Genomic DNA, 144179 nt, shown 5'->3' with positions numbered 1-144179 from the left:
ATTCGTATTTTAGCAACTTTCTCGCTATCCCAAAGAGTGGCGGACATGCTTTCAGATGTACCAGTTAGCTTAGTGGTTAGCATGGCGTCTCTAGCTCACCGTAACTCAGGGACTGTGCTTCCGTCTTCTCCGCCTCGACTCGTCCACACCGGGCCCGCGGCTCTGCCTCCACACGCACTCATCTTCTCCTCCAGGGAACAGCGTCGTGTCGACTTCAGCAAGTTATTTACCCCGAAGACAGAGTCACTCGTACGGGACAAGCTAAACACGACCCGCTTCCTGTCTGCGGGACACTCGACGCTGCTGCACGGCGTTTACGAGGCTCTGATTGGACGAGTCCATCAGCTGATGACGCGAGCGGGTGACGTGAGCAGCGGTTACTTCATGGGATAAGTATTTGACTGAGGCCAGGTTTATTTTTTGTGGTGTTTAGTAAATTTACACACATGATTCACTCATGCTGTTCTGTGTTCGTAACCTTATAGTTGAATGCACTTATTGTAAGTCGCTTTGGATAAAAGTGTTGACTGTTTTAATGGAATACTGAGAAAGTTTAATAACAACAATTAGACAATTGAAGTTCAAATTATGAAGGAATTTAAGCTCTATATTGTGTCTCCTTTATATTTAAAATAATAATCAAACTGAGTGGAGATGTATGTTGTATCCAAACAGCCGGCTGCTGTGTTTTGTCACTGTGCAGTCCATGGGGGATTAAATATTACACTGAAAAAATAAATCATTAAATCAATGAATGTTTCATAGCAATTTTGAAAGTAGTGGTGAAAAGGTACCATTTATAATTCATGGAACAGCTTAGTTTGCCATTGACATGTGAATTTGATGCCAGTATTTTGGGAGGACAGATATTTTTATGGAAAGCCAGTAGAAGTTTGGAGCTTACAGGACACAGATGATCATACCCAGCATCATTTATTTGCTGGTAGAGGTGTGGTTTACACTTCCTCTGTGCATTTAACCAGCACAATTGAAAAAGTGACTGTAATCATGCCACTCTATACAGTTGTTGAGATTTAGGATTGTTTTGGATGACAATAAAAATTTGAAATAAAGTGCATTGTTTCATTTCTTTTGACTGCATTGACCTTTGTTCGTGGTATACAATATAATTCATTATAGCACACTTACTTAAGAACAATTTAAAATTTCAGGTTTAATATTTATTTTAAGCCTGGTTTACTCAGCCAGATAGTTTGTTGGTGCCTCTTACACATTGGTGTTATCTGCTCTCAGGGAAACTGATTTGCATTTGTGAAGCTCAGAGCATTGTCATTTGCATATGAAAGCGTCCTCTAGGAGTTGGAGCAGGGGGGGTCAAATCTCAACAGCTCACAGGCTTGACAACTGCAGGAACCCTGAGCGTTTCCTTTGCTGCCTGCAGATACGTGTGAAAGTCGTTAACCGAAGGATGTGCCAACACTTCTCTGCGACACAGATTGACACAAACGCTTCTTTTCATGCAGTGAAAAGTCACAACACATGCAAATATAGGAACGCACTGCAAATTAAGAAAACAACTGGGGAAATGTTTCCAGGGGACCCAAAAGAGAGGAACATGGCTGTAGTTCATTTCTTTGTGAAGTTATTGAAGCATGCTGCTCGTCAGACATATTTGTACACAACAATAACGTTGAATGAATGAAATGAGAGTTTTTGTGTTTGTGTTTTTTCTGTGGTCTAACGATGATGTCTGCAATGAACAAATGTGATTACCTGGTTGAAGGAAACTCTTCAGAGACCCTGTGTTAGTGTTGTTTTAAACAGCAACAACAGCTGATATCGGCCTTGTTTGGAGACATCTGCCTTTTTTGTGTTTGTTATCTCCACCGAGGAGATGTACGTTTGTTGGTTTATTTGTCAGCAGGATCGCACAATAAAGATCACACACATTTTTCATCACATTTGGTAAAGGGATGAGACCTGGGCCTGGGAGGAACCCATTCAGTTTTGGTGAGGTTAAGGTGCAGACCCTAGATTTTCTTTTTCACTTTCTTTGACACAGGGCATTTCCCCACATTTTCGTTAATTCGTTGATCCTAATTTACAAAATCAGGCATATTTAGTTGGCTGGTGTGATTTGATGAGTTTGGACCATTTGGTGTGCATCTGAACTGCTCAGCTGTTTGTGATTTATCTGATTCTCTCAGCATTTCACTTTTTTTCTGTTGGCAGCACCTCATGGGTTTCTACCCAACATGGGTATTTGGATTTACGAGCAGCTTAATAGAAGCAGGTAAGAACTGGACATTCACTCTCTGTGTCGGCCACTTGGTTTGTTTAAATCCACCGGCCATGCTGAGAAGGAAAGAGCCACCTGCAACTTGTTCTGCTCTTATAAACTTTAAAACTGCATCAAACAAACACCCTCATGGAGCTAACGCCCTCCTGTCAAAAACACAGCTGGCACACAGACAAATAAATGGAGGCATTTGCTCTAAAGTGCACCAAAGCAGCGTTCTTTTATATGTGTACTCGAAATATTTGATCTGTTTATGGCGTGTTAGTTGCTATTTACGCCGTGTTTGTTGAGCTTAGATCAGTTCCATGTGGTCTGCAGGGCCCGGCTGTCTCAGTGTGGATGGGTGGAGAGATGATTTGCGAGGTGTGTGCGTGTCTGTGTAAAAAGCTCAGCATGAGAAAACATTTTATCTGAGGCAAATCACCACCGAAATCAAACAGGCACATAAAACGAGACCAGATCTCCAAAGGCTCTCGCCAGTGTAGTTGCTGCTCAACGTCATCTGAATTTGTCTAAATAAACATTTCCAAATTTTGTTAAAAACTTCAAGATTTACTAGAATAATATTGGCATGTTTCATTTTTAATTTTTTCATAAGATGAATGGAATTAGGGGAAACACTGATCTGAAGCATATGGACTTTACAAACGCAGCACCAACACCAGCCCCAGCACACACCAAAACCATCCTTTAAAGTCACATTGGATTTTGGAAGAGTCCTTGATGACAAGCGGCTTTTTGTATTTTATTTTTCACAGCTGAGCATCAACTCAGTCGCTCGTGAAAACTGTTCCCATGAGACCATGTGTGTCACACGCAGGCTTGTTTATTGTGTATTTCAGGTGGATGACAGGAAACAGGACACCCTTCGTAATAAAGGCTAATTTCTAATGCTCTGGTGAGTCATAAACCAAGAATTGTTAAATTTTTTTCATCTTTAGTGGACTTTTTATATCTTCTGACAATGCATGCACATGGCCTGAAGTACATGAAAAGGAGACTCGGCCGCATGCGTAAACAAAGTGCAATTAAGTTATTTTGTATGGAACAGCATAATGAGATCCATTACTGCAATTGTGGCGCGCCAAGAGTGTGTGTTTTCTTTATTCCCGATGTTTGATACTGGCTCTCGCAAACACATAATCCTGAGTTTATAGCCTTAATGGGTACCCGTCAGCGGTTGTTTGGAGCGCGTATTTTTTTTTATGTGTGTGTATATGTGGGTGCATTTGAGTACAGGTGTGTAAAATGATTTGTGTAATTGCAGGTGTGAGTGCGTTTGTGTGTATCTGTGTGATTTGTTTTGGTGCTTGGTTTGCGGTGGAGCGTAGCTTCACCTGTGTTCTTCACGTGTGTGTTTCTGTCTGTGCTCCGCCGCCCGAGGCGTTGAGCATTTAGGTGTAATATTTGTTGTGCAAAGATGTTGCCTGGTGCCTGAGGGACGTTCAAAGGCGCAAACACAAGATGCAGAGCTCTCCGATTACTGCAACGTGAGGGCCTGGCAGGGCGCTCGCTGGCCAGATACACCACGGTCGTCTTTCTACTGGAGGGCAGAAGAGGCCAATTAAAATCTTCATTAAAGAAATGCAAAATTAGATCTGTCAGTGATTTCATGGGCGGGATTTGAAGGCACAGCTGTGGTTAGGAGAGTGTTGGTGTGTGTGGAACCCATGAGTTGCATCCCTGCTTTTTGCAGCTGATGTAGTTCTCTTGGCTTCATCAGGCCGTGACCTCCAGTGCAGGTAGCGGTCGGGATGAGAGTAAACACCTCCAAGTTTGAGGCCATGGTTCTGTGCCGGAAAACGGTGTATTGCTCTCCCCAGGTTGGTAGGGAGTTGCTTTCCCAAGTGATGGAGTTTCAGTATCTTGGGGTCTTGTTCACGAGTGAGGGGACGATGGAGTGCAAGATGGACAAGCGGGTAATGCAGGTGCTGTACTGGAGTGGTAAAGAAGGAGTTGAGTCGCAGGGCAAAGCTTTAGATTTAGTGGTAGATCTTCAACCCTCACCACGAGCTCTCCTGAATGTTCCGGACATGTCCCTGTCGCTGTGAACATGCTTGACCCAGACAATCTCCTGCTGTGTTCTTCATGTGTGAAAGGCAAACTCAAGATAATGTCTTTTCCCAATTTTCTGGTGTTGATGTTATGAAGCAGATTTAACACCATTCTTAAGAGTGAAGTAGCATTGAGATGTTATATTTAAAGGAGACCTGAGTACAGTTTAAAACTATGAAGGATACTGAAGATAAATAAAACAAGAGAAAGAGATTCGTATTAAAGGTCCATTGTGTTAGATTTAAGAGAAAGGGATCTATTGGCAACATTTTCAATAAAACAATCCTAGTGATGTTTTCACTAATGTGTTTCATCTAAATTATACAAATTGTTGTTTTCTTTACCCTAGAATGGGTCCTTCTATATTTAAATACTATGTGTTTACATCTGGAGCGGGTCCTCTCTATGGAGGCAGCCATGTTTTATACAGTAGCCCAACCTGGACAAAGTAAACACCTTTTGAGTTTTTAACAACTAAAGGCAGAGGTGAGGGGTGTTCAGCTGCAACATGCAAATTCTACATTAAATTCTACACACTGATCCTTGAGAAGCAACGTATGATAACATGTAAAGTATTTCAAATATTTTTAGTGACTTGAAAAATGATAATATTATATGAATGAGAACTGAGGGACAGGATTTTCTTGCATAAACTGCATTTGTTTTCATTCTGGTTTCTACTCTGTGCTTAATGCTTTTCAGGGTGAACAAATTAAATTAATGTGAAAACCATCTCTGATATGTTACTGCGTGCTTTGCTTTGAGTTACTACCTCAGACAGGTGCACAGACAAAATAAATGTCAGATATTTAGGCTCGTGGGTCAACAGCACAGATACAACGTGTACAGTTGCTGTGATTAATTAGCAGTCTTGTCGTGTAGCGTAACAGTTCACCCGGCTCATTAGAGGTCTCCCATGCTGGAATTCAAATGAGCCAAATGAATGGGAGGACCTGCTCTGGGAGAACAGAGAGGAGCCACAGGGGGTACGGGCACAGCATCGTGGGACAAATAGAGAAGCTTCAGTTTATGTCTGCTTGCCCACTGCCTGTGCACACTGGGCTTTATCAATGCGCCACTGATGGACATGAAGAGTTCACTGCAGGGTGTCTCCTCTCACACTGGAACACCATTGAGCTGGTTTCATGTCGTCTTTAAAGGAAACTACCCCTTGGAGTGTACAATGTTTTATTAGCATTTGTATTGGAATGTGTTTTATTGCCACGATTTCACAACCTTTATGGCCGCATTTAAGAGCCCCACCACACTGCAGCACGGTTTAATAATGCTAATTTTGCACAGTACATGAGGGCACTGTAGTTGCATGTGTTACACATAGAGGGCAGTAGTGGCCCACAGCTACTTGTGAGTGACTAATGTGGTCAATCTTAACTCAAGGTTAAACATGCAGAAAACTGGATATGGATGAAATCACATACACATGGAATGGGGACATTCCTAGAAAACAAATGTCATTTTTTAAAGATCTTACAAATGCCTGGAGTTCACATAATGTAAACCAATGTGAGTCCAGTGATCCAGAAATTAATGTATTTGTTTTTAAATGTTAGTTCTGTTCGTCTCCTTTCTTTTATGTGGGTTGTAGTACATCCAGGGAAATGTTTTTAGCAGATGTTTGGTTATTCTTTCTTTTATATTTGGGCCGAGGAAACACACACACACACACGCACACACAAAACCAACAGCTCATCAGCATTCTGCTTCTGAGGAATGATCTGGCGGCATCTTGAGTGGCAGCTCGCTGTTAGGTTGCACTTGAGTGGTCACCGACACTGGCTGATTGCGGGAGGTTGCCCTCTCATATTTCCTCAAAAATCTCTGGCCACAATCCCAAAATGATCTGTCCAGCCGAGCGCACCGGCAACACAACGAGAGAACAGCCTTCCCTGGCATCTCCGCTGCTTGAAGGCTACTTGCTTACCCAGGTGTATTCTGGGATATCTGGCAAAAAGCCACGGGTCATGCAATGCAGAGCCATGCATGCAAGCACCTGAGTTTAACATAGCAAGACATGGGCCCGAACCTGCAGGCACATTTAGGCCTTTTGTGTTTTAGAATGAGCACACTTTCATTCATTCTTTCTTTCTATCATTCATTCAGAATTGAATATTGAAAGAGTGGATTAGAAAATAATTTAAATCATATGGTTAAATCCTTAAATGTATTTTAAATTTAAAGTTGTCTTGATAAACATTTATATTACTAATATTCTGTATGTTTTAATATTAATAATACTTACATTTAATTGTGATGAGCACAGTTTCCAGACAAGAGTATTCATCAAACAGAGTTGAGTAAAGTTGTGATGAAAGAGGATATGGGGCATGGGAAAGGTATCTAGTTCAGAAACTCTTCAGTGGTGGAGGAAGTAAAAGTACAAATGAATAGACCGAAATGTTCTCTAGTTAAAGTTAAAGTACCACATTAACTTTTTTAGCTGAGTAAAAGAAAGTACTGGCTTAAAATAAACTTAGAGAATATAAAGTAGAAGTACTTGCAGAGTGTAGCCTATTCCCTAATGCAAAAGCAAAAATTTGTCTTGGTGGTACCGTCTTCTGAATCCATTTTAGATGTTTCTTTACCAGCTGCTGCTCTTGCTGCTCTTGTTGAAGGAGGCAGGGCTGTTACACTGTATGTAAAGATGGATGGAGCCTGTATGACGTCACCCATAGGTCTGTGTAGAGCGGTTGAAGGCTCAAAGCAGGCGGCACACCCGGCTAAGAAGTTTGGCTAAATGCCTCTCTGTGTTGCCAGGTTGTTAATTGGTTATTACATAACTTGATGTATGTCATCTTGTATCTGTTCACTCTGATTGGATTAGAGGACCAATGCCCCTTTCGTTCAATCAATCAATCAGATTTCATTTATATAGCCTATATTCATGAATCACCAAAGACATCCTCTGCTTTAACGTTATTTCATACTTTTCAAGATATAAAAAACAATGTGAACATGTAACAGTGCATTGTAAAAATGCAGTGCAGTAGAACGTACAGATATTTGGCGATACAAAGTTAATGTATCTGTTACATGCCACCACTGAAAATCTATAATCATGTTTGTACAAACATGGCGGCGTACATGTTAAGCTCTTTCAGGTAGACCTGTTAAACTAAGGTTATTTCAACCTGTTTTCTAAATTGTTTGTTTTTTAGTTCAAGCCCTTAATTGTCAATGGGTGTAGTTAATGCAGACTCTTGTCAAATTAGTCAGATTTGCATATTGTTAAGTGACATTTGCACTCATGTGGATCCATCATGGTTAAGAGAATTATCTTCTCTTTGATGTGTCTAGCTACATCTGGGGGCTTGAGCAAAAGTGACTAGCATTAGCTTGTTGTTTCTTTTAAATCAATGTTATTGTTTTAAGGTTGAGATAAATATCTCTGGATTGCATTGAATCCATCACCCTCCTGGATTACCTGACCTCCTGAGTACCCACCTAAATAGTAACAAAGGAATTTGTAATGGATGATATGTATGAATGATATATAACTGTTTCAACTTTTATCTATAATAGTTTTATTTAACTTTTTTTTAAGTTTCTATCCTCCATACATTTTCGTCTTTCTTCTACAGACTTCTATCTGTTTTATAATAGGAGCTGCCGCTTTGCATTATATGTACACAATGCTTCACTTCCCTGTGGTCAGAGTTCCAGAGTGCACACTGGCTCTCGTTGAGCCTATAACCTCCATTGTTGGGATCCAGATTTCTACGGGGGATCCTTTTGTGTGGGCTCCCCAAGATATAACTGGGGCGTAATTCATGGGGAATGGGGGGCTGCTGCAGGTCAATAGTGACTCTGAATGCTGAAAAGGCCTTCTGATCTTGAAGCAAATCATTGATGGTAAGTAACCCCTGCCACTGATGCTTTGCTCTGCTGAGGGCGGAGGTGAAAGGAGGCAGCGTAGCCCTTTGACATCCCAGCTGGGAACCTGTAATCCAACGCTCGTCAGTGCTAATCCAGAGCTTCAGAGCCACAAAGAGATCAGCAGCACATGTGTTGTGATTGCTAATGGTCCCCTGACATTAACCAGCAAGTAGCAATGTAAATAAAAAGATAAGTGCAAGTAACAAAAAAAAAAAAAAGCAGGATAGTTCCTGTCGTAAAATTCTGAGATGGAGACTCTGGTGGGCTGCCCTTGGCTATGGGAGAGTCAAGGGTCAATCACCGACATCTGAGTAGGTCTCCGCCCACTCGGGATTGCCAAAACAAGACACTTTCTTTGATTTGTCTCAAAAGGGAGAATGGGTTGTAACATCAGGTGGGCTGGGACACTAATCTGCTGAAGTCATACAAAAGCAGATTTTTGTAATGGTTTACAAAATCCTGATTTGTTTAAGGTTTTCTGATCTCTCTTTTCTTGTTTTTCCCCCTGGTATTGTCATTCTGTAATACTCATGAAAATACCTGTCTTTAGTTGGATAAATAACCCAGGGCAGATTAGAGTGGTCCGATCCCTTACAATAAGCTTCTCTGAGACTTCAAAGCAGGTCTAGACCTCAGCTTTGAGGCCTTGAGAATATGCTTAACCCACAAATGACAAAAGACCGCCACAGGTGGTTTATTCTTCAAACTATAAAAAAAAATTCCATACTATTATGCTCCTCACTTTTCCTCAGAAACCTGTTAGGACACGTTGAAGGATGAGGTTAAGGGCGAATAGACAAAGGGGATGACACACTGACATACACTAACTTCTTTTTTGTACGATTTGCCTATGTGCATCTTTAGTGGCTAAAATAATATGACATAAATACAGTGTGGAATCCCTAATGATTTATATGGAAATGATCAGGTGTCCAGTCCCCTTTCAATCAAGATAAACTTATAGAAAGAACAGAACTGATGTACAAAATCAAATTTCTTCTTTTATCTTAAGATTTGTACTAACTACTCAAATCAGGTTATGTTCATATAATCACGCTGTATGCTACCTTAAAACGTGTTTAACAGCTTTCTTAAATAAATATTGTAATTACTCACCAGTAGCTTAAGTATTGAGTCTTTATTCAACTTGTTATTATTATTCAGTGAAAATTTAGAGTTTTTATAATGCAACCCATCCGCATTTACAATAACTACATCCTTTTAGGATTGTTGCCTCTTGTCTATCTGTTTGTCTGTTAGCCGGATTCCAAAAAACGATTCAACCAATTTTCTTGAAACGTGCTGGAAGGGCTCGGTGCGGGTGGGGTATTTTCAACTTCTTAAATATCACAAAATCTTTAGTAAATTTTTCTTGAAATGATGCAGAGATCTTGATGAACAAAAATACTTGGAAGACTGATATATAATATATTATATCGACAATTTGTTGCAGTTTGATTGAATTTAAGGGGACTGTTGGGCCTTGGTGGATGTGTGCGCTCTCCTGAGTACCATTCCAGTTGTCTCATACATTTATCACCGGGAGGGTAATACCTGGTGAGTTTGTAGAAGGCACTAAAATGCTTAGTCATCCTAATCCCATGGGTTTATCCTTTATCCAAAGTGGAAACTGTTGGTGGTAATGTTTAGTGGACTATAAATAAGAACAGCTCAGAATAATGGTGGCCACGGATGATATGGAGGATTGAGCACATCCACCACAGACTTAGTCTGTGGATTAAACGGCACAACAGGGGTGGACAAGATGATTATGAGAGGTAGAAGAATAAATGGCCAATTGTTAATGTTAATGCATTTCGCCATCATGACATATCTACAGATTAAGTCTTGCTGATATTCAAATCAAAACACAAGTAGCATTTTCATATACAACCAAGATGGCTGCCGCTGTTGTGGCCAGGTCTTTTGAATCCAATATCGTAACAGAATTAAACAAACTGAATAATGGTTTATAAAAAACATCTGCATGTTCGTTACATTTTTCTTTCACTCTGTGCCACATAACCCACGTTAATGCTCCGACAGGTTGTATGTGTGCTCTTTGACTGTCAATGACCACAACCCTTGGAAATTGAAAATGAATGGACAGGCAGGTTGACCTAAAGACAGACTTCTGTGACAAGACTTTTGAAAGGCCCCAGGCAGATTTTCATGATGTATTCCTGAAATATGGACTTTGCAGCATGCAAACCTATGTTTAGCCTACTTTCAGAAAAGTGGCTCAGGTAATTTTGTTTGACTGTAAGAAGTAATGCTGTACTCTAAATGAACTGATTGCATAAACTAACATGATGGACAAGGTTCAAAAGGTCAAATCATTTAACAAAAAGCTAAATCTTCCTTTTAAGTTGACATGGAAACCATTGCTAAAATCACATATTTTATATTCCTTAGGCAACAACCACAAAGGTGTTAATCCTGATGTGTTGTGCAGTTTGTCTGTATGTTAAACCCTCTAGTGTATCTTCAACAAACTTTGGTTTTCAATAGGCTTTAAGTCATTCATGCTTCACCTTTACACCTTCGGAAAAACCTGTCACCTAAAGGAAGGCTTGTGGATGTTCAGAAGAGGGGCCCCATTTCCGAGTACTTAGCTGTCATGTAAACCTGAGGGTGTCATCATAAGGTAAAACACAGTGCTGTTTGTATGTAGCCCTGAACAGTTCCCACTGTAGGGCATCGGAAAGATAAAGAAAATACTGTAAATATCTGCAAGTATCGATTGAAGGATCAAAAATAATAAAGCTGTAAACCCTAAAACTCAAACTTTTTGAAATGCGGCTGCCGAGTGTGACGGACAATGATCAGTGTCAGTCCTTTTAAGTTCAATCACCATCTTTGGGATGTGGAGATGATTGCTACATGGTGTAATTGAAGAGTAGATCAAAAGCCAAGGCAGAAGTGCTCACTGGAGATGAGTGTGGAGCCGAGTCCGAGGAGATACCTGCGTGTACAGACTGTGGAACTCTGTTGGGAAACTGCGTCCCATAGATTACAGGCCTGAGATTATCGTTACGACAGTTGCCACGTGAGTAGCAAATCAACTGATCTGCGACTGTAACAATATACACATATTGGAAAATAATGCATGGGACAGTCTTGGGTTTGTGGAATGTATCGATAATAATATAGCGTTAACATTTAAATTACTGCGGAAAGTTGTTTAGAAAACCTTTTGTTGATTATAATGTCGGAATTACATTAATATGTCTAAATACGAAAGAGTTTTCTGCCTTTAATTCCTGCGACACTTTCCATTAGCATGTGTGGATTAGTGTGCATTTGCTATATGCTATATCTATATATACAAAATGTACCCTCACATTGCTGTACTTAAGGCATTCTTGCAAATGAGAATGCCTATAAACGTATTCTAAATACTTGTAATACTTTGACATTTCTTTAAAGCATTGTTACAGGACAGGGTTTTGCAGTGGATGCAGATACTTCTTCAACACTTACTCTTAGACTCCTGAGAATAGTCACTGGTCCCACTGCAAAAAGGTTATGGCCGGTAATTTCCATACCATTCCTGACAAATCACCTTGAGTGTTTGTCCAGCGGGCCCCCTATATCTCACCATCACCTGCCTCACGACCATAAAAACAGACGTCGTGCATACATCCCAAACTCTTGAATCCACCATGCCACGCCCCTGTCTGTCTGTCAGTGATGGAGTACAGATGCTATCAGGGACGCATGCCGCCACGTCTGAAGGAGACTGTTTGCTCTCTGTTGTGCTCTGGTCTCCCAGTTTTCTCTGTGACTCTTACAGCTAGAAGAGGAACAAGAGGGGATGGTCGTGTGTCAGATCTGACCACAGATAAGTCTGTTTTTAGGTACACCTCGTTGACGACCAGGACAATTAACCGTTTGCTTAGTTTTGTCCCCATTAGCCTAAGTAGCTACAACCAATAGCATTCAGGACCGGCTCCTATAATGTATCTGATCCAGACATGAGCAGGGACTTTTCGAGCAAAACCTGCAACCGCCGGAAATAAAGTCTTGTTAGCTAATGGTTTTCTCCTTGGCCTTGGAAGCACCAATGAATTAGCATTACTGGTGTAGGTCCATGGGGCTGGAACAAACCAGAGAATTCCACAGTTCCCCCACCTGCCAAGTACCACTTTATACTCACAGGGCCTTTAATGGGTCATATACTTTAAGTGTGAACGAAGTAGGGGTTAGGACATTTGCTTACACCATGTTTCAGTAAAACTGATTTAAAGCTGCAGTAAGTCCGTATTTTTTCCTTAGGAGGTGCATTTGTTAACGCAAATGTCTGTGAGAGAAGTTTGTGGGGTTGATGTCGCTTGAAACATGAAATAAAAAACCCCAAAAGAAAAGAAAACTCTCCAGACGAAGAAGCGGTGACATCGATGCAGATTTGTGTTGATAAAAGCCGACAAGGGTGTCGGGGTGCTGTAAACATGATCATGTGATCTATGCAGCAGAGTCAAGGCTTCCTGTCTCTGTCTGCTGCACCCGGCTGCTCCAGCTCTCGCCTCAATATCGCAGAGGATTTGAGGCTGTTTTGAACGCGTCTGTGCAAGATCCTCTCACTGTGTTGTGCATGTGTGAAAGGCAAACTGCGGGTTAAGCAGGGCTGGACTGGGAGAACAAAACGGCCCGGGCATTTTTTGGCTCAGACCGGCCCACATAATTAGCCGAGCACATCTGCCATTAAATTGACGTAACTTATGTCTTCTAAATGTCTTAAAGTAGCTCATATTAAAAGTACTTAAGTATCAAAAGTATCTGGTGTTGAAATGTACTTAAGTATCAAAAGTACAAGAACTAAAATTAAAAATGCAAAGTGCTTTTTATAGTAGGTCTATACAGACACAAAACAACCCAAAATGTTTCTCCTCAAGATTTATCTCAACTGACTGAAAAATTACAACAACAATATGCATATAATATATAATTTTACCAATTTTGAACCCTAGATGCTGAGGTTCTATAAACAAGTGCCTCTTGTGTCTGCCCAAGAACATTAATAAACCACAGTATAACCCCTATACTATAGGCACACAAAATAAGACACTATCTCTATTCTAGAGGAAGTAAAAGTCGTAACAAGATTTCTGAAGGTGAACCTGCGGAGGGATAGACCAACCTCTCGCGCTGCACCACCCCCCCCACCCCCCCCCCAACGGCAAACACGCCACCGGACCTGCACATCTCGAGAGGAGAGAGAGAGAGAGAGAGAGAGAGAGAGAGAGAGAGAGAGAGAGAGAGAGAGAGAGAGAGAGAGAGAGAGAGAGAGAGAGAGAGAGAGAGAGAGAGAGAGAGAGAGAGAGAGAGAGAGAGAGAGAGAGAGAGAGAGAGAGAGAGAGAGAGAGAGAGAGAGAGAGAGAGAGAGAGAGAGCCGTGGGTAGAGGCGCGCGACGCCAACCTCCGCTGCTCAAGTAACGAGCCAGTTTGGAGAATGTATTGAAAATTGAAAATGCGCGCTCACATGTCTGCCTCCACTCGCTCATCATTGTCGAGTCCTCCTCGCTCGTCTCCCGGCGCACCTGCTGCTGCTGGGCTGGTGAACCCGGCACCACATAGGTCCGTCAGTTTGGCACATTTAGCAGCCTCCACCTCCAGAGACTTCAGCTTTTTTTCCCGATGCTTCTCAGCGCCACCCGGGCGTTTTTTTACTCTTATTATCCATTAAGTTAAGTTTCTGTCTCAGCAGCAGCCCGTCCTGCGACTCCCCCCGCCAATGCCATGAGGTCCCGCCCCACCCTGGTTTGTGTTGTGATTGACAGCACTGTCAGGGCTCTCTGAGCCTGTCAGCCCATGATTGATTGACAATGACAAACAATAGACCAATAATATGTGTCGATGCTGGCAACACACTGCTAGCCCTCTGTAGCCAATTGGCCGGCCCAATTGGAGGGAATTTAGAGAGGAAGAAGAGAAAAAAAACAAAACAACAACATAGCGGACCAGACCGGCCCACATTGGGTCAACGGCCCACCGGGATTATGCCCGGTATGCCAGATGGCCAGTCCACCCCTGGGGTTAAGTCAGCAGCCAATTCTCCAGATTTTACCTGGAGGTCATGTCTGAAAACGGCTGAAGTGAGACAGAGAGGAATGAGTTTGAGGGCTGTTAAGGAATATTGTCTGTGAGTAACAGAGCAGTGATTTCTTGTGATGTCTTAAAGGGTGTTATTACCTCTAGTGTCCTTTAAAATAGTAGCAGTGGGTCAAAGGGCAGGTCGTGCACTTTGTCTTCCTCTGCGTTAGGCTCAAGGTACATGCTGATCTATTGCTGGAGGAGAAGAAAGATAGATTTGTGACTGGGAAACAGACAGGAGCAGTCTGGACAAAATAAACAGACAAGGTCCGAAAATGATGTCATACAGAAAAAGATAAAGTCGAAGGAATGACTCGCCTTGAAATGTTTTAGATTCCTCTATCAGCTTCACATATACAACACATATTGGTTTGTACTCAGGACATCCTGACCTCAACCAAAGGAGATCATGTGACCTACATGTTTGTCTAGGTAGCCCCATCACTAGACCAAACAAAACCTAGCATTACTTTTAATAAAAAATGAATTTATCTCTACAAATCCCATCAGTAGTTCCCTGCAGCTATGTTGCAATTTTCTGAGAATCCTTCAGCTCAATGTTTTACTTTAACACAAGGGATGGACATTGATTATTATTTCTGCATATCAGTCCTTTACTTTATTGATTAATTTAAGGATTGCAAGTTTGCCGCAGCATTGACACAGTTTGAAAGGGAAATGATAAGGTCTGAGGCATATTCCAGAAGTTTGGACAAAAGCAATTTTCAATGGTTCTCAACTAAACAGTTCTACATTTTTTTATTCATAAATCGGCAACTGCTTTGATGATTCCCATCTCGTCTTTACAGGGTGATAGGTTTGTTTAGAAACCTTTCGTCTGAAACATGATGGAATCTCTGGACTTTAACATTAAAGACCAAACGTCTGCACACCCATCAATTACCTCAACAATAGACTGTATTTAAAGATGGACGACATGACCGCTCCTAAAAGTGAAGATTAAGCATCTCAATCAGCCCCTGGTGGCTGACTGGAGTAAATCCCACCTTCTCCATGTTAGTGAATGGGATGTGTACAAAACTAAGTAGCAAGTAAGATTTTCGGAGGAGTCAGACCCAGCTCACAGAGCTAAACAACAAACATCTGTTTATGAAGGCTACTTCAGTCATGCAGAGCCAAGATCAGCCCTTTAGGTCACAGTTTGAACTGTTACCCTCAGGTCGCTGTCTCAAGCTGCCTGTTACGAGAACCAAGAGATGTTTCCTTGGTCTTGGTTGCCATTCACATGGTAAACGGCAGAAAGTTAGGCTGTGGATCGTTTATTGCACAAATTGCTCATTTGCACAGATTGTTGAGATATTCATTCTGTTGGTGCTATGGCTGTATGATATGGAATCTTTGAAGCGTGCTGTAAACCTTGTGTCCTGATGTTTTGTCGGTTGTCCACCAGTATGTATTTGTTTTGTGTGTGTCTTTTTAGAGTTTGTGGTTTGTCTGTTTGTACGAGCCTTGCTGCAAATCAATTTCCCTGAAAGGGACAATATACTTTGAACTTTTGTACACATCAGTTTTTTTTCTCAAAAAGGTTTTTTCATTTTAATTAGTTCTTATTACACAAATGTCAATCCAAGTGTTCCTTTAAGTTTGGTTTAAATCAGTCATTTAATGCAATAAAAACAGGGGAAATATGAAAGAATATGAAAATCATCGGTCTTATACAGTCTATGACCTCAACCAATGCTCTTTTTTCTTACTTACATTGGTAGTGGACATTCTACACCAAAAGGTAAAGTTATACTTTTAAGTTAACTGCTCATTCGGAAACTGAAGACTGGCAAAATTTTATAAGGTTAAAGGCAAAGCCAAAAACCGTTTGGAGCCGTAGGACTGTAATTCACACAATTTGCTGTATTTATTTTGCCAAGATACTTGTATTCAGTCTGTGCATCTGCAAAGTTAAAACCCAGAGTTTTTTCCAAAAGAATTTGTATTTGCCTCCACCTGTATCTGGAAAAAAGACCAGTGCCTTCCAAGCCATGATTACATGTTCCATTTTGCTGGAACATTTCTAATTAGAGAACACACAGACACAGAGGATGTGGAACAAGTTGAGTCACAGTTTGTTGCACAGTTTGGAACAGAGAATGTTATCACTACATATTCATTTAATTGTAATAAATCAGTTTACGTACTATAATTTTTACTTTGGAAGACAATGCTTCACTTAATAGAAATATATATTAACATAAATATATGTTTCTTTTGTGCAGTAAGGTTTATGTGCCCTGATGCTGACCCTTCAGGGAGGCTACAAGGCTCGAACACATTGCACCAACATGCATTTTTCCATTGTTCCATGTGTTGTTACATCCATGATGTAATGTGAGTGTGCTGCACCTACCCCGAGGCTACAGTATGACTTTTGCTGTTCGTGGAATATTTTGCGATCTCCTGTTTTGTTTGTTTTACCTCTCGTCGGATGGAATTCCCCTCTTATCTAAATCCAATAATTACTTAAACCCTGTATGTCAAAACACTTTCCATTATCATCATAGCCCTCTTCCCCCCTTTTCCCTTTGATGCCAGTTGTTACTGCGGAGAAACACAGTTCCTGGGACTTTTTTTTTAGCTCATCTTTGTTGTCAGGATCCCTAACAACAATAGTTAAGTCTGTGTGCCTGATCTCAGGATACACTGCTGACTTGTCAGGATTAAGACAACACAATACTGTATCTAACTTTCATTCATACCCAGTTTCAATATGTTGCGCTGCCTACAGAAAACAGGGCAGGATTTTCATGTTATAAATAAAGTGAGATCAGGATGATGTAGAATATATTGTAAAAGTTGTTATAAGTTGATATAAGTTGATACAAGTATCACATAATCTATGAACATTCAATAATATACAAGTAAAATCATGTTCTATATACATCCTTGCTTAAACAAAGCATGATGTTGCTTCTCCATTATTTGTAGAATCTTCTCTCACTATTGAACCTTTCCTGTGTGTCTTCTAAATCCAATCTCTCATGCATGTTGCTAAGTTAAATCAGATACCTCAATGATGGTAAATTGATTTCTACTAAATCGAATGGCCTTTTTGGCAATGTGAGTATTATCTTTCTCTTCGATCAGTGCAGAGATACTTTGCTGATGAGGTTTCAACCTGTGAATTGCTGATTTCCACTGCTCGGTGCAGTTGTTTGTGTTACACTTCACCCCCACACCCACTCATTCTTTTGTCCCCTCAGTAACATTGTTAATGGAGACGGGGAGGATTAGTGTTTTAGGGTAATTAAAAGTGTGTTTACTTTAGGCTAAGAGCACCAAGGAATACTTAAAGCACAGGGTTAAAAGGCCATCGTGGGGGCGGCGTATAGCTCACCTGGTAGAAATGCTGCCCCAGTGAGGCAAGGCTTTAGTGGCAAGATTTATTATTCATGATATTAGAGGTAATGATGAACTACAACTCATTTCATAGTGTTGACTGTCATTTGTATTTTATGATAATGCTGTAATTTCCAAAGTAATTGCAGATATTTGAGTATGTGGCTCATTCACTAAAATTGAGGTCCAGTGTAAAAAGAAACAGGAGCAGTCTGATGATAGGGTTGTTAACTAGCTAAGAGTGTAGTTAGTTTAGACAAAACAGACAGTTGGTTAAACCCAAAATGTCGCAAATACTCTGCAGGTATCCTCAGTATTGCAACTGTAACTGATGTTTATAAAGGACATTTTGGTTCATCTTCTCCACCAAATAAAACCTAGAATTTGTGTAAAACAATTGTCTGACTGCTTATATTATGGACTTGAATGACGGCCAAGAAAAAAGGGACGTTTTTTCTATTCATTACTCACTGAACAGTCCAGCACTGCTATGCAATTTTCCACAGCTGCAGAGATGGACCAGATGTGGATGTAGGAAGGAAGAGAGGGACGCAGGCAAAACCAAGCAGAAGTTTACATAATCCCCTCCAGGGCTTACCCTGCATGTCTCCTGCCCCTTTGTGCTGTAAATAGCTTCACTAAAGTCATTACTTTCTTAATTGGACCAGTTGTGCACGTTTTCCCAAACTCTTAAGTAGTTTATGATTCAGAGACATAAACACAAACACCGAGGACTGTCGTTTCCTCCAGGCCTGGGGCCCACAGGCCTGTATACCATGTGAGGAAGCAGGAAGACACCTGTGTCACATTTCCTGTGATCTCCATTAAGAGCAGACACGCTGTTGTCTGCTCTGATGACCGAACTGTAGTCTGCTTACTGTTTCCTAGGGGTCCAACCCCAGATGATAAAAAAATAATGGACAGCCATGTCCTTTTCGAACCTCTCCAAAGACACCACAGGGTTTAGCAGGGAGATGGAGATGATAATTAGAAGTCGCAGCAGTAGGACATCGTGTTCACTCACAATTACCAAAAAGAGAGTTCATTCCTCCTCACTGATTCCAGCAGCATTCATGTGATTTAAAATTGCATGTGAATGAGCAAGCGGGGTTGCAAACAGCTGGAGGCTGCTATGCTTCAGCGGCCTCTATGCCTCATATTGCTGTACATTGTAATGCAGTGTTTTGGAAAATCGAGAGGAATTGAAAGGAAACAGAGGTCCCATCCGGGGATCCATTCTCTTGATTTACTGGGACAAAAAACATCCATGTTAGTTGAATGAAAAGCTTTCACTCATACAAATGCAATTCAAACTCCGGCTTGTGTTGACAAAGATGCCTATTTGGGAAAAGCAGACACAGCCCCCTCTTTTGAATGTAGACCTGAGGTTTGGATCTTATAACTTGTTAAATTGCTTCACTTGATTTGCTTTTCTTTTACTTGACTTTTGCTGTTGTCACTTCAGTGTGGCAATGTAAGTTCAGATTTCTTTCCATCATCCAAGAACACTAAATCATGAAAGAAGCACATAATGGTGTCAGGGTCCAAATAGATGCTGACAGCATATTTGAGGAGTAGAGCTTTTGAGCTCATTTTAATCAGAGTGACCAAGTTCTTCTGCAGAGTGCTTCTGCATGCTCGGCTTGGGTTTGTCACCTGCACGAGGAGAAGAAGGAGGTAGGGGATGTGCGCAGCGTTTGAATGTGTGATGCGTTGGTGGCTGTGGCGGGACCTTTCCGTGCCTCTCTCTTTTTCTTTGGCAGGACCAGGAGCCCCTGCATGGGGGCCACCCCCTCTGACATCAGCGGGGCCCCGCAGCCCTGGGAAGTTGAGCATGTGAGTTTCCCCAGGTCATTAGGGAGAGGCTTGAAAAGACTGTCACCAGGAAGGAGATAAGCCGCGAGGGGCGCAGTAATAAGGCTCTGAATAATAGCCCCTCTGTAGAGAGCCACTGAGGACACAGACCCAGGGATTAAAGGGAGACTGAAAAGGAGAAAGTCAATGGACCTCCACAAAAATATGAACCAGAGTGCTGGTGAATGGTGGGGTGAGTTATCAGCATTCTGGGGACTCCTTCTCCGGGCCCCATCTGACTCAAGGAGGAGGGAGGTGTTCTGAGTCGGGAGTCTCTTTTGGGATGAGACTCGCTATTTCTGCTGTGTTGGCATGTAGCGTTAAAGACACAACACTGAATCTGATTTCACATGCACTTGCTGACCCTCCGGCTCAATGAAGTCATTCTTAAATCTCTGACTTGTTGCACACTTTTCTCCTACAACTTCCAGACATTGTTGAACTGAACTTTATGGATGTATTCTCTGCATGTGTTGTATAGGCTGTGTATCTATTGTAAAGCTAATTATACCATCTTATCAATATGAGCTTCGAATAACAAAGTTTTTGCTATTGCTACATAGCAAGGTTAGCATTAACAGCTGTTTACTTACCAATCTAACACAGCTTCATCTTAATTCCTTTACTCACCGAGAGCCTGTTGGACTATGTCACATTTCAATTATGAATCACTAAAGCTTCATGTCTGTCCTCAAAAAGTAGCGTTGCTTAGACGGAATATTATGACTTCTTGTATTGTAAATGCAACAATAGTAGCTGTTCTGGCAAGCACCTCCACCACCCACTCCACCCAAGAAGTTTAGTCTCGGAGAAAACTTACTCTAACTTTATCCAGGTCTTTAAAGTGCAACATATCGCACAATATGCAAGGTTCTCTCCTGCAGAGTGAAAAAACACAGAAAATGCAAAGAAAATTGTTTAATTATCTCTGACAGGCATAATAATGGTCCATATTGAAGTGGTTCAAAGCAATGAGCACTGTCTGCTTACAAGGTCCTTGAAGCCAAACAATTGCTGCAGGTGTAAGTTAGTATAAAACCACATTCTGCTGCTACATGTCTTTTGAAATTTGTTTTCCTACCTCAGGACTTGTTCCCGGTGTTTTGATCAGCAAAGTGAGTTCAGATTGACGGAGGGTCTGGCCCTCTGCACTCTCAGCTGCATGGGCTGTAACACAAACCCACAGGGAGATTCGGCTTCATGCAAGGTAACGAAGGGAAAGAACCCACACAAAGCTCTCTAATCTGTCAAAGGAAATTCAATTTTTGCGGACACCCAATAAAACGCACTAAAACAGTTGGGGGGGTCTATTTGTGAGCAGCTCTCGGGGAGGTTGCTGCATCTGATGAATTGCAGAGTAATTAGGTCATTCCCTTCAACGCACACTATCTGAATCAATTTCCGATCTCACCGCAGTGCTGTGCAGCTTCCCATAATGTGAGCCACATTGTCAGATGCTGGGAACAGTAATAAGAAGCAGACACGTGAGGCTGAACTCAGGTGGGCCCGATCCCATCTGTTGAAACCATGAAGGCTGCGTCAAGGCTGCCCTTTAACCCCAAAGTACGTATACAGCAGACTATGACGAACTCAGACATGGATGTTCCTTTCTAATTGACCAATACCCAAGTTGTAGACATAGAGTTATACATTTTTGCCTCGAATCACCATCTGGCAGTCACACACAGTATACCAGTGTACAAGAATAAGAAGAACTTAAACCACGAGTGCCCTGGAATTGTATAAACTGCACAAACGTAGGCTGGCAGACAGATTAAAACTGCTCCTTTCACTCCAGCACTCCGGTCTAAGAAGTCTGTTAGCAGAGCCCCTCGAAAAATCAACCTCTTTTCTCACCTCACTGTCACCTCCCACACAGCTGCTTGCTGCCATGTTGTCCCCCCATCATTGTCAATGTCACTGTCACCACCATGCACAACATAGGCCCACCCTACTGCTAACCTTCCTCTCACCAAGCCTGGCCCCTGGGGTTTTAGATGTCGATTGTTCTGGGACATGACTGTGGAGTTGAGTGGTGAATCAAAGCCCTGCTCTCCCTCAGCAGGAGACCCCCTCGACTCTGGCTTGCTTCTGCCCCTTCGTCAACCCACGGCAACCAGACTTTATTCCCCACATCTCTGCTTTTCGGAACCCTGACACTCCCCCCATTCCCCAGCTACAATTCCTGGCCAGGAGCAAACCCAGGGAGACAGGCAGGTCTGTGAATAGGCGTCGAGACTGAATGGGCATTTCTTCAGACAAGGCTAATGGGTGGTCTCTTTACCTCAGGATTGGACTGCATGGAAGCAGCCCAGCCAAAGGAGCTCTCATGCAATGTCACCTCGAACAATAATCTGCAAAAATGCTCCAGAGTTTGGACTTCCTGGAAAGACATTTACTTTGCCCCGATTCTTTTTGTTCAAGGGATTTTCAAAGGCAGCCCATGCTGAGCAGGGAAGCTGTCTTGGACTCAACCCCCTCAGCTTTTCTCTCTGTTACCCTTCCTCTTTCTTCTCTCTCCCTTTCATTGTTTGCTCAAGAGGTGTCAAGGATAAAGGTGTCTTTAACTCCCAAAGATTTTACCTGAGAACTTGTCAGTCACATGAAACTTGTCCATTTAGCTGAGGCGGAGTAATTTGTACATTCAACAATCCCTATTGATTTGTGTCCAGTTATTCTTTAAAACATCTGCAAAGGATCAGCTTTTTAAAAACTCATTTGAGTCCAACAGAAGGGTCCACATGAGGTGTTTGAGGCTGAGTGCAGGTGAGCACGCTTTCCATAGCTCGTGTTGTGCAAACAGAGGCTGTCGAAATGCAATAGAGCCTTTCTGAAGGAACCACACCAGACAGATCTATGTCTGTCATCTCATTGTGGTGCACACACACACACACACACACAGACACACACCACTGACACCGGCTTCATGTAAAGGTGCCTTTGATCACAGTTTTTCTCAGATCTTCAGCCGCTTCCCTCCCATTTAATGCTGTTTACACAACTTCAAACTCTAACTAGCACAGGGACAATAACTGAAACAAAACATACATTTGAGGAGCAGTGGGACATGTATATAGTGGAGTACCGTATATATTTGAGTAAGTTTGACCTAAGTTTATCCTTTCCTTCACTTCTCAGTGAGAAGAGTGCGATAACTGTCATCATCAATGTTGTCACATCCTTCCCTCACGTGTTAGAAACGTCATCCACACGTCCACTTGCATGCCGTGAATTTTCCGGATATTTTCCTGCTGTATTCCCATGTGGGATCACTGACATTTTACTATGCGGCTGGAAGGCAAAATTCAGGGATCAGTCTGAATCCACTGCCTCGAACATTTGAAGATTTCAGTAAAATATCCAGAGTTCATTGCATGTCTGAAAGCAGCTTTTTATCATACTCTTGTTAGTCATGGAACACCTGATTGCATTAAACTCCATCAAAAAGACACAAGCCTCTCTGTTTTCCAGCAAAGTCACTGCACTCTCAATGCTTCCACATATGCTTTGCTTGATGTCCTCATTCTAATTTTGCAGTAATAACCTTGTATCACAGCTGCAGCACAGAGGCAACATGATGAGAGACGCACTCCGTCATGGACCTTATCATGCTTAATAGAGATTCAGCAGTGTTTTATGAGAACTTTATGGATACCGTTGAAATGTGTGCGTATAAAAAAAAACTGCCAAGCTGGATGGATGGGCGATCAGAACCGGGTGGGAGCTGTGATGACCACGTGCAGAGCTCTTGCAGCAGCTCACAGTCCCTTGGTGGGGGCAGGGGGCTAAATGAAGACCACCTGGAATGGGGCTAATCCTCCAAACACTATCCTCCTCCCAGGACTGCTTCATGGACTTACGCCACAGGATTTACACAGTTTTGGATTTGAAACAGGCCCGTGAGGTTTTTTTTCTTCTTCATCTTCTTTTGGATGGAGGTGGGGGAGAACAGGGTGGTACTGAACCTTTTTCTCGGGAGTGTCTGATGTCATGAACAGCCAAAGGTCATACTACAGGAGAGTGTGTCCTCTTCCTGGCTGCTATGCGTAACATATGTGTCATCATAAAATGTTTTCATTTTCAATCTTGCGATTCCTAGTGTCTGTTTTGGATTAGGTATTTACAGTCTGAAAGGTATGTTTGATATAAGGGACAAATTGTTTGTATTACCAAACTGTGCATCTACTTCCTCCAGCACATTAGAACAGGTTTTTATGTTCATATCTTTGTTATCAAATCAATGAACCACTTGATAAATTGTACCTCTACAGAATGCGTAGAGAATTGACGCAGACAAGATTAGATTTGTGGATACAGGATCGTTTGAAGTTGTGTGTTAGATAGTGGTCTCAGCAAGACTTTGTTGCACTAAGCATAAATCACCTACATCTGTACCACACAGGGACAGCACACACACCGACACAAATGGAAATACAAACAAGCACACATACACACAGAGATAACATGATTAAATGCGCTAAGGAGACTGCTTGTCTACATGTGTCTCGCGATACGGTAAAAGTGGACAGCCGATTACCAAATGTTGGGTCAATTTCTGTCTGGCTCCAAGTAATCTCAGTTTTAAAGACACAAAAAGCAGAAAAGATCCAGATCCAATCTTTGAGCCTCTGATTCGAAAGGTTGTAGAAAACCTTTTATTGTGCCACAAAATATGTTCCTTATTGTAGAACAGCCACAATTGTGCTATTCTAATAAACACACTAATCTCCCATTTTAGTCTCGCCAAACACAAAGAGATTGCAAAAATATTTTCTACTGTAACATTTCTGCTTGTCACAAGTACTGCTCTATATCCATGAAAGTAAATTAAACCATGGTCACTTTATAGAAATTGTATCATTAAATCTAATTTATATTTAATGATACAATTTTTCACACAACATAAATGACCTCTAGCTAAGTATTTTGCACTGTTGCTTGTAGAGCTGTGTGTGGTGCTGTTTTCTCTCTCTCTCTCTCTGAAACACAGTGACCATATCTCTCACAGCGACTGCACCAGGAGATATCCGGCCACTGTTTTAAGCCTGTTAAAATATCCGTAATATTTTTACCATTATTGGTAAGCAGGCATGATTCAGTATAGGCTGTATAAAAACCTCTTTTACTGTACATCTTCATGTAACAGGCATACAGTTCTCAGCAGGCAACGCTCAGCTTAACAACACACACAGACACACACACACACACACTTCTCTTTCAATTATCATATGGTATTGACATAACTTCTTTGAAATGATATGGTTCTTTCATTGTTTCTTTTAATATATGCTTTAATAATGGATGGATTGGCATCTATTCCCTAAAATAGGACCCTGCCTGTGACACATGTGCACAGTTACTATGCCCTGGTTTCTGTATTATAATCACCCTCATGCTTCGTATTTCTGTCCTCTCTTCTTGTGTTGCACACTCGGACATGCAAACTTTGACCTCTCTGGAGCAGGAGTGGGACTTGGAGCAAAGTGACTACCAGTGTGCAGTGTGAAATCTCAAGCTTTCTTATCGTGGAACATTCTGGCAACACTAATTTTAGACATCCTAGTATCTCTGAAGCCAGGTTATCTGTGGTCGAAGTTCCCTGGGTCCTCCGAAAGCTTTCATCCTTTACTGTGAAGGAACCAGGTCTTCATCAAGGGACACCTCGACACACTGAAACCCTCCTTTAACAGTCAGCTCGAGCAGAGAGTGAACACAGTGTGTGTTTGTGTGTGTGTGTGTGTGTGTGTGTGTGTGTGTGTGTATGCAGACTTATTTTATTTAATTACCTACCTAGCCCTAACCCCAAAATACTTTTAGGCTGCAGTTTACAGACACTATTTGACTGTAGAATAAATTTCTTTTTAATAATACATGTTTCATCTTCCCTTACAGTGTGTGTGCATGTGTGTGTGTGTGTACCACACCTTTGTGCTACAAAGCCTTAATCCCACTGTAAGGGAACGAAATGAGGCGAAAAGCACAGGGCTCCTTTGTGAGATTGTAGAATAGCGGTGAGCTCAGTGGGTGTGTAAAAGGATGAGCCCTGCTTTAGACAGACTGACACTGTTAAAGCCTACAAATGATCTGCAGCGCCTCATGTACAACTGGTGAGCTCCATTAATCCTGATCCTTTTGTAGAGCTTCTAAAAAAAGCTCTATTTCTAAAAGCTCTATTTCTCATGCAAGTAAGCAAGTAAACAAGTAAAAAAAAAAAGGAAAGTCAGCTGGTCTTTGATTTAGGGTAACACATGTGATTCAATCAGATATTTGTTTCTTCAGTGAATATTGTTTTTTTTTGGTTGCACATCCCAGCTGCTATGTGATCAATTAAGCCATCATTGAACAATTGATATTTTTCTAGAGTCGTCATTTCATCGCGCTTTATTTATCACTAAAGTTCAAAGTCAGCCCTACGTTCACTGCTGACATGACTGCAGTGTCTGGTCAATGTCAAAGTTAAGAAGAGGCGTACATTTATGTTGCTCACACCAGGTGACTTTCATCAAAAGAGATGGATGGATGGATGAAAGAAATTCAAGATTTCAAGGCAACAAATGTCTTTTAAATTTATTTTAAAATGTTGAATTCTGGGATTTAGCTGAATTTCTGAAGTGTTTTTTTTTTTACAACATCATACTACAGGCTATCTTCTAAAGACAAAGTGCGTATCTACTTTTTTTTCTCACATCGAATGAACAGAAAGTGTCCAGTCTTAAAGCGGCAATTTTAAATTAACTACATTAAATTAACTACTTGACTCCTGACATCTTTTAATCTGGTATTATGTTACTCCCCCTACTCCTATACCAAGTTGGGGATATGTATGCATTTTTATTTATTTTTTAATATTTCTTTTAAATGTGTCATCGTGAGAGCAACATATTATTCAACATTATTAACATATTGAATATCTTGCTACTTTTAATTTACTTTTGAAATTAAGTTACTGTATTCTATATCCTCTTGAAGTAAGAGTCCTTTCATCTATATTTTCATTTCTTTTTATGTTTCGAAAGTTTCAGATCAATGTTCCAAAATAAACCTTATATGACAGGCGTATTACACAGAGAACATGCAGGAAATGACTGAAGCACAAATCTCTCTTCATAATGGTTTGCATTAGAAGAGCATCTGCGACACATCATGCATCAGAAAACTCAGATGGGTTTTAAGAGCTGTAATTACAAGTAACTCGACAGATTTATATTGAGGCTTCCCCAGGTTACAAACTTCTGACAATTTGTTTGGCAATTAGGGTTCACATTCACGATCCATTGCTATTAATACCATTTGCAAAGGCTGATGATCAGGCTGGTGAGGAGGAGGTTCAGGCTGCAGAGACACAGATGTGGCTGCCTCAAGCATCTGCCTCCAATCCAACCAATCTATAGTTATTACCATTTGAAATTGTTTTTTTCAAACTATTCAGAATCAAAATCTCTGATTTGTTAGCAGATCAAATTACAGCAGGCACAGAGCAGATGTCACAGTTTACTCAAAGTTCAGCCTTTATGTTTTCTGTGTAGTTTTGGAGCCGGACTCAGTTCACTGCTGCTGATGAGCTTGGCAGAGGTGTTATGTTCGACAGCAACAGGCAGAGTGATGGTGCTGTCCACCAGCAGCTTTACCTTCAGTAATGCATCATGCAAATTTAGAACCTAAGACAGGCAGTGGACCATAATCTATTAGCACAGCAAACCAAATGTGCTACAGGTGCTAGAGCACCTTAAAGGTTTTAGCGTATTCATGCCTGAAGTTGTGAGATCCAAGTCAAAGGCAGACATGAGCTTGTCCACACAACGTGGGTTGTTTGGTCATTCCATGTTGGTTATTTCAAAGGTGTGTTAAGGGATTGGCCAATCACAATCAATCAATCACAATCTTCTCAGCCAAATTCACAACTATTCCAAATTAAATCTCTGTGAGTCAGCTCTGTATAAACCATTGCAGCAACAAAACGAGAATTTACTTTTACTCTGTGGATAAAGTGCCTAAGAGGAAGGGATTCAAAGAATGTTTCTTCTGTGATAAAGATCCGCACCTGCAACACAAATGTCTGTCACTCCAATATGGTGAAATAAAAATGATCAAAATGTTGAAATCATCTGGAGGGCCAGACACGATTGCTGGCGGGCCAATATTACTCTGCAGGCCCCTAGTTGCCAACCATTGCAAATGCATCCTAATCAAATCAAATCATGAGGCTAGATTCACAACTCTATGCGATACAAATGAAAATAAAAAGGCTTAAACAAGTCTGTTTGGCACTTAGACGCCTTGTGATGTCAACATGGTGGAGAGACGATGGGGCTGTGCTTAGTACAGGTACCATCCCTTGTTTTGATTCAGTGGGGGTTGATGGGATGTACAATATGTGGACCTCTCTCCACATAAGGCATGTACAAAAAAAGAGTATTTAGTCTCAGATTGAATATGGTTGACAACTGTAACTTTAAACTTGAACTGTGAACTTTTTTTTGGAAAGTTTAAATCCAAACAGGATTAAAGGATCCCACTACAATATTTTCAGTCACTCTGATAAATCTTTGTTTATGAACTCACTCCTCTGTCTCAGTTGTTTTTCCTCTAATGTCAGAGTCACCAGTGTTTTTTGTTCCATTTGAAGGATGAGCAGTAGAAACACCTCAACTTGTCATAATTAAAAGAAGGTAGTGTACCAAGGGTTGGAGGTGGGATTGTGTATCTTCAGGGATATGTAGAATTGAAAGGCTGTAGTGGTTTAAGTTTAGCTGACAGCAGCCCTTTTTCTGACCGTTAACTCAACACAGTAACCTGCTTGTCTTCACAGAATAATGATAATCATATCACAAATTAAATAATGTGGTCATCGTACACTGAGGCAGAATTCTACGGAGGTGTTGTAGTGTAACATCATGCAGAGAAAGGGTTACCAGAGTGAAGGGACTTTTATATATAGAATCCCCATATAAAATACAGTGTAATGCAACTATTCATATGAACTACAATGTTCCAAGTTTAGGAAAGGTGCATTAATGTGACTGCAAAGAAATAAGTCCCAGAATTTCTCTAGTAAAACCTCTGGGCCTCTGTGATGAAACAGAAACACACTCAAGCAGAACTTTCATTGGGTCGAGTTATCTACAGCATTTCACACCCATGTGACCTCAGTGTTATTTTGGTGGTTGGGTCACAAATAGTGCAGCAGTTGTTCTGCCTTTGGTCCTTGGGGATTTCATATTTTATAATCCAATTTCTCCTCTTCTTTTCAGAAGCATCGAAATCCTCGGTGCATTAGTCATTTGCATTACACATCTGAATATGAATAGACAATGTCCATCATATCATCATATATAAAATGAGGCGATTACGGTTTATGGTAAATTCCGTGCTGCTGTGAAAACTGACTCTCACCACAGCTGATAGCAAACCTCATGAGTGCGAATAGGACAGCTGTGTGTGTGTGTGTGTGTGTGTGTGTGTGTGTGTGTGTGTGTGTGTGTGTGTGTGTGTGTGTGTGTGTGTGTGTGTGTGTGTGTGTGTGTGTGTGTGTGTGTGTGTGTGTGTGTGTGTCATCTTTAGGCACAGAGCCCTGAAGAAGGAAGCAACTGGAGTAAAGTAATATTCCCCTGAGTTCTAATTAACCAAACATCTCCTGTTCATGCTGAATTGTAGGAAATTAAATTTGCAGTTATGAGACTTATGATGTATGTAATTTGAATATCTGTATTTAGACAAAAAGGGGAGAAAAGGGGAAGAAAGTCACAGTGTTAGGTATGTGTTGGGAAACACAGGTACAGTATATGCGATACTGTACCTGTGTTGTCTTTTAACCGCTGGCTGTCGAGGTGGTGTCCTGTCCTGTAAACGGTGTGGGCTTTATAGATAATTGGCAAACTTTGGAGGAAACCTGGTCTTGTTAGGAGAGATGGCGTTCATCCCACTTGGGATGGAGCAGCTCTCTTATCTAAGAATATTACTAAGTCTATCACATGACAACCCAGAGTTGGGACCAGGAAGCAGAGCTGCAGTGCTAAACACTTCTCTGCGCTCCCTCTGGATCAGTCACCCAACCGCATAGAGACTGTCTCTGTCTACCGTCCGATTCAATTATTTAAATTAAACAATAACAGAGCGAGAACTCACAATAATCTTATACAAATTAACACAACCTCTGGAACAACACAGGAAACTAAGACTTTCAAATGTGGTCTTTTAAACATTAGATCACTGTCCTCAAAGGCTATTTTAGTTAATGAACTAGTCTCAGACTACAATATAGATTTATTGTCCCTTACTGAGACGTGGCTGCATCCTGATGAATATGTCAGTTTAAATGAATCTACTCCCCCCAGTCATATAAATTCACACGTTCCCAGGGAACTCGGGCGAGGAGGTGGAGTTGCTGCTATTTTTAACTCCAGTCTATCAATTAATCCTAAACCTAAATTTAGCTACAACTCATTTGAATGTCTTGTTCTTAATCTTCCACGTCAATCCAGGAAACACCAACAGCCAATCGTATTTTCTGTAGTTTTTATCAAACCTAGTCCTAAAGACAGATAAAATTATTATTGTTGGTGACTTTAATATTCATGTTGACAATAATAAAGATAGCCTGAGCGTAGCATTTATTTCAATACTAGACTCAATTGGTTTTAGTCAGTGTGTGCATCAACCTACTCATTGTTGTAACCACACACTTGACCTTGTGTTATCATACGGTGTCAAAATTGAACATTTAACAGTACTTCCGCGCAATCCAGTACTATCAGATCATAATTTAATAACCTTCGATTTTTCACTATCTGAATATATGCCCCTAATAAAAAACTCATTTTCTAGATGTCTACCTGATAGTGCTGTAGCTAAATTTAAGGAAATAATTCCGATTACATTTAAACCCGTATTATCCGTCGACATAAACAACAAATTCTTTAAAAACCCGAGCTCTATTGAGATTGACCACCTCGTAGAAAGCTCTGCAGACTCATTACGATTAACATTAGACTCAATAGCGCCTCTAAAAAAGAAATGTGTAAAACATAGTAAATTAGCTCCGTGGTATAATTCCAAGACACATGAGTTGAAACAAATATCAAGAAAACTAGAAAGGAAGTGGCGCTCCAGCAACAGTGTTGAAAATCTCCTAGACTGGAAGAGTAGTGTTACAGAATATAAAAAGGCTCTCCACAAAGCAAGAGCTGCCTATTATTCAAAACTAATAGAAGAGAATAAAAACAACCCCAGGTTTCTCTTCAGCACTGTAGCCAGGCTGACAGAGAGTCACACCTCCACCGAATCCAGTATTCCTCGATCCCTAAATAGCAATATCTTTATGACCTTTTTTAATGATAAAATTCTAACTATTAGAAATAAAATCAATCATCTCCTGCCCTCAATTGGCACTAATATCAACCCAACAACAGAGATCTCAGAAACGGCTGAGAATCCTTCCCATTATTTAGACAGCTTCTCTCTGATCACCCGTGATCAGTTTACCAAAATAGTCTCAGGTTCTAAACCAACAACCTGTATTTTAGATCCGATTCCAACTAAATTACTTAAAGAATTTCTGCCCCTAATAGATAATTCGTTACTTAACACAATCAATCTGTCATTCTCATCAGGTTACGTACCACAGTCTTTTAAAATAGTCGTTAAAGACTCTGCAGCTGGTCCAAAATGCCGCAGCACGTGTCCTGACGAGAACTAAGAAAAGAGAGCACATTTCTCCAGTATTAGCATCGCTACACTGGCTTCCTGTTAAATCTAGAATCGAATTTAAAATTCTCCTCCTCACCTTCAAGGCCCTTAATGATATGGCACCTCTTTACCTTAAAGAGATGTTAGTTCCATATCAACCTACTAGAGCACTCCGATCCCAGAACTCAGGTTTACTTGTTGTCCCTAAAGTCTCTAAAAGTAGAGTAGGAGCCAGAGCTTTTAGCCATCAAGCCCCACTGCTGTGGAATAATCTCTCACTTTCAGTTAGGGAAGCAGACACGCTCTGTTCGTTTAAAAGTAGACTCAAAACCTTCCTTTTTTATAAAGCTTATAGTTAGAGCTAATTAGTGCGATGTTCCAAATTTGATTAAATGGCAAAAACCCCTGATGATGCTAAGACGCACAGGGAATTTATGACACAAGACACACGGAGCTTCTCTTTCCTGCTTCTCCTTCCTTTTTCTCCATATTTATCACATCAAGATAATTCTTATCTGATCAGTACATGTTACTAACTTGACCCCTTTTCCCGGAGTTTCTGTGCCTTAGCGCCCGCGGATGCAGGGCCACAGCTGTGGCCGCACCATGGATTATGATTGTGGATCGCGTGTCGGAGGTCGCAATGGTGGATCCAGTTCGGTGGATTCTGTATCGTGCCAGCTGATCGTCGTTGTAATGGAGGATCCTTTGTCGCGTTGGCATCGGATGATGAGGGACCACGACCGAGGCGGCAGCTGATAATGGATTCTAACTGGCGGCGGTGGACAATGACTGTGGATTACAGTGGATCTCATCCTGATGCTGGATCGTGGTCTTGCTGGCTGCTGGCCAGAGACTGTGATTGCAGCGGGACTGCCTGACACATAGTATTGAAAAATGTTTAGCCTCATGGATGCTGCTAAAAATCCTGATGATGTTTTCTTACACCTGACATCTATTGCACTTCTGTCCGTCCTGAGAGAGGGATCCCTCACATGTGGCTCTCTCTGAGGTTTCTACATATTTTTACCTGTGAAAAGGGTTTTTAGTAGTTTTTCCTTACTCTTGTTGAGGGTTAAGGACAGAGGATGTCACACAATGTTAAAGCCCCATGAGACGAATTGTTATTTGTGAATGTGGGCTATACAAATAAAACTTGATTGATTGATTGATTGATATGTTGTTTTACTAGAATAAGATCAATACCCCATCACTTCCTGTGCATTGAGTACAGAACTGGAGGAGAGTATCTATAGACAGTGAAAAGGCTTGTTCACCTAAAATGTTGAACCATTCCTTAAAGCCTTTGCCTGGGTTTATGTTAAATAGCAATGAGCAGATGTTGTCCTAGAAGGATGACTCAATGTAACTATCATCCCTAACCTGGATGTATACAGTAAGATGAAAATCTTGTGCCTATACCCTCTTCACTAACCGGCATGGACCACCAAACTACAATACCCCAGGTCTTCTATATACATTTAACTGTAAATTATTTTACTGCAACAGTTGCAGTTAGATCTCAGCTTTGTGTTTAAATCGATGAAAGATGTTTGTCTGTCCCAGTGAATAACAATCAGTATTATTTAAGGTTAAAATCAAATCACTGTGTAGTAAATCTTTTTTAAATTTCTAGGAGCCTTAAAACATTGTAGCTATATGTACAGTAATGGAAATATATTTAAATTTGTAGAACAGCACTATGATATGTTTATTTTGCACTTTTTCACAATAAAACAAGCACACACAACAAAAACCCTCTAGTTCATTTCATGACCAAGAGTTTATGCCAAAAAAACATTTGATAAGATTATCATATAGTTTACAGTAAGTTGCAAATTGGCAATTGCAGATGCAAGTTTTAGCAGCTGAATTAGATGTCAGCAACATTGTTTGGTAAGTTAGGTGAAAATGCACTTAATTAATCATGCTAATTTGGCAAAGATTTCTATAAAAAAAATTAACATCCTCTTGACATATTTAACACACGTATAAATAAAAAGGAGGCCTACAATTGAGAGAGATTTACGGCCCATCACCAGTGATGGGCCGATTGGAGCAGCACTCCTGCAGTCCAGTTCTCACCCATTGGAGCTGGGTTCACAATCTCTCCAGCCAGAGACTCATGAATCTAGACACACTCACCTGTGGCTAATTTTAGGTAGCCAATGAAAAAGCCATAAAAAATGAAACCAAAGAAATTTGTTCTAGAGCTAATTGGCAGCTAATACTTTCAGCCACTGCAGCAAGCTAACACGTCTCAATCTGTCTTTCTGCTCAACAGATACCGTCCCTTCATCAAACTCCCTAATGAACAAGTCCATCTACAAAATATTGACGTACCAGAGCATCACTGGGACCAGTTTCAAATTGTAACCTTACACACCTTTTTGTGAAAGCAAAAAAATGATCACACATATCATACATGTTTAAGAACTGTGCTCAGGTCCAGCAGTGTTCAGTAATACTCCTTAATAAGTGAGCAGAAAAAAAGAGCTAGAACCAGCCATCCTTACCCATGACCTCACACACACATGTCTCTGTCTGCAGGATATTATGTGTACACTATAAGTGGAGTAGAAGAAAGATCCAAGGACTCCCTGCTGGACTGTCATCAAATCTTATGAGTCACTGGCCGCTTAAAGTTCACAGCTGTTAATATCACAAATACTGGGCAGCTGTCTCTGGCTCGGACTGCGCCACTTATCACTACTGGATTAGTCCACAATGTGACACCAGAAAACGCACAGCTTTGCAGAGTGAAGTGGTCGGCAACGCGTTCAGTCATTGTATGATAGATATCTGGTTGCAGGGTGATGTCTATCATGAAGTAAGTGCCAGCAATTGATGAAGTGGAATCCTGTGCTCAAAAGAGAAAAGCATATTTTCACTTGCTGGAGAAGTCAAAAACATAACACTTTCTGCTGAGCAATGTGAGAAAAATGTCTGTAGGAATCAGCACCAACTAATTCTTAGGAAGGAAGGATGCACGATCACCTGCAGACAACTGCGGGGGGAATGCACTTCTCAGTATAACCTACTCACTCAGAGACAGTCACATGACTTGTGCAGCCGGCATCACGTTGTTAGCCGAGTCACGGTGGATACGTCCTGAGAAGCTTCTGTTTAGATCATTCAGTCTGTGTAGGGTTTATGAGTGGGATGTCTTAATACAGTCTATGACCCCTTCTCCTCTCTGAGCCTGATCTTTTTTTGAGTCAATTAAACACGAGCTCACTTTGCTCAACTGTATGTTTTGTCTCCCCATTTTATAGTAACTCACACCATCATGTGACGCCTTAAATTTGATCTTTATGACACCACTCCCTTTCCTTGGACACTCTGCACCATTCCTAAAAACTGTTATTATTAGAAGTAGAGATGTTGACAGTAAGTGTGGCAAACTGCAGATGAGGGAGTTTGTAATGTTCTGAATATTTGGAATCTGGCTGTTGCTACCAAGGTTAAACCTATGTAGTGACTGTAAATGGTAAAATGGTGGATGATTTGTATTCATGTAGAGCTTCTGTAGTCTTGATTACTTTTAGTTTTGCCATTCACCCATTTACACACACATTCATACAGTCTATCAATGTACAGCACTTTCTCTATCACACAGGCATACACTCTGGGGAAATTTGAGGTCAGCACAAAGAATGGGGGTGTTGGGGATTGAACTGCAGAGCCTCTGGTTAATGGACAAACCGCTCTGCCTACTGACTTTTGACTGACTGACTGCACATATGGTGAGAAAATGGGCTACAAAAACAAAAAAGGATGCCATTGAACACCCTGACCCTCTTTGGTTGTGAGTCATTGTTTTCAAATGGTAGAAAACACTCTGAACAGCTGATATGAACAAAATGAGTTGGTAACAGAACACAAAATACTGAATCACTACCAAGAACTTGTACATTTGGGGAGCCAGGGACTGGTAGTGATAAGTTTACCGATATACCATGTTACTGAAATAGTATATAATATGTTCTAAGATATATACATCTACCTACTGTGCATGTTTTACTGAGGCAGTCCTGATTAACTCTGAAAAAATTGTTGACTGACACAAAAGTAATTTCTGTGAAGCATTTCAATTGCTCACATTTTTGCCGATGCACAGGAAATCCAGCACTTCATCTGAAACCAGTTTCACACATCTGTTTTATAAAGTGTTTTTACTCTCTCTATAACATTTTGGTATAGGTGAGTAGACCTACTAATCATAATAATAGTATGTAAAATTATCACTTTTTCAGATCACTGTTTTTGCGTCACGAAAAAAAACAACCTTCAGTGTTGTTAAATGAGTTTCAGCCATGCAGCAGCTCTGGCTACTGTAGAAACTCAAAAGTCTGTTCTGATCGCCTGCCATCCAGATTGGCTGCCCCCACATGTCAACAGTCTGCATAAAGTTCTCATAAAACACTGCTGAATCTCTATTAAGCATGATAAGGTCCATGACGGATTGCGTCTCTCATCGTGTTGCCTCTGTGTTGCAGCTGTGATACCAGGTTATTACTGCAAAATTAGAATGAGGACGGCAAGCAAAGAATAAGTGGAAGCATTGATGGTGAAGTGACTTTGCTTGAAAACTGACAGGATTGTGTCTTTTGTTAGAGGTTAAAACAGTCGGTGTTCTGAGACAAACAAGAGTGAAAAAACTAAAGAATAACTCCAGGGGAATTCTGAAGCTGCTTTCAGAAATGAAGTCCGGACATTTCCTGAAATCTTCCAAAAGTGTCTGTGAGTGAGCCCATGCATAGCAGCAGGAAAATGTCCAGAAAGTTAATAACAAGTGAGTGGGCGTGTTATTGACGTTTCTAACTCGCGAAGGGCACAAAACTGGAACAATAGAAATATCTCAGGATGGAAAAGAAGTGTGAGGCAAAAAAAGAAAATGCATATGAAGATGTTAAGACAACAAGATTCAAGAGGTATTCTAGATGATGGCCTTTTGTTAATGTGTCTGACCCAGAATATCTCCTGCTGCATTCTTCATATGTGAAAGGCAAAATCTGGGGGAAAAAAAATCTATTTTCTAGTTATTTTCCGCAGTTTGTGTCTGCAAACAGCTTAAGAAAGTGTTAAGTGTGTAGATTAATAGATTTCTAGTATCTAACTACAACAATCTGATTCATGAACATACTGTTCCAACGGCTATGCTTTCAAACAACATTATCAGTTGTACAGTCCTGGAGCTAGTGTTGCTTGAATAATTTATCCCGTGTTCTGTATTGGAAAGAGTAACAGATAATTGACACGTACAAAGCTTCTTTGCTTTTTCCTGCAGTGGTATGAAAACAAGCACTGGCCTTTCCTTGAAAGAAGGTTGTCAAAATACAGGATCTGGATTTGTGAAAGCAGCAAGATCTCACCATTTATTTATACAACACTCTTCACAGTGTAAAAATTGAAAACCTCATTGTTTCATAGCAGCAAACAGGAATCTTTTTTGTTTCCAGTCCTACTCTCATGTTATTTTACCAGAATATGATGATTCGTCAATGAGACGGTACTCAGGAGAGTGGTGAGAGAGCGCCGCTTCCACATTGTTTTACTGCTGTCTGCAGCGCTAAGACAGACAATGCCTCACTCAATGGGAGCAGGAAAGAGGTTGACAGACCACTGTGTTTAAAGGGCACTTGGAATTCAGCGGCTTATGAAGCTCTGTTGGGGCAATGGGGGGGCGGAAGCCTCTCTTGAGGAAGGTGGGGGGACTTTAATCTGCAGTGCAAGCCAACACAAGTTTCAGGTGGCCGAGCTCCTTGATCACTGCACCTTGAGAACCACCTGAACGGTCAGAGAGGGGGGGAGGCTGGGAGCAGAGGTGGGAGGACAGGAGAGGGGAGGTGTGACCACTGTGTTATGGTAACTCATTCAGTGACACAGTAACCTGCTGTCTACACACCACTGACTTTCTCATTTATCCTCAGATGATTCAAAGCACCATGTAGATTGTAGTAGTTTACTGCTTTCAGACATGAACTAACATTTGGTAACATTTTCCAAAGTTTGCTTTCAAATAAGAAGAGATCAGGAACATTCACAACAATAGGAACATTTCCAGAACACGGACGCGAGATTAGGCGCCTGGTTAGAGCTCAGTGTTTTTGCTTACAACTCGACAAAGATGGTGGGAGGAGAAGCTGCTTACTTAGCCGTAATGTTTACTCTGTTCAAGTTGCCGCCATCGTCAGCATCTTCTATGTGATGGCACCTCTTTTTCATCCCAAGGTATTTATTCTTCCAGTTGCCATGTCCAATGCGTGTTATGCTGTGGTCAAACCAAATTGTGGGATAACATTGCACACAAAGTCAATGCAAATTCCACGTCACTCGCACTAGGCAACATGAATAATGCCAATGGGGTTAGCAGTTTATCAAACCAGCCACTGGTCTGACTCATGTTGTGCTAGAAGTGGCAGCGCTCCAGACCCAGCTGCTGGAGGTGACTATGGACTACCTAGAGCTGTCTTTGCCCCTGGATGATCTTGTGGACTCATACACAACAGTTCTGGTTTCTCCGACAATCATTTTCTTTGCATTTTTTCTGAACGCACTGTAAGAAATGTCATCAGAATCAGTATCAGAAGGTATTTATTGCCAAGTAGGTTAACACCTACCTGGAATTTGCTCTGGTTATTGGTGCATACAATGAACATAGAAACATAAAAACACAATAAATACACCACACATAAGAAAAACAATAATAATAATAAAAAAACAATATATATTAACTCACTATTTACTTCTTATTTAGTCACTTTTTCTAATATTTATACATGGTAGCATTTATTTAGACATAAACATATCTATATAAATATATATATATATATATATATAAAAGATAAAAGATATAAAAAGTGAAGTAAAAAGTGAAATTCAATTCTGGAAATCCTGCTGTTTTCTCACATGGGCTGAATCCAACATTTTATGGATATTTTCCCAGGTGGCTGGCAGGAAAGCTTCTGAAGCAACTGCCTCGAACACTTGAGAAAAATATTAGGAGAATTGGACAGACCAGAAGCAGCTATTCAGAGTCATGTACAAAGTATTTATCTTATTATAGTAGCAACACAATGCTTGCTTTGCAATGCTAAAAAAGTATTTGCCTCAGCTCTGTGGATTGTCAAGATGAACTTGTTGTCAAATACAACTAAAACAATATACGGTGATGTATTGCAGTTTTCGGGAAACCCTCCTGAGAGGAACCCCTCTCTTTGTGGTCATGTTACAATCTGTGCTCAGGAGACCCTCTTACACATGCAAAAGTACGTCAACAGAAATCCGAGGTTGCAACCCTGCAGGGAGTGTCTGGTAGACAAGGGCCTGATGTATATCAGGAGGTATAGATCACTGTTATGACTGGGGAGTTCAAACCCATTGAACCATGAAAGGAAGAGTGGCTCTGGAGCTGTTCGAGCTCTCAGGCCTGGGCTTTGCTCAAGTTTAGGGTAAAACAGAAAGAGGTCGGGGGGGTCATACCCTGGATGATAAATCACCTGACATGTCGGAGGAAGAGCTTCCACTGCTGCCTTTAGTTAGAGTGTACAGTAGAAATAACTGAGCTTTTTCACAACTAATCAGATTTTCCAAATGTTGTTAATACAGTGTAATATAATATGGACGTGTTATGACATCATATTTCAGTTTCAGTTGTATTCAATAAGTCAGCCATCTTTAATTCTTCAGCCAAGTCACATTGTGTTCTTCTTTTCCATTTATTTCCCTGAATTCATTAAAGTGGCAAAGATCATTTTAAGCTACATCTAGTGACAGCACCACATATGGAATAAACCAAGTAGGGCATCAGTGATTGACAGAGAACAGAAAGATCAAACAATTAAACCTTGAAGGGAGATAAAGAATAAAGCAGGTGTTTTATGGTATAGGGCTTGCACAGAAAGAATTGAGAAATATAAGACACATTGTGTATAGTAAAAAATATCAATACGGAGGATGATGATAGATATGTAATTATATATTTTATGGTGAGCACCGAGAACTATCAAAAACCATAAAATCAAATGCCCCATGCTCGATGCATGTTTTCCACTGATGTCTGCTTCAGCACAATTGATTGTTCCCATAAGGGGAGAAACACTCTGCCATATTTTCCACATGCACATACATTGTAGCTGGAGAGGTCTGTAAGCACGACTCTTTCCAAACTGGTTGTTAATCTAAAAACATATGTGAACAGGAAAATCCCACATGCATTAACACCTATACGTAGGTCATGCTATTAACAAGACTCTTGAGAGAAGAGCTTGTAAATGCATCTTAAAATATTATTATGATGTTAATTTGAATTTTATGATTTGCTGCCGACACTGGGAAAGAGCCCGGTTCTCAGTCATAAGTCGTCCTTTTGGTAAAAATCCTCAACCTCCCCTTTACACTGAACCTGCAGGGTCAACTGTGGGCAAAGGCCATGCAAGGAAGCGGGCCACGCCCAGTGTATATCATCGCTTGTTTAAGACAATGACACAGTTAACATGTGGAAACCAGAAAACACTGAAACACTGTCATTTGATCTGTGAAGCAATGACCTCAGAATGTGCCCAACCAGGGGCAGCAGAGGGCACATCTTTCTGCTGTATTTAGTTTGAGACCCATAAGAAATGAAAGCGTGACTGGCGTAATGGGGACTAATGAATAATAGCGCTCTTTGTAACTGTTGAACAGGACAGATAGGGACTTTTGCAGTGGGAGCACGCTGCGAGTTTGACGACTCCACGATGTATAGAGGCCCGAGGCAGACGCTGACTCATGTTTGGAGACCTCGCTCTGTACATCTGGCAGAAATTGAGGATGTTTCATCCATTAACTGTGGCATCTGCGGAGCATTAATGAGCATGTGGGTAGCGCCGCTCAGCCCTAAATGAGCTATCCAGTGCGATCATTTTGCTAACTCTGAAATGTGCTGTAGGTGATAAAAGCTGGTTAGTGGCTGAGTGGCTGAGGTGAGGTTACAGTGATAGCTAGAGGCCTGCATGGAATGGACCTGTGTGCCAAAGCAGCACGTGACCCGGAATTCTCCCTGCAGTGGTTGTTAGTCTGAGAGAGCTGCACATCTGGAGCCCATCGTTATTTTCACCCTAAATAGCATTAAGCTTCTCACAGTCCTTTTGCCATAACCCCGACTTTTATTCAAATAAAAAATGTTTCTTTACTTTCTATAATGGAGATTTTCATTGAGATTTATTGGTCAGATCAGATCATTGATCAAACATTAAACTCTTAATTTGTCTCTTATTCGCCAAACAATGTTAGAAAGGTGTTTGTTTCTTTATTTACATGCAGCTTTGCTGAAACTGCTTTCTGTAAGAAAATCTGTTAAAAAAAGACCATTTCATAACAGATTTTTTTGTATGTCAAATTCAGTTCTTTTTCAACATGCCCCCTTTCGGATCTTAATGATGAAAGGACAGCGACAGGGGTTTACTGGAATGAATAGCCTCACAGGAGGCTCGGAGACTGCATGAATAACACATCAGGGAGGCATAAGACAACTTACAGTGCAGAGACTTTTTCCTCAAAAATAACAATAACTTCATCACAGGAGCTATGAAATTCAGACGCAGCTCCGGCAGTTTGACTTGAGCGCTGAGCCCACAGGGCGTTTGGATTGGTTCTGTCCTTTCTTTTGTAGATGTTGTCAACTATAAGCAAATGGAATGTGTGAATCTTGTTGTTTTATTGTTTTTTAGTGTTTCCAGATGTGCTTTACATTTTTTCCTATTTCTTTGTTAACATCACAAGGGTTTGTCAGAGCAGATGTTCACATATTTACTGTAGATCAAGGAACCTATCTATCTATCTATCTATCATCTAGCCATCTATCCATCTATCCATCTATCCATCTTTCCATCTCTCCATCCATTCATCCATCTATCCATCTATCCATCTATCCATCTCTCCATCTCTCCATCCATCCATCCTGCCTTCCTTTCTTTAAGCTGAAACCACTATGTTCAGAAAGAAAACATCAAGAGGGAGGAGGAGAGAGAGGAAGAGAAAGGGAGCAAGGAGAGAGAGAGAGACTTTTAAAAAGTAAAATCCCAGACTTGGAGGCGAGATGCCCTCCGTCAAAGAAAGAGCTCACAGGATCCAAAAGTGTTTCCGGTGAGCCCACCGAGTCGAATTACTCACAATGCTGTGACATTAGTCTTCAAAGGACATGAAAAACCAGACTCCTTTCACACGTCCATCAACTTTGTGTAAGACCTAACGTGCCCGAATGATTAACGAGAAGCTGACCACATCATGGCCAAGGAAATCTACTTCCTCCACCAGATGACAGTGAGGGATGGCTCGTAATACCCTCACTGCTGATTATTTTGTGCTTTTGAGTGCCTATTACTTTCCCACGAGTTATAATCACGTACTACAGTGGATCCTTTTGTTCGAAATAATAGATGAAATGCGTATTACAGGCCTAAAGATAAAGATAAATGTGACACAATTAGTTTCCTGGATGTTAGTTAAATGTGTAATATAAAATTCAGACTGACAAGCATTGATGTCCTATCAAAGTCCTTAAGGTCACCAGCACTGAGATGCATCTACCAACTCATCACTGAGTTCCCTGTTTATTAGGTACACTTAACCTTTCCTTTATGAAACTCATCATTGTACCTGTCTTTATTTATTTGACTATATCTCAAGATTGACATATGACACATTGACCTGAAATAACACCTTGATATATTCAAGTGTTGATGTAAAAAGCAACTATTTACCACTAGTGATAATAGATTTATTCAGCTCAATACCGAGAGCTAAATAAATCTGATATCCCAGCTGACATTATTTTTATTACATAAACATATGTCATTTATTGCAGGAAAAACAAACCTGTTAGCAACAGTGTTGTGGAATTTACTAAAACATTTTAATAAATTCTCATTATTAAATGTAATTTCTATACAGTAGTTTGTTACATTAGTCTCTGCTGTGGTTACACAGAACAGTCAGGAATGCCTTAAACACAACTTCACATTCTCCACACCTACACACACATCACACATTCTGGAGATGTAGAAGCTGACAATGAAACATGAGTGAATTAACAGTCACAGGGTTCACACACTGTCATCACCTCTGAGCGAAACCATCTGATTTCTGATTATCCCAATAAACAAAAAGAAAAACAAACCTCCAAACAGAGTGTTGCTGGAAATGGCAAATGTGACGCAATGACTGAATCTGAAATTCAGATTCCTTCACAAACACTAATCACATGTGGAGTGCTGAAGTAGTGACACATCTGGATGAGCATGTGTTCCACAAGCTCTTGAGTTACATCATTTCTTTCTATGAACTAAATGAAGCGTGTGCGTACGGTTTATTTTCTATTGTCCAACACAAATCTGCTTCCACTAGACACGTCGCTATACATACGCATGTTGAGACCTCCCTGACTTTAGGGAAGGAAGTAAACAACACTTCCCTAATGTTGTACTCTGAAGTTTCTTACTGTAATCTCTGCTGTCTAAAAACGTCTACAGCATCCAATCCTCTCTGTCTTGCTGCTAATATCTGAGCTAATCGCCGACCCCATGACCTCTGTTTATTCTGTGAACATCTGGCCTATAAATGGTGTTCATTAAAGGCTGCTGAATAAGCAATATTAGACTGTTTTTAAAAAGAACTGCCACATATACTGTAAACATATGAATCAAGTCACATGGCCTGCTGTAGAGAAAGATAATAAGATTGGATTGTTAGTTATTAGCGTTGTTGCAAATGTCAGTAGGATTTTGAATACGATTTATTTATATAAATGGACGTATTAATGTGTCTTATACATGTAAATACTAAACAGATATTTAAATACAGCTGTCCTCGACTTATTAAGCATTCAAGTCTCTTTACTGTACGAGTCGCGCACCTCTCTCTCACCACGACGGCACGTGCAGCCATCAGGGGCGAGTTAGAGTCCACTGTCTTGCCCATGGACACTTCAGCATGTGGACTGGGAAATATGCTGGAGGACCGGGATCAAACCCCGACCTTCTCGTCAGCGGGTCATGTGCACGTTAATATCAGCTGACATATTGATCCATGCAGCTGATATAGTCCAATGTAGCCATAGTTCTACATTCTATAACCTTAACCAAATATAAACTCAGGGTTTGTCACTTTTTGCACCTTTATCACTTTGTCACTTTATTTCGTTTACACTTTACTTTACAGAAACTTATGCTGCTGTACGTGAATCTGTATGTTTATTTAGTATAAGAAAATGTCTTGTCTTATCCGTTGTGCCTGTTCACTTTATATGTTTCACCGTGGGAGAGTGGGAAACGTTCTATCGATTTCTTTGTATGTCTGAACATGTAAAGTAATTGACAATAAAGCTACTATTGAACTATTAAGTTGCATCACAAGTCCCAGGTCTAATATCATGTGAAGCACTTTTATTGTAATCATCATCACAGGAGAACTAACAACAGAACCCAGTCTGTGAGGTAGAGTAGTTTCCTCAGGTGTATCAGTCACATTTAACACTATAGCCTCATCACCACTGCAGAGGACAAACCTTAAACCCTGAGGTCCTGATGATCGTATTGCTTCTCCAGTGTATTCCCAGTCTTCCCAGCTCTGCAGCACTGGAGCCTGGCCCATGTGTGGTGGTGGAGGCGCACTCTCCATTGGCTCGGGCGCGCACACGGGGGCGTTGCTTCGGACTCGGTGAGTGCTCCGGGCGCACGGGGTGTTCCAGGGATGGCTGAGGGGAAAGCGTACTTGGCACAGATCCCTCCCTTCAGTATAGACTGCAGTTTACATTAGGCAGCAACTTTTTTTGGGGGGTTGTTGTGGTCAGGGGGGGATGAACGTGTCGTAAGGAACAGCCGTGGTTTAGAGAGAGAGAGAGGGGGGGTCGTGGATGCAGGTTTAGCAAGGCGATGAGGCCAGTGCACTTTGCGAGACTTGCGCTGCACAGAGCCTCCTCCTCCTCCGCGGGACCCGCGACCTGCTGCCGCTGACAAGCCGGGCGAAAGAGAGAGGGAGCCCGGGGAGCTCGCTCGCCAGACACGCAGGGTACTTGGCCTTGGGAGGGGGGGTTTCGTCGCGGAGGAAAATCATGCAGTTTGCAGTGTGGCTGCTCGGACTAACGTGTCATCTGTCAGCACTGGTCCGCGACACTTTGCAGTACCGACTGCACCCGAAACAAGGTAAGAGTTCTGCAGCCGGGCTGTCAGTCTGCAGCCGGCCGGTACATGAGTTCAGAAAAGTTGGCAAGCTATTCACAGACTCGGACTTCCTCGGTAAGTGACCCGTTCTTGTGTGTTCCTGCAGAAAGCTTCATCAAGCGGCTGTCATCGTACGAGATCATCACCCCGCTGCGGCTGAACGACTTCGGGGAGTCGTTCCCCCCCACGCTGCACTACCGCAGGAGGCGCAGGAGGAGCCTGGCTCCCGGGGACGAGCCGCCGGCCCCGAGGGTCCTCTACCGGGTGGACGCGTTCGGGGAGAGCTTCCATCTCAACCTGACCGAGGACTCCGGCTTCATCGCGCCCTCGTACGCGGTCACGCACCTGGGTCGAGACCCGGACTCCCACCTGGGTCAAGACCCGGACCCCCAGGACCCGGGGGACATGCGCCACTGCTTCTTCAGCGGACACGTCAACTCCAGGAGCGAGCACCCCGCGGTGTTCAGCCTGTGCACTGGCCTCGTGAGTATTTAACCTTGTCTCAAACTTGTGGTTCTACACTATGTGCATCCGTGCATGATACCCCCCCCTCCTCCACCTGGTGCTGGTGGACTCTGCCTCCTGCTACCTGTTGGGCAGATGCTGCTGTTGCTCGGTGTAGCCTGGGCATCAGGGTGCTGCACAGTGGGACATCCACTCTGCTCGAGTGCTCTTGAGCAAGGGACACTGATCAGCTGCCACCAGGGGTTGTGGTTCTGTGCTGGATCCCTGGGGAGATTTTTGATTTGATTTTTTGTTGGAGTAATCAGTTAATTAGGGATATGCAATTTGGCAAAAAATAATATGAAGACAAAATATTTTTACGTTAAATGTTACGTTATTAATCTTTGGACTTCAAAGACAGTTTTTTGCTTCGGATCGAAGGTTGTGATTTTATAAATAGCATCAAAAGGCTTTACAAATCTGAGGTAGATCAATTAGTGTGAATTAATTTACACTAATTGATCTACTTGCAGATCTACTTGCAATTGATCTGCAAGTATATCAATTAGTGTTAATTGATCTGCACAATGCTTGAGCATTATATCAATACATGTTGAACTGTTATTATATTGCTATTGATGACGATTATACTGGCATGTTTATTTACATTGTTTTATCGGAAAATTCACAAATTCCAAACATTTGCTCCTCCAATCAGACACCTTGCTGCTTTTTATGTATCATTGTACTTATCCTATTTTGGAGTTTGGGTTTCTGTGTGAAGATGTCACCTCTGTCAGGCCCTGAACACTTGTAATAGGAGTTGTTAGTTTTGGGCTTAAAATCAATACATCAGCTCAGCTGTCAACACAAGTAATCATCATTTGCAGCCTCTGGACCTGGTCATTCAGTCTAAAGCAGCTGTTTGCCTTTGGATTGCTCTTTAGCACATCTCTTAGATCTTATGGGGCTTTAATGGAGTTATTAGGTCATAATGAGTTTACAGTCCTGTTATACTACGAGGATTCTGATGTCCGTGTCATTTAATTGTCTGACTCCCGTGCGAGACAATCTAATAAGTGATGAAGGCAATGACTTCCTGGGTCACAGAAGGTTACTGGTCCGGGGGCAGGGGTTTGACCACAGCCGCGCCAGCTGGATTGTGGTGGAATCTGCGTGGTGTGGTGGTGGTGGTGGTGGTGGGGTCTTGCTGGCCACTGCAGCACAGACAGGAGAGCCTGGAGTCTCCCTCCCTGTCATAATTTCTATCAGTGACATAATCCTTATTTTAGATAGGTGCACTGCGTACAGTACCAGGATAGCATGTCACAGAATAGGCGTCAGCTGCACTCTGAAGCTTTTAGAACTAGAACATTCACACTGCATGTGGTGATTGCACTCCTTTTGAAACATGACGTAATGATTACAAATGATTGGGATTTATCTCTTAGTGGGGATAAACTTCTATTTAGCCTGACATTTGAGAAAAGATACCTCCACAAGTGTTTAGTCGCGTTAGTGTAGCAATCGGAGACAGGAGGAATGCTGGAATTATCAGGGTAAAAAGCTTTTAATTGTCACTCTGCTCATCTTTGATATATGACTCGCTTATCCAAACATGTTTGCATCCTTTTCCAAGCAATCTTTGCTCATCACTCATTGTGAATGACAGGACAAAAGAGACAGCCCAGAGGCTATTGGGTCATAAATGTGTCGGTATCTGATCATTGGGCCTTAATGGCCAGGCACATTTTGTTGGGATGAGGTCATTTAGGAATAATTAAGCCCTAAAACAAAGGGGTCATTCTGGAAAAAAGCAGGTTCCCCCTTCGTCAAGAGTCGCTCAAAGCCATCCCCGAGGGGGAATTGGATGGGGGTAGTGTTGAGGGGCTTTTGGCCTTTTCAAAGTGAGCTGTGATGGGCAGAAAAGGGGAGAAATGCCGTGTTAAGAGGAGACAGCTGCCAATGAAGCCACTGGGGGACTTAAGGATTGCTCACAGTGTGGGAAATGTTAGTTCCTGAACAAGCTCATTCTCTCAATCCACTCACATAATAGAGGATGTGTGTTGAGTCACTCTGTCTTGAGAAATGAGGCTGCCTTCGTTCCAGCACCAAGTGATGTACAGTACCTCTGTGCAAAGATCAGGCTCATGACGCCTTTATGTCCTATTTAACTTTAGAGATTGACTGCAGCTGCATGTTATACGTCCGCATGACTCAGCAGCAACTGCCGGATTTGAGTGTGTGGGATTTTATAAAACAGATGTGGGCCAGCGGTCACTTCATCCATATCATTAAGTGTGTCCTTGCCTCAAATAGAAGTTCCTCACTTGTAAAGTCCAGTTCAGAACCCACGACTGAACAGCAACAATTATGTCTGTTCAGATGTTTGCCAGATTTGCTGCTGAGCTAATGCTGGGAAACCCTGAAACTCTGCCCTCCTCCAAACAGAGCAGCTGTCTGTTCAGCCTTCAGTCAACACCACAGGAAAACCTCAGAAAGGCTCAGCCATAATTATCCAATTAAAGCTAACTGACCATAGATAGTGATTTACAAGATACAGATAAACATCTACCAGTTGTTAGTCTGTATAAATCATCCATCATGTTTAGGTTAGTTCAACAGCAAGGCTGCCACATTCTCATGTTGGGTGAAAAAATTATCTTTTTGCAGAAATTATTTGACAAATGTTTCAAATTACACAATTCATTAAAGCAAAACAGAATGTTTTCAGACCTAATATGGTTTAAAGTCCTTAAATGGCCCCAAAAAGGGAATTTGAACTTCTTAAATTCCATGACAGTTGGGCAATCCCATTCATCGACTGGTGTTTCTAAGATCAGTGATTAACTTTGAAGCTCAACACAGTCACTCAAAACAAGTTGGAAATATCTGTGAAATCTGACAAACAAAATTAATTCTTTTTTTTATACTAGTGTCCTTTTCGTGAACCATTTTCCTCACGCATTCCAAAGATATGAACCTGCTAATTCAAAGTTCAGTAAAGCTTGACTAAGTACGGAGAACCCTGGAGAACTGAGAATACATTATTGTTGCCGTTGTCGTGAACATGCTCGTTGTCCTGAACGGACTGTTGTTTTGATCACATTTACGAACTGTGAAGCTGATTAGATGAATTCTCGAGATATGTGCGGCACACACAGACGGACCTGTGGAATTTGCATGTTGCTAATAGTAATATATGGGAACTGTTTCCCTAAATTTACACATTATGTCCTCAGATAAGATTAGGAAAATAGATTTGTGTTCAAGGGGGAGACTGTAAAAGTATCTCTTTTATTTTTTCAGCAGTTTTAATTATTTGATTATTCTATTTTTTTATTCTATTTCTTTTCTTTTCACTTAATAGGATATCCAATACATTGGTACATCTTACTCTAAAATTAGCAGCAATGAACTCATGGAGCACTCAAGGCCTGTAGCACTTTCGAGGAAGTATGAGATATATGTGCAAGCCAACTAATCCTTCATTCTTTGAAAGGGGGGAAGACTAAAGGTGCAGTTTGTACATGTTTCCCTTATCCGATTTGTATGTTTTCCATTGGCAAATGTCCATCACTTGCGCAGAGGGTTATGGAATAATGCTGCCGTTAAGATAACATTCCAGCGTTCAATATCCTGTTTAAGTGTGCACATGAAATTACCATACAAACACCCTTGTTCCTCATGGCCAAGTGAGCTAAGTAGCTTTGTGAGGGACTGAGCTGCCAAATCAATATTAGCATTCCTCTGTCAGCAGCTCTGTCCATGTATGATGATGTCACTCCTCCCGGTGTCAGGCTGTAATGGGAAACGTGATTTTTCAGAGCTATAAAAAGCGCTCTGACATAACAACTACTGCATAAAAGTATGAAAAGGCTTACTACACATTTGATGGCTCACCTGTGTGTCAATAAAGGTTTAAACAGCCTTCAAATGTTCCACAATTGTCTTCTGGGGTTCAGTTTCAACAATGACTGACAGTGAACTGTTCCAGGTATTCTCTGACCTTTGTCTGAGTCAGCATGTTCTTTTCATGTGCAGACGTCAAAAGACAGAGCTCGTTCAAAGGCCTGGAAATAATGTGCTCAGTGGTGCTCAAGGGCAAAACAGAATGACTGCAATTACACCACAAGCTATTTAAATGAAACTATGCCCCCATCTGTAAACTAAACTTGCACATATACAGTTCAGTCTGCACACACACACACACACAAGTGCATGCTTTTCTCACGTATCTAATCAATGATGTCTCTGTTTTTGCTCTAGATTGGAACTTTTACAACACAACATGGTGAATATTTCTTGGAACCTCTTTTAAATGCTGACGGGGAGAAATATGTCGAGGAGGACAACAAACCTCATCTGGTCTATCGACATGAGAGGAAGAGGAACATCTCGAATACCGGCAACCACACAGAGCCCTGTGCTGCCTCAGGTAACAGACTACGACTGACTAACCATCCTGCCTGTAACCGCTGTCTGTCTGACTCTCACCCGCAAACACCTCACTCCTGATGACCTGTGTTCACTTTCTCAGCCAGAGCAATAAACACTGCATAAAATGTAAATTGCACTCAGTCACGATCTTTGGCTTGAAGGATTCCCAAAATAATTCAGCCTTGATAGAGGGGTGTTACTCAAAACTCCTCAGCTTAATTAAACTCCAGCACTGCCTGATGTTATTACTCCACTTATGCTTGAACCTTCAATCCTAAGGCTGAGAACTCTAAGAGAAGGAACATTCACCTCTTAGGTCGCGGTTGTGATGAAAAGAAGTGGAGAGGTTTTCTGCTTGGGAGGCTGCTTGAAAGTTCCCCCAATATCATTTGAATTTTTATGGTAGAGGCCCTTGGACGGTGGAGAGGCCCTCAAAAGAAAGCCGGGTGACCGAGTGGAGTTCACAGCAGCGGAGGGGCCTGAGAGTTGTCCTCGCAGGGAGCTCCGTGGGCGGCCTTTGTTGTTGGATGCAATAAATCTTTGATGTACAGGCCGCTTGATTTGCTTGTTGTCTGAACCCGGCCATTGTCGCCTGGTGGTAACCATTGTGTGCGGTGGCGGTTTAAAGGACTTGGACTGACCTGATGGGCCAGGCCAATACCCCCTTAATATGCTGTGTCCTTTCACTCACTCAGTCTGTGTGTGGCAGACAGAGGCTGAGAAATCTCTAGGGTCTCTCAGCCCCCCACTCGGAGGCACTTTTAAATATACTCTCCCCTAAGAAACGGATGAGTGTAGGCTTGCTGAATGACTCCTGACTTCTGAGGTGCTGGGGATATCCACTGCCAGTCAATTATCTATATGCTTTTGCCAGTTATTGTTGAATTTCTACTTATCAGTTCTTGAGATAGATCTAGACTTTTTGCCCTAAGCATGAACCAATAAACGATGCAGAACTTATTAATAGTCAGTGTACATCTACAAACAGTAGATTTCTATTCGATTCTGATTCAGAGGGCTGTTATTCGATTATAATTTTTTATTCTATGCATCAAAATTTTTTATTTCTGTACATGTGTGACTACTAGAGGTGTGCTTCTTCGCTAGCCTCATGATTTGTGCTTTACAAAAGTATTTTAGACTTTTGCTGTTATAACAAGTGTGCTGTAATTTACAAAATAAGCTTTTCAATTCAAAAATGAGACGACTCACGCTGAGAGCTGATCTTTATAAAAAAACCTGCTGAATTCATCTTTATGTTCCTGGATAAACGGGGCGTCACTTCTTTTGCAACAATGAAGTAAAACAAAAAACAGTTTGATAATCTGTGGCGATGACTTCTTTCCTGTCTGCAGGCTATGTGTTTGTGTTTGTGTGTGTTTGCCCATGTGTCGCTCACAAAAACTGATAACCACATGGATGTAGTTATTAATCGATGGTGTCGCGACATGAATCCGGATCATTCCGGTCACTTTAACCCTGATGTTCTGTCATGTGCGTAGCAGATGAACTATGTACACAGGGTGTGCACGTGTTTAAATAGCTTCTTCATAAACTCTTAAGCTAATCAACAAACACAAGGTAAACGCCTGTACTGTTCACGTCCTAATAACTTCTGATACGTGTTGCTGTTTATTGTTAAAGTGTAAAGTGAGCACAGGGAGCGGGAGAGTGGAGGGAGGACACTCAGACAGGGGACTTGGTAAAAGACAAGTAGACCTTTAATGTGCATCTGTCCTTATCCAGAAGCAGAGGTCGTTATAATAACGCAATTTCGCAAAAAAAACGTATGTAGAGTACATCACGAATGGATTATGTTCCGTCTCTGCATCGATGCAGAGTTGTTCACGTCCCCATCGCGATGCATAGAAAAAAATAGTAATTTCCCCAACTCGTATGTGAACGTGACACTTTTAGGACTTCAACAAAGGGTCGCAGGTAAACATCGAGCAGAAGGATTAAAAGAACCAAGTGGGGTTTGCTTTAGGACTATGAGGTGTCCCAGGCTGTGGCTCTTCAGCCCTATCAGATAGGCCCCTCTCCAGATGCAATGATAAATGGGCTCTTTGAAGACCTCACCGAGCCAAGACTAACAACCCTGTCTTGTCTTTTTATGGGAAGAAGTGCAGTACACGCTGCTACTAGCAGGTTAGATATAAACACTGGCATGGTGCATATAAATTGTACTTGCAAAACAGTTGCTGCTCCTGGTTATGTATTTGGACACTTGCCTCTGACGACTTATGGGTTAAATTCCTTGGGAAACTTAGTAGCTCTGTGTATCCCCACAGGACTTCCTCACTGTGGAGGATCTCAGGACCACCAAGTAGAATCATTGTTAATCTAGGAATTAAGACCTGAATCTTTTATGAGCATCATATTTGGACTGCACACTACAGTCAAGGTGAAAGGGCATTTCATATTGTGTGCCAACTCAAAGTGGCAATCCAACTGATTAACATTTCTCAATGGCAGTTTATGAAGTGTCCCTTCCAGTAACTCCTCTTTTTGAAGATCTATAAAACATTATTTGGCAGAGTTAGTTATCTTATGGTCCCTCTTGCTTTCTTTCTTTCTTTCACCGCTTTATTTTCATTATGGTCTGAAGAAGACTCGTCTTAAATCAAAATGGGGAGCTGGACTTTGAGTGCTGAGGGGTTTGGCAGTTTTGAGACTTTGAAGAGGTTCACAGGTTAAGAGGCCTTGTGGGTCCACACATCTGAAAATACTGAATAGGCACCAATGCTTCCAATCTGCTAGCTGGTCAGTCTCTCCCATCTGTAAAGACTTTGTTTTGCAGGGCTAAGTCATGCTGCAGTCATTTTTGAGAAACCCCCTATTTCCTTTGCTCTGCCCCAAAAGAAACCCTCTGTAGAAACATGAAACAAGCTGTGTTTTATCAACCAGATCTCAAGGAAACCAAATGTGCGTTGGCAGAAAGATACAGTGCCTCTTTTGGGATAAGCCTTTCCCTCAGATATGATGTTGTGTAGTAATGCCTGAGTTCACTACAGTCGGGGCCAAAGACAACTGGGACTTCTGTATCACAATGCAGTAAGAGTTTCCAAAGTTTGCACAGTGTCTGCACACCATGGAAAGATGTGTTGAAAGGAGAGGAAGACCATGTTTCCACACGGATAAATTTAGCAGAGAATTTGTGTCAAATTTTGCACTCGTCTTTCCTGACATGTACAAATACTTGACTTTTTTGCACATTTGCCGTCATGGCTATGAAGTGTCAGAGGTAGAAGTGCAATGATGAGGGCTTTTAAAGTGTTACCTTGATGGAAAATTATGTTTTGTTATTTCAGCAGTCATGACAAGTCCATGTACCTGTCTTCAGCTGCTTTTCTTCTCTGTGTGTGTGTTCATACGCTGTCGACAAAGCACTGCGTTAAATGGATCCGAGCTTTTTGTTTTGTTTAAATGCACAAGTGTGAGACTACGACTGCTAATCCGAGATAGAACACTGCATCAAATAATCTGGATATCTTTATTAGGCCTCACTGACTGACACTGTGAGCAAATGTACAAGTCTCCCTTCCCTGTCAGCCAACCTGGGTGGCTTCCCTGCTGTTTAGAATACCTCAGGAGTAGATAACTGTTGAGTGGGTGATTAATGTTTAAAAGTCGCAGAATGGCTTGTTTTGCCTGGTTTTGGCTCTTAAAAGCCTCTGGGGTAAGAAGCTCAGCGAGCTCAATTCACAGCACAGCTCCGACCCTTAATGGCACATTCTGCATGGTATCTCTCTCCGAGCTTGCATGTGAATCTATGTGCCGTCCTTCAATAGAGATAACCGCAACGATGAGGGTGGCTGCAGATAGGGGCAGATTCTTCTCTAATTCTCTTCCCTTAGCTTTCTAAAAAATCCCCCTCCTAAAGACACGAGGTGGGGGGGGGGGAAGGGAGCTGCACGGTATCTTTTTCTCGCAGTTGTTGGCTGCAAGTCTCAAGCTGCGGGGATGTCATATTTGGTCTGAATTAGTAACAGTTTATTGAATTCAGACAGTTTGACAGCAGACATTACCAGCTGAAAATCCAAACATCAATGTTCCTCTGTTGGCTCCGGTGCGTTTCACACGATTCCTTGGTGGCTAACTGAGGGCAGCTGGGACAGCAAAGTGACTTCCTTTGATGTGGCAATACTTGGCACACATGGCATCTGTGCCCCCTGACCCTCAACACAATCATTGTATAGGATTCCCCCCTTGGTGCCCACTGTGTATACATGGTAGTTCAAATGCTAGCATCAGGTTTTTGGTCAATGGGTTCATTTACATGGAAAAAATGCCCTCCCCCGCCTGGGGTTTGAACTAGCCGACTTGAATCGCTGCCCGCTCTCCCTTTGCGCTTTCATGTATGTGAATGGAAGCACTTGTTGATTGTGACCTCACTTCCCTCTTTGTTTGGATTCACTCACTGGACGGGTGGATGTGACCTTGAGATTTTCCCCTTCTAGAGGTGCGTGGTTGCCGGGTTTGCTGGCTTGTTTGCTGGGACTCCGTTGGAACTATGAGTATGTGCACATTAAGCTCTTTGTTCTCCTCTTAACTCTGACTCTTGACTGAGGGTCAGGAAAGGTGGCCAGCCAGGGTGTGATGAACTGATCAGTCAGACAACCTCTCTCACCTTTAGGCTCTGGCTTAACATGTTGTGGATCTTCCAAAAGGCTTAGGCCTCTTCTGTGCCCTCATGACCCCTGGACGGACTTAGCCCTCCTCCAACAGGAAGCACCTATTGTTACTTGTCCAAAAAGTTTGTTTTGGGCTTTTGTGTGCACGCACGGATGTCGTGTGATTGTGAGGGTTTGTTTGGATCCATCAGGGTAGCATGTCAGTTGACCAAGTGTCCCACAGAGTATTGGGAATTTGCTGACTGAGCAATACAGAGGAGTGGAGAAAGGGGTTTCTTTCTTTATGTGTTTAAGCAATCCTGGCCTGCGCTGCATGTGCCTGTCGATCTTTCTCCAGAGCTTGGCAGAGGCCCCAGCCTTTTCTTGAGCTCCCACTGCCCGCCTTTCTGCTTTTACACCTGCTTCTCTAAAGTAGTTCTATCCCCCACTGCCTTGCTATTGGCCTGGATACAACAAGGACCAGCATTTCTTTTGTCTTTTGATTGCTGTCCTGAATGGTCTCTGCATTTTTCCGTGGAACACCAGGACGATGATATTAATATACTTGTCAGAGAGTTGGAATGGGATTTAGCATGCACTGACGGACTCTTCAGCCAACATGTTTATAACTGTTCTCTACAAGCATGGGTCTTTGTCTCATCATTGCCTCATATTTCAAAACACTGCATGACAGATAGAGCAAGCGGCTAATAGCATGGTGCACTGCACTCGTCATCTTATTTTAAGATAACAGATATTCTGGACAGGGCTGAACAGGGCTGGGCAGCTATAGACAGTCTATAACTTTAGTAACCGCCCTGTGTCTGCCGTGCCCGAGGCCTCAGCCCCATTGAACTCTATGTGTTGTCTCAGGAGTTCCTGTGACAAATTCCAGCTGGGGCTATTTTCTGCCACTGTCTACTGTCTGGGCATTCTTAACAGGTGGCGGCTGATTGGAATGGTTAGAGCAACTTGAGTGACAGCTGACTGACTGCGTGGTGGCATGGCTGACAGTCAGAGGTGAGAGGGGGTGACAGGTGAGCGACAGTTTCCCATCGAGTTGTACTGGGGAGAGGCAGTGGCCAGTTAAGCATCAGTGTCATCGCCTGCGGCTCTGGCTGTTAATCATCTAAGAGGCCAGACGTCACTCAAAAGTGGAGACCTGCTTTGGCTACGTCAAGGCAAAGGTATTGTTGAAACCACTGTGTCGGGGTCTCAATTTGGTTTTTGGTATGCTTGAAAATACAGGAGATGGATGAGCAATACTAATTACTCTTTTGAATTTACCAAACTTGCTGTGTTATTTAGACTTCACAGAATAAGGGGCTAGACATATTGAGATGAAAGTGCACATGTGTCAACACTGCAAAATCCCGTGAAAACACCAATCGAACTTTAAAATGAGTTTAGAATTTACCTGAGCAAACCTGTCTACATAATGTGACAAATACTCCTCATTGAATCATTCCTTATTCTGAGAATGTCCTTATTCCGATTAAGATCATCAGGAAATGCTGTTTACATTTCCTATTCAGATTGTTGTCTTTGTGGTTTAAAATTAGAATATTGGTCTCCATCTAAATGTGTCTAACGTCTATTTATAGTTGGTCTTCAGGATGATTGTCCAATATCATGCACAGATTTTGAAACCATTTCTGCTGTTCAAACAGCAATCTTAAAAGTTTGTGCAGGCTGGATCAAGGTTGGTGCAGGGACAACTTTCTCTAAAGCAGAAAGTGAGAGGCGTCTTAGTTTGATCCTGACTAAAGAAAACACTCCAGGCCCCTGACCATCGTCATGAGTCCAGATCCATTAGCCGTGTTTTGTCTCCTCGAAGGGGGTCTGCTACTCCAAACACATTCTTCAGCTGACGGCCATGCTGTCTTTAGCATGTCTCTGAACTGAAAATAACAACTGAACTCTGTGAGCACTGTAAGTGTACAAAGCCCTCCGTCTTCCAATGAGGTCAAAAGCCATGCCACTTCACTTTTAAAAGCCTTCTTCAGCAGCAACAATTAGCTGCCTGCGCTTCTCTCTGTCTAGCCATAGAATTGCTCTTAATTGTGCCTCTGTCTGCTGGAGTGTCAACATCATCCCACTCGAGTTGTACTGTCAGTAAAACTGCAGCAAGCCATGTCTGACCTCATGTAGAACCAAGGCCCTACCTATACTCACTCGAAGGTATACTGTCTATTTAACTGGCACCCGGGGGAAATGGGATGCTTTAACTCTCAGCAGGCCATTGTAAAAGAATGTTAATTAGTTCAACAATGAAATGTGTGTTCCCCACTGTTGAGCTCTTGGCATTGATACTTCTGACAGAGAACTGAACGAGAGTTAAAGAGCAGCTCTTTCATCTAGGCTGGAAATTCTTCGTGTACATGAATGGCCTCAAACATGAAGTGCATACACAAACATCAAAATGCTAACATACTTTAATGTTTATGAATTCATTTGAATAAACGCTCAAGTGTAAAAATGTATGCACATTCAAACTAAATTTCAGTCTTGATTGCCTGATGCACCGCCTGAGATGTGCGATTAAACATGTTATTGAATGACTAGATTAACACTGTTTATAATATTCATTGCGTGTGATAATTCTTTGGCACAATGATAAAAAGGCTTTTGGGAGTTCACAAATCAAATAGGCGCTGGAGCAGAAAAGTGAATGTGGTGGGTTGGTCTGTTTTAGCTGTGTGAAGCTGCAGCCAACTTCTAACACTCATGCCGTGCGGGCCTGCCTTTATGAAGAACTGTTGAAGTTTAGTTTTATGGACTTGTGTTGATGAAATTTTTCGTGGGTGTAAAAATACACGTGTCACATTTTGATGTTTGGGTCATATTGGTCCCAGAGATTTAGATGTGTCAGTGATGCTGATTCGGTGCCAAGAGGAATGATGTCATGTCTCTGTGTGTCGGGCGGTTCAGGGCAGTCACCCCTGTCTTCTCATGGTGTAAGTAGCAGCTCACTACCTAGTGAGAGGGGGATTTGAACCTAAGGCGATTTGGGAAAGGTTGTGTGTGGCTAATCTGCACTGATTCAAAGGCTATTATAACAGAGACCACATTTTAACCTCCTCCTCATTTAAATTTCTTTTTTCATCTCACACTCACTTGCTCTAAAATTGAACAGCAATTTCTGTGGATGTACGTGCATACTCTTCTGTGCTTTGATAATCCCTTTGATGTCGGACTGTCTGCAGTGATGAGTCTGTTTAAAGGGGTTTAGCAGAGTGGGTTTGGCTTTGCAGAGATTTTTCCTGGAAAATACAAAGCTCCGTTCTGGCCCAGCCGCCTGGGCAGTGTGCACGGGCACAGACAGGCTTGGCGCAGGCTTGGATGTTGGCGCTGGCATGGGGCTGGGCCTCATGGCGTCAAGAGTTGTGTGCCATTGTGCCAGGGAGTCACGCTCCGCCTTGTGTCCCCACTGGGGGCATCGCTTGAATAATCTCGGGAGTGCTCAACGGGTTGTCCTTCTTTTTTTTGCTTCGCTCTGACCTAACACTTCCACACAATCTCTCTCTGTCTGGCTGTCTGGAAAGATTGAGTGTTTAGAAGACAAAGGAACTCTTCTCTATAATCGCGTTATCCAGAGCTGAGGAGGTTGTTTAGGATGAGGAACTCCAAACAATGCTTAGCTTATACACACTCTCAGTCATTTAATTACTGAAAGTTATTTGATGTTGAATTTAAATTACTATTTTCTCTTGATTGCCGATTCTTGTAAGACTTTTATAAGGTAACAGAGTAGACTACAGGTATATGTAAACTAGACTGGCGCTCAGTAGACTTCATGCCTCCACCAAGCCCAACACACTCATAAATATCAGTTCCCTCAATATACCAGATTATTTACACTAAGATCTTGGGTAAACAGGGAAAATGTTAGTAAAACAAACTATCTCATTAAGTTAGAAAAAGGTGGAAATCTCTGGTTGTGACAGATATACAGCTATTGTGTTAGCTGTCCGTTCTCCATCACCGTACTTAACTTCTCCGAGCAACCCCTTCACACATATGGCTGCATCAGTGCAAATCTGTCTGTACTTAGTCCTCTATTGTCCAGTTTAAACACAAAAAGCTGTGGATATTATCCCAGTGCTATATTATTATTGATTTAATATTAAGACCATACTTGCTGGTCAATTGCAGACATACCTTGCAGACATCTGTACCCCCCCCCAACACCATGGCCATTTAATCATTGGGTTCTATTCACCGTCTCCTCCTGCTCAAGTTCTGTCTCTTTTTCCAAACTCTGTCAGATGAAACATCCACGTGGACTAACATCATGTTCGTGTAATTGAGCTTGCATCAGATTTCAACTTTGCAGAATTCCCTTTTTTCTCCCAATAAAACAAGCTCTTCACAGTTTTCTAGTCGGTACTTCTGCTTCTGTCTCCCTCTTTCAACTTCACTCACTCATGGTGAAAGAATTTATTAATAATAGCCAGCTCGACACGTACAGTTCAGCTGAGCGAATTTCAGTTGAGTATGAACATTTTATGGCTGTGATTTATTTTTTCCCTCTAAGGCTGTTGCTTCAGGCATTCACCCTGAGTCTGTAAAAGGTGTTATTTCAATCTGTTTGTTCAACACTTTAGATCTATTTATATTTCGGTGTAGCTTTCTACATTTCGGCCAATTTTCAGATAACGTAATGACCTGGGTCAAAACGTGGGTTCATTGAGTTTCTCCATTTGTATGGATTGCACTCAGGCAGCAGGGAGTGCAGATATCCTGACCTGCTTCTTTCCAGCGTGCCTCTGTTGTGCCAATTGGAAATCTGCCACGCTAAAACCCTCAACCCTTAACTGCAGATGCAATGCCCCCTCTCATGATTTATTATATAAAGTGGAATCCAGTGTGGTGAAATTTTTGTTTTTTATTGTTCAATTCATGCATGGTGGTGCAGTGGTTAGGAATACAGCGTCACAGGTACCTAGGCTTTCTCCCTCCGTCAAAAGACAAGCAGAATGGGGTAAGGTTAGATATAGACTTTGAATGTGAGAGTTGTTTGTCTCTTTATCGCTGGACTCACATGTGTACATGCATTGGAGGCATCATTGTGTTCTCAAACTTCATTGCGGGTCCATCATGTTTGTGTAGTCCAGATATTGCAGAAGGTGACCAGAGGTGAACCTGGTGTGTGTCAGCTGGCATTCTTCATTTGTTTGTGGATTTTATTTTCTGCTTACTTTTCCCACTGTCAAGCCATAAGGTTAATGCGTATATGTTAGATCTGTGATGGGCTGGCATCCTATCCTGGGTACATACAGCCTCTCGCCCAATGTCAGCTGGGATTGGCTCCAGCCCCCAGTGACTGAATTGATGGATGGATCGTCCTGAAATTTAAATGCTGGTGAATCAGTTGCAGTTTTCAATCCAACTCCAGACTTATCTTTTTTTTCTTCTTTTCCTAAAACAGCGAACACACAGGGGCCAGTCTCGTTTGAGAGCAGAGGGAATATGGGAGAGGAGCTGGACTCTCTCAGAGTGACAATAGAAGAGCAGCACTTGAATGAAAACAACTCCACCGGCGCACACCCCCGATCCCCACGAAGACACAAGCGTTTCCTCTCCTACCCCCGCTACGTCGAGCTGATGGTGACAGCAGATGCCAAAATGGTCCGTCATCATGGGCGCAACCTAGAGCACTACATCCTAACAATCATGTCAGTAGTAAGTAAAATAAAAATTATTATTTTGTCTTTAAGTGAAATTTTTGTTTGTTTGTTAGTTGGTGGTTTGGGCTTATCTTCTTGATTGAAATAATTGAAAGTCTAGGCACTAGCAGCTTGATCACACAGGTGGCAGGGCTACTTGAATCTATCATAGTTGACTTTAATTTACAGCTGCACATTTTATTTTCTATTTTCACACAAAGCTGAAAATGTCAACTCAGAAATGGTCCCAGTTACTGTGAATTGTCAACAGACTGGTAACTTTAATTGGACCTTCTCTTGATGGAAGAAATAGTCCCTGAGTCTATCATTTTAAATAGAGATCTAAATGCATAACAAGTTATATTTAGCTTTATTATATTGGTTTTACCATTATCTAAAAGACGATACCTCAAAACTTAGATCAAATGAACCGAAACTCTCTTTGTGGAAACCAAGGAGGTAGGAATAGTGTCATTTAAAACAGCCACAAACAGAATCCTGTAGTCCAGGTCACTGTGTTAATAGCTGTGGATTTTAGTGCTGGACATTTAGTTTAAATACCCTGGTATGACCTTAGAGTTCCATTTCATCATCCTAAGTGGCCCAGTTAATTGTAAAATCCTGACTCAGCAGTTGGAGCTCTTTATGAGTCCCACCTCTGTCTGGGACTGCTGACTGTCAATCAATCCAGTGATTGACTATGGTTGAGTTTCTCGGTATGTATTAGATTAACTGTGTTGGTGGATGAGTGTGTCAAAGCTGAACAGGTTATTAGATTTACTGAACTGTGTGTACTCTGTGCCGTCTCTGCCTGAACCCTGTACAAAACTCATTAACTTATAAAGGAGTAATGATTGTCAGTGGACTGTTATCCTTAAGGGGAGGCTGATAGTGAACAGTCAGTGTTAAAAACCCAATGTGCAGGTCAGTTCTATTGATAGGTTTCTAAGTCAAAACATTAGGTCTGTCATGCACATGTCTGCAGACCAGTGGTGCCGTTGGACCACATTTTCCCCATCCAGATAACATTGACTGTCAATCACTTATTTTTAACCATATCAAGCATAATATGATCATTTTAAGCGGAATAGAGATATGTACCAAGATTGATCCATTGGGTTTGATCTAAAGTAAGTTGTTATGCAGATGAAGGGAAGTTAGACACTGATCGGCTGCACCATTAAAACCAGTCCCCGAAGTCAAACAAAACATTGGTGTCCTCAGTCTTTCTAAAATCTTTGCAACAGTAGCAACATTAGAACACACACACAAATATCTTGAATTGGTCCATACACTATTCAGTGTATCAGTTACTAGTTTTAATGATGGTGCTGATCAGTGTTGTTTTTATTAATAAATAATTTTCTAATATTGATATAGCCTTAATAACATCCTAAATAAAGTGTGTAATCAAACTATATAAGCTCATTGATATTTCATCTAAATCCTGAAAGTCCCAGAACTATTGTATTACAGAGATCTTGGCCTTGACAGTAGTGTCAGCCCTGCTTGTTTTTGGCTAACTGGCTGTGAGGGATACAGAGGTGATGGCCTATTGCAGGCTGCAGTCCCTCCTCACGTCAGTCTTTGCTCTGATCATACAACAACACACACTGGGAGTCAGCGTACAAAGGACGGTCCTGGGTCACAGTTGGACTAAGAGCGAGCAAAGACAGATCCCTGTGCCCACTCTGGACAGGCCTGGGCCACGTTTGCCTCCCCCCAGGCTAAGACAAGCTAAATGTTTATAATGGACTAATGAGTTCCTGTCAGGGGGCCGCACACGGCCTCAGGAGACCGCTGGCTGACCGTGACAGGGGTGCACGAGAAAAGCAGCAGGAGGAGCAGAGACACTGCAGAGGGAATGTTTTGCTGTCCTCACAGAGGCCTCTGAACCTCAGTATAACTGAAGTTTAACATTTGTTGCTGGGTCCAGATTTTAGTTTATAGTTCCTTTGCTAAAGTCTGTGGAGGGATTGTAATTGGTTTTAATACCCTGTTGATTAAACTTACCCTGAAGCAGACTTTTTCTCCTTTCGACTTCAATGCACTGTTGCTGTTTTGATCAAACCCCATGGAGCTTAACCGTAAAAGCCATCGCTGTTTCTCTGCTCTGGTTGAGGTTGGTGCAGGTTTGCATTTTTTGCCTGTGTTGTTTCTTTGTTACAGGTAGCAGCAGTGTACAGGGATCCCAGCGTAGGAAACCTAATCAACATCATGATTGTCAAGCTCGTCCTCGTTCACAATGAACAGGTGAGTGCAGGACATTGAATGCTGCCTGTATCCAGGTCTCAAAGATGGGTGACGTCAGTGCAGGTGTCCCTGGCCTTCTCTCTGTGGGGCCTGTATGAAAGGACACTATAAACCTTGTCAGTCTCAAGTCTCAAGAGAGGTCTCCTTGGAAAACAAACGGTACTATAGAGAGGCAGGATGCTACCTGCAAATGCGCCTGATGAGACTCACTGTAGTTGTGTGACTGAATCCTTAACATTTATATTATATAAATAATATTTTTTCCAACCTGATATATTTAAGACATTTATTTATTCATATAAACATTTTACTCAACACCTGGATATTAAAACAGATAATGGGGGTAAAGAGCTTGATTTATCAAAGGGGGTGGTATGGTTGGGCATTGTTTTTTCTGGTTGGTTAAGATTAAGTTTATTTGAGATGATAAATTGACCATAGTTCTGAATGTAAGGGTGAATGGTTGTTCGTTACTATATGTTGACCCTGCGCTACACAGGCGACCTGTCCAAGGTTTATCACGCCTCTCGCCCAGTGTCAGCTGGGTTCGGCTCCAGCCACCCCCACAACCCTCAAAGGATAACCGCTAGAGATGATAGATGGATGCGTTCATCAAGAAACACCATCGATATATTTGTGCAAGAGGTATGCCCTGATGTACCCTTGGATTTATACAGGAATACAATTAATACTTGTAGACTAATTTAGAAACAAGAGGCTGACATTGTTAATCCAAAATTGTTTGTAAGGCTGTTTACAAATCATAACCCTTAACTTATGTAATTCCTGCCAAAGTCATAGCGGACAAATGCAAGGTACAGTATCCTTCTGAATATGAGATAAATAAAAGATATATTATAATGTGTATACCCAGTTTCTTGGTTACATCCCCATTGGTGTTTCAACCCAAACAGGAAGGGCCAACAGTGAGCTTCAACGCTGCTACGACTCTCCACAACTTCTGCGTTTGGCAGCAGACCCAAAACGTCCAGGACGACAGCCATCCCTCTCACCATGACACAGCACTTCTCATCACCAGGTTCAACCTCTCCTTTTCCTGGCTTTGAACGCAAAACCAAATTTCTCAAGGAAATGTTCCTCTTCAACAACTGTTAACATCATTGTATATTTTGTGTGTTCTTTTTCTGTTCTTTTTAGGGAAGACATCTGCCGTGCGAAAGACAAATGTGACACCTTAGGTAAACTATGGCAAAAATATCTTTACCTCAGTTCTCTTTCAATTTAGCTTTACAATAAACTGTGCAGTAATGAGTTTATGGCAAGCTGTCAGCTAATAATATTAGAGTGACAGAACAGAGTGGTAGAGTGGGGAGAAGGGAGGGCGTCAATGTCGGGGCTAATCTCTCTTACAAAACAGAAATTTGGATGCTTTAATCGCCTTTAACACTCAAGCAGCATTTTTCTTTTTCAAGTAGCACTGCGCTGTACGTGTTTGTGTGCATCTGTGTGTTTGACTCGTTGTGTGTACGTGACCTCTTAGGGCTTGCGGAGCTGGGGACCATGTGCGACCAGTACCGGAGCTGCTCCATCAGTGAAGAAAATGGAATTAGTGCCTCCTTCACCATCGCTCATGAGCTTGGCCATGTGTAAGTTGCTGCACACATCTTGTAGCAACTCTGCCCCCCCACCCTTCACACACATGTACACACACTGTACACACAAACCCTATCTCACCCCTCGCAGCCGGACTTGACCAACAAAAGCCCTCTTATCATGGGACGTAGGGCGCAGCAGACACAGGTGCAAAAGATAATAACGTAAGAACTTGGATTTCTAATAACATGCCAGCCTATATTACTTTAATTTACAGCAAAAGAAGTTAACCCTGTATGTGTCCGAGTCTTGAGAGGTGGAAAAATCCAGATAATTCAAAAGAAGACATATTGTGCTGTGATAATTTTGATTTGGATTATTATTTACATTTCTTTTATATGCGCCAATGTACAGAAAATCATCACTTTCTTCACACTGTCAATTGCTGCAGCTCCTCTTCTCAGCCTCTGTCTGAAACACTTGGTCTCCCAAGAAAGGCATGTCTGCTCTGATTGGCCAGCTGGCCCACTCCGTTGTGATTCGTCAACCGCTTTCACAGCACGTAGGATACTGTATACCGGATTTGCTCTTGCTTTACCTGGCTTTGTTAGGGGCTGGAGGAGTAACTGCTTGGCGTGCATTATGCAAATATTCGTCACATGACATCACAATGTTGCGGAAGTATCACACTCCGAGCTTCAGGAGCAGTATCTTCTGTAGGGACGAGGAGCTCCCTTTACTGCAGTCTTTGTTTTTTTCTACATAGACAAATACGCAGAGAGCTTTATCACAGAGTACAAGATAAAATGTACTCTTCAGCTCTATTTGGGAGATATTAACTTTTTCAGGAAAGACTTGATCTTCTCCTGCTTTGAAATATCAGCAACCAACGACTGATAAAAGAGGCTGAAGATGTGACAGCCTCGCCATATTCGACTTCTTTGCCTGTTAGTTAGTAAAGCAGTGTTACCACAACATGCTACTCTGCCAGACAGTGTTTTCACAACAAGCTAATACTGCCACATGTATGATGTGAAGAAAAAAAGCCTTGCATGAGTAATCTTAAACACGTAATCAAAAACACATGACTTTATCTGTCATATGAGGCTCTGTTTATTCTAAACATCTATCTGAGGTAAAACGGTCATAAATCAGTCACTGCGGCCTCTTTCTTGTCTTGAAGTTCAGTGGATTTCATTAAGATGTAATTTTAGAACCTCGATTAGCATCAGATCTAAAGTCTTTCTTGCTTTGTACACCTTTTCCTCCGTCTCTGCCAGCTCACTTGTGGGCAATTTCTAAAAGCCAGACAAAGCAACCGTCAGTTTTTTTTCTGTCCCTTCCTCGTGCCCACGTCCCTCGCAGAGCGTAGCTGTGAAAGTGAGTGACAGATTTTCTTTCCGGTCTGCCTCTCTGTTTTTGTGGATGATGAAAAGGAGCAGTGTCAGTGGGAGCTTTTGAGCCATTCGGGGTAAGAATGAAAGATATTCTTCTGCCTCCTCTGTCCACGCTCACACATTCTTCCAGTGCAGAGCAGCAGCCAGATGGACGAGTCTCTGGGCCCTCTTCCCCTTGCGTCTCGTGTGTATCTGTTTATGCTAAAGTTCAAGCAGCTGGAGGCCCAGTTGGCGCTGCCTCCTGGCGTGGTTAATCGCTGCATTCACAGGCACGAGCTCTCCCGGGTGTTTAGCGCTCTGGGAAAGCCGGTGTCAGGTAGTGGGAGCCACTCTAGAGTGTTGCAGATTAAAGAAAGATTTAGACTAAAGGATAGGAGGCCTTTCTTGGATGGCCGCAAAGACGTGTGAGTACAAATAGCCATCATGGGGATTTTCGGGCGAGGCGGTGAAACTTGATAGCCATTCAACGGTGACACATACAAGGATTCATCAAGTTTGTCATCTGATGACGCCAAGACTTCAAGTGACTTAGATGAAAACCCAATCTTTCTAACATTTTGATCTGTCATTAGAGAATGAGGAGAGCTACGAAGAGACGGCGGAATATGACAGGCTACACCACAGAACATCATTGGCATTGTTCTGACCACGCATATGTTATCAGCAAGCGAGGCGGATTAAATGACTGGGGCTGTCAAAGATGATTTCTTTTGTTGGTAAATCCACCTGAAGCAGCAAACTGGTGAAATCCACTGACAGTGCGGTAATCATTTGATTTTATCGCCAATCTGCAGAAACTCAGGTTGTCATTGTTCCAATAAGTATATCTCTTCATGTTATTTATGAGCCTTTCAGCAGAAATCTTTTTATGTCCTTCTGAAAGTCCCCTCTTTGGGATTACAGCATGGCATTAAGGTTGCGATGTGGAAAGAGCAAAGCAGTTAATTTTGTTAAGAGCTTTTAATAAAAGCAAGTGAACTTTAAAAGGATGACATTCTGGATGCCAATAAGTTTTGGCCAGAGGCGGTACACCCCCATTGTCATTGACTCCTTTATCGATCTGTCCCCTGAGGTTGTCAGGAGGAGAGCCACAAAACTGCCTGATTTATAAGCTAATTACACTAAAAGGCTCTCAGGATTTCATGCCAGTATCTCCATTAGTAGTCCTCAGACCTGATAAACTAAGGCTACATCCATAATACTAGGCTTTAAAAATGCATCAGCTCTGCTATGGATACATCTGGCGTCAGCAGTACTCTGGAGTTTTAAAGCCACATAACATGCTGTCCTCATTTTAGCTTGACAACTCCGTAGCTTCATTTTAGTCTGGATGTCCGGAAACAAAGATGTTTGGAAATGGTAAGGTAGATACTCACAACTTTTTACTGATTGGGTCTTTTTGGTCATGACGTAGCCTTCATTTCACTTCGTCATGCTCCTATCACTTTCTGGAAGAAACAACCAGCCTTAGCCTTGGATAACAGTGTAAAATGCAACTTGGATAATCTATTATAAGTCCTACTGACCCTGTTGTCTTTGCCAACAGCGGTGGTGCAGTGAAATTCTGCATTTTACAATGATACAACTGATTACATGTGTAGCCATTGCTGCTTCCAGCACGCACATGTACCAGTATATATGAGTGGTCACGTGATATGTGTTCATAGGTGTGTTTGATATACTGTATGTATGGACGTGGATAAAAACTGATATGAAGCCAAAACAGTGGTGTGGAGTTTCTTGAAAACAGTGTTTTCAAACTAAATCGTAGTAGTAGGCCTGAAGCCTAAATCAGCGTAATGTGGTAAGAGAACTTTTTTTGGATCTTGTCTCAAATCCATTTTATGTTGCAGCAGAGTATTGAGCCTTTTGTTTTTATGTATCTGCCTGGGACTCTCTGCATCACCTTGATGCACCTGTCCGCAATCATAAGCGATAGAAAATAGTTTGCAAAGACCATTTGAGCCAGATTAGCTTTTGTCAGCATGAGGCAGCAGCCTGGGTTTGTGTGTTCAGAGCTCATTACTGTGCCCGAGGCTTTATTATGGCCGGGGTGTTTTCCTTCAGGCCCTCGGCCCCTGTAGGGTGGGCCTCATGCCAGCCATGCTAGGTCTTGTTTGTGTGGTGGTATGGATTGACCCTAAGCCACAGGCCCGGAGCCCAGCACTGGCCCACATCCTGTTGTAAACACCTCAGACATCATGCAGCTGCATCGGTTGCTGCGTGTATAAATACACATGCTCGCATTGGCGCAGGCCCTGCATGTATCCATGAACATACGCCAAATCGCAGCACAAAACAGAACATCCAAACCGCACACTTCTTCTGGACATACTCAAGAAAAGTGCTGACAGCAGACTTCCTGGAGTAACTCATTAATTAGCAAATGCTGAGCTGTGTTCTCCACTTTATACAGTTGTTCTTCCTTTTAGTTTAAAATGCCTGACGTCAAAACCATAAATTAATTAATTGTTTAAGGAAGCAACGGAAAATTAATTTTGATTATCATTTAAGATTATTAAGTCATTCATGTGGAAAAAATGCCAAATATGTGCTGTATCCAGATCTGTTATAAAGCAGTGCAGGTTTCATATTTGACTTGCAGGGAATCCAAAGACTTTGAATATGTCACCATGACAGATGATAATCAAAATAATCATGAGTTGCAATTCTCAAAACACCTGTGTTCTTATGTGATGTGTGGGATGTAAACTCATGTGTTTAGTGATGTCCTAGGTGTCCCTGCCCTTCCCTCAGCAATAAGCCCTTTGGGAATGTGAGATGGTGACCTCTCACCTCCAAGTGCTGAGCTAGAGGTGATTCTCGCTAACTTGTTGGCCATGATGGTGGAGAAGATAGATGCTGATCGATGGAGAGTGATGTTTTACAAAAAAAGTTGCACAGCCCTTGCCATTCGAAGTTTAATTGAAGCCTTTTTGAGGATTTTACTGTATAAATGTTTGGGAGATAGGGCAAAAAAGGGTGTATGTAAAAAGATGTGTGGCCGCCAAGATCAGGCAGGGTGATCTCCAAATGGCTGAACGTAAATCTTGTGACATTTATCCCTCTTTCTATGACTGAGCCATTAAACAGCTGATAATCACTTTGTGTGTGTTCCTTATGTCCCTTTCTCCGTCTCTAACCCCCCCTTTCCTTTCTCTCCCTCTCTGAAACCAGGTTCAACATGCCCCACGATGACAACCCAAAATGTAAAGAGGCAGGCATGAAGCACCAGTACCACGTCATGGCTCCCACCCTCAACTACGACACCAATCCCTGGTCATGGTCGAAGTGCAGTCGCAAGTACATTACAGAGTTTCTGGAGTGAGTACTGTCACCTCTTCTTGCCAATTGTAAACTGATCCGTCCCCTATCTAAGCAGTTTATCCTTTGAGGGTTTCGAGGGGAGTTGGAGCCACTCCCAGCTGATATCTGATGAGAGGTGGGGTACTCGCTGGACAGGTTGCTAGCGTACAGCAGGGCCAACGCATAGAGACGAACAACATTCACACTAAATGTCAATTTTGTCTCCAATTTACCTCACCCCAATCTACTTGTCTTTGGACTGTGGTGGGAAGCTGAACTACCTGGAGAAAGCCCATGCCAACTCAGGTAGAATGCCACACAGGAAGACCCTGGCTGAACCGGGATTCAAACCGTGTCGCCCCATTGTACACCAAAACTTTATAGCTCTTCTCAGGAAAATGAAAGTGATGCCACTCATTTCTTTTTAACTCTCACATAATCCCTTTTCACATTTTAAGATTGTCATTAACTTACTTTACTTGTTGTGACATGGCCATCTAAACAAAGTTATTCTACATCTCTCGCAGTGCTCCGTAGACAGGTCAGCGCTATATAAACTATGCGGAGTTGTTATTGCCTGGTGTTGAAAGATTATTTCCTGTTTGAATCCTGGGGTCTTCCTTGGCTGACCTGAGCGATTCATCTCTAGCAGCCCCTCAGCTGTCTCCCTGCAGAGGCTGAGCCCTGCTCCCAAGATGCTGTGCAAATAGTAATCTAGTCACTTTAGCTTGCTTTTCACATCAGAACTCATAGCTTGGGGCCATGGCTCATTCGCCTACTCCTTACCCAGCACCATGGTCACTGATCCTGGTGAAGGGTTTCCTTCAAGATGGGAAATGTCAGTTATAATCAGATCTTCCCTGTACATGACCCTTTAATCCTTGCCTCCTTTCCTCTGTTAATTGTGGAGGCCTTCACAAAGGAGAGCCTTGTGGTCCAGATGCATCTTGAAGGCTCAGCATTTGGTGACGCCTCCTATGGAGTTTTAAGGCTGCACTCTGCATAGTTTCCAGTGATGAGCTCAAGGTTCAGCAGTTGGAACATTTGACAAAATTTGAGGACAATCTTCATGAATGTATTTATTATCAGGACTGGTCCATATCAGCAGGGTTGGGTTTCTGTGTGTTTACCGCTCAAAAGCCAAGAGACGTGAACATCAAATGTCTCTGTGATAAACTTTAACATGCGTGATATTTAAAAAAAAATAGGTATAGTGAAAGTGAAGTAGCACTTGGCTCCAGTGTGGGAGCCACAGCGGTGGGAAAGGCCCTCGAGACCAAAGTCTAAGTGCTTTTGAAGTCTGTCTCCAGTCAACAATGAGAAGCATTGATTCGATCTCGCACTTCTACAGTACCACTCCTGCTCAGTGGGCTGACCTGGTCAAGTACGTCAGTGTTGTGACTGCCCATTTTCCCCTGAAGAGCAAACTCAATCTCCACCACTCACTCACCTACTAGTTTGAAAAAAAGAAAGGCTCAGGACCCCCCTCCTCGACCCCCACCCATTATCTCACTGTTGCTGTAATAATGTGAACACTGAACTCCCGCACCTGAGGACTGATGAAAAGCGTCCCGCGGTTGTGCAGTGTTGTTATGCGTCAGCCCGCTACATAAAGCAGCTATTCATTCTCTCCCTGGCTCCGTGCCGTTTGATTTAAGCCTCAAAATCCAAATCTAAAAGTAAAATGCAAATTTCTGACTGTTGCCAACCACTAATTGTTGTGTTTGCCCCTTCTGTCTGAAACCATGATCGTTAGAAGGGGACAAGCCCTGTCATCTTCCATTCCCCACCTCAGAAATTGGCCTAACCATTCTTGAAAACACTAATGTGAAATCGTAAGACATTTTTTAAATCTATTATGTCATGCGTGTCACTTCAAATTCAAATAAACCTCTGTCATTATCTTGTTACAGGGCATCAGAGAAGAACTCTTGCATGACAGCATAGTGCTGTCTCTTTGCTGCTGTTTGATAAAACACTGTTCAGCCAGCAATGCTGTGCGTCACTCAAAAACCATAGCCCAGTATATTAAACATGGAAACGATCATTTTATCTTATTTTATGACAAGCACACTATAAGCCAAGTATAAGTCATCTTATAAATCAAGTCTCTTTCATGTTGTTGTTTTATTTTCGTAAATGTTAGACATTACAATTTTAAAACATGACCACAGAGACCACCTCTCCATCCTCCGTCTGTCTCGGTCTTAATAATCATTCCATTAGGTTCCAGGAGACTGGTTAGACAGATGGCCAACTGCTGACAGACGCTGTAATATGGGAGTTTCTGTGAGATTCCTTGAAAGGTTCCTCCATAGTCTTCATTCATAGTATTTTTTTCCGCTGCTGATTCATTCTTGTCATGCAGTCATCCCCTTGAAACCCGGCGCTGTTTGCCACAGTCTCTTACATCACGGCTGCAAATGAAAGGGGAAAGAAACAAAGTGACGATAACTCAGGATAATCCCGTGTAATTATGTGTCCTTCCACATCAGCTGGTGGTGTATGGAGCAGGTGCCTGAGCAGCTCGGCCCAGGATGAAATTTGTCAGTGCAGTGCAGACACGTTGTGTAATGACACATCTATTCATGCCTCAACTTACAGTTTCCTTTTTTTCAAAAGTAAACAAGGAGGAGGAGATCCTTTGAGGCTCAGCACGCTCTGCTAGCGTGTTTGTCTTGTGTCTTTTCACGTCCGTGAAGGCCGATGAGTTTGTATGTGGATTGTCTGCACTTACATTTAGTCCAGCTATGCTTTTATTGTCTCGGTTATTGTGTAATGAGTCAGGGTGTGGCTGACTTAACGCACTATCTGTCTTTATTCATTGCACTGAAGTGTAACTTAATCAAGGGGCTTTATGATTCCAGCTCGAATAAAAATGTGGTCAGCACGAAGATCCTTTTCAGACTGTATCAAAGTGCGGTTTGATTCAGTCTGAGGCAACTGACACCAGTTTCACAGCATGAAGCAAGCACAGCATTTCCTGACAGGCTCATTGAGGGCAAGTGGTATCAGTCCCCCCGTTAGGTAACCCTACAGACCACCCACAGGGGGAAACACATCTGAGGATGATCACACAATTACACAGGGATGTTTACTTTGTTACTTATGAAAGAGATGACACATGTTGATACTTTTTGGGGTCAGAACATGCTGGATTATCCTGGGAATTGTCATACCATGATGATGTGTGTGTGCATGGTGCATATGTTTGTTTGTAAACAGACTTGTGTGGTTTTTATGTTCTCTTTTCATTTACACTACACACGTTCTTCACATTTTTTTTTTCCAGCACCGGCTACGGAGAGTGCCTCCTCGATGAGCCAGTAGGCAGAACGTACGAGCTGCCCACCCTCCTCCCTGGTCAAATATACAATGCCAACAGACAGTGTGAACTGATGTTTGGACCCGGTTCTCAAATTTGCCCCTACATGGTAAGTTGGCTTGCTATCAAAGCAGAACCACACTGAAAAAGTGAAGATGTAAGACTTCAAGTGGAAGTAGAGAACCTTCATGAACTGTCCGAGAGTCATGCAAAGCAGCTTCTTGTAGGTCAGAAAATATCATAAAAAATTTAACTCAAATCAGTTAATTGTGTGTAGTTTATTGTAAAAAAGTGTGGATTGGTTTCATCAGTAAATTCCCATGCCTAATGTAAATACAAACAGGCAGATTAACTCAGCCTGTTGTTGACTGCACAACCATTAATTACAACCCGATGCAGAGGCATTCAAATGCATCTCGCACATGTGTGGGAACCAGTGAGGCCCAAAACAAAGTGTCAGTTCCTGGCTACTTGGACAAAAATATTTATTAAACATAACATATTAAGAATTCGATGAAACCAATACACATATTTTGGAGCTGCAATCACGCACACTTCCTTCCACAAGAAACAGAGCAATATGTTTACAATTCTGCGGTGGGCCCAATAAAAGTCACGGATTAAATTAAAACATTTTGTCTGTACAATGGTCTCACATTAAAGACAAGCTTGTTTCCTATTCAGCCACAAAAATGATTAATTGCAAGTGCATGCTTTTTTCCCCCTCTGCAGAAACAGTGCAAGAGGCTGTGGTGTACGAGCGCAGAGGGGGACCACAAAGGATGCCGCACGCAGCACATGCCACTGGCTGATGGGACCGACTGTGGAAATGGAATGGTAAGTTGATCCACGTGTGGATCTGTGCTGCTTAATGAACAGATCATAGGAACTTGATTCCCTATACTATAACAGTGTGTCCTTTTTTATTGAGGCACATATTTTGCTTAGAATGACACTAACTGTGCATGTTCCAGACCTGTTTGTTAGCTGAAGGTCTTAAAACAGCAACAATCAAGTTGAGGGATCATGCAAGTAGGATTATATAGTTTGGTCAATGATAAAAAATGCCTTAGAGAGCAAAGGGAAAACTGAGAGACTAACAGTTGTTGACCTGTCTGACCTCTATACTGCATAAAGGTCAATCACTGAATTTTGTGCAAAACTCTTTAAACTCTTGCATAACGAGATGTGTATGTGCATATATTTCATTTTCGGTGATATCCTTTGAATGCAAAATTTAGAACACAGCCTAACCCTTACCCACAAAAGCTTTACATACACTTGTATCAAAGAAAAAGTGCATCCATTATATATACCGCTTCTCCTCTGAGGGTCACGGGGGGAGCTGGACCCAATCCCATCTGACAGTGAGCGAGAGGCGGGTTACAAACTGGATGAGTCACCTGTGTATCGCCATCCACACCTATCACCAATCTAGTCTCTAATCACTCAAACAATCGGCATGTTTTTGGGCTGTGGGAAGAAGTCAGATTACCTAGTGAAAACCCACTCAGACATGGGGACAACATAACGGGGAAAACAGACAGCCGATCAGGGATTCAAACTAAGAAACTAATTGCTTGAAGTCGACTGTATTGAGATGAGAAAATGAAGATGAACTGAAGCAATAGAAAGAGGTAATGGAATGTCAAAAAAGGGATTATACCAATCAGAGGGAGCTTTGTATTTGAGTTATCTGTCCAATTTTTTTATATACGTGTGTAAAAATGCATCTTGCATAAGAAACTCCTAATCCTCTTTTTTGAGGTAGTGTTTAATTGGATAACACAATGATCCTGATACAGCAAAGCCCACTCATCTGAATATGTTTCCTCCTGTTCCACAATCAGCGTAGTTATGAAAGCTCGCCTCTTTACAGTTTAGTTCAAATTCGAACTACCTTCCATGTGGCACTGCTTTGAATCCTGATGCCTTTCCCCTCTGGTTCACTTCCTCCACAAATAGGAAGGAATAATTTATCATGCATTACTCTGCTGCCTGCATCCTGGTTGCAGAAACCCATGTAAATGTGGTCAGGTGATGGCCTTAGTTAGAAACTTGAAGCTTTACCCTTGGTGTTGTTACGGGGCCCCAACCCCCATTAGCCTTCATGTTCTCCTCGCTCTGGGATGCTATGCTAATTAGGGCTGAGACGGCGGGTCAGTCTCTGAGGATACACGGAGAGAAGGGCTGCACGGGAGGGGGGCGGAAAGAGAAAGAGAGAAAGAAGAAAGAAAAGACAGATAGAGGGAGCAAAAAAAGAGGGAGAGAGATTCTTGAGAGGGAAAAGGTGAAGACGTAGGCTCTTTGAAAGAGGATGCCACCCGCCGTTCACAGTTGAGTCACCTTGTTGTGAACCCGTGACCCTAAAACCTCTTTAAAAGGCGGGTGAGTGGGTCAGTGGTCAGGCCGTAAGAGAGCCCAGGCTGAGGCCAGCCAGCGCTCTCACAAAAGACCTCACATCAGTGATTCTGAAGGGCAGGAGGCGGGAGGAGAGGCGGGAGGAGAGGCGGGAAGAGGCGAGTGAGGAGGAGGTACAGGGGGACGAGGATGTGGTGGTGTTTAACATTCGGAACATGCATGAGAGGGCGAAAGAGAGGGAAGGAGAGAAGGAGGGTCTCTCTTCTCCTTAACCCCCTGCCCTCCAGCAGTCCTTTGCAGTGTGGGCCCATGTAAGTCTCATATCTTTGATATCCTCTCATGTGGCTCCATCTCCCTGATCACCATGTTAGGCCCTGGATCAGCGCTGTCCAGTGAGGAGAGGTTAACAGGGGATAGCTAACGTCTTAATCCAACTACAACAACCGCACGAAACAGTAATGGTCCAGGGATCGTTGCTCCCACACTGTCCTCAGCCTGTATGTGGGAGAACCAGTTGAGGAGACATGGTGTGAGTTGAATCACAGCAAGTGGTTCGTTGAATAAGCTACAAACCTTAACCCAACTTAAGGTGACGGAGCTATATCACCATGCTTGACTGATCTTCATTGGAATCCTGTAAACACTTTTGAGAAAATCCAGATCGATGGGGTCAGACATCTTGATTAAAACCAGGTTCCATTTGTTTGAAAACCTTTATAGACGTATAACCATTCATCGTTATAAGGTCTGTTTCACAGTGTTGCCTCCAAACCATATTCAGCTAAACTGTCTCTTGATGCCAAATCACAAAACTTAATATTTAATGGACATCAATTTTTTCCCACGAATTCTAATATGAACTTCCTGGTGTTATGAGATGAAAAGTCTGAGGATCTCCAAAGTCATTGGGATTAATTCTGTGTGACATTGCGATCCCTACAGCTATAGCATTAACCAAAAAACAAAAAATCTGATCCTTTAGTGGTGGTTGTTTTCAGTCTGAAAAAAATACACAAACAGTTTTCTTTCACTTCTTGTGTGTGTGAGTAGTGGCACCAGCTTTGTTTGTGGTGATGAGGCCCAGGTTTCATCAGCATGCAGGGGGCTGTTTGAAGTAGCGTGAGTTGAAAGACAGGGGGACCAACACTCACCTGCCTATACAAGAGTGCTTTTATGTGGTACATCTCTGTGGTGTGTGTGTGTGTGTGTGTGTGTGAGTGCATACATACGAGCATGCAAGTATGTGCGTGCTCCTCATCATGCAACCCTCAAATGTCTGGTTATCTGTATACCCAGATGACTCTTTTTGATTCTCTTGTGTCAGAGCTGTATTGTTCTTTGAATGTCTTTGTGCCTCTTTCTTTTTTTTTTTCTTAACCTTACACTACTTGTGTCTTTGCTGCTGAACGTGGTTTCAAGCGAGAGGGGGTGATGGTGGTTTGGATGTCTTATCAAGAGCTTCATTGTTTTGTTTGCAAGAGAAGCAAGAGAAGGGGTTATAATATGTCCCCTGAGAAACTGGATGTCAGAGAAAAGGAAAGCGATGGAAAAAGGAAGTGAACAACAGATGACTGTGGCGTTGCTTTCCACCACTGGAGACAGCACAAATGTGTGGCAAACAAGTTTATTTTCTACTTTTAATGATGATCTTTCACTGTATTTTTTTTACTTAAACCTATTAATACTGTATGTAGAATAAATATTTTGAATATTCGGTCAAATTTTACATTGGCCAACATCGTTGTTGTACGTCATAGTCCTGCGACAACTATGTAATTACAGGCATAGAGAAAATGCTGATGACCTTACTATGTAGTGTTCTACAAGCATGAAACTGTGATTGGTGACGTTTGCGCTAGCACACCAAGCGCCAAGTAAAAGCTGGCGCATGCTTCTGCAACGGCGTCTGCGGCTTTTCACGCAGTTGTGACGCAGGACTCGTTGTCATTCATGGTTTTCCAAGCGTTACGCGTGTTGCCATGCAATTCCCCGCCAGAACACTAGGCGGAGTAATGTTTTTTGTCGAAGTCGTCTCTTCTTCGTGTGTGGCACGAAGAAGAGCGGTTTATTTACATCGCCACGGCGGCTCCTCAGAGCCTTTTTCTGGTGGACAAATCCGCCGGTCAGTGACGGATTATACTAGTGGTCATAGATTTTGATCTCTTCTGCCAAGTGCTCTTCTATTTGGTCCATATTCGTTCTTCTAAATCTGAGTACTTAAGGGGCCCGGAAGGGCTCTTACGCTTCCGGGCCCTTGAAAACGCAGAAGCATGCACCGGCCTTAAGTAATGACTTTTGAGACTGAATTAACAATATTGGCAATAATAAAACTTACACGCACCTTTAAAGCTGGGGTTGGGGATCCTGGAAAAGCTAGCAAGAGTAGGCTACACATGCAACCAATACATACCACCCATCAGTTCTCTCGTCAAAGCTACAAAACAAACGAACGTGCACTGCTAGAAGCCGACTTCTCCGTGACACCCTCTCCAACTTCTTACTACCGTCTCTGCTTCGGTGGTGTTAGCCACGTTGGCCAAAGACTCCAGTCACGTGCACTGAGAACATGGACAGGGTGCGTGCAGGTGGGCAGGTCAGTAAGTGAGGGATCCACTATCCCATCAATTAATCTGGTTGCAATGAACCGATTAGTCATAATTATTACAGTTCTGCGAGGTCCCAAACAACAGCTCTTTGAATTATCCTTTCTTGTCAGATGACTTTATTTATTGATGGCTGTTAAGAGAAAAAGTACGATAGGAAAAAATGACCAACACTACCTTTAATGCAATGCCTCTATCACACCTCCGCAGCACTCCTCCTGACCCCTTTCTCATTCTTCTCAAACAGAAGTCATGAGGTCCAGATCTGAGGCTTTACGGACACTCTGGTCAAGCTCCTCGCTCTGAGGTGTCTGCACAGCTCTGACAGGGAGCGTGTGTGTGTGTGTGGGGGGGGGGGGGGAGTGTCAGATGTATAGAGGATTACATTTATGGCCTCTACGGGAAAAACCAGCGGCACACATTATCTTTGCAGCCACCACACCACCTCCCCTTTAAAGACAACTTCCCTGGCCTATCATTAGCCCCAAAGCCTGTCATGTCATTCTAAACTTTGACACTGGAAACATGATCTCTCGTAAAAAACAGTACGTATTTTCTGAACGGCTGTCACCTCTTGAGCCGGCATTGTCAGAGCCGGCTTTTTTGGTGTGTGGTTCTACTAGGGTTATGAAACAAAGCTGCGGGCTCGTCGGGTAATTGAGGTCAGTGCTCAGAAAGTTGGGAGAGCGCCACGTCCCCGAAATTAAGAGTTTTTGTTTGTATACAGCTTAGTTAAAATAGGGCAACGGGCACGGCAGGGTTCATGGTTAGTTTTCTCCCCATGTGTTCCTTTCTTCTCTGACTCCCTCCGCTTCTCCACTTCTGCCTCTTTCTCGCCCTCCTTCCCTCCCTCCCTCCCTCCTTCCCTCACTCGCTCGCTCCCTCTCTGTTACTCGACGGGCCCTCTCACAGGCCGCCGGAGTGAGTAATGCGGTCACATGACCTCTTGGCGGCGTATGTCATCTAGCTCAGTGGGCCATGCACTAATGAGGGCATCCCATCACTTGCTGTCTATAAATACTGCCACCATCCTCCCTCCCCTCTATCCTCTCTTCCCCCTGGTCTCTCTCGCTCACCCGCCTACACCCCCTCTCTGTCCCTCTCACTCTTCAAAGGGATCCTGCCTGTGTGCGTCTCTGTGTGTCTGTGAGTGTGTATGTGTGTGTATGTTTTGACTGTGTGTGCAAGTACGTACATGCGAATGTTCTGGTGTCCGTTGTATTCATAAACGGTTGTGGGATTACCTAACCTTTAATTCGAACCACACACACATATGCAGATGTGTGCGTCTAGATTAGGGGCCAGGCAACTTGATCAATAAGTGCCTGTCAAACTACAGCCGAGCACTTGGCCCTGCATCCACAACCCCGCCCTTTGTAGATCCCTCTGCGGCTTCTCACCACCATCATCACTCAGTGGGTGGCGGAGAGAGAAAAAAGTGTCAACTTGAGTGTGGTCTTGACTGAAAGCTCCCCTGAAAGCCCTTTTTTCTCTTGGGGACTTTGTTGCAAATTTACGATTTCAATACAGCGACGGCTTGCTCAGCTTCTCCCTGAATAAGTGTGAAACCCCCAAAAGCTTTCCCAGATAATAAGGACTTAATTGAGTGGTTGGTGTAAGTAAATAAACGGGAAGTTGTTTTCGATTTCCAGAACATTCCTCCGAAAAGAATAACGGCCCGCTATGGTTTCAGCCAATTAGAGTGAGATAGTGAGGTCTTGAAAAGTGAAGCGGGGGCAGAATGGAGTCTGCTGGCTGAGGCGGTGAGTGTTGGCTGGAGCTCCCTGGCAGCCTGACAGACTTGTCGTATGATGCTGGGACGGGGTGTGTGTGTGTGTTTGTGTATACGCGTGCACGTGTGTATTTGTGTGTGCATATGTCTGCACTGGAGCTTGGGATTGTGAGACTGGTATCAGTGTCCCTCTCCGCTAATCTCTTGATATTTGCAGGATGTTGCCACTTGGATTTACCACCATCACAGACATATCTGTGGATTTGGGCTAACAAGAGGATTGTTGTTTTAGCATTCACACAGTTTGCCGATGGAATTACTGCGTCCGGTAGCAAGTGAGTGGAGCTTTCATTGCTGGCTGCGCAGAAGGAGAAAGATGTATTTGTATGATTATAGAGTGGTTCCAAAATGTAGCATCCATTAATGCCCTTATACTCATTATTTAAGTCAAATTATTATGTGCAAGTCAAATGATATATGTAAATATTGACAGTATTACAGAAACAGGGGAAGCTGAAGAGACCGCACCGGACACATGGTGCTTTATAATGTTGTTATTACAAAGTTGAGAGCAAACAATACCAGACTCAGAGCAACATTAGCATTAATCAGGAGGAGTGTTTCCTGCTTCTGTTTCAAAGCTATCAGCATGTTGCTAACTTTGTCTGTCAGCCTTTTAGATACCATGAGTTAACCAGAACCTTTTTGTTTAAGACAACTTCCTGCTGCTGTTTAAATCGAGGATAGTGAGAGCAGAATTTTCAAGCCTTAAATAAAACAACCACAGAACTCTTAAGACCAATTCAGACCATGCCAAGACCGTGACGGCCTAACTGAGATTAGACAACCTGTTCTACAGAGGATTTAATTGAGTTGAAGCCTGATATTTGATCTAAAAAGAGTGCTCTTAAAACATTTTGGTTGTTATTTGCATTTTTTTTGCCATTTTCGATTAAAAAAGAGTTTGATCTAAAGAGGATCAACCCGTTGGAGCCTTTGTAGTTCAGGGAAGGATGGACGCATTTATAGCAAGTTTGAAGGAGCCTACTTGTGCCGCTCTGATGCAACAGTCCATCAAATGCGGCCGCCTGAGGCCCCTGATCTGCATTTCTGTCTCGATGTTCTAACTCTTTCTGTTTCTTGTCTCAGTTACTGTTTTGTTATTGTCTGCTAAAAGGAGACTTGAATACCGCATAATAATTCATCAGGTGAACTTGAACAAGATTAATAACCAATGTTTATGTGTTTTCTAAATGTGTAAATAAGCCACAATTTGCAGTGCATAATCGTATATGATCAGCAAATGTCAATGCTTTTACAGTGTGGTGGGCTGCCCCCAGGTGGCGAAAAAATTCTGATTATCATTTTTTTTTTCATTATTTATTATATGTTTCATTTTTTTGCATTAATGCAAAAGTCTTACAAGTCTTCATTCTAAACAATTTAGCAAAAATACAGTCGACAATACTTTAATGAACACAATATCAGTAAGTTCAGCTTTAAAAGATCACAAGAGGTATATATATATATATATGTTTGAGTGGTCATCAAGAAGAAGCTAGAAAAACGCCATATAAATACATACCATTTACCATATATGTGTCAGTAGTACAGAGATGATGATAAGTGAGAAAACCCACAGTAAAAGTGTCGGAACAGCTGACGGGAAGAAACTACTCATTCACTTTAATGATAACCCTCACAGTTCTTGGAAACATGTGAGGAAAGGAGGGATCAGAGAGAGGACAAACAGGTTAGGAAACAAGGGAAGGGTGTTGTAGTAAAGCAGAGAGGTTGATTGTGGTCACGGTCGCTTCATGTTGTCTCTCTTTCTCACCGTATCCCAACCCTCTCATCATTTCTCCTCCATCTGTCTTCACACACTTTCAACACAGGGGAAAGATGAAATACGGAACCAACAGGTGAAAGGTCTAGGCCAAAAAAATCACTCTGTGTAGATTCAATCCGTCAGCTGTCAATTGACTTATATCCATTTCCCTTTCAGCTCAAAGATATCTGCATATCTTCTACTGTATAGCTTCTTTCCACCGGCCCTTGCTTGCGTCACACGTCATCAGACATATCAAGAGGACTTATTGAAAATCAGCAGCAGTGGTCCACTTCGTAACATTGACCAATTTGTTTTTACTACAGTCTGTTTTATTTTTGCTGGACTGGCTGCAAAGCAACAGAGGCTAAGACAAATCTGACCAGGCAAGATTAAGATTAATTTGTCCCAAACACATGCACAGACATGAACACACACACTCATGCAATTGTAACCTCTGCTTTTAACCCATCTGGTGCAGGACACACAGAGCAGTGAGCAGCCATGTACGGCGCCCGGGGAGCAGATGTTGGGGGAGTAAGGTGCCTTGCTCAGGGACACTAGACAGGGTAGGGAGAATCCTCTTGGATTTTTGGACAGATCAATCCAGGTTCGTCTTTTTGTTGTTTCTCCGTGGAGTCGAAGCAGAGATGAACCAGAGACCTTTTCTGCCCATAGTCCAAGTTTCTGCCACTAGTCCACTGCCTCTCAAGAGGCCAAAGGGAACTCCGAACCCAGAAGCATGAGAAAGACCACAACATGAAAGATGATGCCATTTGGAAATGGCCGTGTTAAAATGAAAGAGTGGAAGGGCTTCTTAAATCGGCCCCCTGCCTTCTCATTCCTGCCCTGATGTATGGCTTGGGTTCAGAAAGTAGGTGCTCCCTGCAACAGTTTCCTGGCAATTACAGGGTGCTTCACTTCCATCGCAGCCGGCCGAGCCGCTCGGAGCAGCTGCTGCTGTCCTCAGCTAACCACTGTCAGGGTTGGCTCGCTGGTGGCCACTTTCTACAGCTGAGTTAGTGAAACTTTACTCAGCCTGTAGTTGTGTGATTTGGGATTTCTAGGGATCGTGTGTGTTTGAGTACATAACATGTGCATCCACGTACAGTGAGTGCAAAATGCATGAAGGCGATACCTGCACATGTCTCTGGATGTGTCGGCGAGTCAGCGTGTGTCTTTGCGAGATTCCTAATTTGAAACACATGCTAGTCCCGGCCGGACAGGTTTTCTCTCACAAGAGCTTCAAATGTCACACCACGTTCCCAATTGAGGGCAACTTTTGACGATCTACCTTGGAAAGTGTCGGCCGATGTCCCTGATGCCTGTTTGAGCTTTGCCGAGGCCGCCTGTCACCACAGCGTCTTTCAAAGAGTGTGTTTGAGCACTTCTGAAAGAGAGGCTAATTGGAAATGAGCGTGGCCTCCAGATGCCTCCAGACTCTGTGCAATCATTCTCCTCCTTAACGCACACACTCACACATGTGCGCTTAGGTGTGCACACACACACACACACACACACACACACACAGAGTCATAAGCAGGCTCACATTCGCACACACACACACACACACATAAACACACCCACACACACACGCACATACATCATCTCACACAGATGTTTTTTTCCTTCCACTCCCTCCTTGTCCTCCTTTCTTCTTTTCACCCACATCACCTTTTCAAGCCAAACAAAACGGTTGTAAACACAGGGTGCCAGCGGGGGGAGTGGAATGTCTCAGAGGCTTACACGGACTTTGGTCCTCTCTGACAGACAGTCCGCCTTGTGTTTGACAGCTCCTCAGGTCCCGCCTCCTGGTTGCACTGCGGTGGTCCCTGCGTGGCCCTCTGCAATTTCCCATAAGGGCATGCGGGGGGGAAGGGTGCCAGCGGAGAGGACGTATAGAGGGGATGCTCACGTCCGGGTTGTCAGTCACTAAACAGAGGTGGGGGAAGGGGATTTGGGAGCTGTTAGAGGAGGGGAAATGTTGGCTTTACTTTTTTTAGATGAGTTTCTTTGAGGATTCCAAGATCTGTGATTGTTAAACTCTCTTTTTTTTGGGCTTGAGGATGTTTCTCAACCAGGGTTAGAAGGATCAACACCTGTTTGCCTTTTCGTGGTGTGGAAGCCATTTCCGCTTGTGGATGTTTTATCACATTTTGTCAATGCCTTTTATTTGAATTGCTCTCTGAATCCATTGTTAGTCCTCAGCAGCGTTGGGGAGTAACGGAATACATGTAACGGCGTTACGTATTTAGAATACAAATTATAAGTAACTGTATTCCGTTACAGTTACAAATTAAATAGATGGTATTCAGAATACAGTTACATTGTTGAAATCCGTGGATTACATGACGGTACTTCTCTGTTTCACGAGTTTATTCACTCTCTCGTAAATCCACCGGCAAAGCCCCCAAAGCAGCTGGAGACCAGGGCTGCCGTAAGAGCGCCCGGGCCCCCGGCGGCGTGAAGAAGCCTCACCGCTACCGGCTCGGGACACAGGCCCGGGACCGTGGCTCTGAGAGAGTTCCGTCGCTACCAGAAATCTACGGAGCTGCTGATCCGCAAGCTGCCCTTCCAGCGCCTGGTGAGAGAAGACCGACCTGCGCTCCCAGAGCTCCGCTGTCATGGCTCTGCAGGAGACCAGCGAGGCACGCCGGGTTCACACCGGACGCTGAAGCGCCGTGAAGCGCTAATAATATCACCCGTTGACCCAGTAGTATAAAAGCATATGGTCACTTGTTGCTCCAACATTAACTGCAACAGCGTCCCAATTTAATGTCATGCATCTTCAAGAACTTCTCCGCTGTTTGCTCCGTTCAATGTCGGGTGTCGAGGGTAAATTACGTATTCTCCACTCAAGCCCCCCCCCCTCCTCTTTTTATCTTTATGACTGCTTGTGTGTCTGTATGGATGTGCAGAGGGGGGCATTTAATAATGTGATTGGTAAAATTGGTCAAATTAAAACTCCAGGACAACAGAAGGGGAATGCAAACTATGGGATGCATACTTTATCATTTATATCATATAAAATATGTCATCAATATCGTTTAAAATCATTTTTCAGTGTGTTTCCTGGAGCGATACGCTCGCGTCAAGCGCAAACAAAAATAGACTCGACGCCGAAACGATCGCTGCACGGCGCGAGGCAGCCTTGGCGCAGGGGGGGGTTCAGCCTCCCGTGGGACCCGCACAGAGGTGGCAGTGGATAGGAGCCGGACATCCAGCTGGCCCGCCGCATCGGCGGAGAGAGAGTTTAAAGTGCTGCTGCTCCACTGACTATAACAACGCCGCAATCATACACTTAAAAAATGCAATGCAAACCGGAAGTATTCCAAGTATTCAGAATACGTTACTCAGATTAGTTAATGTAATGGAATACGTTACAGATTACATTTTTGGGCATGTATTCTGTATTCTGTAACGGAATACGTTTTGAAAGTATCCTTCCCAACACTGGTCCTCAGCACCTTCATGGTTGCATTTACAGTTGTGTCAGACAGGTAGACAGAACCTGGCCATGACTCAAACCATGTCTGGATTATGGAAATGTTTGTGGCCTGTTTGGTCCGTACCCTGCAGCTGTTAACACCTGTCTGTCATTGTGCAAAGACTTTACACTCCATCATTAGACCTGCATGGGTGTAAAAACACACACACGCAAGCTAGGCCAGTATAGAAGCGGCCACGGTGCAAAACCGTGTGTATGTTTACATGTGTTTGTGTGTATGACTTTGAACTTTTTGCAGATGTTCACCAAAGATGATGGCTGCCAGTTGTAAATTCATTTTAAAGCGGAAATGGGCCAGAGAATGTCCAAGTGCTGACTTTGATTAATGTCCTCTCTGGTGGTTTATAGGTGAAATTAGGAAAGTCCACTGGATCATGCAAAGTTCAGTCGGTCTTAGGGGATCGAACACAATGGGTGTGTAGCCAGATGTATTTCTCATCTGGATGAAGCTGGTTGTTGAAATAACAATGTGCACATCAACATTACAAAATCAAATTGAAAATGAACAAACTGATCCTCCTCTGGAAGTTGCACCTTTTTAAAGTGGTGATCCTATGTCGGGCAAGTAATGAACTTTGTTTCTTTTGTTATCGCGACTCTAGAGTTTCCTTATCGCGGTGCCACTGCCTCCTCGTGCCTGTGGGCCCGGACGGCAGGTTTACGTACCCAGACAGACGCCGTCTTGTCCTGCATTCTTTCAGTGAACAGGACCCTCCGATATCTTAGTCGCTGGGAAGGGGATTTGGTTACACACAAAGGGAAGTGGGCCTGCCATGCTTTGCTTATGAAAGCAGTGTTAGCACTTCTTGGCAAAGGTTAGTTAGTGGGTACACACCGTTTGATACTAGGCACCATATTCTTCACATCTGGTCTACTGTCGGAAAGACCGAGATGATTTAAGAAACATTTCGTCTGGATATTCTTCATGTTTGCTTCCACTTTGTTCCTCTTTGTTGCTTATCTAATTTCAAATCCTTTTTGAATATGGATCTACCACTTTTCCTTTTTGTCTTCAGTTCCCTTTTGAATTCCATATTGTAGCAGTGACATGCAATCATCAGCACTATAGTTTATTACCCCACACCCCTAATGCATTTACAAATATATATTTTGTGTGGTGGCATCAGGTTTCCTTTCTGTCTTCCGCTTTCTTTGTTTCTGTCTGTATCCATGTCTCTCCCTCACACTCCTATTTCTCTTTTGACAGCTGTGGGAGTCGAGCACAGTCCCTGGGGGGAAACAATGGCTGAATGTGGATTTCTTTTCAAATAAAGCTAAAGATATAAACAGAGGATTAAGAAGGCAAAGAGGAACACCGCTCCCAGCTGTGCATGCACTTAATCTACACTAGAGCCTCACGGAGTCCACGTTTGACGTCAGGACTGCAGGTGTTGGAGTCGTCATTTTTTTAACTGGATCTCTGTGTGTGTGTGTGTGTGTCTCTGTGTGTGTTTGTGTTCTGGTGCAGTATTGCAGACACGGAATGTGTGTAAACAAGGAGTTGGACCTGCAACCTGTTCACGGGGAGTGGGGAACCTGGGGGCCCTACAGCGTTTGCTCCAGGTCCTGTGGCGGAGGAACCCGGAGCAACATCAGAGACTGCAACAAGCCTGAGTAAGGAAGAATCACACACAGTTAAAGCAGTCACAGATTGTAAATACGGGTGTTACTCTGAACTAGTAAGAGCAGTAGCAGTCAGGCATGATCAAGAGTTGTAAACAAGCTTAAGTGAGTAACAAGCCCGAGTGTCAGATCCACTGAGTCTCAACTGGATTTGAAACAACAGTGGAAGCATGCCTGTTTCCTTAGTGTGAATTCCAAAGTAAACAATGTTGCTCTGAAGTCGTGAAGCTCTAGTCAAACGAGGGCAAACATTGAAATCGAAGTGCAGCGCTTCTGTGATCCATCTCTGTCCTTTCATGGTTTCTCCCACCAGGCCCAGAAATGGCGGTAAGTTCTGCGTGGGTCGCAGGATGAAGTTCCGCTCCTGCAACACCGAGCCGTGTCCACGAGGACAGAAAGACTTCCGGGAAGAGCAGTGCTCCACGTTTGACGGCAAGCACTTCAACATCAACGGTCTACCTCCCACCGTCCGCTGGGTCCCCAAGTACAGTGGCAGTGAGTACACCGATGTGATCCTGAAGCGTGTAATTTGAATGTCTTGTGGTAACTTGCGCCGCAACATCAAAGTCGGATGGTATTTAAATCCAACTGTACAGTGTAGTTTGAGACCGGTGTTTCAGTGTGATTGATGCATTAAATGCTCCATTTTTTCATTTTGAAAATCCCCCAGTTATTCATTTTATGTTTGATCACCAGCACTGTGGCTTGTGTAAACCGCTCCGTCCCCATTGTGTGTAGGAGGTTTGTTGAGGCCAAGACACACAGCATTGTGATGGCTGTGTGTCTGCAGCATTTGCAGTGTAATCCAGTGATCATTTAATACACTAGTGCACTGTCCATTCTAAACCTGTCCATTTGAAATGGGGCTGATCTCTGTGTGAATAATCGACTCAATCTTCAGACCCAAGCTCAAATCTTTTCAAAAATAATAGCTCTGTAATTCAATTCAATATTAAGTGCACATGTTGTGCTTTTACTTTGAAGACAAATCACCAGACAAGTGATTCTATGAATGCTGCGTGACGGAGATCAGCAACCGTGACTCCTGTGAATGAATGTGTCATTCCAATATGGTGAATTAAAGACAATAACATTTTCAAATCATCTGGTGGGCCAGATATAATTGGCCGCAGCCCGCAGGCCACCAGTTGCCAGACACAGCTGTAATTTATCCAAGGACCTAGAAGAAGACATGTTCGACTAGGTCCACAGAATGAATTTTTAGGATTATAATACTTTTATTAACCCTGACCTAATTGAAACTATCGCATGTCCAAAATGCACCAAAATTCAAAACAGCTCTTCCGGAGGCCACTTGAAATACAATTGCCACACATGTGGAATTAGTAAGTCTGTGAGGTGAAAGGATAAAAAATACTTTGTTGATAGGTGGGTGGCTGATGTGTGTGTGTGTGGGTGTGTGTGTGTTTGTCTTTGTCGTGATTTACATCCCCATGATGAGTTGCCCCAGGGTAAACCTATACTTGATACTAAACAACATCAGCAACATTGAGGCAGTATGCAGCCCGTCCATATGAACCCATCTGGCAGCGATCCCGCTCGCAGCCGTATCTCATTCCTTGTGGAGATGCCTTGCCCCCCCCCCCCCCCCGCTATGGGAGATTACCATCTGGCAAAGACCACCATGTCTAAGTTACTGCAAGTGATTCATTCCTTTAATTGATTCTGTACAAGCCAACCTGCCAAAACCCCAGAGCCAGTACATTGTCAAGACATTTTCCATGAAGCTTGGACAATTTTTGGCAATTCTAACAAAGAGTCTGCAGAACTTTGAAAAAAATACTGTAAATAGGCTCAAGATCAAAAATGTGAAGTTATGTTTTGTTTTATTTTAATCAGTACGGGCAAGTCTGGAGATGACTTCCATATTTTTACTGTTCAGGATTGTTGTTTTATTCATCTCATCAACTGAAAGAGCTGTGGTCCATTCTCTTTCCTCCACCATGCAGTACTGATGAAGGATCGCTGTAAGCTCTTCTGCCGGGTGGCTGGGACGATGGCGTATTATCAGCTGAAGGACCGCGTCACCGACGGCACGCCGTGTGGGCCGGACACATACGACATCTGTGTTCAAGGCCTCTGCAGGGTATATTTCTTTCTTTCTTCTTTTCTAATGAAATTACAAGGACACACACACACACACACACACACAGACACACACACACATACACACGTACACAATAGATTCCACTAATGTTATCATGGTGTGTAGCGTCAGATATATTTTTGGTTAAAGTTATATCTTGGCTGAAGAGGAATTAAGGACGATACCGACAAAGAAATACAAACTTAATCTCAGCCCTCTCGTATTATAACATTATAATATAACACAACATTAACACTTGGTGTGAATTTGCAGCAAGATATCTGTATGTCACACATGTACAGACCCCACTGAAGTCTGATGGGGTCTGATCAGGAAATGTGCATGGAAATTGGACATTTAATTCACTCAGTGTGAATTGTGGGCCCTTTATTGCCCTTATTTAGAAAAATCCTAGATCCGCCCCTGAGGTCACATTTGAAAACACCCGCATTTCCCAAGCCCATGATGTCTAGGCAAATCTACACTTTCAGAAACTTTGAATTAAGTACTTGCAAATCATACATTTTCATTTTGTGTGGCTCTTTAGCAAGCGGGCTGCGACCACGTCCTCAACTCCAAGGCCAGGAATGACAAGTGTGGAGTGTGTGGCGGGGACAACTCATCGTGTAAAACCCTGGCAGGGACCTTCAACGATGCACAGTATGGTAAGCCCCCCCCCGATGCTCACATTACATGTACGGTACACTAATAGCTGACGGTTCACAAAAAAAGGTGTTGCTGTTTAACACACTGTACGTCAGCTGCTTCTGCAGACGAGCTATGATTTATGTGATCCACAGTAAACATAGACGAGCCGGGCGAGACTTCAGTTCCACGCGGCTGCAGCGCTGACGTGCCGTAGACTCACATTAGGAACTGATGTCATGTCTGGTTATGTTTAAAACGTATTTCAGCATTGGTGCGTCTCTCGGCCAAATTTAGAAAAACTCCGACCCCTGATCTTCTCTGAAGCCTTGGAAACTGATTAATACAGAGATCTCACTCTTTCAGGTCGAGCAAACAGGAACCTGACATCAGCCCTTTGAACCGTTAATGCTAATACCGAGCTTTTTGCACTGCAGCCAACTGCTGATTGCATCCGACCCCCTTTTTTTTTTTTAAGTGCAGGCAGAAACAGCAGAAACATTAGCATAAAAGCCCTGGGTGTGGCTTCAGTCATGTTAGCTTCACGTTAGTTTGGCGGTGAGCTTTTGCGTCTCTATCCATCTGCTATCTTTCTCCCGTCTGTTGGTCGTTTGAGGAGTGTATTGAACTGAACCAGACGCTGAACTTTCTGGCTTAACCTGAAGAAAGAGAACACGAGTGGGAGTGCAGCCCAGGCAGGATATCCCTCTGCTCCATGGGCGTCTTTCTGTCTTTCACCTCTTTGTCCTTTTCTGTTTGTTGTTTCCCTATTTGTTAGTCTCTATCCTTGTCTCATTTCCTTTTTTTCCTTTGTGTTAATATTTGCATTTATCACAACCTTTCTTTCTGTTCTTCAGCAGACCAGACAAACTGAACTCTGAGATAAAACCATACAGTTCTTATTATCCTGTGGGGAAAGACAAGCCAAGATGTCTTCCAAGTCTCTAAATGTTGACCATTCAAATGAGAAAGCATTTGAAGATATTTAGACATGATAATGTTTTGTCTTCTTTACATGAGGTAGACTGAGTACTTTAAATTCATAACAGTTAAAAAGTGTTGCTATATATCTATCTGTACATACCTTTTTGGATGGTACATTGTCACGTGAGTTCTAATCAGGTGCATTGAAAAATTAAATGTTCACAAATGTGTATTTTTCCTCATACAGTGGGAGGCAACCACAGCATCTGAAATACATTATGAAGATGTCCTAAAATCATTAATTTTTGGCAATAAGGCGTAAGTCAATGTCAATTGTGCTGTAAACAAATACACTGGGCTCTATCGGAGGAATTTATATAGAGCTCTGCCTTCCGCAGCTCTACTCAGGCACCATCTGGCACATGAATATTCCTGCTGTTGTGAACAAGTCTGACCCAAACAGTCACTATTGTCTGTACATTACCGGACTTCATGCCCTAAAACAGCTTCTTTAACGTTTGTTTCTGTGGATCATTGAAGTTGGTTGGTCTTTGACCCTTTTTGGACAATGATACCCTGTATTAAAAACAGCAAAATGTAGTTGCTGACCGTCACCATTTCAGCCAAGTGTCTAAACTCATAAAAGTGTTCAGTAATGTAATTTTAGCATGAAGCAAGTCTCATGTTCTAAGTTAAAGCCAGGGTTGATAATCCTGGGAAAGCTCGCAAGAGAAGGCTACACTAGAAAAAATTCTCCCTCTCTTCAAAACTACGACCCCAAAAAACATGAACGTGCACTGACTGATTCACAACTGATAAAACATGAAGGCAGGCAGGTCTGTTAGTGAGTATTCCAGCGAATCATTTAATTTGTCTTTTTTATCACAGTCTGGCAGGGGCCACAGACAGCTGCTTTCTTTCTTTTGTCTTTTTGTTTTTACAGGCAACTTTATTTATTGATGGCATTCGAGGACATAATCGATTCATGTCTTCCGCTGCTTTACTTTTTTAAAGCGAAATCGTTCCGCCGCATAATTATTAACAGGCTCACATTAAAGGTCTGGGCGTCTGTCACCGTGTCGGAGTCTCTGTCTGCGTGTCTTCCCTTCACTTCTACCCTTTAACAATAAACACCAACACTAATCAGAAGTTATTAGGACCTGACCAGTACTGACGTTTATGAACATGTGTGCACGTAGTTCATCTGCTACACACAACGTGAGAGGCGCAAAGCCAGGACATCAGGGTTAAAGTGACCGGAACGATCCGAATTTATGATCTGACATCATCAATTACTAATTTACCAACCCTAACTTTAAGTTTGAATTGTCACTTGAGTCCAAGTCTGCAACTCTGTATTAACACAGGCAGTTAATGTCTCCTGACAGCTGCACAGGACCCAGTGAATACCTAAACACTGTACTGGAGATTTACAAGTGGCCCTGATGCAGGTTTATGTTTCCTCTATTATCTTGTTTCTTCACTTGAAATTAAAGCAATTACTAAATAAACTGGCAACACCAGATTTAAAGGTTTAAATGCATTCGGTCTTAGAATGGGATTAACCATCGCTGTAATGACACAACAAGCAAATGCCTGTCGTCCACTCAGCCCGGACCCTCTCGCAGATTCCAGCCGGCCGAGCTTGTGACGCCCTCTAATTTTCTTCTTCAGGCTATTAATACTACATCATCTTCTTTCTTGCTAGTGGCAGGGGGAGGCATGTTTGAGGTTAACCCCAGCATTCCCCAGTGTAGGACGCTCTGTGTTTTCTTTCCCCCGCCACGCTGTGTTTACTGTTCATTTCTGGGTCACTCTGTGGTGGCGGAGGATTGTGTGTATGGTCAGTAGCTAAGCCGGAGGGGATCTCGGAGGCCTCCAGCGGCTTGTGGATGCCGTGTGTCCTCGGAGGGCGACTGTGTTGGCGGTTTCTAAAGTTCGTGCTCCCCTGTATTTTTAAGAGCTTATCCTGTCCCGAGTGGTTTGGGATGGAATTAGACGTGACACTCAAAATGCAACATCAAGGGAACTCCAAGGGAAACTGTGCCAAGGCTTGTGAAGGAATATGTAAAAGTGCTTTTGTTTCCTAGTGATGTTTATGAATGAAAAGTAGCTTCCTGTGCTATTTTTCAGTCATGGTTGGCCTGACATCCCAGTGTGTGTGTGTGTGTGTGTGTGTGAGTGTGGGAAAAAGAAAAACTTCATGGCAGATGACAGGAAGATATGTAAACCAAGTGCTGCCCCCGAGTGGCTCAAGGTGTTAGGTTAATCATCATGTCAGCTCACACGTTTCCTTCCTTTCATTACTTTCTGTTTTTCTTTCATTTTGAACAAGTCGTGGGAGGGTGAGCCGACGCCTCGCCACATGTTTGTTGGTTCAAAATCCTCAAGCTGATGATGAAATAAATGAATCCCTGTGTCTGTCTGAATGTGACAGAAACAGCCATTCTTAGTCACAATTACACCCACTGCAATCACTGTGAACCTGCAGTGATTTTACTAGACTTATCTAGTGACCAGAGACATCAAATTGTTATTGCACCCAACAGCTGCGCATCATGAGTTCAGTGTAGATAAACGCTTCCCCCTCATAATTCTCAAAGTGTTGCTATAAACAAGAATCCACCGTTTAGCCGTTACATTAAACCCAGTAACTGCTTTGAATGTTACGGCTGTTCGCTGCATGTTCCCACTACGCTGACGTTGGGTCTCTGTTGTCTCTCTTCTTCTCTCTCTGTGTTTTAACTGCTAAAGGTTACATTTACCTCTTGTGTTGGTGTTTACTTGTTAGTGAGCAAGATTACACAAAAACTGGATCAGGGTTTTATTCATCTTTCACATAAATTTTTTCCCCTGTTTTCCTGGATTTTTTGATGAAAATCAATGAAATTATATTCAGGGAACTTTTTTTCTATTAGTGTTCAGCTTGATTGAATTTAAGGGAACTGCTCGGCCTGGGTGGAGGTATGTGCCCTACTGAGCCATTCTATTTCATAATGGGTTCACTATAAGCTGTAGCAACTGCTCACGTTTGAAAATTGGTAATTTGTAAACCCTTCTTCTTACTTAATAAAACAAAACAAAAACAGCTGCTTTTACACAAGCATCCACAATAAAACAACTGGATGATCGTGTGAAGTAAAGAGGAGGACGAATCTAGTCTTTGATACCTGCTGCTATTGATATTCATCCGTCAAAATGAATAGGATTTTATACATTGTCATTCTCACATTAAGACACAGATTCTTTTTTTCTTTTGTCATCTCTCCTCTAACTGTCCCATTTGTATTTGCTTCTAGCTTCTGCTCTATTTCAGTCTTCATATCTACATGTCTGTTGTCACCTCTTGCCTCACATGCTCTTGACTCTCATGTTCACAAATTTTCTGTGTTAGTTTATCATGGGACAACAGGCTCGGTGTGGTAATTACAGGCCAAAGGTAAAGGTCCAGGGAATAATTACATATCATTTCACGGTCGGGCCTCTGAGACTAAAACAAGGTCTCCTGCAGGTTATTTGAGAGGACTACACCTTTTTTTGGGGTATTTTTCCAAGTATGACATTTAAATCCCCAGCGGTTGGAACCGGACTTCCCTGACTGGGGGTTTCAGTTTAGCATAGTGAAGCTATTATGAAATTCAAGGTGGGACTTCTCACCGCTGTTGTTGTGATGACTTTGCTCCCAAAGGAGACTTCTTTAAAGTTGTGTTAACTCTCCAGGTCCCTATGTCTTTTCTCCGTCTTCAGGTTACAACACAGTGGTGCGGATCCCGGCCGGAGCCACCAACATCGACATCAAGCAGGTCAGCTACTCTGGAAAGCCAGAAGACGACAACTACCTCGGTGAGTGTGTCTGTGTGTTTGTGAGTTTAACCTTGAAGGTTTCCCTGAAAGAATCAATGCAAAATGGAAGCAGTCCAGGCCAATGAGACGCATATATATATATAACACCCCTTCAGTTCTCATCTGGCAGGTCAATGCCATTATTCCCTTAACACGACTATAAACCACCCAGACTGCTGACCCCGAGCTGCTGAGGCAGGCTTTTAGGATTTTTAAATGGAGGGCAAGGAGACATGGGCCAAACGGTTGTCAAACCATTTTCTTAGAGGAAAAGAAACTGTCATTTGTACTGAGCGTGTTATGGAGGAAATGTGTCGGGGCGTTGGTCCATCTGGTCATGGCGGAGAAGGTTGGTTGGGAAAGCAAATGGAGTGTCAACCCCTGAGAAAGATAAATGAGGCAGCAATAGGTGCTAATTAGAGGCATGTGGAGCCCAGGCTGCATGAAAGTAGATATAGGGGTATAGGGTTAGATGGACCCACCGGGCTTAGTGTGAGTGTGTGCGTGCACGTGTGTGTGTGTGTGTGTGTGTGTGTGTGTGTGTGTGTGTGCGTGCGCGTGTGTGTGCTTGCATGTGAGAGACAGACAGAGAGAGAAACAGGAAAAAGGGAGTTTGCCTGTGTTGTAATGTTGGTTCAAGTGAGGTTCAAGATGTTTTAAGTCAAATAGTCTGAAAATACATCTGGCAAAGGTTCGTTGACACACTGCTGTTAGAGGATCGACCCCCCCCATCACTGACCGCCACACTGCTGTGAGCGAGTGCCGACTATATTTACCACGGTTGATATTTGCCACGCCCTGCCAATTTTGTCACAACCTGTCCAATGGGCCGAAATTACTGTGAGACGATCAGCGCACTCAGAAGTCATTGAGCCTAAATTTTGGAGCTTCAAAACAGAAAAGATCTCAGTGGCAATGACCAATACTTAATAATAGAAATATTTAAACACACTGAAACACTCTGAATCAATCGTTTATGGTCACAATTAATTTCGTAGCTGGTCGACCTGGTTCTGGACTTAAAACTCTTTTTATAAGGATTTTTCTGAAATGTCAATTGAGAAAATGAATGGGGAATTTACCTTCGGAGCTAGAGTGGTTCATGAAGTTAGCGGTCATTCAGTGTTCAGAGCCTGTGAACGAACTTCAGGTTGTGTTGTTCTACCACGTCATTTTCTTTGCTGTTCCAACATTTAGCTGTACATTTTTCTTGAGAAAAAATCCGCTTCAGCAGAAGCAGCTCTGAACATTAGGGCAGAGACTTAAATATGTTTATAGATATATTGAAATGTGTGTGTGGCTGTGTGTCCGCACATTTTACTCTGGGATTATTTTGTTTCTTTATGTTGCTGGAAAGCATCACTGATGACAGCTAGAGTCTGTAGATGATTGTCAAACCCCACAGGGCCTGTTGGCTAAAGATGACATCTGGCATCGGACTATGTGCACACTTAAATGTAAACAAACTTGCATCGAGAGTCTTAATCAGATGCATATTTTCAGTGGGCTCTCTCAGATTTTAACGAAGTGCTTGTTTCCTAGTAGTACATCATCTGAGGTGAAAAACAGGTGGTGGGTTGTTTTTCTTTTGTGTTTATGTGTGAGTGTTTATTCATTTGAATGTGTGTGTTGTTTGTGTTTGTATGTTTATGCTTGTTTGTATTAGCAGTGAGTGGAGATCCTTTGTTTGCATTGCAGTGCCAGTCATTAAAACGAGTCATGCAGTGTAACTCCAAATAACTGCAATTTAGGGCCGGCAGTGTTTCAGCATACCTCCCCTGCAACAATGGTTTATGCAGAACAATAAGACGGGCCAGTCAAAGAGTGTTTACTTTAACATACAGCCTGATGACTGCCACATTGCCTAAACATTCCCAAAAACCTCAATTCCACAGGAGACAGGACCCATTCCAGGAGGCAAACATTCCTTCACTTGCACTAATTCTTTCATAGCTGGAGTTTTGTGCTGTTGAGGCTTTTTTGTGGTTGTTCTCCTCCAATCCATTTTTTATTGCAGCATTAGCCGATAGCCAGTCCAACTCCCTCCTGAACGGGAACTTTGTGGTGGCCATGTTCAAAAGGGAAATCACCTTCAAGGGAATTGTCATAGAGTACAGTGGCTCGGACACAAAAGTGGAGCGCATCAACTGCACCGAGCGCATCGAGGAGGAGCTTATTCTACAGGTAGGAAGAGGACGCTCTTCATAGTCTTTAAATATGTTCATGTTAAGTTTATTTTATCATTTTATTCCTCCTTGTACATGTTCTGTGTATAAGGCTACATCACTGCTACTCCATTTTCAAATCCAAAATGCATCAACTCTGCTATATGTGTCCTCACTAGGGTTGCAAAATTCCGGGAATATTCAAAGTTGGAAACTTTCCATGGGAATTAACGGGAATATACGGGAATTAACGGGAATTAACGGGAATAAACTGGAAATGTTGTGGGTAATTTATACTCACTGTATTTACCTTGTCGTATACAGACATAAATATAAACATTTTGTTTTGTCATAGGCTGATTTGAGTCCTGAGGAAACTTTGGGCACTTGACTATATGCTTCTGCATCGTTGTGTCATTCTTAACATAGGTCTTTGCACTGTATTAACAAATGTACACAGCCTTTCCTTCTACATTGGCTGGGGTGATATGTCTCCACACATGAGATAGTGCACGTGGCATTGTTCTGTAGAATAAGATGAGAAAAAAGTTTGTAAAAAAACACTAATGCAATGCCAGAGATATAAATAGTTAGCCAAACAATTGGAATAGTCTGTAAAAATATTTAAAATCGATGGATAAATGAATGGAAATGGGCTAGATGAACAGATGAACAATCCTCAATCAGCATGCTAATATATTTTCCCAGTAATATCATCGAAACTTACCTGGCTAGTCCTGCACACTACAGCAGGCCTCAGTAGCCCTGCTGTAGAGTGAAGGATGCTGGGAATTATCTGTGCATATGATGGAATAATGCACAGTGGAGGGTTGAAACTCAACCTGCAGCGTGTGCTGCATTCCAAACATCTTTAAAATATAGTTTTCAATGATGTTTTTATTGCTCAGCGTCTAATTTGCATAGTTTATTTTTTTCAAAATTCCCGAGCTTAATATTCCCGTGGAAAGTTTCCGCCCCTTTGCAACCCTAGACATCACTACTCCTGAATTTTGGTGTCGCTAAAACTAAGAAGTTTGAATGACAGTCAGGACGTAACCTTTGCTCATTTGTCAAGTTCCAATCACATGGCCCTCAAGTACAAGCAGTGCTGACCCTGTTGTCTTTGCTAACAGCTGTTGTAAAGTCAAATTCTGCAATCTGCGACAAATCGTCTTGATGTTTCCTTCCGAACTCCTGACATACTGAGCCGGATGTCTGTCTAATAGGCCGGTATCTCTGTGTGGACTTTTGACTTTACCTTTCTTACCATTTTTTTCTCCACAGGTCTTATGTGTGGGAAACCTTTATAACCCAGATGTCCGTTACTCCTTCAACATACCAATCGAGGAGCACAGGGAGCAGTTTGTGTGGGACCCCTCGGGCTCCTGGCTTGAATGCAACCGCATCTGTCAGGGTAAGGTCTCTCAAAATGTATCTTAATCTTAATCAGTGCGGTTTCAAACTCTCCACTTCGGAAGAATATGATGATCTGTCTTCTACTTGTTTCAAACCAAAATGTAGGGGTATACACAGGTAAACCCGCTATAAAAAGGCAATAGACTCCTTTCCCATTGCCAGTAGAAGAGTTTGTCTTGTGCGGGTGTGATACTTGCAAAAACTTTTTTGGGGGTCACGGTTTTTTCACATATCATAATATTTGACTTTGAGAAGAAAAAGTTAATTGCTGCCGAATCATGTGGCCTAGCTGAGAGCCAACTTCCACATGACTCTTAATACAAAGCATATAAATTCACCACCGAAAATCTGTAAAAAGTGTGACGTTTATAGAATCCGTGATGCGTCTTACAGCTCTCATTACAAGGGAATCTTATTTCAAGGGCACAGATTTAAGTGTCAGTGCACATTAGAATCAGCATTTCTCTTGCATCGCTTACACACACCTCTAGATTTAAAACCTTAATCACTCGCCCCTCCCCCTCCTCGTCCATAAATCCCCCTCCTGGCAACCCCAGTGTGACCTCCCCGACTCCTTCCCCTTGGCCTGGCCCTTAACCCGACTAAGCCCTTTAAATGTCTCTTTTAGAAGTGAGCTAGTCAGACTCCCAGTGGGTCACAGTGGGATCCAGTGAAGAGATGAGTCTGTGGGGTCTGAGACCAACATGTCAGAGAGCTGCAGTTGGAGGTGGAGAAATGTGATACTTTGGCGAGCGGACTGTCTGCCAGATGTTTTCTGATGTTAACCTTTTCTTCTTCTGTGTGTGTGTGTGTCTGTAGGTGAACGGAGGAGAAAGTCAGTATGTGTGCGTAAGAGCGATCACCTTGAGGTATCAGACCAACGCTGTGAGCATTTACCTCGACCCGTTGCTGCTGCTGAGCCCTGCAACACTGACTGTGAAGTCAGGTGCGCATTACTCCACACACACACAAACACACACACACACACACACAGTATCAATTCCTGCACAGCACAATCAGCTAAACATCTGTCCTGCATCTCCCCTCACACAGTTGGCATCTTGCTGGAAAGAGCGAGTGTTCTGCTAAATGTGGTCCAGGCTACCGCAGCCTGGACGTCCAGTGCATGAAGTACAGCCTGATAAAGAGACAGAGTGAGAGGATGGAGGCCAGCATGTGTGGAGCTGCTGCAAAACCTCAGAGCCGAGAGACCTGCCATGGGGACTGTCAGCTGAAGAACTGGCAGTACAGCGCCTGGTCACAGGTACGGTCAATGAAGAGATTTACACCAAAATAACCATTTGAAAGGAAACACGAGAAAGATGCAATTATGAGACTCTGGGCTCGAAGTATGGAACTTTATGCAACCAGAATTTCTGATTTGTACTAAAAATTCATTCACTTTATTATATAATGTTTAAAGGGATAAATACACAGCACAGTGGTCATATGAAGAAACTATATTAAATATCCTCTTGCCTTCTCACAAGATAGAAGTCATTTCCACTTTTTCATTAATTTGTTTGATGATTTGTTTCCATGTTTTGATGGATTTGTGCACAGGTGAAACATGTATATGAACAAAAAGCCAGCACCACTGACCAAAGTTATTAGAAAACAACCTGTTTTTCACACAGTCCAACAATTCACACGATTAGAATTTCCTTGTTGGATTGAAATATATCGCACTTAAGCTTTTAATATTTTTAGAGAGGTACTTTTGATGCACAGCAAAGATTACCCATCATCCACAAGGCAAATCAGTACCACATAAGAAGTCCCTGTATATCTATGTATTTAATAAATACTTTGTGTTAATACCTTATGTTAAATGGTAAAGGTCGGCCTGTTGTGCTATCTGTTTTCATATTGTGCAAAATAAATTAAGCAAGTAAAGTAAGTGTATCTCTTACTGACGCAACCTAATTTTGAGTACTCACTCAATGGAATAAAACGTGGCTTTGATGTATATAAATATCCTTGTCTGGGGTTCTATAAGAAATAGATGAAAACACATGACCTGCATGGGCAAAGAAAGGCTGATTTATCCTTTTGAACAGTGCTCCAAGACATGTGGACGTGGGAGCCGGAGCAGAGAGTCTTACTGCATGAACAACCTGGGCAGACGGCTGATAGACCGCGAGTGCAATGAATACCAGAGGCTGGTAACTGAGACGTGCAGCGAGCAGCCGTGTCCGAAGTGGAGCGTCAGCGAGTGGAGCGAGGTGGGCGTGGTCACTATATCATATTATGAGAATAGAGAGTAAAACGTTAACTCAAGGCCAATGGTTAAAATGTTGGACAAGAGGACAGGTCAGCTCAGCAATGCATGAAGTGACAAAAAACGAATCAGAAACACAACTACAGTATTACATACACAGTGACAAGTGTTTACTACATATGTTTACATGGATATACACAAACAAGTGTCTCCCGGTAGCTCTTGTTGTTAGATTGGGATTTCTGGTTATAAATGTGAGCATGGAAGCGATTTTTTTACTTTCGCAGCTATAATTTATTTTTCTCTCTCCTTCTCTCTCCTTCTCCCTCCGTCACCCCCACACCCTCCTCCCTCTCCCAGTGCCTGGTGACCTGTGGGAAAGGGATGAGACACCGGCAAGTGTCCTGCACCACAGGCGCCGGGGACGAGAAGCTGAGCGAGCACTTGTGTGACCCGTCCACCAAACCGCAAGCTGTGGGGAACTGCGAGCTGCCCGAGTGTGCGTCCTGGCAGGTCGGCGTCTGGGGAGCGGTGAGTCCTGCAGACACACACACACACACACACACACACACACACACACACACACAGACACACACACATGCACACAAACACAGATAAGACATAGACGCAAGGTGACTTGGTGCTGTGTTTGACCAAGGAAATAGGTTTCATGTGTGGCTTGCTGTCTTGGAGTTTGACTCGTATCTTTTACATTGAGTGTGTGTGTGTGTGTGTGTGTGAGTGTGTGAGTGTGTGTGTGTGTGTGTGTGTGGGTGTGTGTGAGTGTGTGTGGTTACCAAGAGAGAATGTGGTGTGTAGGAGAGACAGCGAATATTTCAAGTGTGTGTCTGTGCGTGGAACCTGATACAGCAGCGAGTCACAGAGGAGTGTGCCCTGACTCCAGCTGCCATTTCCTCCACGGTGCTTTTACTTTGCCCTCATATCCTGTCAGACTAAACCTGATCCACAGTGCGCGCACACACACACACACACACACACACACACACACACACACACACACACACACACACACACACACACACACACACACACACACTTCTCAAACATTCAACAGCACCTAGGTTTTCAGCTGTTTATTAATAGATGAAGCACTGTTAAGATAAAGCACGAACTTGAATGAACCGTGTATGTAAAGGTGTTCATACTTTACACACGTAGATCTAATGCCCTCCCACACGTGTTTGTATGAAGTCAGATAGTAGTATTTACAGAGCTGGGATGAATCGGCTCGTTAATGCCTGTGTAATTATAATTTGCTGCCCAAATAAACCTATCCTGTGGCGTTTCCTCTGCTCTCGTGTTGTAACTAAACGTGCTTGGATCAACTCGTATGTGAGTTAAGAACTAGGTTAAGGGTCGAGTTGAGAGTATGGGTGTGTGTGTGAATGTATTTGTGCGTGCATGTGTGTGTGTGTGTGTGCATGTCGGCGTCTTACTCAGGCTCTGCTGAGCTGGACCTTGACAGAGGCCCCGTCTAAGATATCAACCTTGACATACTTAGATAGAGTTTGAGATATCTTGCGCTTGACTGGGCCTCTCTCTTTGTGTTTGTGTGTGAATGTATGTGTGTGATTTTGCCTTTCAGTGTGCGGTGACCTGTGGCCATGGCTACCAGATGAGGGCGGTGAGGTGTGTGTCGGGGGACTACGGCAACACAGTGGATGACAGAGAGTGCAACGCTGCGGCGAGGCCCAGAGACAGTCAGGTGAGTGAGACAGTGAGGACAAAAGACCAAAGTTCACAACTTAAACTAGACACAATCAAAAGACAGTGTAAATCTATAAATAAAAAAGGAATGAAGGAAAATACAAGAAATCCTAGAAATCATGGAACAATGACATCATTCATGAAAGCATAAGCAGTTTCTTTTAAGATGACAAAACATGTTTGAATAAGATTATGACAAACAACTTATATTTATAAGTAATTTATTCCAAACAGAAGGAGCCAGAAACATAAAAGCCTTTTTTACCACCTTCCTTAGATACAGAGAGGATTATCTAAGGTCAAGAGTTGTGCATTGATAAAGGGCCTCAACAATGTTTTTTTTAGAAATGGACAAATATTCTTATATATGGAGGTGGGTATGTTTCTCAGATATGGAAAACATTGGTTTAAAGTGATGTGCAGTTTATAGTAAGCAGGACCAACCAAAAAATGTTTTAAAGAACTGCTGATTGTTATTGTGAATCCTTCAACTGTACATACCAGTTAAGGCTCCAGTATGCTTCTACGTATCCGTTTCTCGGAGAGGGTTGCACGGAGAGCGGAGAGTCTTTTTGATTTTTACCTCTCCGTCGACTGTACCTTGAAAACAATTCACCCGCCAAACCCATAGGTGGCGCAACGGAAGACAAGCTCAGAGAAGCCTACCCCAATTCTGGGAAGAAGAAGTCCACGTGTGTCTGTTTACCTCTGTGGCTCGCCTCCAACACACTGAACCATGGCAACTAACAGAACTAAATAAAGTGACACCCAGCGGGTCAAAATGCTGATGTTATCGTTTCTTAGCGCAGCGGTTCCCCGGTCTTGTTTCCGAACTGTGTTGCTGATTCCACAGCTTGAATCTGCTTGAGGCTACACAGAGCTAGCTAGCTTCCCTCCCAGCTAGCTTCCCCCCAGCTTCCACACACAGTCAGCAGGGACTCCCGACACTAACTACTACCCAGTGTTTGCTTCTAACCTGACGGTATTATAGAAACAGTGTCATGATAGAAGTGGAATTAAAGTCATGACGGCTGGTTTTTGCACCGTTACCACCGCAGTTAGCATGGTGGCTAGCCCGCTAGCCTAGCCCGCTAGCACCGCTTTGAAAGCTCGTTATAACCGTCTGTGACCGTGCATACATGCCGTCAGTGCTCTAACGAGCCACCGTCAGCCGGACAACTCCGCTGGCTTAACACACACGTCACATTAATCGTAGAATCGTAGTTGTGTATGTGTTTATTGGGAATCAGGAAGTTAGATGTCCGGAAATGTGAAATCCGGAAATGACGTCGTAGGGAAATTATGTCGTTCGCGGACCAATCACAGCCAAGAGCTGTCCGTGGGGTCTCCGAAATAAAGACGGACAGTTAGAAAAATCAGAGGTGTACGAAAAGCTGTCCGAGGCGCTCTGAGAGGGTGTTCCATGACGGATAGGGCGGTCTTATCTATCCGTTTTAGAAAAGACGTACAAGCATAAATTGGCCTTTACAGATTAGTGAAGGAATTGAGGGTTCCCAGTTACACATTCAGCAGACACAAAGCAATGTTGGCATTCATTTGTAGTTGTGACTCAAAATACATGTTAATATATTGGCTTTAAATCCAATATTCACGCTTCTTTAAGTTCTGTGTTTGATCTCGACCAACTGCTGAGGGAATCCCAGAGCACTGATAAATACTGCAATATGATCACTGGCTCGTTGCTAACTGTGTTTATCAGAACCTTTGCTTTGAGTGTCATGTCCTATTTACGGGCGGCTGAGACACAACATGAAGGAGCCTCATGCTGCTCAAGGTCCACGAATGCTGGGAAGTCCGTTTCTTAGCTGATGATTGTTGTGTTTATGTACGATATAATATAGAAATAGAGAAAGATGGAGCTGGCTGTGCCATTAGGGCAAAAATAACAAACTCAACGGACCTTAACTTACCCTTCTTAATATAATAAACAAGAGAACACAGGTTTAACTCAAGAGGAAGCCCACCCCTAATGACTCGAAAGATTTAGTTACCATCAGCGTACGAAGACTGGACAGAACTGAGGTTTTGCCTCTCGTGCTGCGTGGAGCCTTAAACTGACTGCATCGTCTTGATATGAGCCAATTACTGCAGGTCTTCAGCTGGGGAACTAATCACCTCCATGCAACCTCACACTTTGCACACCTAGCTTTATTCACACTGATGGAAGAGACGTCTACCGACCAACGCAGTGACAGCAGCTACCTACCTATTGGAATAATTAGAGCTGCAAGAATGAACTGTAAAGTTGTCGGCCAGAAAACCAAAATAATGAAAAGCTCAAATGTTTCATAGATTTCAAGGGAACTATAAAGTTCTGCACTAATTCTCAGTGGGCTCCTCACTATGAGTATCCCCTTTCATATAACATGTTTGATGCCTTTTTAATGTAAAAAGATATTGGCTGGTACAGCTTTGAACCTCACTTGTTAAATGATTACCTCATCCAAGGAGGTTATGCTTCAGTGCTGTTTGTTGGTCTGTTTGTCAGCAGCATTACTCAAAAATTACTGAACCGATTTCCATGAAATTTATTAGAGAAGTGTTGCATGACCCAAGGAAGAAAGAATTACACTTTGGCGTTGATCTTGATTAACTGGCGGATCCAATAATAAATGTATCTTTTTCTTTCACATGGAATACGGCTTGAAAAGGGCGTTAGCCTTAGTGGAAGATAATCTTCTAGTTTCTGTGAGATTTGAGCTTGAAACCCTCTACTGAGAGTTTGATGAGCCAGGCAGCTGCAGGAAATGATGCGGTTTAGATGATGAGGAGGACAAGCAGAGCCATCTCATCGTCTCCCACCTGCCATTCATTGTAAGCAATGACTTGAACCGGGCATCGCATGTCTACAATCAAGCATGATTCAGCAAGGATCACTCAAATTTTTGTTCCTGAGAAACGGCCTACGATTTTTCCAGTTGTTGATGTTAAAGTGCGCGATGGCTCTTATCAGTCATCTGCTGAGCGTTTCTCTCTGTGACGACACCCTTAAATCAAAGATATGACCTTCACTACAAACTTCAATGAAGCAAAGGTTGTGACCTGGTTAGCATCATCAACAGCCTCTTTATATGTTTACATGCTCTGCTCCACTTTGACCCAAAGTCCAAGTTGGTGTCAGGGAGGACAAAGACCATACGGCTGCAGTGCACTTTGCCTGAGTGGTTTAAGTGTGTTGCTGAAGGGTTTTGAGACACTGATGGGCACTGAAGGCAGACAGTGTTGAACTGATGACCTTTCAGACTCCAGATAAGTGATCCGTTCGGTTGCTGGAACTGAGGTAACCTACCATATTGACAGATGTTAGGCACATGTGTGGGCATTACGCAATCTGAACTTGAAATCAACAAGTCCTGCTGAACACGCTCTTCAATAATGATAGGATAACAAAAACAACCATGTTTTTGTGGCACAGTTTCTTACACTGCTTCAGTCTATTGCTGAATACTTCACATAGGACTTACTCATTATATTGTGTTTGCATCTTTGTATTTGTAGGACTGTGAGATGCCAGGATGTCCATGGACCTCTTCGGCACAAAGCACACCTCGACCTGACAACACAGCTCAGCTCCTGACTCAGTGGAGATACGGCTCCTGGACTGCGGTAAGGAAACACACACAGGATTTACTGTGTCTTTCAGAGCAAGTTACAGTCTATAGGTTTACCCTCTGCAGTCCAGAGAGTTATATATATATGTGCAATGCACTTTGTTAAAATATTGTACTGTTGCATTCATCTATCTGTGTGTGTAGCTTGAAGGTAAACTATCTGCCGGGCTCTAGAGTGAGAGACTTACCTATCATTAAGTTTTCATTCTTTGTCTAAGACCTCTGTCTTGAAAAAGAATGAAATGTGAGAATATTCATAGAGCTGTTTGTGTGTGTGTGTGTGCGTGTGTGTGTGTGTGTGCGTGTGTGTGTGTGTGTGTTTAATAGAAGGAAACCACACACCTATAGTGATGGGTCTCCTGGATGTATGTTTACAAAGGTTGACATATTCAACAATTTATTGTATATCCCTACATTCCTTCAGATTGGTACATAATGTATTCATGATCCTCTCTGGCATTGTCTCTTTTACCCCCTGCTGTTACACACCCACCCACCCCCCCCCCACACACACACACACACAGACTCCACTGTCTGGGCTGAGAGGCCCCTCTGTCTCCCTGATACTTTTGCATTGTTACTCGTTGCAAATGAAAACCAGATTTCATCTAAACACAAGTCTACGGTTTCGTAGATTGAACCCCGTCTGTCAATCTGAAAGTCGTTGTGAGCTCACATGTCAAAGAGGCCAGCAGTGTGGTCTTACGCACACACACACACACACACTCACACAAAATACACACACCACATGAACATATACACATGCATCCATTCCCCCGAGCAGCGGAACTGCCATCGTCTTTAAAGTGTCATTGATATGAGAGGGATATTACCGGGCCTGTTAGAGCTGGAGCCATTTGATTGCATTAGGTATTCATCCCCTCAGAAATGTTTGCTATGATGTTGTGTTGAGATGACACGGTGTAGTTTGACTACAAGCTGGTGAAAGCTGATCAGAGAGTCATCTCAGGACACCAGCGATAGTAGAGAGGAAATATTTAGTCCTATCAGACAAACAAACCTGAAGCTGAAGGTCTAATGCACAAACACTATTCTTGTTTATTGTCAGCGCTGGCTGAAAAGTAGAAAAAGTCAAGAAGGTTTACAAGCATTTACATTAAAACTAATTTAATAATAAGGTTTATAAAAGCTGATTGTTTTTCGTGTAATATATATCATACACTTTAGACCTATAGATACATGAAGTATACTGTACATATCCTACGCCCTCATTGACATTTGGGGCTGCCTAAACACAGCTTACATATCACTTCAACCCACTCAGTACTGTGGTTTCTTATCTAAACAGCATGGCACCTCCTGGTAAGTCAGCAAGAGTATCACACACTTCACACGTCACTTTAAAAAACCACAGTGTATGAAAACTGCAAATGAAAATAACTGAAATTCCGCAGGACAAACATTCATGTCATCTCTGCCTGTATTTGCATGTCCTGCAGTGCTCCGTGACTTGTGGCAAGGGGAAGCGAGCGCGTTATGTCAGCTGCAGAGATGCCCAGGGAGGAGTGGCCGACGAATCACACTGCGCCCACCTGCCACGCCCCCCAGAGACCTCCGCCTGCTTCAGCCCCTGTGGCCAATGGCGTGCCGGGGAGTGGTCTCCTGTGAGTTAACACTATGTCTAATTAATACAGCTGTTTTCCACTACAGTGACTGGCAGTGATCAATCAGTTCATTCTGAAACGTTAAAATCGCCCTGGGCAATAACGCACTTTGAGTACTGCTGTGATCTTGGGCAGTCTTGATTTGTGTGCGTCAACACAGAGAGAGAGCCAGAACTCTGGCTGTTGTCACCAAACAACCAGAGGTGGGGTCGTCTAACTGGCAGTGAAGAAGCCAGGGAAGATTTACAGGGATTCTGTTCTGATCTTTTTAATCAAATCTTCATGTGAAACGAAAATTCTTTTAAATGTAAAAGCCCAAATGAAATTTCTCTAAGGGGACAAAGTCTTAAGTTCATTAAATTCATGTCATATTAAGTTGATTTCTACTTACTGTTGTATTCACAGTTATAGAGTCATGGGACTATACATCACAAGGCTTCACATCATGAAACATAGATGAAAACAACACTGGGCTTAAGGCTGATTTAGAACGTGGAAACTTTCCCACAGACAATTTATTTGAGACATAGATTGGAGAAATCTTTGCAGAAGAAGTCGCAGTATAAAAGATCAGACAGGGTCTTTCAGGAATGTGATCTCAAAGATCAGGAACCAGGATTCTGACATTTAGAAAGTATAGAATCAACTCATTTTGTCGCTTAAAGGGATAGTTCACCGATAATGAAAATTCACTCATTATCTACTCACCACTATGCCGATGCAGCACAGAGCATTAGTTTACTACCCGGTTCTTACAGAAGTGCAGACTGTGTAGTCGAGACTATAACTTAAATCAGATTTCTACTTTGTTTATTTATCCAAGTGAACTTTCAGAATCACAGGAACACATTCATTCTGTTTCAATATTAAATTTGATTTCATTGTGTAAACTCTTTGTTGCCCCCCACCTACAGTGTTCAGTAACATGTGGCGCGGGACAAACCACCAGACAGGTGGTCTGCTCTAACTACCACCAGCCAGTGGACCAGTCCTTCTGCGACCCGGATGAGAAGCCCGCGACAGAACAGGAGTGTACCGCTGCGCCCTGCTCCTCCACCTTCCACCGCCAGCGCATCAACAACCAGCCCTACGGATACCCACAGGACCCAGGACGCCATCCAGGGCACAGCAGCTGGAACGTGCCCTCCACAGACAACCAGTGGAGGACGGGACCCTGGGGCGCAGTATGTTTGTTCAGCATATGATCTTTGGCTAAAAAGCAGTGTGTAGTATTTTGTGTTGTGGTAGAAACGTTTGAGAGATTTCAGTCAGAATTTCCAGCATTTTCTGGAAGCCAGATCTTCTCTTAGAGCCTGATTAAGTATTATATCTGAATAAGCCAATGATGAATGTAATTATTTGATTTTTGGTGTATAGTTTATATAACATAAGTCTATGAAATCCTGTGTTTGTCTGTGAGTAAACACAACCTTGAGACCACTGGGAGGGTGAGGTAGCGGATGTTTTCAGTTCCCATGGCAGAGGGCCATGCAGTACACGGTGAAGGACTTTACAAACAGCACCAAAGGGACAAATTGCAATATACACACTGAGGAGTGTATATAATGTGTATACATGTGTTGTCAGTGCAAGTATAGACATCAGTTTAATATACTGTAGCTATGTATCCAAAGAATCATCCCTTGAAGGTACGACCTTAATTCTTCGGCTGAAATCGATTGGGCATGAACCAACCCAAACGGATCGGAGCCATTCAGGCTTTTCATGCTCTTGGCTTTGAGTCGTGTTGGCTTAGATGCAAGCAGGATGCTATTTTCATCGGCCTCAAGTTCATCTTTTCTGTGTTTACCCATGTGTGGTAGCTTAGTTGGTTTATGCCAAGATCGGTGCAGATGAGCATGAAGTTTTATTTCGGAGTCCATTTTGCCATGAAATTGCCCCAGTGTACCCAGGCCAACATTAACACTAACACAAGAGCTATGTCGGCCTTCAGGGGTTTAGGTGAAAAACAGACCTGAACAGCATTTAACAGAAATCCCATGAGAGGAAGTAATGGTTGGATTGTGTGATTGTAATATTGAACGAATCACGTGACCTAATCACACAAAATTCCACACTGTACTTCCTTGGATCCTTAACAAACACATTCCAAGTGTGAAGCTAAAGAGATGAACAGTTCTCGAGAGCCACATACAGACAGAGATTTAGAATTAGTAGCTGTCCAGTTACATAAAAGTAAAACCCAAATGAGGAATCTGCTCCCCACTCATCAATACTTGGTAAAGCTTCTCAGTTCTGGGTAAAATCACAATGTTTTACCCCTAATTTCCCTGTTTTTAATTTTATACTTAATAAATCACTTAATGAGAAGGCTATTGCTCCATCAACAGATGTGTTTATTTCTGTGAAACTTTAGCAATCACACTAAGGATTTCCAGAGGATGATCGATGTGTTGTGTGTGTTTCCTTTTCTCCGAAAGCCATGAGAAGAAAATTCTTCTGTTTTCTAAAATCCCCCCAGAAGAGGCATTCATCTCAGCACACTGTTCATTCTCACATTCTCACATAATGTAGTGGAGTAGAAGCTGCAGTCCGGGCTCACTCAGTGCTGTCCTCCCTCACACATACAGAGCTCTGAATGTACTCACTCCTATTGACAGTGGAGATTAGTCATTTTAATTGGATGCAGTGTTCGCCCACTGCTCCGTTCAAGGCTGTGTCGTTCAGAGATTCAGACAATCCCTCACTGGCTGATGTTTTTCCTCCTTAGGAAAACAGTTTTGAACTGTGCAGCTGGAGGACCTCTTAGTGAGTTAAATGCAGCGTGTCAGCTGTGTATAATGTGTATGTTAGTTCTAACAAACCTATAGTGATGCTTTCCGGAGTTTGTAGGGAACTTTGGTCGTGTGGCGACATCGGTCATATACTACATTAGGTGCACCCAGGTGTTTCCCAGTGGTTTTCTTTTTTGCGGGCTTCTTTGTGTGTTCATGTGTCGTAGCCCTCATTGACACACATGTGTGTGCTCTGCAGTGTTCCAGTACGTGTGCAGGAGGCTTCCAGAGACGAGTGGTTGTCTGTCAGGACGCTGATGGACGCAGCAACAGCTACTGTGACGAGAGAGTAAAACCTGCCGAGTCCAAGAGCTGTGACTCCGGGCCCTGCCCTCTGTGGAACTACGGTGTCTGGGGAGAGGTGAGGTCACGTTTAGAGCTCAGACACAGCTTTTTCATCTTATTCTTTCACGCACTCATTATAGACATTGTTATATTTCTTGCAAGTCTTTTGTGTTTCATCCTAATTGTCTCTGTTGTGTCTTTGGATCACCTGAACAGTCAAGGAAACTAGGCATGTGCATGCTGGAACTTTAAAGTAAATTTAAAAAAAATATGAGAGAGAGCAAGTGTTAGCAACCCTCACCACTGGTAGTTGAGTCATGACTGATAGGAACCAAACAGGAAGTGAATGCAAGTTACTGCATCGTCATCTACGTCATCTCAAACTAAAACGGGAAAGCTGCTTTTCCAAACTTCAATTTAGGCGCTCTACAATTTTGGAGAGTTGTGGACGACAGACGTTTACGTATTCATTTTGAAACTAAAAGTCAGTCTGTTAGTCAGGTTGGTCAGGTCAAGGGACATTAGTCTTTTAAAATCAATGCTAAAATAGTCAGGAAATGCCCAGCTAGGGTAATTTATAAGAATCATTATTATATTATATAATGATGTCAGATTATGAAGATTGATTTTATTTTCTAACCTCAGTGCACCCAGACCTGCGGTGGAGGAAGGAGGACTCGTCTGGTGGTGTGTCAAAGGCCCAATGGTCAGCGGCTCAACAACTACAACTGTGACATCCTGGACAAGCCCACTGACATGGAGCAATGCAACCTGCAGCCCTGCCCAGGCTCCGCCTCCTGGCACCGCCGACCATGGAAGCCGGTATGATAGTGCTAACTCGTTCTCCTTTGCCACTGTGAGTAGACATTGTGTGTGCTGAAAACGGCCGGCGTAGCCAGTGTGATTTCTTTGCCTAAAACTGTAGGTGACTCTGGAGTGAGACGTGGGTATCGAGCACTACCGTTGGCTCACTCGCTCCAGCCCACCCAGAGGGGCCCTGCAGGGGCGTGGTGCTGATTAGAATCGAGAAAAAAATAAATAAAAGGAAAAAATACACAAAAACACAATGCTGCTCCACTCAGGGGATCATGAAAAACACATGGAACCCATTTTGAGCCAAGGCTCCAAATGAAATCATATAAAATGTGGACGGGGCTGTCCAACATCGCCATATATTCGTAGAGGCATAACTCTGGAAAATATTTATTTCATTTATGAGGCTTGAAGTAAATGTTCTTTGTTGTTATTGCTGTCTCCACCCTGAATCTGAAGTACACAAGTGTATATTTGTGTATAAGAGTATATATAATGACCTTTATTGAACAGCAACAGATGACTGTCAGTGTATTTTGTATATGTATCTTTGTACAGTATGATTTTGTTTTTCAAGTAGCCGTACTGAATATTATATTTAATTTTTTCCTTTGCTGGTGCTCTTGGTCAAACATCTCGTATCTTTATGAGATAATACAGTTTGTACAGAGGAAAATATTTTCAGATCATGTTTCATGCGTATTTTTGACAATGTTTTTATTTTTACTTAATACCGTTTCACATATTTGATATGTATAAAATATGTCAAAACATCTACACTGTCACTCAAGCCAAGTAAACTATGAAATAAAAGATTAAGATTTAACTTCATCCAAAATGAAATGAATAGCTAGTGCCTTGAAATATCAAAAAAAAATAACATTATAGGAAATAAAAAGCATTTAACATTACCTGAATAAAGTATATCGTCTGGTTTATCGTCACAATAAAACAGGCATAATTGTTGATAATCTACACTGTAGTTTCCATTAAAAAATATTTTAATTCACCTGCATTTTTACTTTACATACAAAGAAGCATCGTAATGTGTCGACTGAACCTGTGGATCCCAACATCCTGTCTGCGAATGGAAGCCAGACTGTCATTATGATAAGGCACTGTAATAGTTTACATTAAATAATGGTGCGTTACTGGTATTGTGAAGACGGAGGTTCATCATATCTTCAGGCTGAGAAAGAACTCATGAATATCAGGCAGCAGCAGCAGTGCAGCTTATTGCACATGAATCCGTCAGTGCAGTGAAAATCGTTGAGCCGTTCCTACTCACCTTCGATCAGTGTCCATAACACAAACATAAGCACACAGATACCTCCTCTTTATAAAGTTATAGTCATTTGTTGCTGTGTCTCTTTATTCCTTTGGCCAGTTTTTTTTGTTTTTGTATTTCTGAAGGATTTTTTTTTTTCAGATGAAACTTATTTATTTGTTTACAAAGAGATTATTAGTTGTTTCAGCTCCAATGTTGTTCTTCCAGTTTGGACTGATGAAACCACTTTACCTGAATTGTTTGTCATGATACACAAATGGCCGTGTCCTTTGGTCTCTTGCAGTCATGTGACCTGGGACCTGGGAAGCAGCTGTTGCTTAGTTATATGGAATTAACAGAAATTTCTAAACGAGTCACACACATTTCCATAACCCATGTTCAGCGTTGTTCCCCATTCACGCTTAGAACATTATGCATTATGCTGAAAACAAACATTGCAAAATCGGCCTCTGTATAGTTAATCAGCCAGTATTAAATGTGAAGAGCAGATTTTAGCTCAATATAACTCTACATGTTGAAAAGAAGTTGCTCTTATTGTCTTGTTACAGCCTGAAAGAGGAATAAACACCTGCTGCAAATCCTTCTTTTTCTTTTTTTGCTGACCTCTACTGGCTTCACGCCCCTGCTGTGATTACTCCCAGTTCACACCCTGTTCAGACCTGGTATTAACATCTGTCCTGAGGGATTGGATCACAAGTGGTCAGCGCTAAGTGCAGCTGTGTGAACCAAATGAGACCTGATTGTGTCATGAAATGCGATCACTTCAACCACATGTGGAGGTTGAAGGTGGTCTGGGACCTGTTCTTGCGTGAATGCAAATGAATCCTGGGCCACATTTAAAGGACCGCCTACTCAGCGGACTTCCTCTGACCCGCTTTCTATGAATCAAGCTTATTTTTTACGCTTTTCGGTGAGAATACATTTGTAGCCTCTACCACAATATAAACTCTGATCAAGGCATAATGATTGATACTTTTCTTAAATTCATTCAGCCCGCTCACGCTTGTGCCGACACAAACACATGGAAATCGGACACATCTGTAAACTCCGACCTAATTTGATCTGCACAAACACAAACAACGTACGTGATTATTTTCATTAAGTGCGCGGAAGTGAGATCGGATCACAAGTGGTCACAGGAGACACATTCAGGACCCATTTTAATACCAGGTGTGAACTGGGCCTTACAGCTAAGCAGCTGTCATTCAGTGCCGGACCCACAGTGCTGTGTGTTGGACCTTGAGTCAGGCCAAGTGCTACAGTTTCCTGTGCAGCTCAGCAGATTCAGGCTCCTGCAAACAATTTACCAACAGTTTAAACGTGACGTAACATAAGGTTATCATGACAAATATTTCAGGGGTGAAGTGTTGCACGTGAGTCTGTGTTTATGTTGGCGTCCTCTTCAGCGAGGACGTCTGCAGTCTTTGCTTCTCTCACTGTGCCGTTCGCAACCAAGACTTCCACAACCAAGACTCCTCAGCCATGACAGTTTCACTCCCACTCTTCCTATTTTTGCTCAGCCTGTGGTGCAAAGTTGCCAAACTCGAGAGGGCAACGCTACTTTATTTAGCATATTCTGGTTTGTTATTGTTCTTTTTGCTATTTATTTCATCCTCATGAAAAATACATAATATGTTGAATTAGCTTTTTTTTCACTGTAAAGAATATTAAAGAAACGTAACTGAACTATGTGTTGTTTGTCAATGCAATATTTCGCTGAAAAACTAATACAGGACTGTAGTAACTGTTAGTGCAAAGAGAAAGCACATTTTATGTTCAAGGTTATGAAAACATAATGTCTCAGTAGAGAACAAGATTGTGATGAGAAGACATAATATACAAACATGCAATGATGGTTAAAATATAAAGTTTATTGCCTTGTTAGAGAAGCAGTTTTTGTCGAGGTACAGCAGTTATTTTAGTTTACTAGTACACCACTACACTAGTACAATATGAGCATGCAATATGGGTACAGTATACTTACGCCGTGTATGGTGTGTAGGCGATTTACTGTAAACAACTTGTCAGAGACTTGACTCATGGGTCAATTATGTGGTATTTTGGTATTTGACCCTCAATTGACTTCACTCCGTTTGGCCGTCTTGTTCAGTAATCTTCACAACAGCACAACCTCAGAGGGCTGCACTTAAACCTGTTTCTGTTGCATCTGTAGTACTTAACATACTTTGGTATAATGTAGTGTAAAAACACTGCAGGTCTTTTCCCTTTTATGTGTTTCAACATTTTTAGTTTGCAATCTCCCTGGAGAAAACATACACAGGCCAAATCAAACTTTGGCACTGGGTGGCACATCTGTTTACCATTGTAATAATGGAGCGCTCTGGAATGAATTTGGCAGAAGACTGAAGACCCAGAGTATTACTTTTACTACAACAATAATTGGTATTAATTCATGCTGGCATGGTTGTTAAGTTGAGGAGATCCAAAAGCAAAGCTCTGCCAGTGTTTATAGAAAAGCCCTGCCTGAATATATTTTTCACTAATATTCTACCATAATATTCTATTGTATTATAATATGAGGAGAAATTAAACTTCAGCGTAAATTTTCTTAGTAAAAGACCAGTTTAAACGTAGTATACTAAATTTTCTTAAATTAGAACATAGGCAAACCTAGAATAGACAATGTTACGAACGTTCCTAGTGACCCTAGGAAACCTCTCATACACTAAATGCAATGAAATAGAGTTAATCCAATTCACTATATTGTATTGAACTTAATTTACTGGCAAACATCAATTCTAAATTGACCTCCATGCAAGATAGTTCATATATTATAGAAAAAGTCTAATATTTTTTTTATATTTCCAGTCATTTCAAAAAATTATGACTGAACACATACTCCTAAGGAAATGTCAGTTTATTGTAGGAGCTGTTGCTATTTTGTACTTGTCATGGCTTCAGTGGGTGTCTTACCGTGTGTAATGGCCTCTTCTCTTGGTAGAATCCCCAATATTTTATTTTCTGCTAATTTGCACCAATATCAGTCACATCAGTTTACAGAAGTAGCTCATAAATCCTTAGAAAATATATGTCAATACAACACATACCATGAAGGTATGAAATGAAACATATCTTAAACCTAAATATGAAATGGCTTTATTAATGATGGTTAACATCCATCTTGACGATACATGTAAACAAGTTGAGTCATATTTTATTTTGTGTTTCACTTACATTTACACAGATTTACAAATTTAGCATTTCAATCTTTGCTTCACTTTATTGACAACATCCCAGGATTTCTCAAGTTAGCTGCCTTCCTCCTTCCGCATCCCTGAATCATTTTTTATTTTTGCTGTAAGTACAGGTCATTGAAACCAATTTTGTCATTTGTAAAAGAAGAAAAGACACAAAACAATTATCACATTTATTGCACACAATTAGAATAGCAGACACAGTTTAACATGAACCCTCCAGAATGTAAATATCATTAAGTAATGGTAATTACCCTAAAAGCCATGTCGATGTCAAATGTGTGCAGGAACAACAATACGGCTCTGTATGATGAATTGGCAGCCAAGGCACCATTTTAGTAATTTATGCCTGTTTGTTGCTAACAAAAACACGGCGTTTCCTGTCAGGAGAGGCTTTCCCATGGAGGGGGATCGCAGTTGAGCGTCTGTGGACTAATCATGCTGCTTCAGATGAAATCCACATGCGCAACATTGACATACTTGACTTTGGCCTGAGGGTAGAACATTCTCCAAACCTGTCACCCCGAGGTCACCTGGTCCTGACATCATTCAGCTTGCGTTTTCCTCATCCTGCCCATATGCCAGTTGAGTTTGAGCAATTGAAGTGGTGGCTGGGAGGGCCGGCCCCTCCCCACCCCCTGGTCCTCCTTAGTATGGATCATGTCTTGAAAACTTAAATCTGAGTCCAGAGATATACACACAATTGATGATTGATGTTGGTTAGAAGCCAAGCAATATGGCCCAGAGATTTTGGCAAAGCATGAAGACTTTTGCAGGCAAAAACAAACAGATGCTGTGAGATGTTATCTGAAAATTCAAAATATTTGGATGACAGCATGTCTTTCCCATCGGGGATGACCCTGTGTTGCAAGCCAAACAGATTTATAGCATGAAGGGAGAACACATTGCACACTGTTAAATAGATTTTCTTGCATAGACATTGTATTCGTTGTATCTTTGAGAGCAGCTCAATGATAATATGGATGTTGTCCCTGTAGAAGTAAACTATAGAAACAAGTACTCATAATGCATTTGTTCTGGATAATGGAAACTTGAAAGGAGGATTCCTTCTTGTGAGGGTAGATGCAGTTTCTTGTGGGCGATCTGAGCTGGGAGAGATGCAGTGAGATGAAATGAGAGGAGACAGGGCGTGAAAGTCTGGAAGCATTTAGGTTGGTCTACCCCGAACCCATCGAACGATAGGGTGCACGGCCTCACTTTGACACAGGTAGACAGCGTCTGCTTATCCTCAACTTGTTGGTTATTATGAAGTGGTCTTGGGCCTCCAGGAGACAATCTGCTGATCCATATCATACTTTACTGGGGCCTGGTCTCATTCAGGCCTATCAGGCTGATGGAGTGAAATGGGAAATGGGAGATTCAACCACTCTTTCAAAGAGTATTTTTCAGAAATATGAGAAAGACGATGATCGATTGGCTGATTTGGCCCATATGAAGTTACAGGGAGGAAATGGCTCTTCCACCCAATGTACAGTGTCTTAGACCACTCTCTGGAATGTTGCAGAGTAAAGATTTATCTGTACTCACACATGTTTGTCTTAGTTGTACGCTTCGCCTGCAACACTTCAGTAAGCTACCTGTCAGGTCTGTTTCTTCTCCTTCAGCATTTGGGCCACTGGTCACCAAACAAGGACAAATCAAAGGAAATATCAATTCAGCTTTCTTACACTGTAGATAATAAGAACACCAACCTAACAATTATTTTCACTTTCAATTAATCTGCCTTGTTTTTTATTACACAAAAAACTTTGTCAAAGAGAACTGTTAAACTTTTAAATGAAAGGGAGGAACTGTATTACCCATAACTGACTTTTGCATTGGCTCCTCAAACACCTAGCAGTGAACAATTCGAATGCCTCTATCTGTCTCTGGTTACCTGCCACATTTTTTTTCTCTTCTGCGTTTGGAATTTACGTAAAACGGTGAATCAGCAACAAGATCCTCCATATGTCGAATCTAAGGAGCTGGAAATACAACCTGGTTATAAATATTACAAAAAGCACTTCTTTATTTGATTTCTCAGTGATACAATGTATGTAAGGGTATGTTTTTCCAATTGTGGCAAATTTCCTTTGCCAAGACGTGTCACCACCTTTAAAGTAGTCCCAGAGCAGACGCAGATAAAGGAATTAGGGTGGCATGATTTAAAAAGTAATGCCTATTTAGGTAAACTTAGGTAAAAACTTTTTGGGGTAAACATGAATGCAAGGTCAGGACCTTCCACTTCTCTGAGCTTTTCCATACTTATACTCCTTGCAAGCTGTGGTAAACTGGTTGCTATGACAGATTAGAAAAGCAGCTGTGTAACATATAGCAGGAAGAGGGAGTTAGACTGGGATGTGTCGTGTCAAAGGTCACCGCTTTATAACTTTACGGCTGCTCTGCTGTTTGTATTTTTCAACTTCTGTCGTCAGGAATTAAATTTTTTTTTTCTTCTTCTCACTTAAATGCGGTCAATCCTCATTTTTTAGTCCATCTGCAGCGTAGTACTCACATGAGCACTGCCGGATGTTTCAGTATAACATGGTAATGGAAAAAGCTCTCAGTGGAATGTTTATACAAACGGAAAAACTTGCCTGTTTTGTCATTCCGTTTTGACTTATGGCTGCTCGGTGTGTCTTTACTGAGTGGTGTTGACTTAAATAGGAAACTGTGTTGAAGAAACTGTATATGCCTACTCAAGCGAGTGTTTATTTAACTCTTCGGACGTGGCAAAGTCATACTTGGCATGGAGTGCAGAACATGCTGTATAGCTTCCGCCAATCGGAAGATGTGCTGTCAGGAGCTGCATTGGCAGAGACAGGAAGGAAATGATTTCCATTATTTGTCATCTAGTCAACTACATCTTGAGATGAATTATGTGGCAAAATCATGTCTCCCATCTGAAATCACTCAATGTTGAAACATTACTTTAAAAACGAAATAAGCCTGTTTTGAATTTGAAAAAAATGCACTTGCGTATCCTCATAATTGATGAATTCCTCCTTTGATATTTCTCAAAATGTTGAGATGTTATGGCATATATTAATGCGAGGATTTCACGCTGGCCGTGTGCTTGGTTTCAAAAAGTCTGGGTGGCTACTACAGCCTGATGGATAAAAAGATCTATGACTTTTGACATTCCTCTGCCCCATGACGCCGCTCCTACCAGCTGTCCTCATGCTGACAACATGTGTTGTTTTGACTTCTTACAAAACAAAATCCCTGAATGGAAACATAGTCTGAATGTTCCATGACTCTATCTTCCTCCCTCTCGTCTCCCCACCTCCTTTGCTGATTCGAGTTTAATCAGTGCAACCGGAGAACACAGTGAAACTGATGAAGCTGCAACAAGAGACATGACATTATCTTCAAGCACATTCACTTCCCTTCTATCACTTGATAATTATCTTTTTACCACACTGATCGTTCTTCCCAGGCAAGGTTGTCCATACAGAGCAGCTTTTGTGTGAGGATACCGCAGCTCACAACCTTGACAACATGTTGCCTAGGGTATAATTCTACACTCCCTTCACGCAGTCAACGCTTTGCAAGTTTGTTCTTGCTCCAGGTCAGCGCTGAGCTCTTTTGAAGAGTCTATGTAACTACAGTTACCATATGCTTGGTATTACCATCCTCTTGCATTGTGAGCGTGCTGCAATGTGATTGGAATTCGACCTTGGCTCTCACATGTTAAAGAAGGACATATATAACAAAAACTCATATATGTGGACTAAATGGCCTTTTTGGTTGTTTTCCCTTCATATTTAACAAAACGTTGTTTATTTTGAGACAATCAAGAAAAAGTAATTCAGACACAAAATTACTTGACTGTAGCCCTATAAACAGATTCATTATTGTTGTACATCATTATAGTGGCTAAAAAACAAACAAGCTGAAACCAGTCAGTTTTATGGTTAGTAAGTAAGTTATATATTTTTTGGCACTGATCTTGCCATAATTCTGCATTTGTCATCGTTCACAATCACATTATGATGTGTAATTAGGTCCTTTGTGAATTTCAATCCACAACATAAACCATATTTTTCCCCAAATACTGACTTCAGGTTTTATCGCCCACCTGGGTTGCTTAAGGTCTCAGCGATGAGTGTATTTGATCACTGAGCACATTCACACTGGTGCCGTATTCAGCATTAACTGTTTGACTGCCACATGGTGGGAGTCTCTCTCTGGGACGTCTAACAGCTTCCATGTGTCCTATTGGCTTACCTGTTCACAGTGGAGCAGTGGGCGGGGTCATGTTGAGGTTGCCGCCTGCCAGACAAAGACAAAGGTGCTGAAAAAAGAGTCTCTAATATCAGTCTGATAGAAAAAATATGTCTGTTAGAAATCATGCTGGGTTATTACATACTTAATATCGGCTACTATAATATACTACTATACACTACACTAAATCAGACGTCTGTTCAGGCTATTATGGGGTTTTATGCTTTGCCAGAAAACCCATGAATATGTGTCTGGTCTGACACTCACTTATGTGATTTGTTCCAGAGCTGTGAAACCCAATCGGTTCAAGAATGTTGTCCCTACTAAGATCTGCCTGTTGCTAACATATTATTGTAAATCTCAAGATTTCACAAAAGCTGTTTTATCTGGCGTGTTTTCAACTCTGTGCCAAATTCAAAGAGGCCGAGTCATTGCAACTCGTAGAAATCATGTGTAGATGAACCTCAGCGGATTATAGTCGATTTAAGCCACCTAATCATGTGAAATTAATGGCTGGGACAACGTGGGAGGGCAAATCTTTCCAAGAGGGTTTCATTTCTCATGTGAGGGTTAGTGGTTTTATGTGCTGGTTTTCTCAGGCGTCTATTTTGTGCCCCTAGAGGATTTTAGACTAACACTCAGATCCCTTATATCACAGAAAGACAAAAGGATAACACCTGTTTTAAATCCAACATAACACACATAAAAGCGACAAGTACATTTGATGTCAATATTATCAGTAAAAGCTCCTCATGCTATAGTAATGCAGCAATCTCTAAAAAGAAAACGCCGACCTCCTTATTCAACTTTGACACTGTCCAAATATTAAGCACAACTGTTTCTCTAAGTCTCAGGGAGCGAAGCGGCGTGATAGCAGCGTGTCAGGCCGGGAGCAGCTGAGACTGGTGATAAGTGGAGGAGTCTTACCTGAGTGGGTGCTGCTGAGTGAAGCAGCCCAGCTGGGGCTCAGTGGAACAGAGGTCCCTGAGTCCTTGCCCTCCTCCTGCTCTCAGAGGTGAAGCTGTCCTCTGGTCCCACGCGTTGTGCCAGCTCTCCGTGCTCTCGTCTTTTCGAAGCCCTGATTAACTAATGGCTGACAGATGAGGGTGCCGGGTGGAGGGAGGAGCGCGTCGCCGTAACGCCGCCGCGTCTTCTCTCTCTCTCTCTCTCTCTCTCGTGCCGTTTCAAAACGCAGATACAGTTCAGCCGGGGGAGCGTAGCCCGTATGGCTGCGATTTCCTTTCTTCCTCTCCTTTTTTTTCTTTCTTTCTCTCTCTCTCTCTCTCTTTTTTTTTTTTCCTCCTCCTGCATTTTACAGCAGTAAGGAGGGGCCAACCCCCCTCTCCATCACCACCACCACCCCCCACCCCCCACCCTCCAACATGTTTGCCTGTCTCTGCTTTTGTCTGAGTTAGAGGGAGTTGTGTTATCATTTTTTGAGGGGGTGTGCAGCGGGTCTGTGGATCTGCCACGCTCGGGACCAGTCGCTCAGGTCCGGCCTTCGGCTTTGATGTTCTGTGTCAGCTGAGCCAGCCCTGTGTTTAAAATGCCTGTGTAATTACAATGTGTGTGATGCATGTGTGTGCAGTGTCAAACCACTGCCCGCACCACAGAACAGGACCAGGAGGTGGCTTTGTTTGAAGGGTTCAAATGGGTACTCCAATCTTGATCGGTAGACTTCTCTTTTTTTCTTTTCAGGGCGGGAAATAAAAGTCTTTTAACTTCTGAAAAGTGAGGAAAGAAAAAAGTCCTCGAGACACATTTGTGAATCTAGATTCTTTTTCTTCCAATTCCCCATCATCGTCTGTAGTATGATCGGTGCCATGAGCACACAGGAAGAAAAAAAGCGTGTTTGGTGTTATGCAACATTCTGAGATCATAATTAGAGGACAATGCAATATTATGTGTATTATCTGGACTGGAAAATACGCTAAGACAAAATGTAACTCTTCTCATCTTGTGTATTTGATTCCAGCACCCCATTTTTGGAGTGGCTTTGTATAGGGGCGCTCACTCGTCAAGCAGAAATAGCGGGCACCCTAATTGCTGTCTGGCCTCATGGGGACCGTGGACTCTAGAATATTCTTCATCTGCCATCACAGGCAAAGGCCTCTCTTTCCAGGCTTTCATCAGGGTGTCTGTTTTTTATTCATAACGGGTTCTTTTTCTTCTTCTTCTTCGTTGTCGTCTCTCTCTAGAGCTATCCTGCAGAATTTCTAGGTTCCTTATTGGTAGCAGATGATTGTCTCGCCATGCATCCACGTTTGGCTCTGCAGCTCCTCTCTCTCCTGCCCCGGCCCTCTGCCGTTCACAGCAGCTCTAAAAGTAATTCCTCTGTTTACAGGTTAAACAGTTGGCTGCATTCCATCGGCGTGCGTGTGTTCGACAAAAGGTTTTCACTGAGATCTATTTGGGTTTGTTGAGCTGAGATTTGTATGCAGGGAGTTCAGTTGGCCATGAAATTCAACAAGGAAGCTGCTGGGTTTCTTGTGTTGAGTTGTGTTTAAATCCTGCGTATGCGGTGCTGAGGGAATTATTTGTGTCCATTATGGCTGTTTGTCGGTGTTGTGTTTCAAAAATGTAAAACAAAAAGAGCAAGATGGTATTTGATGTCTGGATATGCTTGAAGTATCTAGCGATATATACTTTTCTGAGATTGACCCATAAAACGTTCAATATGAATAAAAATTGATTAAACAAGTGACCGGAGCTCTGTGGCAGTCAGTGGGGGAGGGGCAGTGTGCCTCTAGCCTGCAGGCCGAGTTGAACGTGTGTCTTCTTCTATGTCCTCTGATACAGCAGTGGATAGCAACTGGCAGCTTGCAACCAATAATATGTGTCCCGCCAGATTATTTTTATTTCAACATATCGAATTGACACAGACATTCATGGTGTAGTGGGAGCTGGCCTCCGTCATGGCAGCATCATTTTTTGAAGTTGCAATTGCCTTCTAAGTAAAAGCACAACATTCAGTTTGTTGTATTTTGAAAAAGCTTTGAACTTGGGTGTGAAGATCATGTCGATGCTTAACAGACCTGAAAAACAGTTCAGTAAATCATTCAAACTTATATGTAAACCACACTTTTCTAACTTTTCTCTGCACCAAAGACTGTTAATAAAAATCTCTGCACACAAACAATACAACAATTTATATGAAGGTTATTAAAGTGTCTTTCTGGAAAAAGTGTCCTGTCTCAACACACTTTATACTATATTGATAAAAAAAAAATTCTACACCCAATAAACCACATACATTTAATAAAAAAAAGTATTGTGACTAAGCATGTTTAAGTTTTGAATTGGATAAAATATAGGGTAAATATTCAATGCAACATAACCCCTACAGTCTTGTTTTTAGAGCGTTTTACTTTTCTTATCATGAGCACGATTTGTGAAGATATAATGTTGTGAACTTCAACAGGACTTTGCTAATCTGCCCATATTTACCCTTTTTCTCCACCCCCCCCCCTCTCCTCTTCCCTCCCCAGTGTTCAGTGACTTGCGGTCGCGGGACCAAGAAGCGGGAGATAACCTGCGTTCTCCAGAACCAAACCAAAACAGAGGAGGAGCACTGCAGCCATCTGCCTCGCCCGCGAACCCAGAAGGCCTGTCGGGCACGGGGATGCCCCAGTTGGAAAGCCAATAAGTGGAGGGAGGTATGTCTGCTCTCTTCTGCCTCACAAAATAGCCTCTCGGGGACTTGTGATAACAGCGACTGCTGCAAGCAACTGAGACACAAGCACAAACACGACCGACGGCTTCCCAGAGGCTGCAGATGTAGGACATGTACACACAGAGCACCTGTTCAATCACCACTCAGTTTATTCTTGTTTAAACGTGATGTTTCCTTTCCCCTAAGTGTGCACTAAACACCGCAGGCTGGATGTGCAAATCTGTTTATGTAGTGCTCGGGACATTTATATATCATTCAAATGTTCAAACAAAATGTTGAACTTGTTTTTTTCCCTTGGAAGCGGACCAAAGGCAATCCGAGAGCACAAAAGCATGTTCATGCAAATCACATTTCATCCACTCAATCTTTTTAAGGATGTGTTTGCAGCTCAAATACACAAAAGGCCGTGGTAATGAAACATAGTAAATAGGAGCATCCAGAGGTGCAGCTGATGCTCGGCCTCCCTTGCAGATGAAAGCGTTTGCGATCCAGCATGATGAACGTCCTGGAGCTGCAGGGTTTTTTCTGTACCACCGTACACTAGTGCAACCAGACACTGGAAAAGTAAAAGCCATGCGTAGAGGAGTCACTCTGGGGAGGGGGGGGGGGGGGGGTTTGAGGTCACAGGCATCTTGGAGCCGACCACACAGTCACGGTATCTGCGACCAGGAGGCTCCTCCGTGTGCAGCCGCCACACAGGTTTGGCTCGGAGTCCCGCTGAGCTCACAGTGGGGGGGCAACGTTCCAAACCAGATTTATCTCAGTTACCTCGAGGAGCGCTGTGTCTCGAGCACAGAAATATGACATCTGGTGATTAATGGGGGAAGTGTCAACACCTTCTCTGACACTATGAATCCCCCGCTGAAGGATATTTGTCCAATATTATAACTTATTGGTAAAAAAGATTCTTTCTTCTTCTTTTCAATTTAAGTGTCAAATCCCAAAAAGATCCACACACGGACCCTGGTCCACCTCCCTCCACAGGACTCCCTGCCACCCCCCCCCCCCCCGCTCTTTGAGGGTGTCCTCCTCCCCTCCCACTCTCTCCCCCGCCGCTGTCTGGAAGCAATCATCGTCCTCCGCATACCACCAGCAACCATGAAATCCTCAACTAGAGCATAAAGACATGTTTTATATCTTAATATCCATGCATGTGACAACTTTGAAACCTCAGCCCCACTGTTTGAGTGATTCCACAGCTACCCAGTCCACTCAGTCACCTCGGTGTAATGGGCAGCAGGTCGGTGAAGCCTAGGAGGGTGTAGGCTTTGAGCATTTTACTGGTTTTCGAGAACCGTTCTCCGCTTTTTTCTAATGCTAAATTCCAGTTAAAAGGGTGTTTCATTTGAATTACACAAACTTGTATTTTCTATTTTTTGGCCGAAGCCTTCTAAGTTGTTTATATTGCTTGAGTTTGGGTTTTATATGCTCACGCTTCTTAGAAACGCGGCAGCAGAAATCTCAGCATGGGCAAGAACTCAAATTAACTGCACGGCTCAATACTCACAAGATAAGATAAGTGAGAAAATATGTTTTGTATTTTGGGTGGAATTACCCTTTTACGTCTGGAGCTGCTCACTCAGCATTTCCACGGTTTCAGCTCTTTTTCGCTGGAATACACACTTGGGTTTCTGCAGCTGTAGCAGTTAACAGTTGCGAGAGTCACTTCAAGAGCAGGTTCTATTTTCAGCCTTGGTAAGAGTTTTAAAAACACAGCTTTTGATTTGAAGGTCAGATTTTCCTGTGGTGCTTTTTGTTCTCTTTCCAACCTCACGGACTTGACCCTCTAACATCTAACCTCACGCTCTGCAATGATAACACGCTCACAATTACAGCAGCGAGAAACACACAACACAAATACATCTGGAAGTTTTTTTGGCGGAATTTGATACCCGGTGTTATAATGTGCAGATTTTCGGACTGTGTGAATTTGCTGAAGCTTGGCATGGTTCTTTGAGGTCTGGGTGTGTGTGTGTGTGTGGGGGGGGGGGGGTCAGCTCAAGCCTTACAGAGTGCTTCCTCAGTATGCAGGTATGCTTCTCAAAGCACATCAAAGAGATGGGTGAGATAGACCTCTGTGTGACCCAACTGATACAGCTCACCAGGAAGCGACAAACTGGGTTAATGGAGGACGTGGGGCTGGAGCTTCAAAGCAGCGACTCTGACGCAGCAGACCAAACATGTTAAATCATTGAAAGAGGAATTATCTCAATCTTCCTCATGCAAACAACAACTTCACTCATCATAAGTGGTCAAATCAATTCAATGCTTGCTTGGTCTGGTAAGGCCATTAGCCTATGTCAACTAGTTAGTTTGTATTAGAAACAGATAAATCACTTCTGTTGCTACACTAGCCGCAGAATAGATAAGACTGCAATTCTCCCCTACATGTATTAGGATAACTGAATATAATAAGAATATTAAAGGAGACATATCGTGTGTTATAAGTTTTTTTCTGTATGTAAAAGCCCACTCATTGGTAAAGGGAGTTCCTCTCCCCCACAGAAAACACATCTCCAGATACCTCCACATCATTGGGATGTCACATGCCCAACATTTGCACATTGCACTCTTAGCCATTAGTCTGGCCCCCAACAAAGCCAGGTGAAGCGAGACATTTCCAACACATGCTGGAAGCAGTTAACCAATCACAACAGAGAAGGATAGCTAGTTAATCAAAGAAGACTGGGCTTTATCGGGGAGAAAACAGCTAAAACAAAGTGTTTCAGACAGAGGCTGAAAGAGGAGCTGCAGCAATAGACAGTTTGGGGAAAGTGATGTGTTTTCTGAGCGTTAGAGCACGTCAAAAGTCGTAATTATTCTGGTTAAGTTACGTCATCTTCTTATTCATATTCATTCTCAATGATAGATATTTTTTGTTCTAATTAGAGGAATAACTGTTTATCAAGCAATATAAAGCATATGAGCAGAATATGTCTCCCTCAAGATTCCACAAATTAATTGCATTTACAGTTGCTCACCTAACAAACACGCCATTAAAGTTTTCGTTCTTGGAGATTAGAGAAGTCTTTACATACAGTATGTCGTCTTCTATAAGAGAAATGTTGGAATTCACTATATTTTAAGTTGCAGTACCATTGTTAGCCACTGAGATAAGTTTCCCACTTGTTTTTTCAATGGCACCCATTAGGTTGTGCTGCAAACTTTCTACAAAAAATACCCAAAGTCTGTAAGCCTTAGCGAGTATTACCCCAGTGAGGTCATTATAATAAGGGTTGTTTGATCACACTTTGCAAAGTGTCCTCCAGAGACACAGAAAACACTCCGCACTCATACAAGCTGAGTAATTCTCCTCCTGACAAGTAAATTTGAACTTCACGTGTCACATCCAGTATGTGAGAGAAATGAGGTTGGAATGCCTGGAAATTATAATTATATTACATTATTTCCTTGCAGCTGTTCCTGAATGAGACACACAAGAACAAACATGTCACAAACTGATTTTCCATGTAAGCGGCCTGTCTCTCATATGGATGTGTGTGTTTTTTACCAGTGCTCTGTCACCTGTGGAGTCGGAGTTCAGAGGCGAGACATTTACTGCCGGCTCAAGGGCACCGGCCGGGTCAGGGAGGATCTCTGCGCCGCTCACGAGCGTCCTGCTGTTACCCAACCGTGCCAAACCACAGAATGCACACATTACTCTTGGGTCGCCGGTGGATGGGAAGAAGTAAGTAAGAGACTCTTTACCTCCTCTCCTCTTTGGACGTGTAATTCCCCCTCGTCCTCGTTCCCAGGGTGAGACAGATGTAGAGATGTTTAACCATCTCATTAAGGTTTTTATTGGCTGAGGTCTCTGCTCTCTCTCTCTATCTCTCTCTCTCTCTCTCTCTCTCTCTCTCTCCGTCTCTCTCTCTGCGCCATTAAAGGGGACATCTTATGAAAATTCCAGTTTTTTGGTGCTTCTACACGTTAATTTGGGTATCTGGCATGTCTACCGTCCCAAAAACTCTGGAAAAACACAACTCCCGCGATCTGTTGTGGTTCCGCTCTGTCAGAAACGATACGCTAGAGGGCGTCGAATGTGTTTACGACCAGAACTGCCGTCATAGGCACAATATGCCCATGTAGGGAGTCTCGCTACATGGCCTTGGACCACCATCACCATCACCACCGGAGATGAGATGATGATGATGGCGAATTCAGTCACCCAGGAGCAAGCGAGCTAAAGCGCTCCACCGTGGAGAGGGCGTTTCCCCCCGGGGAGAGAGTCTTCGCGGTCTCCACCTCGACGATCAGCATGTTTATCGGCCACTTAGATGTCTGACGGGTCGTGAGATAGCGTTGGGGAGCTGGCTGCTAACTGGAGCTGCTATGGCTGCTAACTGGAGCTATGGGCTGTGGGAGCTGGAGCTAACTGCTCCAGCTTAAGACCCCAAGGAACCATATCAACTGTGGTAAAATGGCCATAATATGTCTCCTTTAAACAGACGACCTGTAGATACCCTTGCTGCCTTGCGTCAGTCGTGAGGGCTTAAGTGATAACCATCAGTCACGATATCTTTCTCTTTCAAACCCCGAGGTAGCGATGGGCATCGTCCCTTTGGTTCTGCTGAATATCACCGCTCTGTGTCACGCCAGCGGTCTGTTTGTTTTTCCTTGGCTCATCTACCTTTAATGTCCCGTGCTTTGTCCTCAAAAGTGAGGCATGAAAAGAGGGGCACCATGTAGGGACGCAGCGCTGTATCCTCCTGCTGCAGGAATGTTTGCTCTCTTCAGATTCTTGTCTGCGTTGCCTCGAGAACTCGCAGACTCCTTCCATTCACAGCTCGGCCCTGAGATATTTTCTCTTCTCAAGAGGTGCAAATAAAATGTCCTTAAAATCCACACACAGCAGATTATATTGTTTGTTACATGAGTACATTTTAAGATTGTGCTCCATATCCTTACTTTTAAATACTCCTATAAACTATCACTAGGCCCAAGGCCAACCAGCGGAACTTTTATCTTTTATGGGGACATTTCCAACCAGAACACATTTGAGATTGTGAGCTAATGGTACCACTGTCTCACGACCATTAAATGTGTCTATTTGTGAGAGGCTTTATACGATAAAGGCTGTTCATCTGTGACCATCTGGAGAACCAAACAGACAAGCTGGAGTCTGAGAGGTCAATGATGCTGCTGCTGCTGCTGCTGCTGCTGCTGCTGGAAGTACAACACTGCCCCCCCTCTGCCGGCTCCTCTCCACTCCTACTCAGTTCTTCCCTCCTTCTTTTTTTGCAGTGTAACGCAACCTGCGGAGAGGGTATGCAGGGGAGGAAGGTGGGGTGCATGGACCCAGGGATGACACCCGTCCAGGACGATTACTGTGAGCCGCCGTCCCGGCCTGCGTTACACCAGCAGTGCACAAGAGCTCCCTGCCACTACATGTGGATCACAGGGGAGTGGTCACAGGTAGGAACAAAAAAGGAGATACACCGTGAGAGTGTAATAGTCTCTCTCAATGAGAGTTTTATTAAACCAACAGTTTAAATTCAAAAATTATATGAAACAAAAAACACAAATGCTCAAACAAGGTGGGCCCCTTTTGTTTAAATTTATCCTCCGACGTAGGTGATTTTTTACTTTTCAGATAATCTCAAGAAAAAACAAAGATATCAGCTAAAAAACATTAACAATTATGTAAACATCTTGGAGACACATGTTTTTAATAGGGCAATAAGGAGTATGGCATTTTGCCTCATAAATTATCTTTTATTCAATTTAATTTTCTATTTATTGAGAAATAGAATAGAATATAATCTCAATACATTTAAAGAGACCTGACCGACAGAAACATTGTGAAAACTTTCAAAAGCAGATTTATACTGTATATGCATATATAATCACTATTTTTCAATAAATATAGGTGTAAAAAAAAAAAAAGAAAGAAGATGATGGATTCACATTATTAGTGCATTAGTGCCACAGAGACAGATGAAGACATGCAATTCTGTGTTTAATGTTACTGCTCCATACAAACATTTACTCATGCCCATGTTAGTAACTGTTAGTGTGTGTGTGTGTGTGTGTCTCAGTGCTCTGCCAGCTGTGGTCTTGGCTACCAGCAGCGTATTGTCTCCTGCTCCGTGGTTCCCTCCTCCCAGGCTGCTCACCCGTACACTGCTGCCCAGTCGTCCGCTGCCAGCAGCACCTACTGCCCCGAGCCTCATCCTCCTGGAAGCCGGCCGTGCCTCCTCAGAGACTGCCCGCACACGACCTACTGGAAAGTTGGCCCGTGGAGCAAGGTGAAACACAGAATCCTTGTTCGGCAGGGAGAGACCTTCTCCTCCAGCCAATCGCTGTTTCCACAAAACCTTTCGATGACCTTTGCATTTTTCAGTTCTGCTGATGAATCACATTTGTGGATTTGGTTGCAGCTTATTTGTTAATTGTTTCGTTATGGTGTGTAGGAAATCATTTTGCGTGTGTGTGTGTGTGTGTGTGTGTGTGTACCTGTGTGTGTACCAGTGCTCGCAGACTTGTGGTGCAGGAGTGATGGAGCGCAGGGTGGAGTGTGTGAACTCTAAAGGCCATCCTTCCAAACACTGCCTTCCACCAGAGAGACCTGAGTCTCAAGCTGCATGTCAAGACAGAGAGTGTGAGTCTTCCTCTTCCTCTTCCTCTTCCTCTTCCTCTTCCTCTTCCTCTTCTTCTTCCTCTTCCTCTTCCTCTTCCTCTCCTCTCCTCTCCTCTCCTCAGTAATAGTATCAAATAGACTGTGCTGTATATTGCCACCATCCCTGTATCTGATTGTGTTTATAGAAACTCGACCCTTTGCTTTGTTTATCCCATTGAGCAGAATGGCGGCCCTCACTGAAAACTTCTCGGAGTGATTACTTACTGGAGCAATAAATAGACAATCATTAATTTCCTACAAAGTTGTGATATGAAGAGTTTGTCAGCGCGCCGCAGGGCAGTGTGTCGGGAGCTGCCGACATTGTGGACTTGCAGGCGCTGTCAAACTCGGCAGCGGGCCAAAGTTTGCAGGTTCGCTCCCCCACATTTCAGATGTTTCAGTACTGGCGCACTGGACTGTTCATTCCCTACTTGGCTTCTGCCAAGTCAGGCACTAGCAAAATTAAAATGATATGCTCGGATGACAGCCAGTTCTGCAGTCAAGTATTAATGCTAATCAGCTAATCAGCGTGATGGGAGCTCTACAGCACTGTTGGACAACAGAGGAGGCCACACAAATAGTGGGACATTAACAAGCGCTTGTATTTAAGGAGACAAATCGTTCTGTTAGTGGTGTTTATTAAATTTTTTTGTTATCTCTCTGGCATTCGGGCAAATGATTTACTGATGTGCAGAAGTGGCTAAAGGGTATGACAGGGTTGTAAGTAAAAGTTGGGTGGGAATAATCTTGTAATTTTACGAGAAAAAGTCCCAAAAATTTGAGTGAAGTCTAAAATTTTCATGAATGCTCTTGAATGTTTTAAGGCAAAGGCTAAAATTTTACATTATGTCAGAGTTGGAGAAAATGTTTGCTAGTGGTCGAGTGTCTAGTTAACGTTGGTTACATCGGTGTTATAACCCTAACCCTGAAAGGATCTTTGAAGTTTCTCAAATAACTATCAGATTGATCCAAGATTTTGGATCCAGAAGGAGCAGAATTCCAGTGAAATTTTTTTTTTAATTTATTCTCATAATATTATGACCTTTTCCTCGTAATACTACGATTATGCTTGAGATCTCCCAATTTTTCTCTCCGCATGGTCCTAATACTCCATTGTCAATGAGTGCTCAGATAACTTTGAAAAGTTGTGGTATTCTTTAAAGTCAAAGTCTCCTGTTTCCTCTCTCTCCTTCTTCCCTTCATTTCTCCCCTCCCAGGCCAGATGTTGGCATCCTGTCTGGAGGTCCAGATGAGACAGGGTCTGAGGATGGATGGCGAGTACTATCTCAAAGTCAGGTCCAGGATCCTACAGGTGCGTCTGTTCTGTCCCAACTGCTCCTGCACACGTCATGACTCAACCTGGCACCTCTCCCGCAGGCTCTCACATCATGTCTGAACGTGTCTGCCCTTAGATTTACTGTGCTGAGATGCAGACTGATTTCCCCAAAGAGTACGTGACCTTGCGAAGCGGTCAGACGGACAACTTCTCGGAGGTTTACGGTCACAGGTGTGTATAATGTGGTGATGACTGATGGGACTGAGTGGGGCTTTGTATAAGTATCATGTAGCGTGTAAATCAGGATTGTTTTGCTGCCACACCATGAAAAGACACCATTTTGTGTTGAGATTACTGTGTTTGTGTTGAATAAACCCTTAAACTCATCATCTCGTATGCAAAGGTTGCTGAACCCTTTCCAATGCCCCTACAACGGCAGCCGGAGACAGGACTGCGACTGCAGGAACGACTACTCAGCAGCGGGATACACTCTTTTCCACAAAGTTCGTCTGGACCTGAGCTCCCTGAGGATAATGAGTGCGTAATTACTGTGTGATTGCTCTACACTGTCTGTTGTAATGAGACCACACATCGCTGTTGTTTTAACCCTCATACGACTCATACTGCTAATAAGACCTCCCTCAAAACGTCTGCGCCGTCCAAACGCAGGACGCTCTCCACATGCTCTCTCCACCGAAAATCTAAATAATGACCTTTCAGCGCTCCGTGTTCACATCACGGGGCGAGGACTTGACGCCGGGCCTCTCTGTGCAAACACGTGAGCATGGGAATAATGGAATGCATGCATGCACATAGAGACATACATGCCTGCTCTCAAGCACACACGCTACGTGATGCTGCACACGCAACGAGATGTGAAGGTCCAGGAGGCAGGCACACACCAGTGCATATAGTCGCATCCAAATCAAACAAGCAATCACACACACAAGCGTCTCCGGGCCATATTCCTCTGCTCATTATAACAGTCAGATCCACCTTCCCTGTTGTGTCCACATATGCCTTTGCTTAGAGTATGTGGATTAGTATACAGCATACAGTGTGTGTGTGTGCATGTGTGTGTGTGTGTGTGTTGTAAGGGAAGTTGGATTATAACTTACACATTCATCCCTCCATCCTCTTCCTCTCGTCTGGGCCCTGACAGCACATGTTCCCACCCTCCCTCCCGCTGCATGGTACTCATTTGGCCTTCAGGCGGCTTGAAGAGAGCTGGGGGGGGGGGGTAATGAGTTCAAGATGAAGAGATCATTATGAGGAGGCTCTGCTGCAGTGGGCCTTGCGCATCTCGTGAACTTAATCATCATTTTATGCAGGCACAGTGACAGGAGGGCAGGATGAGGTCCTTGTCGTCGTCCTGTGTGACACTGCAGGGTAAACGGAAAATGATAAAAAAAAAAAAAAAAAAAAGCCTTGTGCACAAAGGATCCAGATCGAGTCACTGAATTCAAAAGGAAAGACAAAGGTTTGATTTAGCCCCAGAAAAGATAAGATAATGGAACTTTCATTTTGTTTACGAGCGGAGGGTTAAGGAATGTGCGATGCAATGAAATCACGTTTCAAACCCTGATTTAATTTCTGTGGTTTTGGGAGTTGTATCAAAAAAAGACAGTTTAGTTCATTGCTTGATCGTTTTGTTCTGAAAAAGGTTAATTTTTAAAGCCAAGAATGTGGATTCTTTGAATATTTAGTTATTTAGATTGTTGTTTTAATGAAATTTTACTTCATTTTGAGGCAAAGAGAAATGATTGACTCAAAATTATCGGGAGAGATGGGGAAAGTTCATTGAGGCTGATCCCTGGAAAGAAACTTTTATTTTAACCAAAATATAATTTATTTATTCCCTGATGAATTAATCAGGTTGTTCCACCTGTTGGTAAGGTTGTGCTTGTGTGAATGTTTTAGTCTGGTCTGGTATTGTTTAATGTGATTTTTATGCTGTGTTTATTGTGTTAATGTGTGTTTTTGTGAGTTATGTTAAGTTTCTGTTATTATAAAAAATTAAGGTTTAATTGATTTACTCACAAACAGAATGTATACAGTATGGCTGTTATTGTTATGGCTGATTTCTTACAACTGTCTGTAAAATGCTTAGATTCAATTGTCTTCCATAGGTAATAAATCTCTCATCAAAACTTTATTGCACAAAATAATCAGGTTGTTAACAATAGTACTAACAACTTCCATAACATTTAATTTGAGGTTTTATTCTGAAAAATATACTTTTTGTAACTTTGGAGATTTAAAATCATTGAAGCACTGAACCTAATAGACTTAGGATTTAATCTAATTTTGATTATTTCTTATTGCTTATTTCAGATTCAAGCTAGAACTTAATTGTAAGAATCTTTTAGTGGAAAACTTTGCCAGATGTTTTTTAAAACATCTGGCAAAGTGACAGTGCAGTGACATCAACCCTGCAGTGAAGTTTAATTACATAAAGTGTAGTTGCTGATGCTCTGTGGCTATCTGTGCAGTGGTTGTTTACTTCTGAGCAGCTGTCTCCACTCTGTGTTTACCTCAATGTGACTCTGGATCTGCGTCTGCTCTGTTCACCAGTCACGGACCTCCAGTTTTCCCAGACTCTTCTCGGCCGACCTGTGCCCTTTGCTACAGCAGGAGATTGTTACAGTGCAGCCAAGTGTCCACAGGTGAGTGAAACACAGAACATGGTGTCATTCACGTGTCTTTTTATCAAAGTGGCCTGAAAGTCAGAGACAAGAGATTTTAGCTGCTGTAATTCCCTGGAGCTACTTGGAATATGCACTTGAAGAAATTAAGTACTTCCAACGACACATATTTTCAAAGTGTAGCCTGCTCTTGATAACTTTTCCAGGATTACCAACCCGAGCTTTAAGATTAATACAAATATTTACTCCACTGTTTCAAGTATAGACTATTACTCTCTTGGACTATTTGAGAGAGCTCATTAGCACAATGTATCTGTAGTTACTGTATGTGTGTCAAACGCTTGACCCTTCTGGTTAAATAAGCTGTCAATTTTTCGATGTGCTGTGTGTTCACAGGGTCAGTTCAGCATCAATCTGATCGGCACCGGCCTCAAAGTATCTGAGGCCACCAAGTGGACATCTCAGGGCAACTACGTGTCCGTCAAAGTCCACAGATCCGAGGTAAGAATCTAACAGTAGACTCATAAACTGGTTGTCTGTCGTATGGCTGAAACTCTGCGACTCTTGAGTCATGGATTTTGGCCTGAATGTAAAGCTGTCAGTATAATTATCCTTCATGTCGGGTCTTGGAGTGGTTGTGAAATGTCATCTGAAATGTCATGTTGTATCTCTCGCTGATTCATTGAAGAGGAATCCCCAGTGACATTTATGAAGCTCTCATTCTCTGCGTAACAGGCTGCCCTTTGCCCAACCCTTCCCCTCTCATTTGTTTCTGTACGTAGGACGGGACAAGAATCTACGGCCGCTGTGGTGGATTCTGTGGGAAGTGCATTCCCCAGGCTCACAATGGCCTACTCCTTGAAGTCTAATGAGGGCCATGCAGAGACCAAACCCCTAAATCTTTCCCTAAAGACAGTGGCCCAGGAACATGGAATAGACATGTACGAGTCTGGTGGAGGTGCATGCAACACTAATCATCCTGTAGTAACATCCCCAGTTCCCAAATGGCAGCTAAACCATACAACACACTACGTACTGTGCCGTGCTGCAGAGGGCCACTGCCGGGTCCTTCAGCCAAACTACTGACTCTGAGGAGGAGCCAGCAGCGGCGATCCAACACATCTGTGCTTTGAAACCTCAAGTGTTTTCTTTTTCTGTTACTGTTGTGAATTTTGTTTGCGTCATACAAAGGGACATAGAGCTTCAAAACATTGGGAAAGGATTTACAGACGTCTCCTCTCTCTTCAAGGAGCCAATTCAAATCTTAACAAAACAAAACATCTGTCTCTGGTATTCTGTGAAGTGAAGTGTATTATGTAAAAAGAACACAACAACAAAATAACATTTATGCTTAAAATTCCAGGAATTCATTCTGAAATACCTGGAACTAATTTTTTTATATTGTACCTTACCAATCTTACTGACTTGCAATAGAGGAGACAGCATATAATATCACATCGTATGTGTGTCATAACAACTGAAGTCCTGCAGTGATGAAGAAGTGCTACATTGAGGATAGGATGGGAGGGATGGCTTTGCTTTACAAAACTTACAATCATACAAAAACTTTTTTACCCGAATATACTAAATGCTAAAAGCTGTGCCACCTCACGTCTTGGCCTTAAAGGCATAGTTCAACATTTTTGGTACTTATTTTGATGACAAGTTCAACAACCCTTTCATGTCTCTTCAGTAAATATGAAGTTAGTTGCCAGTTAGCTTAGCTAAACACACACAGCAACTTAGCAACTGACCACCGTATTCAGTTTATTTACCAAACTGTAAACTCTTCCTTTAGGGTGCAGGACTTATATAGGACCGTATAATACAAACAGCTCTGTAGCAAGTATCGACTGACATTCTTGTCAGGGGTCAAACTGTAGCAGATCACCAGGAGCCTTTAGGAAGAAAATACACTTAAGATTAGGACTAACTTTTAGTGTATTTGTAGCCTGTCATTTGCAGAGTTGGGAGTAGTGTTTCTGTAACACCACTACTTTGGACAGCAACAAGTAGTGTAACTAATTCCTAACATGAGATGAAAGGCTGTAGCCCGGGTCAGTTACAGACTTCACCTGACTTTACCGTGTCGCAAATAAGTGACTCAACTAAACATTGGCATTAGCCATCAGCCCAAAACAATCCGAGTCCAAGCGTTTTTTGGACAAGCAGTCACAGGCGAGACACATTCAGGACACATTTCAATGCCGGGTGTTATCACGTGAACTGAACACTGCTTACTAGTGTCCTGATCTCTTAGGACTGACATTCTATGTAATTAGTAAATCTAATCTCCTGAAGCACCTGGTAAATATCTGAGAAACAGTTATTTCAAACTTCTACAACAGAATTACTGACTTAGAGTTGAAGGCCACAGTGGTGATTGTAACAGTGATAGATCCAATTTGACACTTGTATTGTTCCACATTGGAGCAATACCCTTTCCTCCACACAGGTATGTGTTGGAAAAGTGAAATAGACATTATTAAAGTAAGTGAACGTTACTTTCCCTAGTTGCTAATTACTTTTTGAATGCAGTTATAGGAAAGGTAACTCAGTTACTTTGGAGAGAATTAACTGTAACCAATTCCTCATTTTCAGTTACTTGCCTTCCACTGGTCATTTCAGAGAATCACTGACGATTGTCCACTGACTGATCAACACCAGTGCGTTTTTAAAACCATGAGGATTTATTTTTTATTTTGTAAGTTTTATTAGTGTTACTCTTCGATGGCATTACTCATACAAGTTCTCATCTGTTACGCCGCGACACAGTATCAAGTGTGATGACTCAGGTCACACTCTCCACTGGGCCTGTGGGTCCCTGCAACCCCTACCTCTCACACACATCCATTGTCTAGGAGATATGTGTTGTAATATATTTATGTCTGACCATATTTATTCTGTATTGACTGTATCGTAGATGCGTTCTGTGTTAATGTACAATGACTACTACCAACAGAGAAGCCATTGTCTGCTTCACTAAGTGAGAGTTATTAGCCTGCAGTTTGTAGTGTATAACCACTAACCTTAAATGAGGATCTTTTGAATGGTGCTTTTGAACTACTGGAATTACCTCTGAGACAACTTGAGAAGGAAAACACTGGCTTTGGGGAATAAGATGTGCTGCGGCAGAGCTTCAGTTCATTCTGTATGTAGCATCAGCTTATAAATGTATGCCATGCTCCTCTTATTAATGGAGCTGGAGAAAACACTAGCATGCGGATCTGTCAGACACATCATAAACGACTTTCACCGTGACCACCACCACAAACAACCTAACACCCTGCTACTCCGATGTTCAGCTTTAACCAAAGTTAGAAGATAGATGCAGATTTATTTTTCTTCTTCTCAGACAATGCAGCTTATTTTGATTTAAAGAATGGCTGATAAATGATAAATACGTCAGTGAGCAGCTAGAAAACCTTTGGCTATCATTCATTTCTTTGATGGTCAATTGTTCTATGAGGTCTGTATCAGAAATTTAAAGAATACTTGATGCACTATGTGCCATGAATTTTGTAGAAATGTAATCCTGTTTGTTTTTTGTAATAACCATTAAGATTTGTAACTTATGATATATGTGTATTTTTAATATTCATACTTGAATTGTAAACAGTGTGCTAAATATTGAATGGTCATTGTACTGAATAGAGAGATAGTGTGCTTGTTTGCCATGCTTTATCCAAAGATGTTTTTAAGAATCATATGTACCTACAGTATGTATGTAGCCTGTATAAAAGAAATGAATGATTGATTCTGGTGCTATGGTTACTAATCGTACCAATACTGTATGCCATGCTACTACGTGTACTAACACTGTCCAGACATAAGTATTAATAAAACATGCTTTCAGCTGATTTACTGTTTGATTTATTTATGTTTATGTCGTCGACAGACATTGGCCAGAGGCATTTCGTTTTCAGGTTGTCCGTGAACATTCTTGTGAACACGACATCTTCACAAATAAGTTGAAGGAACAAAAGTTTAGTTGAACTCAAGGATCATTGGTGGTCAAAGGTCGCTTTGACCTCACAAAACACATTTTTGCCTTGTCTCAGCAACGTCTTCCAGGAACTGTTTTCAAATTTGTTACTAGCGGTTACTTGGACTAACAGATGAACAGATTTCCGAATTTGATGGTCGAAGGTTACCGTCACTTTGACTTAACAAAACTAGTTTTTGGTTTTGTGAACATGATATCTCAAGAAAGCCTTGAGGGAATTCTTTGAAGAGTTGAACAAACATTCACTTGGATTAAAGGATGATCTGATAAAAAAATTGAGGTAATCAAGAACACAACATGTTTTTGGCCTCTTGTAAATGATAAATCAAGTCTGACTTCAGGGAATTTCTTTAAATTTGACAAATTGTCACTTGGACTCAAGACTGATTAGATTTCAGGGGTCAACTTTCACAGTCACCTCATATTATTGTGAATGCAATATGTCAGGAACCACAGGGCTGTGACTTTTATAGTTTTATATTTCTAACATAAACATTTATGCAATATTAAAGATCCCCTGTAAACATATAATAAATCATATAATTATCCACTTGGAATAATAATAATTGTGTCTGATATGATTGTTTCACAAAAAATCTCTATAACCAAAAACTACAAGATTGGATCTTTATTACTGAATGAGTAGATGTAAAAGAAATCGGTTCAGAATTTGTTTGTGTCAAACTGCATAAACAATATATGTTAGTGTACAGTGAAGATCAAACATTTAGAAAGAACACATTTTTAAATATTTCAAATATTACACAGACAAAAAGAGTCGCAACATAAAAAGCTGAGCCAAATCTTATTTTCAGCAGTAAAAAGTTCCTCTTCCAGACAGAGGCCAAATTAATATTAATGAAAGGATTCAAATAACTCTATCAGTTCTACTTAAGAGACACAAAACAGAGTGATACCTTTAAATCCATTTCTCACTGAAGTAAACGTTTTCTCAGGATCTGGAAACAGCTGAGGCGATGTCATCACGTTGTTATGTTGAATTAAGGACTGAGCTAAGTTCCAAGTACGCTTCAAAAACTTGGAAAGTACCATTTTCAAGGAGTTGTGTCACCAGCATGACGCTGTAATAAAGGGGCAGGTACTTTAGCAAAAGGCAAACTGTCCATATACAAGCCACTTCACCAGGGTTCATTGCACTGAGATAGCTTTGTACATTAAATGAAAACAGATACAGCGGTCCCTCAAGAGCTGCTTTGATTTCTTGCCAGAAGTCTGCCTCGGCTCCCAAAATCTAATCTCAGGATTTGGAAGAGACCTGAAGCACGACAACAACTCCAAAGCAGTTTTCCAGTGAAATCCGGCTTTGCTCAGGTCTTTTCAGGCTCTCCGGGCTATGGACAAGTTAGGAAAAAGCTTCCCTGCTCTGCTCGCTGTGAGCATAAACCAGACATCTTTAATGACTGAAGAGAAAAACACAAACACGCACGAGGATCCCCATAAAAAGACACTAATGATCAACGTTCACCATGGAGCAGTGTGCTGTGAGGTAACGGCACAGTGTAATCTGCAGCTGCAACCTGCTCTGAAGCGTAAGTATCCAGGGACTGTTAAAACTGGTTCATACTGACTGAGACAACACATAAACAAATGAAGTGTTTAAACTGGATCCAATCAAATCACAATTTTACTCAGATTTCATAGACAAGTAACTATATGATTTTTTATACACTGCAATAAGATTGCATCAACATCTCTATCTGCAATACAATATTTAGCACTTTTAATAACATTTCAACAACACTAACTTAAATTTGGACCAAAAGGCAAAGCAGCATCCACAGAGTGACCCAATGAAATTCTATTTTTTTAAACTGAGCAAACAGTGACCCCTAGTGTACCAAATAAGACTATACATCTACTGTCCCTGTTGACATATACTATGGCTACACACAAGCCTTAGTGAAAAGGTACGTACAAAATCATCAGCAAAATAAAATGCTGGTGAGTAATGTCTGTTTCAATTTAATCCGTTTATATTTGTTTAGCGACAAATGACAGCATACATTATTTTAAGGCACTTTGCATAGTAAGGCCGAGACCTTAGAATATTACAGTCAAACACAACAGTTCCGACAAAAAAAGCAAACACTTGGCAACTATCCGTCTCGACCGGTTGGGGAGAGAGAAATGAGGGAGAGAGGAGAGGTTGGTGGAAAAGGTGAAAGCATACTCACCCAATAATACTGTTACATTGAACAAAGAAGAACATAAGACATAGCATTAAAAACAGAGACTGTGGCAAAGTGTGAGACAATGTGAAATGTCCTTGAGAAAACGAGCAAACTTATTCACACAATGATACCGATTCCTGAATCCAATGAACAGAAAAACCTGAAAGAAACAACAATGATATCAGCATCTCCTTTCTCTCTGGACCATAGAAGTTGCAACAGTTCCTCCTGAGTGTCTCTGTTGACACCAACATCTTCAGGTCTTTTTTCACAGCACACACAAAGATTGTAGAAGAGAACCAGCAGGAAAATGTACGATTCAACAATATATTTACAATTTCAACGGAACTGAACTGATGAAGCTCACTGTAAAAAAACACAAATCACTTTACTCTTGACCAGTAGATGGCGACAAAACATTAGAAAAAACACTGCTTCACTACTTCAGTGGTGGAGTTTCTTTATACTACTGCAGGTTAACACTGAGCCAAGGTGAAAACACGGATGTATATCTATTATCATGCGAGTTTATTTTCATCAGTAACTCCTACAATTGTATTTTACATTAACACTGTGTCATACATGCCCTGCCTTTGCAGTATTTGGGAGGTTCTGTCCGTTGTCACCACAGAGTAGAAGCGAGTGTGTGTGTGTGTGTGCGTGTGTGTGTGTGTGTGTGTGTGTGTGTGTGTGTGTGTGTGTGCGCGTCCTTGTCTTTCTATAGTTTTGAGAGCCAATTTTGATTGAATACCATTGTTGTGAGGATATTTGGGGGTTAGGGTAAGATGTTAGGTTTAGGCATAGTTAGCCTACGATGGTAAGGTTAGGGTACGGGCCTGTGGAATACACTATGTCAATGAGTGTTGTGACAACTATATAAAGTGTGTGTGCATGGTGATTGAGGTGGTGTGTAAGTAAAACATATAAAATAGTGGATTTCCTCCACGCTCTCAAGGTCTGTAACCCAGACTATGCTCCAGCTCCTCTCCTGTTTTTTCCCACAGCGTTGGTTATGTGCATCTGTATAAACAGCAGTGGACACAAACAATCCAGTTTCCCAGTTCAGCAGTCCTTGAAATGATTTTCACACCGAGTGCCGCTGCAGCAGAAGGAGGTTGTTTAAGCGAGCACAAATCCTTGTATACGGTTCCTCACACATACTCACATAACTCCCACCCCTCACTCACACACTCTCACACTCACACACATCCTCTGGTGGAACAGTTGGCCTTGAACGGTATCAGTTTCATCTTTTGATGCACCATGTCTGCTTCAAAATCCATGAAAACCACACACGATTACACAGTTATCTCCGCTGCCAACAGGGCTATCAGGAGGGTTTTTTGGGGGGGTGGGGGGGATTAGATGCTGTTGGTACTTTGCCTCACAGGCGTTATGGACTGTACTGTCAGCCTGGCTGCCAACGCTTTTGAAGGAAATACTGTCAGCTTTGACTTTAACTGGCTGAGACTGAATGAGGTCATTTTTAGGTATTGTGTTACATGTCTAGAGTGTCCATTTTGTAACAGCTGCGTGTGCCATGTGTGTGTGCGCGCCTTGGTCCAAAGCTGACCACCTATTCACTGCACATGACTGAGGAAGTATGCTGTCAGGGACGGACATGATCTGACTGGAGGAGGTATGAAGGGGGTAAGGGGTTGGTGTCGGACCCCTGGGGTGCACAACTATGTGCGAATGCCCCATACGCACATGTTGTCTGATGAAAAATGGACTCGCATTGTTGGATCCTTGAACAGGAGACGCATGAATCACACATTGAGGCGACCGGAGACCAGAACGTTCTCACAAATCACCTGAGGATTTACATATCTGCTCAAGCGTCTTTGTTAAGATTGAACACAAAACAGCGAGGCATTGTTTGACATTGTTGAGCTTAGAATGTTCTATTTGTTATCGTGCATGCAAGTTGTGTCAGAATAATCTGAAAAAAAGTGTCTTGTCTCGCACGTGAACATCATCTCAACTCAGAACAATTCAGAAAGCCTGCAAAAAGTGTGGTCCATGAGTTGCTGTCGTCACCTATCAACTAATTCCAGATTGGTACAGTTCACTGCCTGTGTTTCTTCATCTTGTCGACTTCACACTTGGCATGTGTGTTCCTAGTGGCTCGGAGAAGTGCAGTGTTGAATTTAAGGCATTTGTAGCACAGAAAGGGCCGGAGCACACGGAACTCAGGACCTGTTGTGGTTGATGGAGAGACAGGTGCTGATCTCCGTCATGGTAGCAACATTTCACAGATCCACACTGTTTGGTTGCAACATATTTGTTTAGTAAATTCAGTTAAATTGAATGAAAAACACACAATAAGATCTTTATTGCAGATAAACCAGGTAGGATAAACTTCTCCCTGCACCAAAAACAGTTTATAAAACGCTCTGCACCCAATGTCCAGCTCATCCAACTGTTCTATTGTAGAACGGTTGGATGAGGACACACTGATGACAAGGAATCATTCTGATGAAGCTCCTTCACATTAGCAAATTCCATTCCCATAACAGGTCAAGCAAAAAGCCCAGTCCAAACAGGCAGGTTCTAGTTATTTATAAGCCAATAAACCTAATTTAAAATAAGCTCTAAATAGTAGCTTCTAATGTCAACTTGACAAACAATGCACTGTATGTCCATCTCTCACAAGCACTTAAGACCACTTTGCAACTAACAAAGCCGCCGTCTAATTGTAGCTCATGAGCGATCAAATATCTCATTAAAGCTATCTACACAGGTCCCAGCAGACTTCAACCAACCAGTTGCTGATCGGTTGGTGGCCTATGAAATGAAAACAATTTGTCACAGTCGCTGTGTTTATGTGACTTATAAACCCGGATCACAGCACCGACACATTACTCTGTTCAGAACAGAGCTTCCCACCCAGTGTGACATCAGAGGAAAATGTCCGCAGTGCGAAACAAGGTCCAAATACGTGAATTTATTATTAACATGCATCCGTTTAAAATAATTCATATGCCTGTCACACCTGGACCTTTCTTTTTCTTCTTCTTAGTTTCGGTTTATTGCCGGGTGGCTTCTAACGTCAACAAACCGATCGTCATTATTAAACAAATATTGGAAATAGGTGTCAAGGTGCTGTTTAAATACGACTTCACAACTTAAATGGCACCTTCAGAGAAGTATGTGAATGCACTTACCCAACCAATGCTCCAACTTTGGTTCTCACAGTGAACAAAGCATAATAGTCATAAAAGCCTCCTGACTGACATTTAGGAAATGCACACATGATGACCAGTGGGTGTGTTTTCATTGCAGAAAATACTTTCCCATTGTAAAACTTGTGACCATTAAGCAGCGCTGGAAAATGCTGCCCCACGTCAGAATAGTCAGAATGAATGAGGCTAAGGCCAGTGCGGCTACAACTGTAAGCTGTGGTCAGAATGGTGTGTGTGTGTGTGTGTGTGTGTGTGTGTGTGTGTGTGTGTGTGTGTGTGTGTGTGTGTGTGTGTGTGTGTGTGTGTGTGTGTGTGTGTGTGTGAGTGTAACTTTAGCAGGCAGGACTTTCGATAACAGGAGGTGGGGGGGTGGCATAAGGCTTATTATTTTTAACAGCTTAGCACTCCAATCAAATGAGCCTTCTGCAGATTTTTACACACTGTTGTGCCTCACGTCATCAGGGTTTAATAAACCTCTTAACAAAAAGTTCACTCTAACACAAGGCCTGTGAGCTACATGCTGTAGAGCCCAGTTCATCACACACACACACACACACACACATATACACACACTCGCACACACACACACACCATGGGATGAGACAGACAACAGGCCATACAAGCAACTCAAATTCTCCTCCGAAAAAAAAAAAGGATAAAGTCCCACATTTTCTTTTCTTGTGGCTTCAGTATTTGGGGGGTTTCATACTGTGAGGCGACATGTTATGTCTTTTAGTGGAAACATTTGTTAAGCTTATGAAAAAGACGTTAGCGGTCATGAGGGAATTCTTGTCAAGGTACCTCAGAATAGATTATGTCCATTTTTCCATCGTCAATTGTTTTCCTGCTGAGGAGGACTGTGTTTTTCTCTAGAGGATGAATGCACATGGAGGGGGGGCACTTCCTCAAAAACATGAAGCCACCTCATGAAAAACTCTCAATGTTTTGTTTGGGGTCCTGAGACCCCAGGGTTCCTTTAAGAGCACTAAAACTATACAGAATTATTGGTACTTCATTACTCCTTGGTTAACTACTGTGGATTTTGGGGTTTTGCACAAAAAATACTCGACGGATTTCCAGGAAACATCGTAGAAGGATGTGGTATGAGTCGAGAAAGAACCAATGAAATTTTGGTGCGGATCTTCTTCAGGGGGCAGATCCAGAAATGTTTGTTGGACCAATATATGATGTGGGTTGATTGAAATTAAGAGGAGTATTTGGCCTCAGCAAAGGCATGTGTGCTTTTTTAGTGCTCCAGTTGTGCAATACATCAGTGGTTGGTGTTAACAATACTCTTTACACAGTGGTACTCCTAAATCAAAAATGTTTCTATTTGCATTCTCCTTTTGTAGTTTATTTATTTGAACATTTATAAGGAAAAAATTCTGCTCTTTTCTATGTCTCTAATGGACTTAAGTTCATGTTACTTGTAAAAACATTTTCTTATTAGCTTAATATTAAAGCTTTATTGTAATTTCTGTATTTCCCCCGCTAAATTAAATGTTTACGTGCAGTTTGTGGCAAAGAGGAGGTTTAACATTTCAATACTTTTCTACATTTCAGGATTTAACATAATTGGATGGAATATGTGATTAGAGGATTTTAATACATTCACAGAGATAAATAAACAAAAAACCTCTGGCTAACATGACACATCCAACGCTTGCCTCATGAAACCACATTCAAATTCACCGAATCCAGATTTTCATTGGGATCTGCACCAAATTACACACACTCATAAAAACATGTCCCTTTAAATTGCCAATTTTTTTCTCTAGGAAAACCACGAAAATGTTCAGAACAGTCTCTGGCAATGTTAAAGAAAGTGGGGGGGAAAAATTCCTGGATCTGCCCCCTGATCCAGATCTGCACGAGATGTTCTTTCGTGACCCTGTACCACATCCTTCCACCAAGTTTCAATGAAATCCATCCCGTCGATTTTGCATAATTCAGCTCAATAACAGATGCAGATAACAACACAACCTAGCAGAGGTAACCAACTCCTGCAGTTGTACTAATACAACAGCTGAAATGGTAGAATACAGTGATACTCTAGAGACATTCACAGAGATGGCAGAAAGAGCAAAGAGTGTATCAGTGGGATCTAACAGCGGTCGGTCAGAGCATTTGGAAGTGATTTATGTGCCGGTTTGCACTGATCCATAACCCTGCATTTGACAGGGTTAACTAACATCAATCACTACTCTGAAGGTCCTCTGCTCTCATAAGCCACTTTTTTTTCTGTGCTTGACTAAATAATAGGATCTGGTTTCTTCTACCCAAGAGACATGTAGACGAGTCCTGCTCTGTCGAGGGAAGATACAAACTGCAGACAAGAGAAAAATAGGAAATTCCCAGACACTTGGTTGCACACTCGATCCGCGGGACTCAATAAAACATAACTTGGGTTGAGATTATCAATCCATGTTTTTTTGCATGAGGGTGTGATCTTCTTCACACCTCCTTCCTTAAACCCCAACAGCATCGTTCCCCCCAAAACATCTCCACTCCTCCGTCTACCTGCTCTAATTAGGAGCCCGTCTAAGTGCCGCTGTCGAGTTGGGCATGTCTTCCTGTCTGGGCTACACACACACACACACACAC

General features: G+C 42.4%; 1 protein-coding gene across 2 annotated transcripts; it reads left to right on the top strand.

The window, feature by feature from the left end:
* The first annotated feature begins 44285 nt into the window (after positions 1-44285).
* On the top strand, positions 44286-133061 carry LOC133009277 (A disintegrin and metalloproteinase with thrombospondin motifs 20-like). Of its 2 annotated transcripts, none has more exons than XM_061076726.1 (39): positions 44286-44376; positions 44501-44877; positions 49108-49276; positions 59323-59576; positions 61730-61813; positions 62728-62852; positions 62972-63012; positions 63315-63420; positions 67942-68088; positions 71363-71504; positions 72128-72232; positions 84896-85041; positions 85364-85545; positions 87021-87157; positions 87705-87822; positions 92474-92569; positions 94587-94753; positions 96019-96148; positions 96970-97096; positions 97204-97414; positions 98211-98375; positions 98732-98902; positions 99978-100097; positions 103619-103726; positions 105192-105356; positions 106271-106540; positions 108351-108512; positions 109082-109258; positions 121468-121635; positions 125167-125340; positions 126897-127067; positions 127691-127900; positions 128124-128253; positions 129489-129583; positions 129684-129778; positions 129951-130084; positions 132122-132213; positions 132589-132693; positions 132975-133061. In XM_061076726.1, the coding sequence occupies exons 1-39, from the start codon at positions 44286-44288 to the stop codon at positions 133059-133061; spliced, it is 5754 nt and encodes a 1917-aa protein (XP_060932709.1). The 2 variants fall into 2 exon arrangements, with proteins under 2 accessions (XP_060932709.1, XP_060932707.1); XM_061076724.1 differs by having other exon boundaries at positions 49108-49309; positions 59341-59576.
* The last annotated feature ends 11118 nt before the right edge of the window (positions 133062-144179 follow it).

This window comes from Limanda limanda, chromosome 8 (genome assembly GCF_963576545.1).
Source record: "Limanda limanda chromosome 8, fLimLim1.1, whole genome shotgun sequence".
Lineage (NCBI taxonomy): Eukaryota > Metazoa > Chordata > Actinopteri > Pleuronectiformes > Pleuronectidae > Limanda > Limanda limanda.
This window is presented reverse-complemented; position numbering and strand designations above follow the sequence as displayed.

Bases quoted from the DNA above. Each gene is read 5' to 3' on its own strand.
- LOC133009277 (XM_061076724.1), top strand. From the start codon at position 44,286: ATGCAGTTTGCAGTGTGGCTGCTCGGACTAACGTGTCATCTGTCAGCA. The intron at 96,149-96,969 runs GTAAGGTCTCTC...GTGTGTCTGTAG, and splicing joins ATGCAACCGCATCTGTCAGG to GTGAACGGAGGAGAAAGTCA. The intron at 129,779-129,950 runs GTGTGTATAATG...TCGTATGCAAAG, and splicing joins TCGGAGGTTTACGGTCACAG to GTTGCTGAACCCTTTCCAAT.